Here is a 144179-nt window from a genome sequence, read left to right on the forward strand (position 1 = left end):
GGCTTTTTTCTCACTGTTTTGTTCTGAAAGCCTGCAGCTCCAATCGACTGCAGCTATAGTTCTGCAAAATTATGAAGTGAAACGAGTTTGGCTGGAAATCTCATCATTTACGTGAAGTGCATGCGTACATGAAGTATTTGTCCTCTCATAAGATTGCACAAACCCAGACGTAGACTCACACCAGTCTGCTCGTTTAACCCTCAGCTCCCATCACTACCAAAAATGTCTCATCTCACTGAACTTTTCAAGTATGTGGACGACCACCAGGACCTGTATGTGCAGGTAAGATCACTCAGAAAAAACTATATAGTGCAGCTGCTTAATCATTCAGTTTTTTGTGTGATTGTCACTTGATTTAATGGCATATTGAGCTAACTAAAAACAGGACAGATTTGCAACTCATTCACTTAAGCTGGGATTATAGTAGGTTCCAACTGTAAAACCAGTTTTCCTGATAAGATTCAGTGATATTATAACTGCTGCTTGAGTTAAATTTTGTGGGTCTGATGTCCTAAAAATCACTCACATTGGCTCATTCTTGTGCAATAATTAACTGCATGAAATAGTAAAAAGAAAAGAAAAGAAAAAATTATAAAAGGTATAAAAAACCCATTTTTAATTTAATTTCTTTAAATTACTTGTTTATAATTGTCCTCAGCGCCTGGCTGAGTGGGTGGGTGTCCAGAGTGTTTCTGCTTTGCCTGAGAAGCGCGGGGAGATCAAAAAAATGATGGAGATGGCAGCCAAGGACATCAAGAAGCTGGGAGGGACTGTGGAGTTGGTGGACGTTGGCAAGCAGAAGGTTACTTTTCTTAATGGGTTAATGATTTGCATATTGCATGATCTTTCTTTTCTTAAATTTCACCATAAATGGACCTTGTTTTTAAATGGTCACTCAGATTAAGTTTCATTCATGCAGCTTCCCTCGGGAGAGGAGATCCCCCTGCCTCCTATCATTCTGGGGCAGTTAGGATCAGACCCAGCAAAGAAGACGGTGTGTATTTACGGGCACCTTGATGTTCAGCCAGCAAACATCAGTGACGGCTGGGACACAGAGCCTTTTACTCTGGTGGAGAAAGACGGTAAGAGGAGAATACTGAAAACAAATCCAAATCCAATCAACAGGTAGGTAATGCAGGATGAGGATGTGTGGAGTGAGGTGTGCGAATCCTGTAAGGTAGCATAACTAAGAGAAAACATGCTATCAACAAGCTTAACTATGTAGACTGGGAACACTGGGTGAATGTATTTTTAACAGGTAAAGATAAGAAATATAAAACAAGTCACAGAAGTATATTGAGAGCTTGAAAAAAGAAGGCTGTTGGCCTTCTTTAAGTTTTAAATTCTCATCCAAGAGATTTTTTCAGTTCTAAAACAAATGGTTGTGTCTCAGGTATTTAACCCCTAATAGTTTTTCTCAGGAGGTTCTGAGGGTTGTTGATCATGCGAGTCATCACATTAGCCAAGATGTGAAGAAAACAAGATGTGGGCCATTACCATCATATGAGTTTAAGGTTGAGACCTTGCCTGAACACTTCCATTTAGCAAAGCTTCAAAGATTGTGCAAAGGTTGTTACTGTGAAAGACCATCGTTGAACGGAGGTGGTGGATTAGAACACCAGCTGTCAGCCACCTACACTTGAGATCCTATTTGGGCACTTCAACCTCCACTCACACCTCAGGTAACCTCAGCAGGTCACATGACAGAATGGTGAAACAGACTCTGCAAGTGAAAAGGCAAAAAGGCTCAAGTGATCGAACCCCCAGTTTCTACGCCCCCTAAAACGGGTCAGTGTCGGTAATGTTTTGACTTATTAATTGTTGAGCGTGGCGCTTCTCAATGCCCGATCTATGACAAATAAAACGTTCTTATTGAATGATCTTATTCTTTCCAAAAAACGGGACTTATTATTTTTAACTGAAACCTGCCAGCGTGATGGTGACTATTCTTCCCTTATCGAACTTTGCCCGGGCGGGTACTCCTTTGTCAGTCGGCCGCAGACTTCTGGTCGTGGCGGAGGACTGGCTGTGGTGTATCGAAACTGGTTTCACTGTCGCTCATTGATGGTTGAAAAAATGTCAACGTTCGAACTACAGCTGGTTAAAATTGGAATTAAAGATCCGTGTTACTGTGCTGTAGTTTATTGTCCACCTGGACCTAACGGTCAATTTTTAAAGGAATTCAGTAACTTTTTATCTTTCATCTTGAAGTTATATTAAAACTAGACTAGCCCCCTGTTACAAAACCCTCGCCCTGGATAAACTACAGCATTCGCTGTTTAAAGCCTGTCTGTCGTAAAACTGAGCGTTTGTGGAGAAAGACTTGTTTACAGGTTCATCTCTTTCATTTAAAAGACCTTTTAGTTTCCTTTAACGCTTCAATTCGTGATGCAAGGGCTGCTTATTTTTCAAACCTAGTCTCTAAGAGCAGAGGTAACCCTAAGGTTTTATTTGACACTATTAGGGATATTGTTGCTCCGGCTTCTGCTGCTGTCCCAATTTCTTCGAATGAAGACTGTGAAAATTTTCTTTCCTTTTTGTTGAAAAGGTTAGCAATGTAAGGAGCAACATCTCTCCCTCCATGTACCATTTGCCTGTTCCGATTTTACTTAAGCCTGTCAGATTTGAAAGATTTTCACCAGTGTCTTTACCTGAGTTGTTGAAGCTGGTTACTTCAATTAGATCATCCTCCTGCCCCCTTGATATTTTATCTGGGTCTTTGTTCAAAAATGTTTTTGAGTCTATTGATCCTAGTGTTCTTAAAATTATTAATGCATCTCTACTCTCTGGTCAGGTCCCTGGTTACTGTAAAAGTGCTGTCATTCACCCACTTTTAAAAAAGCCTAAACTTGATCCTTCTTTGCTTTCCAGTTACAGACCTATCTCAAAATTGCCTTTTATTGCCAAGATTTTAGAAAAGGTTGTGGCCAAGCAACTCACAGTTGTTCTAGATGAACATAACATTCTTGATAAATTTCAATCTGGCTTTCGTAAGGCTCACTCTACCGAAACTGCACTTCTTAGAGTGTCTAATGATATTTTGATGAATTATGATGCTGGAGAGTGCACTGTTTTGATGTTGCTGGATCTGACCTCTGCTTTTGACACTGTTGATCATCTTATTTTGTTATATAGATTAAACCACTGGGTGGGTGTATCAGGTACCGCATTGAAATGGTTTAAATCCTATTTGTCAAATCGATCTTTCTCTGTGGCTACCTCTAAGTTCAGATCCTCCGTCAGCTCTCTTGCCTATGGGGTGCCTCAGGGCTCTGTCTTGGGACTGTTATTGTTTTTGTTGTATTTACTCCCTCTTCTGCAACTTCTTAGCTCTTTCTCTGATATTTCATATCATTGTTATGCAGATGATATTCAGCTATATATCTCTTTTAGGCCACCTGATGTTTCTAAGCTCCAAATCTTGCAGTCCTGCTTAGATTCCGTTAGAGATTGGATAGCTGGTAATTACCTTCAACTAAATGCTGATAAAACCGAAGTCATTGTCTTTTCTCCTGAGAAATTTGTTCTCCTTGTGGTTAAAAATCTAGGCCCTCTTGTTTCTTATATTAAATCCTCCATTAGGAATCTTGGTGTTACATTTGATCCAGCTCTGACGCTGGACACACATGTTAAATCTTTGGTTTGCTCTTGTTTTTACCATTTAAGAAATATCACTGAGTCCCATTGTGTCACGTTCCGAATTGGAAATGATTATTCATGTTTTTGTTTCATCTCGCTTAGACTATTGTAATTCCTTGTTTACTTGCTTAAGTAATGCCTCCCTGGAACGAATGCAGGGTGTTCAAAATGCTGCTGCTAGGCTTCTGATAAAGCATCACAAATACTCCAATGCCACTCCCCTGCTGATTCAGCTGCATTGGCTCCCTGTCAAGTTCAGGGTCCATTTTAAGATCATAATCATGACTTATAGGGCCCTGCACGGTGGAGCTCTAACTTACTTAAGTGATCTTCTTCTTTCTTATCACCCCAGCAGGTCCCTAAGGTCTTGTGACCAGGGGTTGCTGGTTGTCCCGCATACAAGGTTAAAAACAAAAGGTGACAGAGCGTTTGTATCAGTGGCTCCCAGACTCTGGAACTCGCTCCCTTTGAGTTTGAGATCTGTGGACTCAGTCATGTCTTTTAAAAAGCAGTTAAAACGTATCTGTTTAAACCCGCTTTTGGTTGATTTTGTTTTGTTTTAGATTTTAATGTCTGTTTTCTGCCTTTGTAAAGCACTTTGTGATTTTATCTTGAAAGGTTCTATATAAATAAAATTTTACTTTACTTACTTTACTTACTTACTTTCCCTTGTGAGTCATGACTGGTCCTTTATTTCACAGACTGTGCATTTGTTTGTTCACATAACTAAGTCACTGCAGCATTCCTGAATTGGTGTCTATGCTTTGTTATGCTCCACACAGTAATGCAAAAGCTGGACCTGAATAATTTTAACCCTTTAAGGCTTCTTTGTTTTGTGTTAAACAACACAGATTGACTCTGTTGTGCACGATCTTACAGACTCTTTAATACTGTGTAGCACAAGGTAACCTAATAATTTTTGCTGCTCTACCCTACATGTTTGCATTTAAAAAACTTTTTTGACGGGACAGGTAGGAGAGGTTTGGGTTTTTTTAGAGCCACAAAATTGAGCACGCGTAGTCTTGTGTGTTTTCTGGTGAGAGTCAGATGACACAAAATGCCACATCCTCTTCTCGCTGTATCATTCCTGCCTGCCTCAGCTGTGTTAGTGCTGCTTATGTCACATTTTACAAAAACCTGCTGCAGATCATTTTTTGTATCATGAAAAAGGATTTCATATCATTACACATAATCTTAGTCATGATTTAAACAAGCTTAAAACGGGGCACTGTCGTCTGCTGACTACGTAATAAACATAACCTTAGTATCATTTTTCAACTCCACTATCTTCTCATTAGAACCTTGAAATTGAAATAAAGTTTTCTTTTTGTAGGTAAGCTCTATGGAAGAGGATCTAATGATGACAAGGGTCCAGTGTTGGCCTGGTTTAACTGCATTGAAGCGTATCAGAAGATCGGAAAGGTACAGTTACTGCCAGATTTAAGCTGGCCAACAAAAGGTGTTTCAAGTTCAGATAGTTTAAAGATATGATATTTTAGTGTGTCCTAAAACAACCCTGAAGTGGCTTAACATGCTAAGTTGGCTGTGTTTAAACACTGAAGTGAAATTACTGACAGGAGTATATTGAGGTGTGATGGTATATTTCAGAATCTGTAAATGTGCACTGATACTAAAATGTCATTAATGTTTTTCTTTTTTTTTGTACAGTGATGATAAAGCAGAATAGCTACTATACATCACTGTATTCTAAAAAGATATGCAGGTCATTTGTACTATTTTAAAAATATAATTTTAGCCTATTTACAAAAATGTGACCTTATCTAGCTATAAAATTAGAGTATATCCTTAGTTAGGAATTTCATTAATGGGTGTTTAGTCAGAGAAAGTAAATCCCAGCTGGTGAATGTACAGTATTTATTTTTATCTATATAAAAAATATCACACCTAAGATCATCAATTAAATCCTTAGTCTGGACTCATATTCAGCTTTGTTAGCTCATTTTGAGAAATGTAAAACATGCATTCCTGCTGTCTACTATTTACATTTATTCAGTGGAGCACCCACAAATTCATTGTACATGTACAATGACAATAAAGTGCTATTCTATTCTATTCTATTCTATTTGTGCGTTAAAGCAGCGGTCCCCAACCCCCGCGCCACGGACCGGTACTGAGCCGCGAGAGTTGAGACTCTGGTGCGAAATGTATGGTTTTCAGGGTTGTTATCGTTTTTTTTTTCCATTAACTCTGTTTTCCTGGGTCTTTTCACGTGTGTTATGAATAGATCTTTTTTTCGGTACCGGTACTAGTTTTATTTTGTTGTATTTATCCGCGACACCTTAAAGGCCGGTCAGTGAAAATATTGTCGGGCACAAACCGGTCCGTGGCGCAAAAAAGGTTGGGGACCGCTGTGTTAAAGTACACCACTGATTGGCAGATTGTTGGTTGTTAAAAGATTATTTCTACTCTAGAAAATGAGCCTAAATTTTTTTTCTTATGTATCTCTCTTCTTGTTGCAGGACCTTCCCATCAACATCAAATTCTGCTTCGAGGGGATGGAAGAATCTGGATCTGAGGGTCTGGATGATCTTGTGTTTTCTAGAAAGGACACTTTCTTTAAAGACGTGGACTACATCTGCATCTCTGACAACGACTGGCTGGGCAAGAACAAACCCTGCATCACCTACGGCCTGAGAGGAATCTGTTATTTCTTCATTGAGGTGGAGTATTGGATTATTGTTGTTGGGGGGTGGGGACAGTGTTTCAATTTAAGAGGGGTATACTTGAGCTTTTTGTGTTTTTTAAAATTGTGTTTTACGTTCAAACTTCAAGGTGGAGTGCGCTGAAAAGGACTTGCACTCAGGGGTGTTTGGTGGCTCTGTTCATGAGGCCATGACTGACCTCATCGCACTTATGGGCAAGTAAAGCTGATAATTGTGATTTTTAGTCTCACACACCTTATTTTATGCCAGTTTAGAGTTTTAATCATGTGTTTGTGACTTCCTGCACAGGCTCCCTGGTTGACAAAAGGGGTAAGATTTTGGTTCCTGGGATCTATGACAGTGTGGCGCCTCTGACAGCAGAGGAGCAAAAGCTGTACGAGAAGATTGACTTTGACTTGGATGAGTACTGTAAAGATGTGGGGGTTGACCAGCTGCTGCATGACACAAAGGCAAAGAAATTATATATGTTTTTCGCATCACTCATTGGTGGAAATGTGCTGTATAATGTGGGGTCATTCACACTTTTTGAACCTAGTGTTCTTGATTTCTTCCACCATAGGAGCAAATTCTCATGCACTGCTGGAGATATCCTTCTCTTTCCCTTCATGGTATTGAGGGGGCTTTCTCTGAAGCAGGAGCCAAGACGGTTATTCCTCGCAAGGTCATCGGCAAGTTTTCCATCCGCCTTGTGCCTGACATGGACCCTAGAGATGTGGAGAAGCAGGTAAACACTGTGATAGGTCACAATGATGGCATACAACACTCACCTAAATCAAGTCATCTTTTTATAATCAAGTAGTTACAATGTAGCAGAGGTCGCTCTGTATCTCACACATATTGAGTTTATTAGAACTGACTCTGAATTAACATGACAAAGAGATGTAGTTAAGTTTTAGTACTTAAATCTGAGCCTGGACTGACTGTGGGCCACTTGGAAGTAGCCACATGATTAGCTTCAGGTTGTTTCTGCATAAAAGCTTCAACAAGTCTAAGTTATCTTCCCCTCTTCAAGGTCATCGATCATCTGCAGAAGAAGTTTGCTGAACTGGGAACCCCCAATAAACTGAAAGTGAACATGGGCCACGGGGCCAAAGCCTGGGTCTCAGACTTCAACCACCCACACTACATGGCAGGGAGAAAGGCCATAAAGACAGGTACAAGGACTTAATGATAAAAGCTGTTAGATTAAAGCGGGAGTTCACTCAATCGCACCCATTTCTGTTATCTTGCTACGAAGCTCAAATCAGCTGTGTGTTTATTATATTACAAAAGTGTAAAACACTTTCTCCTGCCATAGTACAACTGACTTTATTACAGCTTACATTGTGATGCTTTTTCTTTAAGACAAATCAGATATTTCGCCATGTTTAGAATAGAATAGAATAGAATAGAATAATCCTTTAATTGTCTCACAAGGGGAATTTTGGTTGTAACAGCAGCCAAAAAGACACATATACAAACAAACAGTACACAGGTCACAGAACAGAAACATACACAATTTTTCTTACATATTTACATTAAGGACAATGGTTACTATATACAGAGAGTACTGTACAGTTATTAAATTAAATAAAAATAACTACAGATAAGAGGCAAACCAGGTTGTAGTGCAAATCGGTTAATTAACTTATTGCAGTTACAGCGCAGATGTAAACATCTATGTTTGTTGGGAGCAGTTCTGATTGTACAGTCTGACAGCTGCAGGGAGGAAGGACCTGCGGAAACGTTTCAGCTCCTGGCAGATGTTTCAGGACATTAAACACAAGGACAAGCAATTTTTTTAACATAACTTTTTTTCTACATATCTTTATAAGCTTTTTTGTTTAATGCATGTTTTTGTGAACATTTTTTGGCATTTTTCAGATATTTCCACTGATAGAATTATATCCAGTTTTGATGTGACAACAAAGATTTAATAATAATAATAATAATAATAATAATAATGATAATATTATTATTATTATCATTATTATTATGACATATTTTGACTGCGTTTCACATTGTCTAATCCTCCTCGCTGTGCTGTAGTGTTCGGGGTCGAGCCTGATCTGACTCGCGAGGGTGGCAGCATCCCGGTCACCCTGACCTTCCAGGAGGCCACAGGCCGTAATGTCATGCTACTTCCTATAGGGTCCTCTGATGATGGAGCTCACTCTCAGAATGAAAAGATCAACAGGTTGGTCACAGCTCACACTGTTTCACTTCTTTTGAAATGTGGAACAAGTAGGAACTATTGATAAAACGGATGAAATCTTGTGGTAAAAGAAGAGGATCATGTTTGTCATCTCCAGATTATTTCTGTGCCAAAACGCGATCACAGGTAAAGTGAGTTTTTTAATTATAAACCATTATCATCGCTTTATTTCTCCATTTTCAGATCAAACTACATTCAGGGAGTCAAGCTGCTGGGAGCATACTTCCATGAGGTCTCTCTGCTGGAGTGATTTGATGGTTTCTCATAATGACAGGTATAATATATGCTCATCCTCCATATCAGACCATAAACTTTGTGGATTTACTTTTCACAATGAACGGTTTTATACACCCTGCTGATAATAAACATGTTTTTGTTACTTTATTTGAGTTGTTTTTCTTTTCTTTTCATGATGTAATAGGATTTACTTTTGATACAGTGCACTGCTTACCATCATAACCCACAATAATAGGGTAAAATTTTTGTAAGGTTAATTTAGAAGCTGTCAAATGTGATTGAGGCATCAGTGATAGCAGCATGACCAAATACTGTTACTGTGTTAGCGTTTTCCACATTACAGCATAACAACCACTTCAATCAGTCTTGCATTCATACTGTAATTTGAGTGTGTCGATAGTTTATGAAGACTTGTGGTTAATAGGGTGGTCCCTTTTGTTCCATGGTTTCAGACATGAGTTGTCTTTATGTTACTTTAGGAAAGATAAATCTGTCATAGTCTGCTGTGGGTGGCTGGAATTTCCATAAGGCTCCTGAACCTATCTGGGATCCGCCCCTGGGCAGGGCCACCACCAAGTCCAGCTCCTGCACACCTGGAGCCAATTGCAGGCAATCAAGCCAGAGGGATTTAAGCCACATGTTGATGTTCATTCACTGCCAGTTTGTCATCAACCCATTTGCTGGATTCATTTTGGCTCGTGCTTTACCTCTGGACTCAGGATACCAAGCAATCATTTTGAAAATCACTCTGTGCCTCACCTGGTTGCCCTCCTGCCATCACACTCCATCTGAAGACCCTGGATCTCAGGTCAGCCTCGCCACACCACTCGGCTCCCCTGGATTCTCGTCACTCCCATCTCAACACTCTGTGTCCCCTACTGCAATGTGACAGTTCCCTGCTCATATCCATTCTGCATCTCAGGCCCCGTTCCCTCACCCTAGCCACGTTTCCCAGGCCATGCCACGTCAAACTCTGTCTTATTGTTTCTTTTTGTCCTTGCTATGTTTCTAGTGCTTAAGCCTAATAAAATATTGTTAAATCATCTGCTGTCTCTGCTCTGGGTTTCTGCGCCTGAAATCAGTTCAGTACAGTCCCATGACAAAATCTGGGTGAGTTTATATCACAACCTTAGATAATTCCATTTCCTGAGAGTAGGATGAAAATACCACCATGTATTCTGATTGCAGTCCATGATGTTAATCAGAAGGTGTATTGATGCTACATACTGATTTTTACTATATGCTACTTTTTTTTTCTTTTTTCTTTCAAGTGCACAACCCAGCCATGGGGGCTTCCACAAACCAGTGTACTTTTAGTACCAGTCCCAAGCCCAGATAATTGGAGATGGTTGTGTCAGGAAGAGTCTAAAATCTTGGCCAAATCAAAAAATGCAGCTCATAAAGAATGAGATTTCCATACCGGATCGTTTAAGGCCCGGGTTAACAACAATCACCTCTGGTGCTGTTGGCCAGTAGGGTTTCTGTGGAAACTGCTACAGTTGGCCAAAGACAAATAAGGACACAGAAGAAAGAGGGAAGGCATGTTAGGAGACAGTGAGAGAGAAAAGGAATCCTGCCAGGCAGGAGGAATAAAGTTAGACCTCAGATCGGGTTCATTGTACAATGTGACACTAAGGTCCCAAAAAAATCTACCCTGGGCCCTAGTTGTTACGCTTGAGGTCAGGATCTAATGGTAAAATCATGTTTAGTGTTCTTCTGCACAGCAGCCTCCCTCCTTGAACAGGATCCAGTAACAATCACTGTGGCAGACATACAAGAAAAGGTCTCCAGTATGAAGAGTTGGACAGCACCAGGACTGAACATGATTCACGCCTACTGGCTGCACTCCGTGAGTGTCTGGTCGCACAAATAAACCAGCAGTAGATGTGACACATCCAAAATGGCTCACTGAAGGCCGGACAGTCCTGATTCCTAAAGATCCCCATAAGGGACTGGTCCCATCCAACTACCGGTCAATGACCTGCCTCAGTACCATATGGAAGCTCCTGTCTGGCATCATAGCGGCTAAGATGAACAGGCATATGGCTCAATACTTGAGCAGGGCACGGAAAGGAATTGGCAGAAACACCAGCTACTGGTAGAAAGCACAGTAACCGGAGACTGCAAGATCAGGCTCACCAACTTGTGCATCACCTGGATTGACTACAGAAATCCTATGACTCAATGCCCCACACCTGGATCCTGGAATGCCTTGAACTATACAAGATTAACAGGATCCTAAGAGCCTTCATCAGAAATTTGATGGCGTTGTGGTGAACAACAGTCCAACTTCAAACCAATTAATTTAACAAAGAGGTGGTCTGTCCGCACTGCTGTTCCACATAGGCCTGAACCCCCTCAGTGAGATCATTGACAAGACTGGCTAGGGAAACCAACTACAGAAAGGCGTAATCATCAGCAAATCCTCTACATGAATGACAGCAAGCTGTATTCCAGGAGTGAACGAGACATAAAATCACTGATCCACACCACTAGGATCTACAGCAATGACAATGGAATGTGATTTGGACATTGGAGAAGTGTATTTGGATGGTAACAAAGAGAGGCAAGGTAGTTAGAATTGTGTGAACATGAAGTCTCAAGAAATAAACCTTTTGTTTTATCCAATTGGATGGAAAGCTTCGAGGCTTCATCTGACCGTAGTATCAATATTACCTTCAGACAACAATAAAACTATTTAAATTAAAACATAACAAAAGGCGTTGTGCCTCGACTTTACCTGTACACATCTGTTCACTCCGTCAGCTGTTAAACACCTGTTGCTAATTTAGGAAACACACCCACGTTAACTGGTGATATACAGTTTGACGTGCCGTGTGACAGCCGCATGTGCAACGTAACATGACGTCATCGCAGTAGTCTGAAACAGCTGCAGGCACAGGTGTGTCTGATGTGTTGAACACCAAACTCGAAACACGAAATTGTTGAGCGGACTAACATCCGCTGTGAGTGTGCTGTAGTTGTTTTCACATCACACAAAACTGTGTGGGAATCATAACAAAGGCTGTAAGAGCATTTATCGAACCCAGTGGTTCCCAAAGTGGAGGGGGCAGAGCAACTGCAGGGGGGCAGTGTGAATCAAAAAAAAAAAAGAATGCTTGGACACTTCTACCATAATGTACAGGTTTTTGACTGGGCTTCCAAAAGCAAAGTACGGGATGATGTATCGCCAAATATGCTTCCAAACCAGCTTCCTTCCAAGCCAAAGGCTAGAGAACATGATGACGCATATCTTGCCTTTGGCTTCACCTGCACAACGGCGGTGCCAAGGTCGGTATCCCCGACAGAATTTATTTCCCCTGCGTCGGGAGCAGAAGCTGGGCTGTCCAAATCACAGACAAACAGTATCCCACAGTTGTTTATGTTTTTAAACCCATTTTGCACAGAGAGACATTTTTTGGAAAAATGTATTGACAGCAATGTTGAATATTCTTACAAAATAAAAACAACAAACAACAACAACAAAACAACTATACGTAAAATACACCATAAAATGGTATAATTTTATTGCAATTTTATTTTATTGCAACCTGTAATTTATTTAGTTTATTTGTTTAATTGAAGGTTTGGGGTGTGGAATAAAGTGCAATGGAGTATGAAAACAACATTTGGGTGTGTGTGGGTGTGTGTGTGTGTGTGTGGGGGGGGGGGGGGGGGGGCTAGCAAAAAATTTTTTTTGGGGAACTACTGCTTTAACCTGCTGTTAAGGTTCACATAATTGAGGAAGGAGAGTACAAACAACCATGGTCCAAGATCTTGGTCAAACAATTGATTTTAATGAATACACGCGTGGGAAGACCAGTCTGTACGCAGACAGGGATTGATCTTCAACTTAATCAAAGCATAAGCAGATATACCATCAGGGTTTGAATTAATGACGCCCCTTCATACGTCACAGACAGAATATATGCATACGTCAAATCAAAACCACAATGACTTTTAACACAGTTTAAAAGAACGTTGTCTTCGTCTTCATGGCAGTTACATCCTGTCACTGCCGGATGCTTGCTTGTCATCTTGACACCTCAGCAGCAGTTCTGCGACAAACTGCTCTTTTTGCAACCCCAAGCAAAACATGATTAAACTTCCACCTATAAATGATTCTCTTTAACTAAGTGTGTGTGTGTTTTCTGAAAGACACACACACTGTTTAAACCTCTGAATACAATATCAATGCTGCAGATTATATTATTAATGCCAGAGGTGGGACCAAGTCATTGTTTTGCAAGTCTCAAGTAAGTCTCAAGTCTTTATCCTCAAGTCTCAAGTCAAGTCTCAAGTAATGTCAGGCAAGTCAGAGTCGAGTCTCAAGTCACTGGTGTAAAAGTCCAAGTAAAGTCACAAGTCTGAAATTTTGAATTTCAAGTCCTTTCGAGTCTTTAAAAAAAAAACGAAAAAAAGCATGTTGCAGTTATATGCTAAATGTAAATATTAGACCATGTAATTTTTAAATCTGTGTTTTTCTCAACACATGACAAAATAGTGAACTTAGAAAATATACACAAATTGTGAAATTCCACCTCTTTAAAATGCAGCTCAATTAAACCTAGCTCCAAGAATAATTTTCACCGACAGTTCTGAGATAAGCTGCATGTTATTCTTGGATGCGCTTGTAGGATCGGCTTTAAAATCGCATGACAAAAATATCATACATAAATAAATGATATTTTAAAAAAAATATAATTTTAAAAAAAACTGCATCACCAACGTAGCCTGGAAAACATTTGCTAGTTAGATGAAGTCAGCTATCTCATCGTAGCATATTTATATGCATATTTATAATTATACGGTTCTTGGAGTGAGTGCATACACTCATGAAGTTTAGTAACTTCCGGTCACTGCAACAAGCCCAGGTACAGTTTACCGACGGATGGGTGCAGGACCTTGAAATGCACCGTGTAGAAAGTAAAGACCATCGTACGTATCATAAGTTTACCAGTCTCACAAATCGTCGTCATAAATACACATTCGTTAACCGTTTATTAATAGGACCTTTGAGCTCAACGGTAGTTAATTAGCAGTGGAAATAATTTCTGGTAGCATCACAGAAATGTAGCAGTGACAATAATATTGTATGCTGTAATCGTACTGGACAATTAGTGATACAAAACAACTGTTTTACCCTGTGAATAAAAGTATATGTTTTTGTCAATGTACCATAATAACAGAAGCGAAACACAATATTCTGTCAGGACAATTCACTATTTATGCACAATAAACAAAGGAGCATAGCGCGACAATTTCTGTTCAGCGCCAGACTTGCTTGTAACCTATATCACCAATTATGTTAAGAAAAATGACGCATTAACTACAACAGCAGACTGACCTTTGTGGAAATGCTTGGAGCAGACTAACCTGTGAGCTGGAGGGTTCTGGGACGTTATAATTGGTCTTTGAATGGCTGCAATCCAGTCGCATCTTTGTTACTTTGGAAACATGGCTCGAACAATTTCTCTTCAACGACGTAATCCGATAACAACCGATCTCTTTACCCGTCGGCTTCCCGTGGCTGTCATGCGACCAGCTATTGCAGTTAATAACACAACAGCTTCTTGACATTTTTGTGTTTCTTTTTATCGCTGTGTGACTGGTTTCAATTGAAAGCCTGCGTGCGCTAGTACCGCTTGCCACGAGTTCCCAGAATCCTTTGCGGTTCTACCCGTGAATGACGTCACATTTTCAATCTCTATATAATATGCATGTTAAATTTTATATTTGGGGTAAAATATCAAGTCTTTTCAAGTAAACCGGTTCAAGTCCAATTCAAGTCCCAAGTCATTGGTGTAAAAGTCCAAGTCAAGTCACAAGTCTTAGAACATTATTTCAAGTCAAGTCTAAAGTCATAAAATTAATGACTCGAGTCTGACTCGAGTCCAAGTCATGTGACTCGAGTCCACACCTCTGATTAATGCAATAGTAATGTTGATGATTATTTACCAATAGCAGTAAAATAATTTCCCTGCTCCACACTGCGCACACACCTTCAGCCTGATCTTCGGCGTTTAGCGTCGCCCGGTAAAATGACATGCTCTTTACTCTTTTTTTAAATTCTAAAACAAAACAAAAACAACAAGCACATGAATGCATCTTTAAAGACGTAGTGAACTGCGTTCATTTCCTGGTTTGGTAGCGGCTACTGAAAAGCAAGTCTGGCACATATATCTTTGACCAACAGTAGTCAATCTGAAACACCGGAATAAAAACAAAGTAAGTCTGATTTTAATGGTTCTCTTTGCAGTTCAGACATGCCCAGTGTTAGGTATTTTAGTACCATGGGAGCATTTACTGGATATTGTTTTATAGTGACATTATACAGGAAAACTCTGTCATTCAATAAGGCCCCTTTGTTTTAGTTATTTTTCTCTTTGACCCAAGAATTGATGTGTGAGAATCACAGGCTGGTACAAGGTTGAAATACCACAGAGATCACTCCCTCAGCTACATTAGTTTCTTAATCTTTTAGGAGACGCCTGTTGAAGGCCAGATGGTTTGTTTCAGATTTCACTAATGAAAGAACTCTTTATTTTGTGCCTTGAAAATATGTCGCTGAGATAATCACAATTGTAGCTGAACTGATAAACTACACAAAGGATGCTTCTTCACCCAAGGGCAGGAAGACGCTCCCTTATCTTGGTCTGTACTGGTTTAAACTGATAATCTGCTGTCTCATGAATTTTACCCTCTATATAAACTGTTGTACTTGTGAATAAAGTTGAGTCGATTTGGGAAGACAACCTGAAGCAGTCTCTGTTTTCTTGTTCTCCCAAGCTGCTCCCGAGCTCGTACTAACACGCTGAATGGCATGCTTGAATATTACTTGAGAATATATTTGACTGTGTTACAGACTAAGGGACATTCTCTGCTGATAGGTGAAGGTACATTCTCTGCTGATAGACGTCCACGCCTCGGAGGAAGTCGATCCACGGATTAGGCCCTGGAAGCCGTTTCCTTCACCCAGGAAAAGTATTTGTCAGAGAGGGCTAGATTAGGTTTCAGTCACCTTAAGGCAGCATCTCTGATGTGTTACCTAGCCGTTTTACTTTCGCTTTACTTAGCGATTACACTCACTTCACTTGCCATTGTTGGCATTCAGTGCACACCTGTGAAAAATAACCTCCATGTGAAATTTTCATGGCTTATTTTCAGATTCTCCCTCAGCATGACACAATTAAATCGTCATTTATGGCTTTCTTCACACAATGAATGGACATCTTACCTCTTCAAAAAGGCTATCAATCAGACTACATTAACTGCTGTTTTATTCTAAGAAAAAAACAAATAAACTCCACATTTAACCTTTTGTGCAGATCTGAAATGCGAATTCTATTTTATTGTCATTTTATGGTAAAAATTTGTAATGTAAGCCTCATAGGTGTTAGCTTTTTTTCTCACTGTTTTTTTCTGAAAGCCTGGCATTAAAGCCCCAAACGGCTGCAGCTATAGTTCTGCAAAATTATGAAGTGAAACGAGTTTGGCTGGAAATCTCATCATTTACGTGAAGTGCATGCGTGCATGAAGGATTTGTCCTCTCATAAGATTGCACAAACCCAGAGGTGTACTCGCACCTGTCTGCTTGTTTAACCCTCAGCTCTCGTTCCTGGCAAAAATGGCTCATCTCACAGAACTTTGCAAGTATGTGGACGACCACCAGGACCTGTATGTGCAGGTAAGATCACTCAGGAAAAACAATAAATTGCAGCTGTTTAATTATTGCGTTTTTTGTATGATTGTCACTTGATTTAATGGCTTATTGAGCTAACTGAAAACTGGACAGATTTGCAACTTATTCACTTAAACTTGGATTATAGTAGGTGCCAACTGTAAAACCAGTTTTCCTGATAAGATTCAGTAATACTGTAACTGCTGCTTGAATCTAATCTTTGTGGGTCTAATGTCCTAAGAGTCACTCACATTGGCTCATTCTTTTGCAATCAGTAACTTCATGAAATAGTAAAAAAAAAAAAAAAAAAAAAAAAAAAGGATTTTAATGTCTTTAAATCACTTATTTATAATTTACCTCAGCGCCTGGCTGAGTGGGTGAGTGTCCAGAGTGTTTCTGCTTGGCCTGAGAAGCGCGGGGAGATCAAAAAAATGATGGAGATGGCAGCCAAGGACATCGAGAGGCTGGGAGGGACTGTGGAGTTGGTGGACGTTGGCAAGCAGAAGGTCTTGCACTGGTTACATTTCTTAATGCATTAATGATTTGTATTTTACATTATCTTTTTTAACTTAAATTTCACCATAAATCATTATTCATACAGCTTCCCTCGGGAGAGGAGATCCCCCTGCCTCCTATCATCCTGGGGCAGTTAGGATCAGACCCAGCAAAGAAGACGGTGTGTATTTACGGGCACCTTGATGTTCAGCCAGCAAACATCAGTGACGGCTGGGACACAGAGCCTTTTACTCTGGTGGAGAAAGACGGTAAGAGGAGAATACTTTTGGCCTGCGTCCTGCACAAAACAACCCTGGAGCTGTTTCTGTATGAGCTCTAACATTGTCACAACCTGGCGAGGACTCAGTGTTTTAGTGGTCTTAACTGAGATTACTGAGAACAAAAAACCAAACCAATTAGCAGGTAGGTAATGCAGGATGAGGACATGTGGACTGAGGTGTGTAATTCCCGTAAGGTAGCATAGCTAAGAGAAGGCATGCTGCCAGCAAGCTCAACTATGTAGACTGGGAACATTGGGTGAATGTATTTTTAACAGGTAAAGATAAGAAACACAAAACAAGTCACAGGTGCGTCTTGAGAGCTTGAAAAAAGAAGGGTGTATTTAGTTTGTAAAGATGTTTCACCTCTCATCCAAGAGGCTCCTTCAGTTCTAAAACAAATGGATGTTTGTCTCAGGTATTTAACCCCTAATAGTTTTTCTCAGGTGGTCCCGAGGGTTGTTGATCATGCGAGTCATCACATTAGCCAGGGTGTGAAGAAAAAAAAGATGTCTTCACCATCATATGAGGTTAAAGTTGAGACCTTGCCCCACCACTTTAGGTTGTTTAGAGGTTGCCACCGTGAAAGACCATCGTTGAACGGAGGTGGTGAATTACAACGCCAGCTGTCAGCCACCTATAATGCAGACTTGAGATGCTATTTAGGCACTTCAGTCTCCACTCACACCTTGCCTCAGGTAACCTCAGCAGGTCACATGACCGAATGTCTCACTGCAACATGAATAAAATCAAATAACAATCAAATAAAATCAAACTCTAATTTTGGTGATTAGATTGGTTAAATTTATTTAAATGCTCTCAAAGCTTGCAGTAACAGGTAGCAGCATGTTTCCAAAGTCTTTTGATAGAACTGCATTCTTATCAACAGTCTTCTCAGGTTAAGTTGAACCAGTAAAGGTATTATTAGAATCTTTGGGAACACACTCGGATTGTGAAAAGGCAAAAAGGCTCAAGTGAGGCATTTTCCTTTGTGAGTCATGACTGGTCCTTTATTTCACAGACTGTGCATTTGTTTGTTCACATAACTAAGTCACTGCAGCATTCCTGAATTGGTGTCTATGCTTTGTTATGCTCCACACAGTAATGCAAAAGCTGTGTCTGAATAATTTTAACCTAGTCATTTTTTTGCTACTCTTTAGGATCTTCTTTAAGTTGAATTATTGCTCTACATATTTGCATTTAGATGTTTTTGCTTCCCTAAAATTGTGTTTCCTTGGGGGAGTTTTTTTTGAGCTACAAAATTCAATGCTGACTATGTAATAAATATAACCTTAGTATCATTTTTCAACTCCACTATCTTCTCATTAGAACCTTGAAACTGAAACAAAGTTTTATTTTTGTAGGTAAGCTCTATGGACGAGGATCTACTGATGACAAGGGTCCAGTGTTGGCCTGGTTTAACTGCATTGAAGCGTATCAGAAGATCGGAAAGGTACAGTTACTGCCAGATTTAAGCTGGCCAACAAAAGGTGTTTCAAGTTCAGATAGTTTAAAGATGATATGATATTTTAGTGTGTCCTAAAACAACCCTGAAGTGGCTTAACATGCTAAGTTGGCTGTGTTTAAACACTGAAGTGAAATTACTGACAGGAGTATATTGAGGTGTGATGGTATAATTCAGAATCTGTAAATGTACACCGTTACTTAAAATGTTATTAATGTTTTTCTTTCGTTTTTGTACAGTGATAATAAAGCAGAATAGCTACTATAGCACTGTATTCTAAAAAGATATGTGGGTCATTCATACCACTTTAAAATATAATTTTGGCCTATTTACAAAAATGTGACCCTTATCTGTCTTTAGTTGGTGTTTTCTGCTATGGCTCTCTGGCTCTTCAGATGAAATGGCAGTAAATACTTGTTTAGTTGGTAGCAGTAAATTTCAGCTGATAAATGTACAGTATTAGTGTTTAGCTGCATAATAATTATCATATATATAATCGTCAGTTATATCCTTAGTCTGGACTCATGCTCAGCTTTGTTATTAAAACTCATTGTGAGAAATGTAAGACATGCATTACTGCTGTCTACTATTTATATTTACTCTGGCACATTTGGTGTGGGGCACCCACCACTGATTTGGAGATCATTTGTTGTTAAAAATGTGAAATTATTTCATATGTTTCAACTCTAGAAAATGAGAAAAACAGATTCACAATGAGCCTGAATTTAAACTTGAACCAGTAACCAAATTTTATTCTGTTGATTTTTTTTTCTTTCTTATGCATCTCTCTTCTTGTTGCAGGACCTTCCCATCAACATCAAATTCTGCTTCGAGGGGATGGAAGAATCTGAATCTGAGGGTCTGGATGATCTTGTGTTTTCTAGAAAGGACACTTTCTTTAAAGACGTGGACTACGTCTGCATCTCTGACAACTACTGGCTGGGCAAGAGCAAACCCTGCATCACCTACGGTCTGAGAGGAATCTGCTATTTCTTCATTGAGGTGGAGTATTGGATTATTGTTGTTGGGGGGTGGGGACAGTGTTTCAATTTAAGAGGGGCATACTTGAGCTTTTTGTGTTTTTTTTTTAAAATTGTGTTTTACGTTCAAACTTCAAGGTGGAGTGCGCTGAAAAGGACTTGCACTCAGGGGTGTTTGGTGGCTCTGTTCATGAGGCCATGACTGACCTCATCGCACTTATGGGCAAGTGAAGCTGATAATTGTGATTTTTAGTCTCACACACCTTATTTTACAGCAGTTTAGAGTTTTAATCATGTGTTTGACTTCCTGCACAGGCTCCCTGGTTGACAAAAGGGGTAAGATTTTGGTTCCTGGGATCTATGACAGTGTGGCGCCTCTGACAGCAGAGGAGCAAAAGCTGTACGAGAAGATCGACTTTGACTTGGATGAGTACTGTAAAGATGTGGGGGTTGACCAGCTGCTGCATGACACAAAGGCAAAGAAATTATTTATGTTGTTCACATCACTCATTGGTGGAAATGTGCTGTATAATGTGGGGTCATTCACACTTTTTGAACCTATTTTTCCACCATAGGAGCAAATCCTCATGCACCGTTGGAGATATCCTTCTCTTTCCCTTCATGGTATTGAGGGGGCTTTCTCTGAAGCAGGAGCCAAGACGGTTATTCCTCGCAAGGTCATTGGCAAGTTTTCCATCCGCCTTGTGCCTGACATGGACCCCAAAGTTGTGAAGAAGCAGGTAAACAATGTGATAGGTCACAATGATGGCATATAGCACTCACTTAAATAATGTAGCAGAAGTCGCTCTGTATCTCTGCCACTTATTGGTAGTTTGTTGCTCAGATGATTTGCTCAGCCATCCTTATTTTTGTAAGATAAAGTGAATGCAGATGATTTTATTCAGAGAAAAAAACAAAGTCCCAGGTTACGGCATTAAAATACATCTGCAGAAAACCAGGCAAACCAATCAAGCAGACAAGACATAGTGATTTTGTCACAAATGATTGCGTAACAAGGAGGTTTTGTTAGGTTTTACTAAATGAATCTCAGCCTGGACTTGGAAATAGCTAAAGATCAACTTCAATTTATTTCTACATTAAAGCTTCAACAAGTCTAAGTTATTTTTCCCTCTTCAAGGTCATCGATCATCTGCAGAAGAGGTTTGCTGAACTGGGAACCCCCAATAAACTGAAAGTGACAGGGGACAGCGGTGCCAAAGCCTGGGTCTCAGACTTCAACCACCCACACTACATGGCAGGGAGAAAGGCCATAAAGACAGGTACAGGGACATTTTTTATGCATATTTTTGTGGACATATTTTTAAGCCTTTTTCAGATATTTTCACTGATAGGCTTGTGCCCAGATTTGTTGTACCTATGCAGGGACAGCTAGGATGTTATTATTATTGTCATTATTACATTTTTACTGCTTTTGTTTTCTTTTCCTCCTCGTTGTACTGTAGTCTTCGGGGTCGAGCCTGATCTGACTCGCGAGGGCGGCAGCATCCCGGTCACCCTGACCTTCCAGGAGGCCACAGGCCGTAATGTCATGCTGCTTCCTATAGGGTCCTCTGATGATGGAGCTCACTCTCAGAATGAAAAGATCAACAGGTTGGTCACAGCTCACACCGTTTCACTTCTTTTGAAATGTGGAACAAGTAGATAAAACTGACGAAATATTGCAGTAAAAGGAGAGGATCATGTTTGTCATCTCCAGATTATTTCTATGCTAAAATGTGATCACAGGTAAAGTGAGTTTTTTAATTATAAACCATTATCATCGCTTTATTTCTCCATTTTCAGATCAAACTACATTCAGGGAGTCAAGCTGCTGGGAGCATACTTCCATGAGGTTTCTCTGCTGGAGTGATTTGATGGTGTCTCATAATGACAGGTGTAATATATGCTCATCCTCCATATCAGACCATAAACTTTGTGGATTTACTTTTCACAATGAACGGTTTTATACACCCTGTTGATAATATACATGTTTTTGTTACTTTATTTGAGTTGTTTTTCTTTTCTTTTCATGATGTAACAGGATTTACTTTTGATGCAGTGCACTACTTAGCATGTGGGTCATAACTCACAATAATACTGCCAGGTCTCTTTTGGAAATGAGATTTTTAATCTCAATAAGATTTTTACCTGGATAAATAAAGGACTAATAAAAAAAGAAATAATGTTGGTAAGCTTAATTTAGAAGCTGTCAAATGTGTTTGAGGCATCAGTGACAGCAGCATGACCAAATGCTGTTATTGTATTAGTGTTTTCCACATCACAGCATTAAAAAAGTACAATCAGTCAATTTGAATGTGTCGATATATGTAGAAGCTTTCCCAATGTTAACAGTTGTGAATGTCCAGTTCTACAAATGACTATGCTTGTTATATGTAACCGGTCCAGTCAGCCCTTTTATTCTGTGATTTCTGACATTACTTGTCTTTATGTTACTTTAGGAAAGATAAATCAGGGTGAGTTTATATCACAAACTTAGTTAATGCCATTTCCTGAGAGAAGGATGAAAATACCACCAGGTATTCTGATAGCAGTCCATGGTGATAATCAAAAGGTGTAATGAAGCTACCTACCACTATTTATTCTTTTACTATACGCTATTATTTTTGCTAGTTCATAACCCAGCCATGGGGGCTTCCAATAAACCAGTGTACTTTTAGTACTGGCCCTGAAACCTGTGGCCAGAATCTAATGGTAAAGTCTTGTTTAGTGGTTTTCTTGACACAGACCAGGTGAGCTTTCGTGTACAGATTTTACAGGTTTACTCGCTGAAATAGTTTGTGACGTAGCAGCCCTCCTTTGGATGAATCCTTCCTCCCTCCCTTATACATACAGACATACATACATACATGTATTTATGTATGTGCAGTCAGACCAGCTTCTTTTGCAGTTTCTCCTCTGACAGCACAAGAAGCAACCCTCATCAATAAATTCCATCTGTTTAGCTCACGATGCTTTTAAACACACTCTACATCATCTGAGATTCAAGAAAGCGCCACAACTAATATTACATTTATCTCGGCATAAACCTATTGCTGCCGAGACAATTCTACTACAATGGTGAAAGCAAGACGCAAGTCACCAGAGCTCTTTGTGTGATCTTGTGCACGAGGGAGATGACCAAGACGAGCGCTGTTCCTGCTGCTCGAACCCCAGTCACTCTCAGACAGCTTCCCCGTAGCACAGCTCTTTATTGTGGTTACATAAATATGCATAGTCTCATTAACATGTGACATCTCAACCAGGCATATATGTGAACAAAGAGTACCTTGTCTGTGTGTAGGTGTGTGTGTGTGTGAAAATATGACCCTGCGAACAACTCCCCAAAGCTGGTGCTAGGAGTCCAACGGTTCACCTAAATAAAGGGCTCTTATACTTAAACAGATACAGAGTAGGTGTCCTCCCATACCATAAATCAGGAAGAGAAGGTACGACCTGTCATGACCTTAGGTTGTGTGTGTATGCCAGAGCACTTTGGAACGCACACAGTCTTTGCAGATGAGACATTCTATCAATATTCAATCGATTATATACCTCTAAACATTATTGATGCTATGTTTCTAAGTACAAATGACAATCATAAAATATCACTCCAACAACTAACATGATCAATAATTAATAATTCGTTTTAATTTAATCCAATAAAAAGTAAATAAGAAAATAAAAATGAGAATAATGAGAAGGACTTGTTAATATTGTCTTGATGATGTGAATGAGCTGCTGCTGAGTGAGTATTTGTCACTGTGTAGTACACGCCTGCTTCCTCACTTTAGCAGCAGTAGTACGATCCAGTGCAGCTCCAGCTGCCACACCCAGTCCAGCTCCAACCAGCACTCCTACTGGACAAGCTGCAGCTCCCACAATAGCTCCAATAGCAAGCTCGGTCGCAATCGCAGTACTGACTCCAGCAGCTGCTCCAGCACCGAGTCCAGCAGCAGCTCCAGCAACAGCACCAACCCAGCTGCCCCGGATAAACTTGTTTTTTCTCTCTGCTTCATATCTTGCTTCAGTGGCCATCAGCCCAGGGTTTTTCTTCTGAAGTTGTTCCATCTCTTTGGTTATAGCGCTCTCTGCCTTTTCAAACATCTTGTTGGTGTAGTAGCTTCCTCCGTTTCTCTGAACCATTAGTCTAATCTTCTCCAGCAGCTCTCTGACCTGAGCAGGATCTCTGCTATTGTTGTTAAAAACATGATATCGTCCTCCACACTGACGGACGAATTCACGAAGAGCTGGAGTCTTAGTGATGAGTTCTTCTATGGAGGCATTCAGATCTACATGTGTGAACAACACCATGGTGTAACGAACGGCTTCATCTCCAAACACCTCCTGAAGGATTCTCAGGGTTTTTTGTTCTTCATCTATAAATATGTTTGGCTGGATCACAACCAGGAACACATGAGGACCAGGAGCAGCCAGTGAGATGCATCTATTGATCTCCGTGTTCACCTGGCCTAAGGTAAACACAGAGTGAAACAGGCCTGGAGTATCAACAACAGCCAGGGTTTGAAAATCAAACAGAGCTGCTTCCTGCTGACACTCTGACGTCACTGAGGCAGGGGATGAAGCTGATGCTGTTTTAAAGGCTTTTCCTCCCAGGATGGTGTTTCCCGATGAACTCTTCCCAGCTCCAGTTTTCCCAACAACAACAATCCTGAAGTCTTTTTCAGCTTTTCTCATGGACTCCTTAGCCTCTTCGAACATCTCATTGGTGTAGCAGCTTCGTTCGTTTCCCTGAACCACAGTGTTGATCTTCCTCAGCAGCTCTCTGACCTGAGAGGGATTGTCATCATCTCGGTTGTTCAAAACATGATATCCTCCTCCACACTGATGGATGAAGTCTTGGAGAGCTCGATTTTCCCTGATGAATTGTTCTATGGTGACTCCATCATGCTCCAGGTTATCTCCACATGTGAACAAGGCCATGGTGTAGTCTGCTAAGTGTACTCCAAACATCTGCTGAAGGATTCTCACTGTTTCTCGTTGTTCGTCTGTAAATCTGGCCACACAGATCACAACCAGGAACACATGAGGACCAGGAGCAGCAAAGGAGATGGATCTCCTGATCTCTGTCTTCATTTCCTCTTCAGTTTTAACATTATCAAACAGACCGGGAGTATCGACCACAGCCAGTTTTTGACCTTCAAACTCTCCTGTTTCCTTCTGACACACTGAAGTTATCGAGCTTGAAGATGATCTAGATTCAAAAGCACCCTTTCTTCCTAAGATGGTGTTTCCTGATGCACTTTTTCCAGATCCAGTTTTTCCAACAAGCACCATCCTGAGCTCTGGTTTCTCTTTTGTATGCTTCTTTAGTGGTTCCCCTGACTCTGTTTAAAGAAATTAGAAAATTTTAACATCAGCGACTGTGTTAACATCAGCAAAACCAAATAAACAGTGTGAAAAAGTGTTTGAGCTGCTTCCTGATTTCAGATTTTTTTGTATGTTTGTCTCTGCATGAGAATCTTCTGCAGGTTTGTGCAGGATAAACAGGTTAGTTTGCTGCACTGTGTTGGGTTTAATTTAAAGAACAGTGTGTGACTGCTGCACAGTGGTTGTGGGTTCATGGTCACAGTTAGCTTACATCAAGTGTAGCAGAGATTCATTGACTGAAATTCACCTTCATACCAACTTTATACCATCTAGAAATCAGACAGCATTAACAGTGCTCTGTCAGTGTAGAGGATGAAATCAACCAGGACAACTTATGAAACATTTTTTTTTACATCTGGTGTGTGCATGCACGAAGAGCAGCAGGTCAGCTGATCACAGCCTGTACACTAAGAACATCTACTCGAGTGCTCAATAGAAATTATTGAGTTTGAGAGTTTGATTCTTTTACCCACACTGAGACCTTACAGCTGATTTTAGGGTTCCTCCACCTGCCGAATCCACTTTAACCCTGTGCACATTATCCTGTTTAGACCAAAATTACTCCAAGAGTACCCCAATGACTCATCCAGGAGGACACAGAAGAACCCAGAACAACGTAAAAGACCTGCAGGGTTCACATCTCAGCTAAGGTCATGATTCAGCAATGAGAAAGAAACTGGGCAAAAATGGCCTCCATGGCAGAGTTCAAGGAGAAAATCACTACAGACCAAAAGGAACATAAAGGCTCGTCTCAGTTTGGACAGAAAACATCTGGATGATCCCTGAGACATTTGGAGACAATGGCTGTATCCCAATTCAGGGTCTGCAGCCTTAAAGTACGCAGCCTCAACGGTCCTCAAGGGCCACGTACTTAAAGACCGCTAAGGCCGGAAGTGCAAGGCTTGTGAAATGGGACGGTCTAGCCTCCGTTGCGCTGCCCAGGTTGCCTAGCAACCATGATACTAACAGCTGGAAACGTTTCATACAGCTTTGTTTGACAGAAATGAAGGAGAAAATCTTTTGTTCATTTGTTTGTTTGTTTCTACATGAGCTTTGATCATTCTCTGTAAGATTAAGGTCAGCTATTGAACGGCGTATATTTTAAAGTAAAGGCTCTAAAACCAAGTTAGTACAAACGTCACTAATGTTACGTAACTTTGCCGACATGTGGCCAACAGTAATGTTTTAAGGTTCTTCGTTATTAAACATTTGCACATAAATAAGTGACATACTATTCAGTACTTAAAGTTTACTCTTCAGGCGCCCCTTATTCGCAGTTTTTTTCGGCAAAATTATCCACACCCACCGCCGCGCTATGCATTCTGGGATATGTTGGGCCACGAAGTCTACACCGCCACGTCCTTAAAATTCAGGGAAATGAAGGACGCATTTGAGGGCCGCATTTCGAGCAGCCTCGAATTGGGACAGCCTTCGTCGCGTCGCGGTGACGTAATCGGCCTTAAAATGCGGCCTTTAAGGCTGCAGACCCTGAATTGGGATACAGCCAATGTCTAGTTGGACCTTAAAATGGTTGTCGATCCATTTTTGATCATGTGCTATGAGAGATAAGATGAAAAAGGCAAAGAGTGGTTGAAGAAGAGCGAGGCTCGTGTGGACATCTTTTTTTTTTTTTACATTACTTACAGTATCAAGGTAAACGTTTTCTATGACCTCATTAAATATACGTAATTTATTGTACAACGAAGTGATTCAGGAAATGGAACTGCTACATCTGTCACTAAAAAAAACACCATGTTTCCTTGCCAGAAAAGTTGATCTGATCGTTTAAGCATTAATCTGCTGATGATAAGAGAAGTGTCATGTATTGATATGGCTATGTCTTAAGGTGATGACCTTTGAACCGGATGTGGTTGTCCGGAGGAAGCCCCGTTAAGTGGCTAGTTGTAAGATGAAGAGTGTTCAATAAAGCAACATAAAGACCGTGCTTTATGTCCTGATTCAATTCAGAGTGCTCTGCCTAATTTAGTAATAAGGTGGGCACACAACAATGGCGACGAGGACGATACGGACCTGGATTTGTTTTTGTGAGAAGTAGACCCAGCGGCGGCACGGTGTTAGCGAAAAACTTGTGGGCTAACATGGAAAAGTCGGGTATTCAACCGTTCGCCTGCTACACTGATCCAGCTACGCTCGGACCGAGATGGACGCGCTGGTTAACATCCTTCGAGTTGTTTGCTGATGGGAAAGGTCTTATTTTGACGGATGATGCTACAGACGCGATCAGACAGCGGAGACGCGCTCTTCTACTGCACATGGCCAGACAGGACGTGCAGGACGTCTTCTCCACTCTACCACAAACGGGAGAGGCAAAGGATTACACCGCTGCGGTGACTGCGCTCAACACTTATTTTTTCCCTCAAGTGAATACAGCATACGCACGCCAAACTTTCCACAAATTGTCCCAAACACCAGGTGAGACTGTGCAACAATTTTGTACACGTTTAAGGCGAGCTGCAAAGGCTTGGGCGCAGTGCTAATACAAATACAGAACGGAGAAGAGGTACCAGTGTGCTACGTAAGTCGGAGTTTAACAGACTGTGAGCGAAGATATTCTCAAACAGAAAGAGAAGCCATAGCACTAGTATGGGCATATGAGAGACTACATCCATATGTGTATGGCAGGAAGTTTGACCTCATCACAGACCACAAGCCATTGGAGGTCATATACAGCCAGAAATCTAAACCTTGTGCACGCATAGAAAGGTGGGTTCTCAGACTGCAACCATATGACTTTAAAGTAGTGCACATTGCGGGAAAACAGAACATTGCGGATTCACTGTCAAGACTGCTGTCTGACACCACGTCAAAAGAGACACATAAGCATGAATCTGACAAATATGTGAGATTTGTTGCAGTTAATGCTACTCCAAAAGCACTCACAACAAGAGAGGTTGAAGAAGCCTCTGCTACAGACTCAGAATTAACAGAAGTGCGAAGAGCTATTGAAAATGGACACTTTGAAAAATGCAAAACATATGCACCCATTGCAAATGAACTGTGTGTCATCGGCTACATAGTTTTGCGGGGAACTCGCATTGTATTGCCAGAAAACCTGAGAGCTCAAGCACTGTCACTAGCTCATGAAGGACATTTAGGAATTGTTGGAACCAAACAGCATCTCAGAACAAAAGTTTGGTGGCCAGGGATGGACAAAGCTGCAGAAAAGTTTTGTAAAGCTTGTCACGGATGTCAAATAGTAGCCAGACCAGATCCACCTGAACCACTGAGAAACACACTTTTACCGGATGGACCATGGCGAGATGTGGCGGTAGACTTACTGGGACCGCTACCTTCGAACCACTCAATACTTGTACTGATAGATTACTACAGTCGGTACTATGAGTATGATGTAATGTCATCTACAACTGCTGAAAAAGTCATTGACTCTATTGACTGTATATTTAGCAGACATGGGCTACCAGTTACCATCAAATCTGATAACGGCCCACAGTTCAAATCTGAGCTGTTCAGAGAATATTGTGAAACTCATGGAATCAAACATGTAAGAACTACACCAAAATGGGCTCAAGCAAATGGGGAAGTGGAACATCAAAATGCATCATTGATGACTTTGCCAAATTCTTCACAGAAAAAATCCAAAAAATTAGACAAGCAATTGGTACATCAACAGCAGATCCAGGATATGTACTGTGTCCACCGAAAAACTGTTTAAACACCATGAAACAGTTTCACCCTATTAACAGCAAAGACCTGGAGGACATCTTAGGTCAACTGAACTCCTCCTCCTGCTGTTTAGATGTCCTGCCAACAAGTTTTTTCAAACAGGTCTCAAAGACTTTAGAGTCAGACCTGTTACAGATCGTCAACTTTTCTTTAATATCAGGTGTGTTTCTAGAACCACTAAAAACTGCTGTAATAAAACCTATACTGAAAAAGGACAATCTTGACAAGACACAAATGAACAACTACAGGCCAATCTCAAATCTCCCATTTTTAAGTAAGATCATTGAAAAAGCAGTTTCTCAACAGCTCAATTACTTCTTAAAACAGAATAACTGCTACGATGCCTTCCAGTCAGGTTTTAGACAGAACCACAGCACTGAAACCGCTCTGACCAAAGTGGTCAATGACATATGTCTGAATACAGACAGTGGAAAAATGTCAGTCTTAGTTTTACTGGATCTCAGTGCAGCATTTGATACAGTTGACCACAACATATTACTCAAATGACTGGAGAACTGGACAGGTCTCTCAGGAACTGTACTAAACTGGTTCAAAACATACTTAGAAAACAGGAAATACTTTGTATCAATAGGTAACTTCACATCTGAGCAGACAAGTATCACATGTGGAGTTCCCCAAGGTTCCATCTTGGGACCCCTTCTGTTTAACATTTACATGCTCCCACTGGCACAGATTATAAAGAACAACAAAATAAACTACCACAGCTATGCAGATGACACACAAATATATATCACAATGTCACCAGGAGACCAAGGCCCTGTACAGGCTCTTGGTAAATGCATTGAGGAAATTAATGACTGGCTGTGCCACAATTTTCTCCAGCTAAACAAAAACAAAACTGAGGTAATAGTCTTTGGCGCCAAAGAAAAACGATTACAGGTCACCAGAGAACTTCAATCTATATACCTAAAAACCACAAACCAGGCGAGAAATTTGGGTGTAGTGATGGATGCAGACCTAAACTTAGAAAAACACATTAAGACAATAACAAAGTCAGCTTACTATCACCTCAAGAATATTTCAAGGATAAAAGATCTGATGTCTCAACAGGACCTGGAAAAACTAGTCCATGCATTCATCTTTAGTAGGCGTGATTACTGTAACAGCATCTTTACAGGTCTACCTAAAAAATCAGTCAGACAACTACAGCTCATTCAGAACTCGGCTGCTCGAGTCCTCACTAAGACCAAAAAAGTGGACCACATCAGTCCAGCTCTGAGGTCTTTACACTGGCTGCCTGTCTGTCAGAGGATAGACTTTAAAGTTCTGATGCTGGCCTATAAAGCTCTGAATGGTTTAGGACCAAAATACATCAATGACCTCCTGACCCAGTATGAACCATCCAGATCCCTCAGGTCATCTGGATCCGGTCTTTTATCAGTTCCCAGAGTCAGAACCAGACACGGAGAAGCTGCATTCAGCTTTTATGCTCCTTATATCTGGAACAAACTCCCAGAAAGCCTCAGATCAGCTGAAACACTCAGTTTATTTAAATCCAGGTTGAAGACTCACCTGTTCTCAGCTGCATTTGAATAAAGCACCAAATCCACACTTTTAAGCTTAAATTTCAAAACTTACATTTAACTACTGATTTTATCTATTGTTCTGATTTCATCTGTTTTGATTTTATATACTGTTTTGTTTGTTTGTTAATTAGTTTGTTTGTTTGCTTGTTTTAATCAATTTTAAATCATGCTTTTTATTTGTTTTTGTTTCTAATGTCTCTGTAAAGCACTTTGAATCACCTTGTTGTTGAATTGTGCTATACAAATAAACTTGCCTTGCCTTGCCTTGATGAAAAGAATCAGTATCGCACAAGCCGAAGGACTTGACTGGAAGCGAGAGCTAAGAAAATATGTAACAGTGTATCGCAGCATTTAACATCCAACCACGGGCAAAAGTCCAGCAGAACTCCTGTTCAACCGCAAAATGAGAGGAAAGTTACCGAACATCAGTGAGGCAAAAACAACGGAGTTGGACGTGCGTGACAGAGACGCTGAACAGAAAGGAAAATCAAAGATTTATGCTGATGAACGAAGGGGAGCTGAGTATTCAAAAGTTGACTCGGGAGACACAGTGCTGGTTCAACAAGACAAAGTGGACAAGTTTACAACACCATTCAACGCAACACCACACAAAGTTGTAAGCAGAACTGGAAACCAAGTCATTATTGAATCACCAACAGGAGCTCGCTATCACCGGAATACCACACATGTGAAGAAATACGAGACAAATGAGACCAGAGAAGGACACTATGACACAATACCTGAAAGGGAGGAAGGTGAAACACCCACAAAGACTGACACCTTCACTCCAACACCACAAGAGGGCTCCCAGGGGCCAGAGAGACCAAGTAGATCACAGAGGGCTAAAAAGATACCTGAGAGGTTTCGTGATTTTGTGGTGAAATGAACTATAATATGTTAAGGTGAAGAGGTAACTTAAAGTTGGCAAGTTTCAAGTTCATATGTGTATTTCGACATGTATATGTTGAAAAAAGAAAGGTACATGTGTGGTGAGATAGTTAGATTATATACTTGTTAGAAAGTAAGACAAGAAGAATGTTCAGTGTTGGAAAAAAAAAGACATCAAAGTTATTACAACTAAAGTTTGAGTCTAAGGAAAAGGGGGATGTCATGTATTGATATGGCTATGTCTTAAGGTGATGACCTTTGAACCGGATGTGGTTGTCCGGAGGAAGCCCCGTTAAGTGGCTAGTTGTAAGATGAAGAGTGTTCAATAAAGCAACATAAAGACCGTGCTTTATGTCCTGATTCAATTCAGAGTGCTCTGCCTAATTTAGTAATAAGGTGGGCACACAACAAGAAGCTACAGATTTTTCCTGCACTGTACTTCCACTCTCTACATGTCAATCAATGAAACAAAAGCCACAAACAAGAAAACAGAAGAAGCTACAAAAACCGAAACCGAAACCTGCCCTTTGTTTTTCTGTCAAAAGTGTTAAAATCGTGTTTACTTCTGCTACAAACTGCTGATGGCAGCAGTTTGTAGCAGTTTGCTGCTTTTTTTAAACCATTGGTCGATTAATGTTTACGTCAGTCATTGTGCTCATGTATTTAGATCATATTGTACAATCTGCTTTACAATAACAACTAAACAAAAACGTCAACTATTGTAAAAACAAAGGAAACCAGTGAGAGGAATAGATCAAATAAAGATAAAACCTGAGAAAGATAAAGTGAGTGTTGAGTTCTATTACTGTTTAATTAACACTAATAAGATTGCTCTTTTTAAATGTACTTGCCGAGTCGCTTGTATTTGCTGGCCATGTTTGTCTTTTACAGGCAGTTGATGTGTGGTTTCTGTCTCTGCTGAATAGGGATGGGTATCGAAAACCGGTTCTTGTTGAGAACCGGTTCCCACTGTTTCAATTCCTTGGAATTGTTTGCCATTTTTGAAAACGATGCCCTTATGGATTCCAGTCGCCCCGAATGACGTCACCACGTTGCGGAGCGTCATTTACCCGGCAGGAAACACGGCGCCTAAGCGGCTCAAACGCTCGAAAGTTTGATTATACTTTATGAGAACGGATGAGAACAGAGCAACTTGCAATACTTGCAAAGTAGATATTTCATTTAAGGGAGGAAACACTACGAATATGCAAAAGCATTTGCTCACAAAACACGCGATGACCTTAAATGAATGTTGTGTTTTTAATTCCGCTCCGGACTCGTGAATCTCAACCCAGCAGCAGCGGTAACGTTTGCACGTCCTCTCCCGTTAATGCGGCAGGTAAATAATCAACTAACAGTGCATATTATGTTAGCGCGATCTGCCTTATTACAAAACCTGCCATTACTGTGCATTTAGGTGACCATGATGAGAGAGACAGACAGAGTCTGGCTGGCTCAGATGCTGGCAGTTCTCGCTGCAGTCTACCGGTAGCGTCTCCTTTCAGGCCAGGATAGACGAATATCACCGAGCAGTGACTAAGTTTGTGGTAAAAGGCTGCTGCAGCAGATGCCCCCGATTTTCGGTAAGTGAATGTGTTTAATTGTAGGCAGGGACATTACTGGATATTCTTGTGTAATTGCCACAGAACAATTTATGTTATACTTTGTTATTGCTACAGAAGAATATTTATTTTATTATTTTACATTTACAATTTTTTTTCCTGGGGACCCTGTGACACCCCATTGAAGAGCCGTAGACTGGATCTCTTAAGATCTCACTGTTGGGTTTGTAAGGCCATGTTACTCCTCAATTTCTACCTTGTTCAAAGAGAAGATATAAAACAAAGTTCTAAGCTAATCGACCTTAGTGTTCTCCTTTAAAAAAAAAAAAAAAAGAATCGATAAAGAATCGAATCGTTAAACAGAATCGAAAATGGAATCGGAATCGTGAAAATCTTATCAATACCCATCCCTACTGCTGAATAGTTTCCTCTTTATTACACCATGGTCTGAGTCTGCTGTTAACACTTCCCTTTGAATGAGTGACATTTTAATAGGACAAAAAAGAAGCAGATACTTGCTGGTTATATGTCAGCAGATGTGTAATTTTGTGATATCGTCTGTGTTTAGTGCAATCTGTCTGTTGTACATCACTTCTGTAGTGTGCATGCAGCAAGGCACAAATCTTGTTATTAACAGTCATGTTTCTGCTGCCGTTACAGATCTGCGTGCAGACGTGAGACACACAGAGCAGCAGGCTTTAAGCTCCTCTCCCTCTCAGGCCTGGGTGGCGGTACGGCTCTCGAACTGATGGAGCACATGCTATCTTTTCTCGGACCGGACGACGGGGGATTGCTCTTCGCCCACATCTTCCTCCGACAGCTGCCAGCGGCTGTGAGAACCGGCCTCACCAACTCTCCGCTTCTGGCGTGAAGGATTATCGCTCCCTGATTGAGGAAGTGGATCTTATTTTCTTGGCTACCTGCACTTTCCACGATCACGGCCTGATCGTCAACCCTTCCAAGTGCCAGTTCGAGTTGCCGGTTCTGGATTTCTTGGGCCACTGCATTTCCGCTGACGGTGTGGTTTCGTTGTCTGACAAGGTCCGGGCCGTTTCGGCTTTTCCACGTCCCACGTCGGTTAAAGCGCTGCAGGAGTTCTCATGGATGGCCAATTTCTACAACCACTTTTCCCCCAGAGCTGCGCACCTGCTGCAGCCACTCTATGCTGCCTTGAAGGGTAAAACAGCTAAGGACTCCATTGATTGGCTCCCTGAACACATCCAGCCATTTTCTGGGGCCAAGGCCGCGCTGGCCCACGCCGCCCTGCTGGCCCACGCCGCCCTGCTGGCCCACCCGTTTCCATCGGCGGAGATTGCGTTGAACACCGACACGTCAGACGTGGCGTTTTCGACTCAGTACACGCCCTCTCTCATCCAAGGGGTCTAGGCCTCGGTCAAGCTGGTCAGCTCTAGGTTTGTTTCGCTGGGCCTTTGTAAATCGGTGACAGACTGGGCAGCAGCGCTCATCCCACGCCCCAGGGAGGCGTTTTGATCATGTGCATGTGATCTGGTTGGTCCTCTGTTGCAGTCAGAAGGTTTCACGCACCTTTTGACTTTAGTGGACCGCACAACCCGCTGGCCCGAGGCAGTGCCTCTGGCGTCCACTACAGCAGCAGCGGTGGCCAGGGAATTTTTGTCATTTTTCGTGTTTCGGTCCCCCCGCCGACATCACTTCAGACAGGGGCCCCCAGTTTGTTTCAGAGCTTTGGTCTGCCATGGGTGATGGCCTGGGAATCAAGGTCCAGCGAACAACTGCGTACCACCCGCAGGCCAACAGGATGTGCGAGCGTTTCCACCGGTCGCTTAAGGCCGCGCTCCGTGCTTCTCTCACAGATGGCAACTGGGTTGACCGTCTTCTGTGGGTTTTACTGGGGTTGCGCTGCGTGGTTAAAGAAGACCTCGGGGTTTCCCCGGCTGAACTTGGTCAGCCCCTCTGGGTCCCCAGGGAATTCTTGCCCGAGAGTTCACACCCGTGCTTCAATCCCTCTGTGCTGTCTCTCCATCCCCCAAGAGACTCGTTTTCTGTTCCTGGCCCAGTGCACCATTGTCTGCCCGACACATTTGATCCAAGGTCGTTGGACTCTTCACAGTTTGTTTTCATCAGGCATGACGCTCAGTGGTGGACCACTGGAGGGCTCCACTCACACCCAGTTCTCAGGAAGTGTTGTTGCTGTGTTTTGGAGGGAAACCTATTCAGTTGTGTGGTGATGAGTAATAAACAAGGATCGAGACAATCGAGAGCTCTTGTGTTGTCTGTGTTTACCTCCACAGTGGATCTAAATGTCGACCCCTGAACAGGATCCAGTAACAATCACTGTGGCAGATATCTAAGAAAATGTCTTCAGTATGAAGAGTTGGAAAACACCAAGACCAAACATGATTCACACCTACTGGCTGTACTCCATGAGTGTCTGGCTTCACAAATGAACCAGTAGCTAGTAGATGAGACACATCCAAAATGGCTCACTGAAGGCCGGACAGTCCTGATTCCTAAGGATCACCATAAGGGACTGGTCCCATCCAACTACCAGTCAAAGACCTGCCTCAGTGCCAAATGGAAGCTTCTGTTTGGCATCATAGCAGCTAAGATGAACAGGCATATGGCTCAATACTTGGCACGGAAAGGAATGGGCAGAAACACCAGAGGGGTAAAACACCATCTACTGATAGAAAGCACACCTGGATCCTGGAATGCCCTGAGCTATACAAGATCAACAGGATCCTAAGAGCCTTCATCAGAAATTTGATGGCGTTGTGGTGAACATCAGTCCAACTTCAAGCCAATCGATTTAACAAGGAGGTGGTCTTCCGTACTGCTGTTCCACATAGGCCTGAACCCCCTCAGTGAGATCATTGACAAGACTGGCTAGGGAAACCAACTACAGAAAGGCGTAATCATCAGCAAATCCTCTACATGAATGACAGCAAGCTGTATACCAGGAGTGAACGACACATCGATTCACTGACCCACACTACTATGATCTACAGCAATGACATTGGAGAAGTGTATTTGGATGGTAACAAAGAGAGGGAAGGCGGTTAGAACTGAGGGGATTATACAACCAGAAGGCAACATTGCAGACATCGAGGACAGCTATAGGTACCTGGGACATCCACATAGTAAGGCAAGTCCTGAAAAGTCAGCTGAATGGGTAGAAGAATGTTCGGGCAATTAACACCTACGCTCTACCGGTGATCAGATACCCTGCTAGGATAATAAGCTGACCAAAGAAGGAGACAGAAGCAACTAACATCAAGAAAAGGAAGCTCCTGAGCATGCATGTGGGATTTCACCCCAAACCCAGCACCATGAAGCAGTACGCTAAGTGGAAGGAAGGACACTGAGGACTAGCGAGTGTCAAAACCACTGTCCAGGTTGAAAGTGAAGGCAACAGACCCCCAAGCTGGGTGAGTGGCTCTAGCAGATCCCAGGAACAACACCCAAGATCTTACTAGATTAATAAATGAATGAACCATACGCACAGAAGGATTAGATTATTAAAGTGTTTTTTATTTCTATACTTGGCTATAATTATTCTCACCGACACTGCTGTAAGACAGTTAAGAGTAAAGATAAATAGTTGAAATGACAATAAAGGTTTTGACCAGCAGGGGGTGTGGGGTTGTGTGAACATAAAGTCTCGAGAATGAAACCTGTTTTTAACCAATTGGACAGAAAGCTTCGAGGCTTCATCTGACCATCAGTAGTATCAATATTATCTTCAGACAACAATAAAACTATTTTAATAAAAACATAACAAAAGGTGTTGTGCCTGATCTTTAATCTCTGTTTCTGCAACATAAATCAGGAGCCAACACACCCACGTTAACTGATGATAGTCACAGTTTGATGTGCCGTGTGACAGCCGTATGCTCAAGGTAACATGACGTCAACGCAGTAGTCTGAAAACATTGACATCTGCAGGCAGAGGTGTGTCTGATGTGTTAAACACCAAACTCGAAACACGAAATTGTTGAGCAGTCTAACATCCACTCTGAGTGTGCTGTAGTGTTTTTTTCTATCACACAAAAGTGTGTGGGAATCATAACAAAGGCAGTGAGAGCATTTATCAAACACTTTAACCCAGTGGTTCTGAAAGTGGAGGGGGCACGTAAAATAAAATAATTAAACCTTAAAGATGGTTAGTTTAGTGGTTTATTTTATTGCAGCCTGTAATTTTCTGCAGTTTATTTTTATTTGTTTAATTGTTTTTTTCCCCTTCCTCGTTGTTTTCTTTACTTTTGCACCTGTGGTTCAGATACTTGTAGACTAGGAACACTGGGTGAATGTATTTTTAACAAGCAAAGATAAGAAACACAAAACAAGTCACAGAAGGGTCTTAAAAACATGAACAAAAATGCTTTTAAAGGGGGCCCTAGCAAAAGAAGTTTGGGAACCACTGCTTTAACCTATCAGCGCAGACACCTTCAGCCTGTTCTTTGGGGTTTAGCGTCTCCCGATAAAATCATGTGCTCTTTACTCTTTTTTCAAATCTAAAACAAAACAAAAACAACAAGCACACAAATGCATGTTTAAAGACGAAATATTGACTGCGTTCTCCTGGTTTGTTAGCGGCTCCTGAAAAGCAAGTCTAGCACACATATCTTCGACCAACAGTAGTCAATCTGTGACACCAGTTAATCTGAAACACCGGAATAACAACAAAGTAAGTCTGTTTTATGGGACAGGTAGATTTTAATGGTTCCCTTTGCAGTTCAGACATGCCCAGGAAACGTATTTGTCAGAGAGGGCTAGATAAGGTCTCAGCTATGGAGTGTTACCTACCTCATTTGCTTTCGCTTTGCCTAGCGATTACACCCAAGATACTTTCACTTCACTTGCCATTGTTGGCATTCAGTGCACACCTGTGGAAAATTACGATGTGAGTATTTCATTTTTTATTTTCAGATTCTCACTCAGCATGACACACTTTGATCGTCATTTATGACCATAAAATTCCATATTTAACCTTCTGTGCAGATCTGAAATGAGAATTCTCTTTTATTGTCATTTTATGGCAAAGCTTTGTAATGTAAGCCACATACGTGTTGGCTTTTTTCTCACTGTTTGGTTCTGAAAGCCTGCAGCTCCAATCGACTGCAGCTATAGTTCTGCAAAATTATGAAGTGAAACGAGTTTGGCTGGAAATCAACCCCATGTTTATTTTGTTTTAAAGGATACACGGCACACCATGCTAAGACTTATCACTTTTTCCGCTCATAGCTCTTTAGGAATCAAATGTGGCAGTTTGCAGATTTACGCCTGGTGACTTTCATGTTTATCAGCCTAGGAGTTTACATACCTTGGTTAAAATACCTATAAAGAAAGGTAGATTTCCAGTCATGATTTAACTGTTGTTTTAATAAAAAGCAACTGTGCGAAAGAGGTGGAAAATCAACACCACAGCTCAACAGTGTTTCAATATCAGAATCTGACATTGTTTCAATGTCAACAGTATTAGAAAATGTAACGTCGAATCAATGTCAGGTTTCAACATTGATTCAATATCAAAACCTGACGCTGTTTCACTATTAAAAAAGGGTGCAAGAGTGACATTAGGTCAACGTCACACCTCAACTTTGATTCAATGACATCGCCTGATATTGACTAAACATTGTTTCAATGTCTCCTTGCTATCTGGGTTACGTGAAGTGCATGCGTGCATGAAGGATTTGTCCTCTCATAAGATTGCACAAACCCAGACGTAGACTCACACCAGTCTGCTTGTTTAACCCTCAGCTCCCATCACTACCAAAAATGGCTCATCTCACTGAACTTTTCAAGTATGTGGACGACCACCAGGACCTGTATGTGCAGGTAAGATCACTCAGAAAAAACAATATAGTGCAGCTGCTTAATCATTACGTTTTTTTTGCATGATTGTCACTTGTTTTAATGGCTTATTGAGCTAACTGAAAACTGGACAGATTTGCAACTCCTTCACTTAAACTGGGATTATAGTACAGTTCCAGCTGTAAAACCAGTTTTCCTGATAAGAATCAGTGATATTACAACTGCTGCTCGAGTCAAATTTTGTGGGTCTAATGTCCTAAGAATAACTCATTGTGGCTCATTCTTTTGCAACAAGTAACTGCATGAAATAGTAAAAAACAAAAAGAAAAGAAAAGGAAAAAAAAGATAAAATCTCTATAAAAAACCCATTTTAATGTCTTTAAATCCCTTTTTCGTAATTGTCCTCAGCGCCTCGCTGAGTGGGTGGGTGTCCAGAGTGTGTCTGCTTGGCCTGAGAAGCGCGGGGAGATCAAAAAAATGATGGAGATGGCAGCCAAGGACATCGAGAGGCTGGGAGGGACTATGGAGTTGGTGGACGTTGGCAAGCAGAAGGTCTTGCACTGGTTACATTTCTTAATGCATTAATGATTTGTATATTGCGTTATTTTTTCTACTTAAATTTCACCATAAATGGACCTTGTTGTTAAACGGTCACTCAGATTAAGTTTCATTCATGCAGCTTCCCTCAGGAGAGGAGATCACCCTGCCTCCTATCATCCTGGGGCAGTTAGGATCAGACCCAGCCAAGAAGATGGTGTGTATTTACGGGCACCTTGATGTTCAGCCAGCCAACATCAGTGACGGCTGGGACGCAGAGCCTTTCACTCTGGTGGAGAAAGACGGTAAGAGGAGAATACTTTTGGTCTTTTACAAAACAACTCTGGAGATTTTTCTGAGCTGGAAAGTTATGTGAATAACTGAAGTCAGCTGGAACGCACTTTGTGCTTGTAAAAATAGATTAGAATTAAGTTACACCGGGTAGTTTTTGGTTTAGCAAAGTTATAATATCAAATATGGCTAAAAAAATGAGCTACAGTACTGTCCTGTAGATAGAATAGATGGCAAAACTAAAAGAAGAAGAAGAATTAATTTTCAGAGCAGCATAAAGGCAGTTTGTTACTATCAGAACATTCTAATAACCTGATGAGGACTCAGTGTTTTAGTGGTCTTAACTGAGATTACAGAAAACGAAAAAACAAATCCAGTCAGCAGGTTGGTAGTGCAGGATGACGAAGTGTGGAGTGAGGTTTGTAAATCCTGTAAGGTAGCATAACTAAGAGAAAACACGGTATCAACAAGCTTAACTATGTACACTGGGAACACTGGGTGAATGTATTTTTAGCAAAGATAAGAAACACAAAACGAGTCACAGAAGGGTCTTAACCTTCCTCTCGTGTTAGCTTTCTGTTATCATCTCTTATGTTAGCGGGTCGGTTTTGACCCGTGAATTAAATCAGCTATAAAATATACTAAAAACAATAAGTTATCATCCAATTTGTTTCTCATCTCTTGGTTACCTTGTTAGGCTTCCTTATCCATGAAAATGTTGGTTTTAATACTTTTGGCGTGGGCCTCTGGGTCTTTTTTTGTCACTATACCCCTCGATTTCAATTAAAAAAAATTGTAAAATTAACCTCAAGAGAATCATATTAATAAATAAAAGGTTTCTGTGTTACCTGAGTATTACTGAGGGGTATAGGACACATCTCTTAAATAAATCTGTTTTATTGATTTTTTTCATTTTAAGATTAATAACTAAAATGACATCTATGGTGTTACGGGTCAATTCCGACCCATAGACATTTACATCAAGAAAAGACAAAAAAAGTGTTTTTTTCAGCAGTAGACCTTTGATATAAACTGAAAAAAAGAAAAAGTCCACTCCTCCTTTGTTTTGGTTATAGCCGTGGGTAATTGTGGGCTTTTTATCACTTCCCAATGATACAGCTTCACCTCAGTTTCCTTTGTGAAGTTCTTGTCCGAGGTCATATCTGGTAAAAAATAAAATAAAATATCACAGCTGATATTGTGATCCTGCAGTCCAGTGGTCATATGGAGGACCACACATTTTCATTGTTTCTTCTCAGGGGTGCCACTCACAGCTTTGACTGTGAAAATCTGTACATTCCAGGCATAGTTGGTTTTTGCATCACAGGCTTCCCAGATTTTTCTGCCGTTTTTCCCTTGCTTACTGGGTATATATTGCCGGTAGGGGCATTTTCCTCAAAAAGTGGACAAGACGTTCATCCACTGTCACCTCTGGCCCTGGGATGAACATCAGTGGTAGAAGCTGCACCCATCTCTCCCAGACATCCCTGATGGGAGCAAGCTTGTCAGACCTCGGTCTGGTCTCTCTGTTGTCAAATCTGAGGACTCTTGAATCAAAATGATATCAAATGTGTGAAGTGACATCGTTGCCCAGAAAATGTTTCTGCCTGTCGATGCATCCCATAGACGATCAGTGGCCTCATTGCAGCATCTGTACACTCCAGCAAGAACAATGAAAGCATCCAGGTATTCCTCATCATGTCGCCATTGACTTTTTTTCCTTCAAGGTTTATCATAGTAATGATGATTCTTTCTAGTGACAATGGCATAAATATCTCAAAACATCTCTTGATGTCACTGACTTTGGTCAGAGCAAACCTTGTGATTCCAGGGGTCATTTTGATGACATTTGCAGCAGCTGCCCTGCCATGTACATCATGAGGTACTGAGCTCCAAAAGATCTTACCATTTTTGGACTTGAATCTTTCAGCAGGAGTAGCTTCAGCACCAGCGACCTCCACCTCTGATCAGATGTGTCTGTGTCTTCTGGATGATAGTCCACATTGTCTTCCTCCTTAGAAACCTGCCCATCTGAATCGCTATGCTGCTCTGTGTCCTCTCCTTCATTTTCACCAAAAATATGATCCTGAACTTAGCTCACTGTGAATCTTCTTCTCATTTTTTGTATGCTGCAAATTGTAAATGTGCACTCTGGAAGTCAAATGGCCACTCAAATAGTGAATTCACCTCACATGCCCGTGTTTATTTTGTTCTGTTTTTGTGCAGGTATAATGCAAAAAACATGCAAAATAAGAATCCCCTAAAGCTCATATGATTAGGAGAGGCGCTTGCTGTAAGTGTTTTAGCTGACAGTGCACTTATGATTTCAGTTTTGGCTTTAATTATTGCTTTATACTCATAATATTATACCTGGGTCGAAGCCGACCCTAACAACACAAAGGTCATAATTTCAACTAGGGCATTTTATAATTTTGTGAAAATATTTTTTTTGGTTTTATTTTGTAGAAATAGAGGTTCCTGACAAAGTCAAAAAGCCTTGAAACAATAAACAAATGTATGTGATTTTTTTATGCATTTGAAATTTAAAATGGGTCGGTGCCGACCCTAACACGAGAGGAGGGTTTAAAAACATGAAAAAAGAAAGCTGTTGGCCTTCTTTAAGTTTTAAACTCTCATCCAAGAGACTTCTTCAATTCTAAAACAAATGGTTGTGTGTCTCAGGTATTTAACCCCTAATAGTTTTTCTCAGGAGGTTCTGAGGGTTGTTAATCATGCATCACATTAGCCAAGGTGTGAAGAAAACAAAAGATAAGGGCCATTACCATCATATGAGGTAAGGTTGAGACCTTGACCGAACACTTCCATTTAGCAAAGGTTCAAAGATTGTGCAAAGGTTCACATGACAGAATTGTGAAACACACTCGGCAAAAAGGCTCAAGTGAGGCGTTTTCCTTTGTGAGTCATGACTGGTCCTTTATTTCACAGACTGCATTTGTTTGTGCACATAACTAAGTCACTGCAGCATTCCTGAATTGGTGTCTATGCTTTGTTATGCTCCACACAGTAATGCAAAAGCTGCACCTGAATAATTTCAACCCTTTAAGGCTTCTTTGTTTTATGTTAAACAACACAGACTGACTCTGTTGAGCACGATCTTACGGACTCTTTAATACTGTGTAGCACAAGGTAACCTAACCATTCTTTGCTGCTCTTTTAGATCTTCTTTATGTTGCATCATTTCAGTACATATTTGCATTTAAACAAACTTTTTTGATGGGACAGGTAGGACAGGTTTTTTTTTTTCCAGCTAGAAAATTGAGCACACGTGGTCTTATGTGTTTTCTGGTGAGAGTCAGATGACACAAAATGCCAGCTGACTCCCCCTGTCTCATTCCTGCCTGCTCAGCTGTGTTAGTGCTGCTTATGTCACATTTTACAAAACCTGCTGCATATCATGCAGATCATTTTTTGTATCATAAACAAGGATTTCATATCATTAACCCTAACCTCCAAGTTTAAAATCAGGGCCTGTGGTGTGCTGACTATGTAATAAACATAACCTTAGAAACATTTTTCAATGCCAATAATTTCTCATTAAAACCTTGAAACTGAAACAAAGTTTTCTTTTTGTAGGTAAGCTCTATGGAAGAGGATCTACTGATGACAAGGGTCCAGTGTTGGCCTGGTTTAACTGCATTGAAGCGTATCAGAAGATCGGAAAGGTACAGTTACTGCCAGATTTAAGCTGGCCAACAAAAGGTGTTTCAAGTTTAGATAGTTTAAAGATGATATGATATTTTAGTGTGTCCTAAAGAATCAACCCTGTGGCCTGACATGCTAAGATGGGCGTGTTTGAAAACTAAATTGAAATTACTGACAGGAAGGAGTATATTGAGGTGTGAATTTTTATTCCAGTATCTGAAAATGTATACCATTACTTCTTATCAAGGTTTTTATTTTGTTTTTGTACAGTGATGATAAAGCAGAATAGCTACTATACAGCACTATTCTAAAAGGATATGTGGGTCATTTGTATCATTTTAAAAATATTATTTTAGCTTGATCTGTTGAGTTTTTCCTTACTTGGTGCTTTCTGATATGGCTCTCTGGATCTTCTGATAATTAGAGTAAATCTTTAGCAGGAATTTCATTAATGGGTGTTTAGTCAGAACAAATAAATCCCAGCTGGTGAATGTACCGTATTTATTTTTAAACATGCATTCCTGCTACCTGCTATTCACATTTATTCAGTGGAGCACCCACAATTTGATTGTATATGAAATTGTGGGTCATTTGTTGTCAAGAGATTATTTCAACTCTAGAAAATGAGCCAGAATTTTTTTTCTTATGCATCTCTCTTCTTGTTGCAGGACCTTCCCATCAACATCAAATTCTGCTTCGAGGGGATGGAGGAATCTGGATCTGAGGGTCTGGATGATCTTGTGTTTTCTAGAAAGGACACTTTCTTTAAAGACGTGGACTACATCTGCATCTCTGACAACTACTGGCTGGGCAAGAACAAACCCTGCATCACCTACGGCCTGAGAGGAATCTGCTATTTCTTCATTGAGGTGAAGTCCTGTTGGATTACTGTTGGTGGGGAGACACACAATCTGTGTATTTTAAAATAATGTTTTACATTCCAACCTCAAGGTGGAGTGTGGTGGAAAGGACTTGCACTCAGGGGTGTTTGGTGGCTCTGTTCATGAGGCCATGACTGACCTCATCGCACTTATGGGCAAGTGAAGCTGATAATTGTGATTTTTGGTCTCACCGACCTTATTTTACAGCAGTTTAGAGTTTTAATCATGTGTTTGTGACTTCCTGCACAGGCTCCCTCTGACAGCAGAGGAGCAAAAGCTGTACGAGAAGATCGACTTTGACTTGGATGAGTACTGTAAAGATGTGGGGGTTGACCAGCTGCTGCATGACACAAAGGCAAAGAAATTATTTATGTTGTTCGCATCACTCATTGGTGGAAATGTGCTGTATAATGTGGGGTCATTCACACTTTTTGAACCTAGTGTTCTTGATTTCTTCCACCATAGGAGCAAATCCTCATGCACCGTTGGAGATATCCTTCTCTTTCCCTTCATGGTATTGAGGGGGCTTTCTCTGAAGCAGGAGCCAAGACGGTTATTCCTCGCAAGGTCATTGGCAAGTTTTCCATCCGCCTTGTGCCTAACATGGACCCTAGAGATGTGGAGAAGCAGGTAAACATTGTGATAGGTCACAATGATGGCATATAGCACTCACTTAAATAATGTAGCAGAAGTCGCTCTGTATCTCTGCCACTTATTGGTAGTTTGTTGCTCAGATGATTTGCTTAGCCATGCTTTTTTTAAGAAGTCCGTGAAACAAACTGCAATGTATAAAATTGAGAAATATTATGAATATATTATATTATGTAGTAAAAAACTGTGGAGGGATTTAATGTGAATGAAGGTAACTTTATTTAGACAGAAAACCAATATCACAGATCATAGCATTAAAATATACAGGCAAACCAACCAATCAAGTCACTTTCTTTTGCCTTACCTAATACAGTTCAACCCTTTGCACACATAGTGTTTTTTTTTTTTTAAACTGACTCTGAATTAACATGACAAAGAGATTTAGTTAAGTTTTACTACCTAAAGCTGAGCCTGGACTGACTGTGGGCCACTTGGAAGTAGCCACATGATTAGCTTCAGTTTGTTTCTGCATAAAAGCTCCAACAAGTCTAAGTTATTTTTCCCTCTTCAAGGTCGTCGATCATCTGCAGAAGAAGTTTGCTGAACTGGGAAGCCCCAATAAACTGAAAGTGAACATGGGCCACGGGGCCAAAGCCTGGGTCTCAGACTTCAACCACCCACACTACATGGCAGGGAGAAAGGCCATAAAGACAGGTACAAGGACTTAATGATAAAAGCTGTTAGATTAAAGACGGAGTTCACTCAATCTCCCCCATTTCTTTTATTTTGCTAAAAAGTCTAAATCAGTTCTGTGTTTTTTGTATTGCAAAAGTGTAAAACACTTTCTCCTGCAATGGTACAACTGACTTTCTTACAGTTTACATGTTGATACTTTTTCTTTAAGAGGAAAATATTTTTTCATGTTTCAGCTCCTGTCCTCGCTAGATGTTTCAGGACATTAAAAACAAAGACAAGCAAATTTTATAAGTTTTTTGTTATATGCATGTTTTTGTGAAACTTTTTAAGTCTTTTTCAGATATTTTCACTGATAGGAGTGTATCCAGTTTTGTTGTGACAAAAAAAGTCTTATCCTCCTCGTTGTGCTGTAGTCTTCGGGGTCGAGCCTGATCTGACTCGCGAGGGCGGCAGCATCCCGGTCACCCTGACCTTCCAGGAGGCCACAGGCCGTAATGTCATGCTGCTTCCTGTAGGGTCCTCTGATGATGGAGCTCACTCTCAGAATGAAAAGATCAACAGGTTGGTCACAGCTCACACCGTTTCACTTCTTTTGAAATGTGGAACAAGTAGGAACTATTGATAAAATGGATGAAATATTGCAGTAAAAGAAGATGATCATGTTTGTCATCTCCAGATTATTTCTGTTCTAAACTTAATGACAGGTAAAGAGAGTTTTTTAAATTATAAACCATTATCATCGCTTTATTTCTCCATTTTCAGATCAAACTACATTCAGGGAGTCAAGCTGCTGGGAGCATATTTCCATGAGGTCTCTCTGCTGGTGTGATTTGATGGTGTCTCATAATGACAGGTGTAATATATGCTCGTCCTTCATGTCAGACCATAAACTTTGTGGGTTTACCTTTCACAATGAATGGTTTTATACACCCTGCTGATAATAAATGTGTCTTTCTTACTTTGAGTTGTTTTTCTTTTCATTTCATGATGTAACAAGATGTACTTTTGATGCAGTGCACTGCTTACCATCATAACCGACTATAACAGGGTAAAATGTTGATAAGCTTAATTTAGAAGCTGTCAAATGTGATTGAGGCATCAGTGATAGCAGCATGACCAAAGGCTGGTACTATTTGGCGATGGAGATGGTTGTGTCAGGAAATATCAAGCTCATAAATAATGAGACTTCCATACTGGATCATTTAGGATTAACAACAACCACCTTGGTGATATTGGCCAATACGGTGTCCGTGGAAACTGTGATGCTGTTTTCCAAAGACAAGAGGAAAGAGAAGGCGGAAAGCATGTTAGGAGGCAGCAAGAGAGAGAGAAGAAATGGAGCTGCAGGAGGAATAATGTTAGACCTCAGATGAGGTTCATCATACAATGTGACAATAAGGTCCACAAAAAACAAAACAAAACAAAATCAAAAAAAAAAAAAAAATAAATAAAAAAAATCTGCCTCTCTATCTGGACTCTAGTTGTTACGCATGTGGTCAGGATTTGATGGTAAAGTAGTGTTTTGTGTTCCTCTGGACACAGAGGAGATGAGCTGTTTGTAATGAAGTAATGAAATAGTTTGTAATGAAGCAGCCCTCCTCTAGATGAATCCTGTCTAAAAACTGAAATGATAGAAGTCAAAATTTACTAAAGAATAAAGGTGCAGGTAAGTATCCTGCAGGAAAAAAATTAATTTAGAGAGAGAGAAGGAGAAGATGCAGGAAGGAGAGCGTTGTAAATGTTATACAAGAACTTATGAAGACGTTCAGACATATATTCTTTTATATTCTTTAATTCAGTCTGATATATTAGCTATAAATGAACAATAAAAGTAAACTTGCCACTGTGGTGAAACGAGTTGTGAAACAAACAAGGGTCAGTTACTTAAACCAGTAGCACTTGATGTCTGCTTTGAGACATCGCATTAATTCATTATTACTATTTTTTTTATATGCCTGAAGTCCTGACAATTATAATAACAAAATGCGCATCTTATAGAAATTTCATGTTTACAGTATAATGTATCCCATAAACAGGCATAGATCAAAGAGCTGAGTCCTTTTAAACTGTCCATGTCTCTTTAATGAAGGCGGGTCAAAACTAAGCGGAAGTGCCTGCTTGACAAATGAGGTGACGAGTTTTAAGAAATTTGACGTTTTGCAAGATAAATGTACGTGCTTCACAGCTATGTATTGAAGGCGCTGTTGTTTCATTGCTATATTTTCATTTCATCATTAATGATTAAAAAAAATAATACTTGAACTCAATAGTTTGACACCAAAAAAGCAATTTTGTGGGATCGGAAGATACAGGAAAGAACCTGGCAACACAAGCTGACTTCCGGCGCGGGAAAATCGTAAACAACACAGCGGAAGGAGCTTTGATAGTTACTGTATACTTCACAAAAATGTCTTCATGTCATCTGCCATACTGGCAGAGATGTTAATTGGAGTGAGAAGAAGCTAAAGCAGCTAATAGAGGATAAACATATAAGCTTACGCTGCTACTTTCTTTGAAAAAAGAACAATAACGCCAATGTTATAACAAAAACTCCCGACAGCAGTTTGAAAACAGCCCTGTCCACCTCAGCATGGATCGCTACAATGACGTGAAAGTTTTGCTGAAAAACTGGGAGCAGGGGTTTGTCAAAGAGCACAAGAGAAAACCCAACAAGGTGAGTTAACTGTTAACAACAACGAGCTTTGTTAGCATGCTACCTGTTTTAGTATTATTGTTTATGAACGCTGAATGGTACATTTTTCAGGAGGACATTGATCGGGCTCCAGAGGAGACCAGAAGTGAGTGCTCGCCATCAGTATGAATTTCCAGCTGTAGTGTAAATAAGCGAAGAAGATTATGATTTATTTGGTGTCTTCCTTGCAGACTTGTATAAAGAATACCGCAGCTTAAAACAAGCCAAAGAGAACAGCAATGAGGCCGCCAATGGGCATACTCACAGCCAAAAGGTAATGAGGAGGCTCTCTTTGTGTCCATCGTTGTCTGACGTTTGTGTTTTAATCTCAAATGTAATAAATATCTAACATATCTGAACAAATCTCTCAATGAGGCTGTTGCTTTGTTTTCTGTCTCTGTCTATGAAGGAGTCAGACTGTTGGGGTTCCCACTTGAACCGCAGTGCATTGCCGACATCATCTCCCAAACTGACATCCCAGGACAGAGACAGTCTGAAGGCGTCTTCTCAGTATTATGGCCTAAAGCTTAAAAACAACTTGTCTTCAATCAGTAAGGTGAGAATCACCACACCTAATTCAACTTGTTGTGCTAAGACTGATTTGCCTGCAAAAGGACCATATTCACTTGTTGATGACCATCTGTGAGGATGATGACATTAACCAGTGGTAGTTAATTTCATTTTCCCTACATGTTGTGTTGTTTAGTGATACAAAGATAATGCAAATGATAGAAATAATTTAAGGCTAATTTTTTCAATGATTTCTATCATTTCCCTGGATTACATGTGGACAGAAAACAATAAAATAAACTAATGAGATATTGAAATTAGGAAATTACCAAAGTAGCCATTATATAATAATGTGTTTGTTCTGCTGTTATTTATTTATTATTAATGAAGGAGAGGCCTGTGTCACTGAAGAAAATGCACCGTCCTGGTCGGCTACCTCTGGACTCCTTGAAAGATGAACAAACTATAAGAACAAAGAGCGTCACTTCTCCTGCTGCCACTGCCAAGACCACAACCACTGACTCTGAATTCAGTCCCTTTTCACCAAGGTAATTAGATCAAGGAAAATAATTTCATTTCATGTTAACAATAAGTGTTATTCAGTGATAAGTAAGTTATTTTGTGAGCATAGATGCTAATTTACTTTTGGACCAAAGTGATGTGCTGTTCTTTCTTAAGAGCCGAGCAGCTGTATTTGGAATTAAGAAAGGGAGAGTGAAAGTTGGAAATCCTTTATACAAGAATAGAAAAGATAACATAGACGTGGATAACTGTTTCTAAATCCTTTAATGAAAAAAATGACTTTAATTTAGTGATGGTTTTCAGTTTGTGAAAGCTTTTAGCTCATATGGATTACTTATATATATAACCAGAAAATAAGGAAAAGGAATTAATTTTAATTTATACCCGAGATACTATTTCTCTCATTTTTATTATAAAAATTTGATTGCTTTTGTTTTTAACACTACTATTAGGATGAATGAATTGCAAAATAAAGCAGTTTGGATATTGGAGAATCCAATATCGTCTTTTACTTTTGAGTGTTCAAGCAAGATGGTTACTAAGTAGTTGTTTTGCTTGTGCCACTTTAAAAAGCTTGAATAATGTGACTTTGTGATGATTTATGTGAGCCCTCCTTGTTATCACGTCTTTGCTTACAGAATGAATCCTTGCCTGGGATCTCTGGCTTCAAAGACGCTCCAACCAGCAGAGCCTGAAGAGCCGTTTCAACCATTTGAAACGTTCAGACAGGACAATGATGAAGCTGCAGATGCTGCTGGTAGCTGTAGCATTGGCAAAGACACTAGTTCACAATTCACTACCTCTGCTTTAAGTCCTTCTCCCATCAGATCCTCCACCCTGTTGTCATCCTTATCCCCTGAGCGAAATTTAGGGGCTTCAAAAGTAGGAGCCAGAACTATGGGAAGTGAAACTAAAGGCATTTTAGGAGATGTAAAAGAAAATGCTGAAACATCAAAAACTCAGAATAGAGGTACCGATTCTGCAGGTGGTGAAAGTGTAATTGGCTTTAACGGAAGTCCACAGATTTGTGGAGGTTTCAGAGGAGGCAGAGGCCTTGGAGCAAGGCCTTCTCCTGCCAGCAGGCTGAGCCTTGTGGACAGGAAGTGGCTAGAGAGGTGTCAGGTGTTTGGAGAGATGGGAGCAGAGGAGAAGCCTGGAGCAGGCAACCAGGAGATGAATGTGGAGCAACGAGGGATGGCAGAAAAGGGAGAAAAATTAAAAGGGGAAATGCAAGGAGTCGAAAGAGAAGCAAAGGAAGAGATGGATATAGAGAGAGAAAGACAGGAGTCATTAGAAATGGGAAGAGGTAAAAAGTCTGAGAGTGTAACAGGGGATAAAATAGTCACTACTAGTGCTACAAACTCTGGAAAAAGCAAGAAAGAAGGGGTTGGCAAAGAGAAAAGGAAGGGACAGGAGGAGATGGAAAGAGGGCAGACATCACATATAACAGCTGATGATGACAATGAAAGCAGTCCAAAAACTAAAGCTTCAAAAAATAGGAGGAAGAAGAGGCAGCGAGAAGTGGGTGACACGCAGGGAAACACTACAGAAGAAGGAGGAGTAAAAAAGAGACGGAGAGGTGGTAGAAAGAAAGAGGAGAGCTCTGACGTTAGCCCCAGCTCAGCTCACGGAGGAGCAGGAAAGAAAAAGAGAAGCAAGAGAAAAGAAGGTGATGGAGAGGGTGAAGGAGAGGAAGAAACCAAGGGACCAAAAAAGGCAAGGGGGGATTTGGAGGGTGCATTGTATGTCTTATTTTAAGCTTATATAAGATTATCTGATGTAGCTTTGCTTCTGTCTAGATGCCCCAAGAGAACTTGTTTGGAGACATAGAAGAAGAATTTGGAGTTAACAAAATCTATCGGGCACAGTCTGCTAGAGCCAGGTAGGACAAAGTGCATGTGAGGAAAGCAGAATGTCTTTGAAAGGTTTCTACATGTGTTTGTTTTCCTGTTTTAACAGAGTCGCAAAAGGAGCCGAGGGTAACTTTGTGAAAATAAACCTGAAGAAGAAATCTCATGTCAAAGGCTATGCCCTGAGAGGGATTGCTCTGCGCAGACAGGTATATTACATTTATTTATTTGTTTGTGTGTGTGTGTGTGGTTATCATTGTGCATGAAAGTTTAAGGCCTATTTTTTTAGGTTTACATATCAAAAAGAAGTGAGAAGAAGCGCACACTTTCTCAAAGAGTTTATGCTTATATCATGTATAACACGTCCTTGTTATAATACAAACTGAGTAATTAAAATGCATTTTTTATATTTTCTTGGTGTCATAAATGTCTTCTTGGTGTTGCAGTTGTACATGCAGAAGTTCCAGCTGAAGGGAGAGCGTTTCGGTGGAGGTGGGGGATATTTTGGCAGAGGAAGATGGGGGGGCTTCAGAGGGGGTTTCAGAGGGGGCCTCAGTCGACAGGGTGACACCTGCTACAAATGTGGAGGGACCGGACACTGGGCTATTGACTGCAAAGGGCGAGGTGATGCAGGAACAACAATAACTATTATTAAACGCATATCTCACCTTGTTGTGATTCCTTCAGAATGCTCTAGACAGTCCTTAGTGTCGTCAACACGGCAGTCACACCCATAGTAAGAGGAAGTCAGTTAGCAAAAAGATTACTTGTAGGGAGGGTGGCTGTAAAGAGAGAAGAGCTCTCTTCAAAGCTCCAGCGACGCCCTTCAGTTCGTCTTTTATCTGAAGGATGACGGAGTTGCTCTGCTAGAGTCCAAAAATAAAGTTTCAGAGCTGGAAATCAGCATCACAGGTCTGTTAAAAGTTTTGATATGTTTTGCAGCCCCTCCACCTCCTGTTGCTGACGAGAAGGCGGTTGAGGAGGAGCCGTTTGAATTACCCACCCTGGAGGAAGTTGCCAGGGCAACTGGGACACTACAACCTCAGCCACAGGGTACATCTGTTGACTTGATTGCATGCCGCTCTCTGACAGAACTAGTCGGCTTATGCATGACTGCATAGTTCCAGTGTCATAAATGCACTGTTTAAGTTTTACTTTGTGCATCATATTCATGACATTATGTGAAATTTAGTTTTATCTTTTATCTGGTTAATAACTGTTCTTACTTTACAATAAGAGCAGTTATTAACCTTATGTTTTCTACAGCTAACACATAGACTGGAGGTGTATGTTTACATCTGCTCATTAATGGAAAAAAGTTTTTAACACTTTGTTCATGTAAATTTGTGCACATTTATTTTTAGAGCTTAAATTTAAGCTGTTTTAAGTAACGAAGCTGTCAAATACAGATGTTTTGTGTTCCTAAGTCGTGCGCGTTTAGACCCTGATGCGTTTGTGTGTTCCAGTGGCAGCATCCACTTTTAAAGAGGAGCAGAATGATCAGGAAAAGGAAGTGGACAGTAAGCGTAAAGATGAAGTGCTGCTGAATGTGATTCGCCCCGATTATGAACGACCTCCTCCTCCTCCACCCATGGAGCCGCTTTATGAGCTCACAGAGGATGGAAAAGTCCAGGGTAAGGACTGCACACTGATCTCATGAAATCTGAAAAATAGACATACAGTACACTGGCCTAAGAACTGATTTTTCTCTTTATATTAAGAAACACATGAAGATGTTTATTCGGCTCTAAGAGATCTTGGCTATCAGTCATTTCGACCAGGACAGGAGGAAGCCATCATGAGGATCCTGTCGGGTATGTAGTGAGCACACTCATGAGCTCATCTGCACACACTCATTTGCTAATTTACAATCTCTCTGTACATGTTTGTGTGTTTCCACCTTTAGGTCTGTCTACCCTCGTAGTGTTATCAACAGGGATGGGCAAATCGTTGTGCTACCAGCTCCCAGCTTACCTCTATGCTCAGAGATCCAAATGCATCACTCTGGTCATATCGCCTCTCGTCTCTCTAATGGACGACCAGGTAAACACTTGTACACCTGATGGCTGTAGGCACAGAGCAAATCTAATTTCTCTAAACTAATGATAGAGTTGAGAATGTATTTGCTGAATATCTTTTTGTGTTTCTGTGCAGCTGTCTGGCCTGCCAGCCAAGCTGAAGGCGGCCTGTATCCACTCCAATATGACAATGAAACAGCGAGAAGCAGCGATAGAAAAGGTAAAAGGAAGTGCATCAAGAATAAGATATGAGTGAGACTGAGCCACGTTGATTACAGCTTCTTTGTTAATGTCATTGAAAAATGAACAGCCTCTTATTGGATCCATGAATCCAGTCACACTAGATGCAAGTCTTTCTTCTCCTGCAGTCCCAGTTCTTTGGCTGGGATGCAAATAAATGGTTTAAGATAGTTAGTCATACAAACATATTTATTTATTTTATTTTTAAATATTCTGCGACACTCAGATGCCCTTTTTTATGCCAGTGTGAATACAAATATCCACATATGGTCTTAAATCAGATAGAGTTGGAATTTCAAATCAGTCAGATCAAGGTGTGTGCAGATGTTGTCCCAGTTCCATATGCTCGCACACCTCTGCACAGAAGTAACAGCTGTTTTCTCCACAAAAAGTCAAAATGTCTAGTTTGTCCCTCCTCATCTTTCTGCTTGCGATTTGCCGACTTCTACAGCACCTTATCTTCTAATTTCAGGCGTGAATTAATTGACTTCTATGCTTATTAGAAAATTTACTATATCATTGATTATTTTCCGTTCATACCTTGTATTCACCTCCTGCTATTTTTCCAGGTGAAGTCAGGCCAGGTATGTCTGCTGCTGCTCTCTCCAGAAGCCCTTGTTGGGGGAGGAGGTTCAGGTTCAGGGTGTCTTCCTTCTGCTCAGGAGCTCCCTCCTGTGGCCTTCGCCTGTATAGATGAAGCTCATTGTGTCTCAGAGTGGTCCCACAACTTCAGACCCTGCTACCTAAGACTCTGCAAGGTGGGTTGATGATTTCTGGAGATAATTGTACTCTAACACAAGTGATGTTAATTCTGCTACTTGTTCAAACAACTCACTGTGTTGAACTTTCCAGTTTGAAACAAGTAAAAAGTTCTGTCAAATTTATGTAAACTGGCTTCTTTAGAACAGTGGTATCACTCTTGATTATCTCTTTAAGTCTTTAATACAGTGCTTGTTTGTAGGTGTTACGAGAGCGTCTGGGAGTACGATGCTTGCTAGGACTCACAGCTACAGCCACTCTGTCCACTGCTCTGGACATTGCTAAACATCTGGAAATCAGTGATCAAGCCGGCATTGCTGTCAGATCTGCAGCTGTGCCTCCAAACCTGAATCTTTCTGTGTCCACGGATAGAGAAAAGGATCAGGTCAAATGAGTGTTTTTGTGTCCTGACTGACATTTATTTGTGGATTTTTAGTAGTTCTAGATCCAAGAGTCCTTCTCTTACTAAAATGAGTTTGCAATGTGTGCAATTGTCGTCTTAGGCTTTAGTCTCCTTGTTGAAAGGTGATCGGTTTGGTTGTCTTGACTCGATCATCGTCTACTGCACCAGAAGAGAGGAGACGGTGCGTGTGGCGGCACTTCTCCGAACCTGCCTTCAAGGGGTGCTGTTAAAAGAAAACAAGAAGAGCAGCAGCAGCAGTCGGTCAGAAAACAACCCTGTAGGGCAGAGAAAGAAAGAACTGGGTAAGTGTTTTTTAAAAATGTGATTAATTAAAAACTAGTAAGGAGAGAGTTGATATGGCGGGGGAACAAGTGAAATATGTATGTGGAGCCTATGCTGTGTTATGGAAATCTGTGGTACATAACTTAAGATAACATTAATTACAGGTGAAGTCTATTTCCTTCAGTCTCCTTGACTTTGTGGTTTTGTCCTTTATGTATTTAGCTCGGAAGAAGATTCGTAAACCACTGAAATGGCAGGCTGAATCGTACCACGCCGGCCTGTCGGGGTCAGAGCGGCGACGCGTGCAGAACAACTTCATGTGCGGAGAGCTCAGGATCGTGGTGGCCACAGTGGCGTTTGGCATGGGCCTGGATAAATCTGACGTTCGTGGTATCATCCATTACAACATGCCTAAGGTGGGCAGTGCTCGGATCTATCCTGACTCGTGTCTCCTCATACTGGACTTGAAAATACATTAAATATTTTTTAACTTTCTCTTTTAGTCTGTTTTGGGGCATCTTATCCTGTTTTTCTTGTTGACAGAGTTTTGAGAGTTACGTTCAGGAAATTGGGAGGGCAGGAAGAGATGGAGAGCCGGCTCACTGTCACCTTTTCCTGGACCCGGAGGTGAGTCTTAAAATTGTGATTACTTTCTTCATTACTGACGTCAATGATGTAGTTACAGAAAGCAGTACTGATGCAGTGGGATTGCAGTTCTTGGAAAAAATAGGTCTTTGTACACATTTGTTGTGATGGTCGACTGTGCTTAAGAAATGAACTTCCTCAATGTCAGCTGGCAATTTCAAACAAATCCCGTTTTAAATACTTTATAAATAATGATCTTTGGGGGCGTTCTGTGTCGGTGTAGATAAAATGACCCCAAATAAACCAGAGAGAAAGTGGAATCATGAACCTTCTGTCATATTCACAATCAGTTTGTAATAAAATGTTTGTGTAAGTAAGAGAGAGGAGTTGAGATGCTCCCGGTCATAAAGGGATGGACATGGTCAGCACAATACACATGTAGACTGTAGTGTTTAAGTGATTCTCAGTGGGTAATGAGAGGTCCAAAATGTGCCATGAAAATATCACACTGTTACACCACCAACAATCATCTTTCTTCTCCATTCTGGTGCTCTGTTTGAACTTCAGCAGGTTCCAACCGAACGTGTGCATGTGAAAAATGCATAGAGTTGCTGTCGTGTTGAGTGTGATTGTCTGATGATGAGATATTTGGACTGACAAGGAGCAGTACAGGTGAACCTAATAAAGTGACCAGTGAGTGTATATTGCATATACGAATAATATCATGTCATTCTGTGTGTGATTGTAGGGTGGAGACCTCCATGAGCTCCGTCGCCATATCTACGCAGACACAGTGGACTACTATACGGTGAAAAGACTGGTGCAGAAAGTTTTCCCAGCTTGCAAATGTAAACAGATACACCAGAAACAGCAGGAACTCTTCAAGGTAACTCCTCCTTCGTCTGTCTGTGAGTGTGTTTTAGCCTGAAGAAATGTCTTTGTCTGTAGAACTCAAACTTTCTGTGAAGTAAAGGACTGTGTGTCTGTGTGTTTGTGTAGGATGTTGAAGACTCTGAGCTGTTGGAGGTGATGGATGTGTGCGATCAGGAGAGCAGCATGAATTCTTCTGCTCAGCAAGACATGTCAGACAAAGATGAATCACAACCTGCTGCTGCACCTGTAAGTAAAGTGGGAACTGGTCTCTGATCGCTTCACACAATAGAGAAATTTAAACAAAAAAATAATGAAATGCTAATTTCATAATTACTTTTTTAGTACATAATTTTTTTTGGTAATATGACTATTTTTACTGCAAGGAATCAGATCTCAGTTCTGCTGGGCTAGCCATCCGAGAAGACAACGATAAAAGAGAGGAACGAAATGAGGATGAGATGAAAAAACAGACAGAAGACCAGAGAGATAACCGGGAGAGGGACCAAGAAGAGGAGCGCTGTGATTGGCCCAGAGAGCGAGTCTGTCACACGCACGAAAGAGCGATTCCCATCCAAGAGACCATCGAGGCTCTGGACATCACGGAGGAAGGTGAGTGGAAACGTACACTAAAAAAATCACATTGATTGATAAGACAGTAAAATGAACAGGTGTAGGCTGATTTGTACACGGAAAGCACATTAGCATAAATCTTTAAACATTTTAAAAATTATTTCTGACTCGAGGTTAAGACAGAATTTAAGCCTGATCTCATCCACGCAGGTTGTTTAGTGGCTCGTGTGCTGAATCCGCTGAAAGCAAAAGGCCAAAAAGCTAAAGCCAAAACAGTTTGATGACCAGATTACGCTCAAACAGATGAATTTAGAAAACAAATAAAATGATACAACTGGAGCAAACGTTGCATTAAAATAAGAAAACCATCTAATAAAATCACTCGTATTTATTCTTATCTGGTTTAACAGAACAAAACAAATCGTGTAGATTACAGAAATTCAACCTAAATTTCCCAAGAAACACTCTAAAATCCAGCAAACAACAACTACTCCCAGTGTTTTTGAAATTTTAACATTTTTTATGTTTTTCCAGGTGTGGAAACGCTGCTCTGCTATCTGGAGCTGCACCCACAGCGCTTCGTGGAGCTGCTCCACCCCACTCTGTCTGTGTGTAAAGTCAGCTGCTACGATGGGCCGAGGCAGCTCCAGAAAATCACTAAAATGTATGACAACGTTGGCCGGGCACATGAACGTGTGCGTCTGTGATTGTAATGTTACTGTTAAGACGTCTTAAACTTGTCTTTTCTCTGCAGTTGTCCTCCGATCGCTGTGGTGTTGGCCAGGCGGCGGATGGCGGGCGAGCGGGTGGAGCAGTGCGACCAGCTTGAGTTTGATGTTGTCGAGGTCGCGGACACTATGGGATGGCAGCTCCCTCTCGTGAAGAGAGGACTCAGGCAGCTGCAGTGGAGCACCGATAGAGGTTTGTTCATGAGTTCATGTTTGCTTTGTTTTCATTTAGTATCGATTTAGTATCCACACATTCACAGCAATAACAATCCAGGCAGTCGCCATGGAAAATGTTTCAGGGAGGATCTCAGCCCTTATAAAGTCTGAAAATGTCTTTAACATACATTTAGTAATAGAAGACCTTAAAAAGTATTAAGCTGCCTTGAATTCGGTTCAGAAGGGTCTCACATCACTGAGAGTATGAGAGGCGGAAACGGGCTGCCATAGATACTTTTACTGTACCTACAATTTTCCTGACATCAGTTTGTGTTCTTAAGACAATCTGACCTTTTATATGTATTTTCCTTGCAAGTGTAGTTTAATTTAAAGTTTTACTAAAAGCCCATAAAAAGTACAACTTGCTTATACATGTAGGGATGCCCTGTTGCCTTCTAACGTCAGTGTCACTCTCTGATCGACCCTCTGTGGTTTTAGGGTCTAACCTTGAGTCTAAATTTAGTTCTGTGAGATGCTTGTTGGATGTCTCCCTTCTTTTCCTGCTGGGCTGCAGTAGAAATAATCAGTCAAAAATGCTTTTGTTTCAGCTGGGGGACGTAGCGGCGTCCTCGTCGAATTCTCCAGTCCTTCGTTCTACTTTCGTTCCTATGGCGACCTGAGCGATGAGGAGATGGACAGAGTCTGTCAGTTCCTCCATAAACGAGTGCAGGACCAAGAGAGAACGCAGCTGTACCAGCTGACGGCCTGTTTTAAGGCCTTCAAGAGGTACGCTAAGCTTTTTTAATTATCCGCTGATTTTATGGATTATCCACTAATTAAAACAAACACATTCTTAAATAAGATCTAGCCTGTTTTCCAGTATTGGCTAGCTTTGACCGTTTGTCTTTTTGCGTGCAGTTACCCTCTGTCTGCTTTGGTGTTTGACTTTGTGTTCGCTGTGCTTCAGTGTTGCCTTCTGCAGCGTACTGTCCTGTGTAGACGATCTGGATGAGAGCCGCAGTTTGCAGTTAAAAAGCCTTCTGTCCGAGTACTTTGATAAGAGGCGGGACGGGGACCACGCTCTCAAACCTTTTGATCTCGAGGAGCTCGACAAATATAAGGTTTTACAAAGACAAATAATGTAGAAAACTTTTCAGGAGTTGTAGTTAACGTGAAGTCTGTGAACGATTCGGCTTACCTCTGTATGTTTTAGCTGTTGGACTGGGAGGATCAAATCAGAGCCGACATCAGAAGTTTCCTCTCCAACCGAAGTGACGAGAAGTTTTCTGGAAGGGCTGTCGCTCGTATCTTCCATGGCATAGGTGAGGACGCACATGCGCACACACATTTACCTGCATAAGCGCAGGTAGTTTTTTTTCTTTTTCTTTTTTTGGACCAGAACATTTTTCTCTCCAAACCCTTCTCACTGAAGTACTTCATGCTTTACAATAAATGTGGAGGTGTTTGCTTGTTTACATTCACCTTTACACATATTCAGAATGTATCCTTTTAAATGGCACCAAATTATCCAACTTAAAAAAGCTGAAGCCTGTCTCTTGTGAATAGTTGGTCACAGATTTTTTTGTTTGTCAGAACATCAACTCCAAAGCAGTGAACCTATAAACCTCTAGAGGTCGTTAGAGAGCTAATTTAGGACTTTTCAGTTTCGCTGAGATTTTAATAGTTCAAAGTGTACAAACATAAGCTAGATAGCGTCAGAAAATTGTTGCTATAGATTATCTGTCAAGGCATGGAACGAAATTACTTATGTGTTATGTAAAAAAAGAGAGAAAAAAGGTTTTGAGAGGCCTTTGTGTTGACCTGTCAGTGTGTTCAGGCTGTATGTTGTACTGGATGGACTCCCTCCTCACTACAACTGTAAACTGGGATAAATAGCTAAGAAAATAAGGAGCTGAGAAGTTTGGGGGCTCGGGAGATGACTTGCGTTGGAAGTGCCAAACAGTTTGAGATTCACTGTGCTCAGCTAATCACATGTTCACTTCTCAGCTGACGAATGGGCTCTTTATTTCAAAAGTCTAACTCCCTCCTTACACTTATCTTTTATCTTTAATTTATATAAGTTCTCAGAAAGAACATGATGTTTATAACATATCTTTTTAAGAACCCAAAGCGTTTAGACAAAAAACCTCGTGAACAGGTGACATTTTAACTACTTGTTGAAATTTCCAAAGCCGGGGCGTTACAAATCCCAGATGGGAACAGTCCCCACATAAGGACTGAAGACTTTCTGTGGGGACTCGAGAGCACGACTTTATCAGGAGAATTCGGAGTCTGGGATGGGGTGTAGGGGAGGAGAAGTTCTGATAAGTGAGGAGAAGGATTTTTAAAGAAGATATAGGATCTGACTTGATGCAGGTAAGATCTCTGGCAACTGACTTCTGAACATACCAAAGAGGACACCAGTGCAGTGATGTAGACGAGAAAGTTATGAAGACCTCCATTAGGGTTTCAGCTGTACAGTCTGACACTAACCTGAATCTGGATTTATGCAAGAGTGTAATAACCGCAGATACAGGGATAATCGCTCTCACATTTTCCTACATTTGAATTTTATTTTACTCTTTTGGGATTCTTTGGCTGTCAACCTGAAAAAAGGTTGAGGTGGCACGTTTCTATTAAAATAAGTTTTATCCAGCACCTCCCAGAATTATAGACCTTGATCTTTAGCCTTCCTTTTGTTATTAGCCACAGTTAAACACAGCTAATAATAGTAATTGTGCATTGATATTTAACTAAGGAGAAGTTGACAGTGCGATTTATTTCTCATGTATGAATTTCACTGTTTGGCCTTTGATCCATCAGCTGTGGATGTTGAAGTAAAAACTTCTATAAACTAACGCTAAATAAATCCAACCTGTGTTTCAGGCAGTCCGTGTTATCCGGCTCAAACCTACGGCAAAGACAGACGTTACTGGAGGAAGTACATCCAGTTTGACTTCAACCAGCTCATCAGACTGGCCACTCAGGAGATCATTCGCTTCAAGTGATCGACCAGATGGTCCCATCTTTTTTTTTTTTTTTTTTTTTTAACGTACGTCTCATTTGTTTGTATACAAAAACTAAATAAAATATATTTTTGTATCTTGGTCTTTGAGATGCATTTATTTAAAAAATAGGACAACCACAGAACAAATCTGTGGTCAGTAAACATAAAACCTCACATGTCTGTGAAGGTTCTCAGTCATTCAGGTCATCGTAGTCAAAGGAGCTTGCAAAGAAAAGCGTCTGGACTTCTTTAAGTTGCTTGAAGACGTTTCACCTCTCATCCGAGAAGCTTCTTCAGTTCTAAGGTCAAATGGTGGAGAGTCACATTGAAGAGAACGGCAAACTCAACATCGAAGTTTACCGGAAGCCCACACACACGGACCAGTACCACCTCTTTGACTCCCATCACCTTCTGGAACACAAACTTGGAGTAATCAGGACCCTACACCACCGGGCAGAACATGTTCCCTCTAAGCCTGAAGGAAAAAAGAAGGAACACACACATGTAAAGGAAGCACTCAAAACGTGCGGCTATCCTAAATGGGCGTCCTTAAAGTCAGCAAAGAGGCACAGAAAAGAAGACCAGACACCAGCGAGGGAGGATAAGAAAGACAGACGCAACAACATTGTCATCCCCTATGTAGCCGGTGTATCAGAGAAACTCAGGAGAGTTTTCTCCAAGCATGACATCCCGGTGCATTTCAGACCCAGCAACACGCTCAGACAAAAACTGGTTCACCCGAAAGACAAAACGCCAAAACACAAACTTAACAATGTGGTGTATGCTGTACAGTGCAGCGAGGAATGCTCAGACCTCTACATTGGAGAGACCAAACAGCCACTTCACAAGCGCATGGCACAACACAGAAGAGCCACCTCCACAGGACAAGACTCAGCAGTCCATCTGCATCTTAAGGATAAAGGTCACTCTTTCGAGGATGCCAACGTTCACATTTTGGACAGAGAGGACAGATGGTTTGAAAGAGGAGTGAAAGAAGCCATCTATGTCCACTGTGAGCGACCATCTTTGAACAGAGGCGGTGGTTTACGACACCAACTGTCTGCCATCTATAATCCAGTTTTGAGTTCCCTTCCCAGACGCCTTAACACCCACTCACATCCTGGGCCATCTGACCTCAGGAATTCGCATGATAAGGTGGGGCCAGGTTTCACAATGAACACACCTGAAACTCTGGCTGATAGGGCTTTGGAGTTGACGTCACGCCGCAATGCATTGTGGGAGCGCGGCACCATTTTCGGGGTCTACGAATCAAATCAAACACACTGTGTTGGAACAACGATTACAAGATGCTTAAAAGCAGCTCAAACGAGAATGGACTGTATAGAGACCGATTGCGTCCAGAGGCGAAGCGGCGGTACTTGCAGAAAATAGCGTGCATTGGAAATGTGGACCCGTATGAAATACGGCCGTGGAGTAGAAACCCTGAAGACCAACCGCTATTGACGTAGCCTGACATATTTCATACCTTATCTGTGGAGTCAGCGCGTACAAGTCGTCATTCAAACAAAGGTAAGTCAGCTCGAGTACTGCGTGTGAAATGCGTTTGATTTCCCTGCAAACATTCACATTAGTGCAGCATAAATTCATTCATGAGGGGAAATTACAGTGAGAACATGTGGAGGCTGTTAGGTGGATAACATAGTGAGTTCAGTGCATTGATGTGACATTGTCCTGAAGGATTTAGTTATTCTCTATGGTTAAAGAAATTGCAATGATTTATTAATGTTTATTATAAATAATTCTAATTATACATCTTGCTTCCATATTTGTATCCTGTGTCACTAAAAATACATTTTATTTTAGTTTTATACATTGATTAATGACCTGCAGAATCTCCTTATCATATTAAGTGATTCATAATTGTCACTTTATGCTTTCTCCATCTCTAAAGTGATGACATCCTTCCATTACATACTTTAGGTTCATTTTCTGCAGGCAGGTTTCTGACAGAGAACAGACAGATTTAGACTATAACCTGCAGCGTTCTATAGATGGACACATAAAGAAATGCATAATTACATGTATGTGCTAACTTTCTAAACACTTTGTTACATTTATGATAAAGTAGATAAAACACATTTGTGTCGGCCTTGGCTCATAGTTCTTGTCTTTAAATGAACTTTGTCTGTGTGTGTTTCAGGTGTTGCTCTCTCAAAGACTGAATGAACCAGCATTGCAGCCATGGGTCACTGTGAGCACCACAGGGAAGGTTGAAGTCGCCCACTGCAGCTGTATGGCCGGAGTCGCAGAGCCCTGCACCCACGTCGCTGCTCTTCTGTCTAAAGTAGACGGAACAGTGTTGATCCGTGGCACAAGGACTGTTACAGATGAACCTGCATACTGGGTTTTGCCTGGTAATATGACCAAGATACAGCCAGAGGTTGGCCATAAGAGAGACGACTTCTCTTCAGCTGCCCAAAAAAAGGCTCTTGATCAAAACATAAACAGACCATCTGTAGTGACCGGTAAAAGGAGCCGTCCCCAAAACAGAAAAATCCCACCTGCTACTGTGGAGGAGTTGTCACTGCTATAATGCCATGTTTTATCTAGGGGTCTAGATTTATGCCTGTAGTGCACTGCTGTGTAAATAATTTGCATTTACTGAATATGTACTGACTGAGTCCCGCTGTTCAAAAGTTGAATAAAGAAACAAAATAATTTTGCCTTTTTTTTTAAATTAAAACCACTTTATAGAGCATCACATCAGTAACAGTGTAAAATCCATATCATTTACAGTTTACAAATGACAAAATGTTTACACCAAATCATGAGTGTTTACATGATATCACCCACTACTAACGTTACTTTATTTACTGTATCTTTTGAAAAAATAACAGCACAAGACTTAAGAACATTTAACAGGAGCAGGTTTCATTTTTCCCTGGTTTTACTACCACACTGTTCACTAAACGCAGCAAACCTTCACCATCTTATCCAGAAGGGTCACCTCTTCACCCTCACATGGAAGAAGTAATCTGATTGGCATGGTGGTTTGTTTGAAGCAGGTCCCTTGTGTAGCGCTGGAACCCAGTCATGATGTTTCATCCATTTCATCGGCTGGTTTGCTGCAATAATGGCAAATAATTAGCAACTCTATAAATAGAAGGTAGTTCTGCAAAATCACTCAGTAGGATGTTTGTTCTAATTTGCTATGAGCTCAGAGCGCATCGAAAATGAAACTAATAGGCTATAAAGAGTGATATGAACATATAGAACTTACCGGAATGAAAATGTCTGGAGCACCAACAGATATTTGGAGATGGAAGAGAACTGCACGTCAGCTCGTCTCACAGCTGCTCTCCAGGCTGGACGCCTTCGTTTGCTAACATCGATACACGAGCTGCTTCCAGGTTGGGAAAGAATGAAAAGATAAACCATTTTCAACCTTATTCTCTTGCCGGTCGTGCGATCGAACATTGCAGCCGACCACACAGCAAATACGAACCGTGGCTGTTGTGTGTGCTCCCTTTTCACTTGCGCTAGACCCCCAAAATGGCGGATCGGGCCAAAATCCTTTCCACGCCCACCCCCGTGACATCACGCTCCAAAGCCCTATTGGGACCCACACCCAGTTTCACACCTTGGCTCAGGCGATTAGAGGATCATCAGGGGGTCCTTTTGTCCCTCCGTGGGGGGAAACTCCCACTAGGTTTATATCTGGGATTCTCCACCATTTGACCTTAGAACTGAAGAAGCTTCTCGGATGAGAGGTGAAACGTCTTCAAGCAACTTAAAGAAGTCCAGACGCTTTTCTTTGCAAGCTCCTTTGAATAAAACCCCACAGGTGAGGAAAATAAAATCCATGACCCAGAAACGAACTGACATAAGGAAGTAAAACTTAAAGTGTGGGATTTTGTGCTGTGTGTGCATGAATATTACTGAACAAAATTTTTAAACATGATAAGAATAACAATTATTTACTTGACTGAAATTTATTATGACCCAAATTTAAGGGGATTAGTGAAAAGGTGAGCCACTTTCTGAACTTGTGTTCCTTTTCCCCCAGTTTTTTTTATTGCCATTGTTAAAACTTTACTCCACTTCAGGAGATGCACATAAAGCTTTTGAGCTGTGAACATTTAGATTACCTGGTTAGTGGAAATGTTTTGGATTTTTTTTTTTGTTTCACTGTAAATAGCAACAAGTATTTAAATCTCTTTTTGTAGCTTAATTTTTCCTACCTGCTGCTTAATCTATAGGCATCAGAGATGTACCGGCCTTCTCTTGAACCACTTGGTGAGCAAGTGAATCTGTGTTGGTGTGATGAGCATCATATTTCTTTAAAAAAAAGAAGAAGAAAAAAAAGAAAGCTGAAAGCTCAAACAGGCTTATTAGAGTGAGGTAAGTGAAACAGAGCCAGCAGTGCTTGGGTTTCTTTATTCATTGTACTTCCACCGTGCACGTACCTGATTTAACTCGATATCTTGCACGAAAAAGATGCAGCTTTTGTAGTTTTGCCTCTGTACTAACCGAAACAATCAAGAAGTGATTGACATGCAGGCATTCAGCTTTACTTTGTGAGGTTTACTAATTACACACATGCTTTCTTTTTTCCAGAAGGTCAAAAGTAATTTGAGAATGAACTCATACACAATTTCCTGGCCAGGTGACACATGTTCTCTTACTGTTTCCTGACATGAAGCAGACGTAATATGTGACTTAAAGAGTTTGGGGGGAGACCATTATGCTGAAAAACCAAAATAAACCTATCAGGTTGATACCAGAGGCTTTTGGAGTGGCCAATTCAACAATCTGGAACATTCTTAAAAGAGAGACTCTGGCCAGCTGAAGAACAAAAAGCTTTGAAAGATCACAGATTCAAACTTCTATTCTATAAAATTTTTAGTTAATATTATTACTAATATTTTTGACATTTCAAAAGGGTATGACAAATCCAACACTAAAATCAGTTATTAAGATTGTTTCTTTTAGGTCTTTTATAAATGTTGTTCAAGACGGTTTGACATCAGGGTGGAAAATTTATTCTACAATGAGTTTTTTCTCCCCCCCCCCCCCACCCCCGTGACATCACGCTCCAAAGCCCTATTGGGACCCACACCCAGTTTCACACCTTGGCTCAGGCGATTAGAGGATCATCAGGGGGTCCTTTTGTCCCTCCGTGGGGGGAAACTCCCACTAGGTTTATATCTGGGACTCTCCACCATTTGACCTTAGAACTGAAGAAGCTTCTCGGATGAGAGGTGAAACGTCTTCAAGCAACTTAAAGAAGTCCAGACGCTTTTCTTTGCAAGCTCCTTTGAATAAAACCCCACAGGTGAGGAAAATAAAATCCATGACCCAGAAACGAACTGACATAAGGAAGTAAAACTTAAAGTGTGGGATTTTGTGCTGTGTGTGCATGAATATTACTGAACAAAATTTTTAAACATGATAAGAATAACAATTATTTACTTGACTGAAATTTATTATGACCCAAATTTAAGGGGATTAGTGAAAAGGTGAGCCACTTTCTGAACTTGTGTTCCTTTTCCCCCAGTTTTTTTTATTGCCATTGTTAAAACTTTACTCCACTTCAGGAGATGCACATAAAGCTTTTGAGCTGTAAACATTTAGATTACCTGGTTAGTGGAAATGTTTTGGATTTTTTTTTTTGTTTCACTGTAAATAGCAACAAGTATTTAATAATGCAAAAAACAGATTTTTAGACGGGAAACTGTTCTTGGAGTATACACAGAGAGAGAGAGAGAGAGAGAGAGAGAGAAAGCTGTGCATGAAGTGATTTTTACCGTGGTGGAAGCAAAACAGCGAAACTAAGGGAATTCATGACGATGTTTATGTGAAGTGTAGTTTGGATCTTCTTTTGCTGTTGGTTCAGTCAATATTGTTTGGAGAGAGATCAAACCTGCAGCTTCATAATCACAAGAAGAGCGTAAACACAAAGCGCGGACCCGCCGACGGATCAGAATCAGTGAGTTTTCAGCCATGACCGTGTCATCGGGTGAGAAAGACGACATCTCACTGACCCATCGGCAAACATGCAACCTCCACACAGAAAGACCCCGGCCTGATGTTGGAATTGAACTCAGGACCTTCTTGCTGTGCAGCAACAGTGCTAACCACAGTGCTGCCTTGGTTACAAAACATGTTCACTAAAATTAAAAAGCAATTGTTGAAGAGATAAAATGGTCCTTTCTCGTTTTTATAAATATGATTTTTAACTTACAGTTATTATGCATTTCTTGTATAAAATAAAAAAGATAAAATGTGAGTTACTGCTAATTGTTGTATGTTTATGTAATAACAAATCCCATTCACATTTAAACACTGAATTTAGGCTTGGACATTATATTTAACACTTAGTGTGGAGTTGTCATGTTTTCCCTGACAATTCTCTCTGGACACTCCAGCTTCCTCCTACAGTCCAAAGACACACATGTTACTCCTAAAGTGGCTGCATATCTGTGTACGTGTGCTGACCCTGTAACAGACCTGTGACCTATCCAGGATGTATCCTGCTTTTCACACATCAAAGTTGGGATAGGTTGATAGGTAGCGTTGGCTGAGGAAATCCAAATCATGTGACGTCACCCTGAGATGCTTCTGAGAAACAAACTCACTAATAAGCTGTTGAACTGCATGCCAGTCAAACAGATACGTTTACTGTGTTTGTGTTTCAGAGATGATGAAAGTTTCCGCGTTCCTCTTTACATTTTCCATTAGTACACACCCATCCTGACATTCCTCCTGTCAGTCAGCTCTCTGGGTGGAAGAGAACAAAACACATAAATAAATGTTTAAGACAGGAGCTACTTAAACTGTTAATGTTCCTTTATTTGTTTTGCACACAGGTTTATCATTAAAAATCTTACCAACAATGACATAAACTACTTATCTTTATAATCTTTATAGAGAAATAAATAAAGTTGAAATTCGTATGTATTTCTTATGCCCAGCAGCAAAGCCAGACTGTGACTTTAGGCCTGTCTTCTTACAATTACTTGTGTGTGTGTGTGTGTGTTCTGAGTTTTCATCAGAGCCAGAGGTCAGCTACTCTTCACTGAAGTTTTCCACCAGTCCCACCACATTACACAATATGACACACATTAGCTGGTTCAGTGTTTAAATGCTGTAGGCCACAAATGATGCATTTTTCTGATTATTACAGATACAAACACTTTTTATCCCCTCCTTGAATCGCCACCTTATCGTGGTGGAGGGGTTTGTGTGTCCCAGGGATCCCAGGGGCTATGTTGTCTGGGGGCTTTTGCCCCCTGGTAGGGTCTCCCATGGCAAATTGGTCCTGGGTGAGGGACCCGACAAAGGCAAGGCAAGTTTATTTGTATAGCACAATTCAACAACAAGGTGATTCAAAGTGCTTTACAGAGACATTAGAAACAAAAACAAATAAAAAGCATGATTTAAAATTGATTAAAACAAGCAAATAAACTAACTAACTAATTAACAAACAAACAAACAAACAAAACAGTATATAAAATCAAAACAGATAAAATCAGAACAGTAGATAAAATCAGTAGTTAAATGTAAGTTTTGAAATTTAAGCTTAAAAGTGTGGATTTGGTGCTTTATTCAAATGCAGCTGAGAACAGGTGAGTCTTCAACCTGGATTTAAATAAACTGAGTGTTTCAGCTGATCTGAGGCTTTCTGGGAGTTTGTTCCAGATATAAGGAGCATAAAAGCTGAATGCAGCTTCTCCGTGTCTGGTTCTGACTCTGGGAACTGATAAAAGACCGGATCCAGATGACCTGAGGGATCTGGAAGGTTCATACTGGGTCAGGAGGTCATTGATGTATTTTGGTCCTAAACCATTCAGAGCTTTATAGACCAGCATCAGAACTTTAAAGTCTATCCTCTGACGGACAGGCAGCCAGTGTAAAGACCTCAGAGCTGGACTGATGTGGTCCACTTTTTTGCTCTTAGTGAGGACTCGAGCAGCAGAGTTCTGAATGAGCTGTAGTTGTCTGACTGATTTTTTAGGTAGACCTGTAAAGATGCTGTTACAGTAATCAAGCCTACTAAAGATGAATGCATGGACTAGTTTTTCCAGGTCCTGTTGAGACATCAGATCTTTTATCCTTGAAATATTCTTGAGGTGATAGTATGCTGACTTTGTTATTGTCTTAATGTGTTTTTCTAAGTTTAGGTCTGCATCCATCACTACACCCAAATTTCTCGCCTGGTTTGTGGTTTTTAGATGTATAGATTGAAGTTCTCTGGTGACCTGTAATCGTTTTTCTTTGGCGCCAAAGACTATTACCTCAGTTTTGTTTTTGTTTAGCTGGAGAAAATTGTGGCACAACCAGTCATTGATTTCCTCAATGCATTTACCAAGAGCCTGCACAGGGCCTTGGTCTCCTGGTGACATTGTGATATATATTTGTGTGTCATCTGCATAGCTGTGATAGTTTATTTTGTTGTTGTTTATAATCTGTGCCAGTGGGAGCATGTAAATGTTAAACAGAAGGGGTCCCAAGATAGAACCTTGGGGAACTCCACATGTGATACTTGTCTGCTCAGATGTGAAGTTACCTATTGATACAAAGTATTTCCTGTTTTCTAAGTATGTTTTCAACCAGTTTAGTACAGTTCCTGAAAGACCTGTCCAGTTCTCCAGTCGTTTGAGTAATATGTTGTGGTCAACTGTATCAAATGCTGCACTGAGATCCAGTAAAACTAAGACTGACATTTTTCCACTGTCTGTATTCAGACATATGTCATTAAACACTTTGGTCAGAGCGGTTTCAGTGCTGTGGTTCTGTCTAAAACCTGACTGGAAGGCATCGTAGCAATTATTCTGTTTTAAGTAATTGAGCTGTTGAGAAACTGCTTTTTCAATGATCTTACTTAAAAATGGGAGATTTGAGATCGGCCTGTAGTTGTTCATTTGTGTCTTGTCAAGATTGTCCTTTTTCAGTATAGGTTTAATTACAGCAGTTTTTAGTGATTCTGGAAACACACCTGATAATAAAGAAAAGTTGACGATCTGTAACATGTCTGACTCTAAAGTCTTTGAGACCTTTTTGAAAAAACTTGTTGGCAGGACATCTAAACAGCAGGAGGAGGAGTTCAGTTGACCTAAGATGTCCTCCAGGGCTTTGCTGTTAATAGGTTTAAACTGTTTCATGGTATTTAAACAGTTTTTTGGTGGACACAGTACATATCCTGGATCTGCTGTTGATGTACCAATAGCTTGTCTAATTTTTTGGATTTTTTCTGTGAAGAATTTGGCAAAGTCATTGCAGGCCATGGTCGAATGAAGTTCAGCTGCCACTGACACAGGAGGGTTTGTTAGCCTGTCAACTGTAGAAAATAAGACCCGAGCATTATGGCTGTTTTTAGTGATGATGTCAGAGAAGTAGGACCTCCTTGCACTCCTCAGTTGTAAATTATAATTGTGAAGTTTCTCTTTATAAATGTCATAATGAACCTGGAGGTTTGTTTTTCTCCATCTGCGCTCAGCTTTCCTACACTCTCTTTTTTCATTTTTGTGGAGGTTTGCTGTTTGTGGAGTTTCTCCATGGAGACTTTTTCCTTCCAGAGATAACCTTCACCTTAATGGGAGCAATAGTGTCCATTACATTTAACATGTTAGCATTGAAGCTATTGACGAGCTCATTGACTGACCCTCTGGACAGGTCAGGTGTTAATGGGAAGACCTGGTTAAAAATTGCACTACTGTGTTCAGTTATACACCGTTTTGTGATCACTGTTGTTGATATATTTGTGTGGGCTGAGATTTTACTTTCAAAGAAAACACAGTAATGATCAGACATGCCCACATCAGACACAGTAACCTTTGAAATGCTCAGGCCTTTGGAGATCAGTAGGTCAAGAGTGTGTCCTCTATTATGTGTGGCCTCTGTTACATGCTGAGTCAGCCCAAAGTTGCCCAGAATGTTACTCAGGTCTTTAGTCCCTTTGTCCTGAGGGTTGTCCACATGGATGTTAAAATCCCCAACAATAATTACACAGTCAACATCAACACAGATCACAGACAGCAGTTCACTGAGGTCATTAAAAAAGTCTGTGCAGTATTTGGGAGACCTGTAAACATTAAGAAACACAACTTTGGATGGGGCCTTCAGCTGTAAAGCCACATATTCAAAAGACTGAAAACTTCCAGGAGATAGCTGCTTACATTGAAATGATTCATTAAATAAGACAGCAACCCCTCCTCCTCTCCTGCTCACCCTGGCCTCACTGATAAAACTGTAGTTAGGAGGGGTCGTCTCGATGAGAACAGCTCCACTGTTACTTTGGTCCAACCAAGTTTCAGTTAAAAACATAAAATCAAGGCTGTGCTCAGTGATTAAATCATTAATTAAAATTGTTTTCCCAGCTAAAGATCTAACGTTTAATAAAGCCAACTTAAGTGTTTTAGAGGTATTACTTGTCCCCTCGTGTTTGGGAGCAGTCTGTGGCACACAAGGTATGTTTACTATGTTTAAAGATCTTTTAGAGTGCATCTCTCTGTGTTTTGACCAGGCCACATGTCTCCTTCTGTCACTTAAAAGTACAGAGATTTTAAAACCTTCTAGTAAACAGGGTCCCAGCTTCTCCTGGGAAAAGTCACCACTGCCATAATCCTCACAGCCCGGACCCTTCACACATCACACATCAGACTGCGGAGACAGAGCATGAAGATGGTAAGGAGGAACTAAGGGGGGCGAGGCTGGGCGACCATGGCCTGCAATGACTTTGCCAAATTCTTCACAGAAAAAATCCAAAAAATTAGACAAGCTATTGGTACATCAACAGCAGATCCAGGATATGTACTGTGTCCACCAAAAAACTGTTTAAATACCATGAAACAGTTTAAACCTATTAACAGCAAAGACCTGGAGGACATCTTAGGTCAACTGAACTCCTCCTCCTGCTGTTTAGATGTCCTGCCAACAAGTTTTTTCAAAAAGGTCTCAAAGACTTTAGAGTCAGACATGTTACAGATCGTCAACTTTTCTTTATTATCAGGTGTGTTTCCAGAATCACTAAAAACTGCTGTAATTAAACCTATACTGAAAAAGGACAATCTTGACAAGACACAAATGAACAACTACAGGCCGATCTCAAATCTCCCATTTTTAAGTAAGATCATTGAAAAAGCAGTTTCTCAACAGCTCAGTTACTTCTTAAAACAGAATAATTGCTACGATGCCTTCCAGTCAGGTTTTAGACAGAACCACAGCACTGAAACCGCTCTGACCAAAGTGTTTAATGACATATGTCTGAATACAGACAGTGGAAAAATGTCAGTCTTAGTTTTACTGGATCTCAGTGCAGCATTTGATACAGTTGACCACAACATATTACTCAAACGACTGGAGAACTGGACAGGTCTTTCAGGAACTGTACTAAACTGGTTGAAAACATACTTAGAAAACAGGAAATACTTTGTATCAATAGGTAACTTCACATCTGAGCAGACAAGTATCACATGTGGAGTTCCCCAAGGTTCTATCTTGGGACCCCTTCTGTTTAACATTTACATGCTCCCACTGGCACAGATTATAAACAACAACAAAATAAACTATCACAGCTATGCAGATGACACACAAATATATATCACAATGTCACCAGGAGACCAAGGCCCTGTGCAGGCTCTTGGTAAATGCATTGAGGAAATCAATGACTGGTTGTGCCACAATTTTCTCCAGCTAAACAAAAACAAAACTGAGGTAATAGTCTTTGGCGCCAAAGAAAAACGATTACAGGTCACCAGAGAACTTCAATCTATACATCTAAAAACCACAAACCAGGCGAGAAATTTGGGTGTAGTGATGGATGCAGACCTAAACTTAGAAAAACACATTAAGACAATAACAAAGTCAGCATACTATCACCTCAAGAATATTTCAAGGATAAAAGATCTGATGTCTCAACAGGACCTGGAAAAACTAGTCCATGCATTCATCTTTAGTAGGCTTGATTACTGTAACAGCATCTTTACAGGTCTACCTAAAAAATCAGTCAGACAACTACAGCTCATTCAGAACTCTGCTGCTCGAGTCCTCACTAAGAGCAAAAAAGTGGACCACATCAGTCCAGCTCTGAGGTCTTTACACTGGCTGCCTGTCCGTCAGAGGATAGACTTTAAAGTTCTGATGCTGGTCTATAAAGCTCTGAATGGTTTAGGACCAAAATACATCAATGACCTCCTGACCCAGTATGAACCTTCCAGATCCCTCAGGTCATCTGGATCCGGTCTTTTATCAGTTCCCAGAGTCAGAACCAGACACGGAGAAGCTGCATTCAGCTTTTATGCTCCTTATATCTGGAACAAACTCCCAGAAAGCCTCAGATCAGCTGAAACACTCAGTTTATTTAAATCCAGGTTGAAGACTCACCTGTTCTCAGCTGCATTTGAATAAAGCACCAAATCCACACTTTTAAGCTTAAATTTCAAAACTTACATTTAACTACTGATTTTATCTACTGTTCTGATTTTATCTGTTTTGATTTTATATACTGTTTTGTTTGTTTGTTTGTTTGTTAATTAGTTAGTTAGTTTATTTGCTTGTTTTAATCAATTTTAAATCATGCTTTTTATTTGTTTTTGTTTCTAATGTCTCTGTAAAGCACTTTGAATCACCTTGTTGTTGAATTGTGCTATACAAATAAACTTGCCTTGCCTTTGTCGGGTCCCTCACCCAGGACCAATTTGCCATGGGAGACCCTACCAGGGGGCAAAAGCCCCCAGACAACATAGCCCCTGGGATCCCTGGGACACACAAACCCCTCCACCATGATAAGGTGGCGATTCAAGGAGGGGATAAAAAGTGTTTGTATCTGTAATAATCAGAAAAATGCATCATTTGTGGCCTACAGCATTTAAACACTGAACCAGCTAATGTGTGTCATATTGTGTAATGTGGTGGGACTGGTGGAAAACTTCAGTGAAGAGTAGCTGACCTCTGGCTCTGATGAAAACTCAGAACACACACACACACACACAAGTAATTGTAAGAAGACAGGCCTAAAGTCACAGTCTGGCTTTGCTGCTGGGCATAAGAAATACATACGAATTTCAACTTTATTTATTTCTCTATAAAGATTATAAAGATAAGTAGTTTATGTCATTGTTGGTAAGATTTTTAATGATAAACCTGTGTGCAAAACAAATAAAGGAACATTAACAGTTTAAGTAGCTCCTGTCTTAAACATTTATTTATGTGTTTTGTTCTCTTCCACCCAGAGAGCTGACTGACAGGAGGAATGTCAGGATGGGTGTGTACTAATGGAAAATGTAAAGAGGAACGCGGAAACTTTCATCATCTCTGAAACACAAACACAGTAAACGTATCTGTTTGACTGGCATGCAGTTCAACAGCTTATTAGTGAGTTTGTTTCTCAGAAGCATCTCAGGGTGACGTCACATGATTTGGATTTCCTCAGCCAACGCTACCTATCAACCTATCCCAACTTTGATGTGTGAAAAGCAGGATACATCCTGGATAGGTCACAGGTCTGTTACAGGGTCAGCACACGTACACAGATATGCAGCCACTTTAGGAGTAACATGTGTGTCTTTGGACTGTAGGAGGAAGCTGGAGTGTCCAGAGAGAATTGTCAGGGAAAACATGACAACTCCACACTAAGTGTTAAATATAATGTCCAAGCCTAAATTCAGTGTTTAAATGTGAATGGGATTTGTTATTACATAAACATACAACAATTAGCAGTAACTCACATTTTATCTTTTTTATTTTATACAAGAAATGCATAATAACTGTAAGTTAAAAATCATATTTATAAAAACGAGAAAGGACCATTTTATCTCTTCAACAATTGCTTTTTAATTTTAGTGAACATGTTTTGTAACCAAGGCAGCACTGTGGTTAGCACTGTTGCTGCACAGCAAGAAGGTCCTGAGTTCAATTCCAACATCAGGCCGGGGTCTTTCTGTGTGGAGGTTGCATGTTTGCCGATGGGTCAGTGAGATGTCGTCTTTCTCACCCGATGACACGGTCATGGCTGAAAACTCACTGATTCTGATCCGTCGGCGGGTCCGCGCTTTGTGTTTACGCTCTTCTTGTGATTATGAAGCTGCAGGTTTGATCTCTCTCCAAACAATATTGACTGAACCAACAGCAAAAGAAGATCCAAACTACACTTCACATAAACATCGTCATGAATTCCCTTAGTTTCGCTGTTTTGCTTCCACCACGGTAAAAATCACTTCATGCACAGCTTTCTCTCTCTCTCTCTCTCTCTCTCTCTCTCTCTGTGTATACTCCAAGAACAGTTTCCCGTCTAAAAATCTGTTTTTTGCATTATTCACTTGCTTGTTACGCACAAGTTGTTTACAGCTCTGTCAGACACTGTTTTTTTTTCCTTTTACTTACTTCCAAAAAAAGCCCCATTTCTGCTGTTCAATGGGCTTCTCAACAAATTTAAACTTTTTAAAATTATGCAAAATTGCAAACGCTCAGCTGTGTCTCTAATAAAACCTTTGTAACTTTGCTCTGCTTCACTTCAGCAGCATCAGGTAATGTTCATATGTTGATTAATGGTTTTCTTTCGTTTTTGATCTACTGCAGAATATTTTTACAAAATCCCAGGCCAGGAAAATCACCTTCATGTTTTTCTCTGTTTTATCCTCTTTGACACAAAGGCATCTGCTGTGATGCTTATACACCTTTGCTGAAGTCTTGCAAGTGTCAGATTTCTATTTATAGATATAAAAATATAGAAATGTACTGAATGTGTCTGAATTATAATATTTCTGACTGTCTGAGGCAAAATTTTCCTGATTCAAATCAAATCGAATTGAATTGAATCCTAGATTGAATCGATTCGGGAACTTGTGAATTGGAATTGAATCGATTCTAGAAATCAGTGACGAAACCCAGCCCTACTTAGGAACACCTTGCTGGTGCTGGCTTGCACCCAGTACAGAGGACAGGTCAGAGCTAAAGAGAAACGACATCCAGATTACCTCAAAGTTTGACATTTAACAAAACAATAGAGAAAAGCAGTAACTTCCAGGACACAGACTGATGGGGTTCAAGCAGAGAAAGGAGGAAACAGCTGTCTTGTTTACCTCCTACGCAAACCGGATGTTTGATATAGAGAAACAAGAGAGAGAGGACCATTACAGAGTTCCTATGAGCAGCCACAGCAGACATGATTTCTCCATCATGCTTCTTGTGTTCTTGATCCATTTCTTTTTTTGAACAGTTCAGTCACATCCAGTAAAAGCCCTCATCCTTCTTTCTCTGTGAGCGAGTGTTTTGATTGCCTCCACTGTTCTGCTTCTTATATTTCAATACATGAATAAATAATAAATAAAGCAATCAATTATACTGTAAATGATCATAATTATACTGTATATAAATTTTGTCTATAATTCGTAAAATCTGGATATTTTAGAAATCCCAGTAAGTGCCTTTAAACCTTTTATGGACTCCATCAAACTAACTGAACCTTCAGGGGAGAAAAGTCAATGCAGATAAAAACCTAAAACTGGATTTCAATAAAGATTTAACTTCTGGCAAAGCTGCTAAAGCAAATGAAAACCATCAACAAAACTTCATTGCTGATGAAAAGGAAACATTAAAGAATTGCTCGAAGGAAAACCATCAACTACAGCTGGTACAGTCCTGCACACTTACCAATGAGAGAGTCCGAACAGGTTGAATCTCCCGTGGTAATACTAGGTATGGACCGATCCGATATTACGTATCGGTATCGGTTCGATACTGACCTAAATTACTGGATCGGATATCGGAGAGAAATAAAAAATGTAATCCGATCCATTAAATATCCCATAGCGTAACTCAGCTCATAACCTTAGCAGTATGCCTCACGTGATAGAGCAGCTGTGGCGTGCGAGACCTGTCGGCAGTCGGGTTGAGCATTTGGAGCCTCGCTACCAAACCAATATTTCATCTCCCAGAAAGCTATCCCAAGAACTAAAGCAAGTTTGTCTAGCAAAGTTTTGCCAGGGGGGCAGGTGGGGCATCAACAGGGAAAGGGGGGCACAAAGAAATATCTTTCTTTCTTATTTTCATTTAAAATGTCTAGCTTTTAATAAATAGTTATCTGAATCTTACAACCAAAGTTTTAATCTGATGTAAAATGTATAGAAATCCATTACTGTATATAGTAACTATTAAGTCTAATATACCCTAGTAAGCTGTAGTACTTTTTCCTTTGGGAAGGTGCCATCTGTGCAGTCTGCAGTTCTGTTGTAGAAAGATTTTGAATCTATTTAATTATTGTAGGAATCGATTTCGGTTCAATTTTTTATACATGCATTAAATTAAAGTTGATTACGTTGATTGAGCAGGTTGCTGGTTCGAGTCCCGGCTCCAACAGTCTCGGTCGTTGTGTCGTTGGGCAAGACACTTCACCCGTTGCCTACTGGTGGTGGTCAGAGGGCCCGGTGGCACCAGTGTCCGGCAGCCTCGCCTTTGTCAGTGCGCCCCAGGGTGGCTGTGGCTACAATGTAGCTGCCATCACCAGTGTGTGAATGTGTGTGTGAATGGGTGGATGACAAAATGTAGTGTAAAACGCTTTGTGGTCCATAGTAAAGCGCTATACAAATACAGGCCATTTACCATTTTTTTATACAAAAAGCAGCAAGATTTTAAATAAACTGTTTTATTGATTGAAAAAACACTATATCGGATTCATATCGGTATCCAAATTTATGATATCAGTATCGTCTCGGACATGGTATCGTGCCATCTCTAGTTAGTACTGGAGGGTCGAATGACTGCAGAGTGGACCCAGATCTGTACCATAGAGAGTAAGTGACACATTAAGAAAAAAAAGTTTTATTTTTCTGATTCTCCTTTATAGATGTGCACTAGCTGTACAGGAGAAAAGGGGATGACAGTTGAGTCAGTGTCACAAACACACACAAAGTTGTGTATTTAAGGGAAATGTAAAGAGAAGCGCTGAAACATTCATCTTCTCTGACACACACAAATAACAAAAATGTCTCTGTTTCACTGGCATGCAGTTCAACAGTTTATGGTGAGTTGGTTTCTCACACACACCTGAAGATGAAGTTGAAGTTGATGAAGTCAAATGCATTGATGAGTGCAGCACTCTGACATCCCAAAAGCTGTACAAATGTGAGAAAATGAGCCACATCTTGTCCAGAGAGCACGACTGTGACTTCATGTTAGACCCTCCTCAGCACTCCCTGAAATAAAACAGAGACACAGACTTTATGATCAGTTTATTTGAACATTTGATCAGGGCCTCAGTCGCAACTGTGTACTTATGTAAACCTGTGATTGTATATTCTTACTCTTTTCTCATCAATGCTATGTTGTGTACGTGCTTGGCTCTCTCTCTGTGGATCTTATCATAAATAAGTATGTCTGTGTTTCATTGTGTGTTTTTTTTAAAGGAGGATATATATTTAGTTTCTTTTCTGTGAAAATGTGATAAAGGTTTGCAGCATTACCCATGATCACAGTAAGTTCACTGGAATCCTGCTCATCCAGTTTGTTTTGTTGTTGTTTGTTGATTGTAGCTGATGTTAGAAAAGCTTTAGAAAGGAGTTCCACCTCCACTACATGCTACATCAACACGTTCTCACTCCTAACTAGTCATATACACGTAAAATCTCTGTCTTGTTCCTGTTTCTTTCATTTAAGGAACATTTCTAAACTGCAACATATGGTCTCCTTAGCTGAAATGGAAAAAATTGTCCATGCATTTGTGTCATCGCGTTTAGATTATTATAATTCCCTGTTTACCAGCTTGGATAAATCATCACTTTCTCGCCTCCAAGCTATACAAAACGCAGCAGCCAGACTACTAACTTGCTCTAGCAAGCGAGCTCACATCACTCCTATTTTATGTTCTTTACATTGGCTCCCAATAGATTTTAGAATTCGTTTTAAAATTATTGTTTTAACGTACAGCGCACTAAATGGCCAAGCCCCAGATTATTTATCCAAGCTTCTCACAAAATACACTACTGCTCGCCGTCTCCGCTCACAGACTAAGAGTTTGTTTGTTTCTCCCAGAACACGTCTGAAGACGAAAGGGGTCTGTGGCACCAATGCTGTGGAAAAGTCTACCTCTACAACTACGTTTGGTTGACTCTGTGGAATCTTTTAAAAAGCAGTTAAAAACTTTACTGTTCAAACAAGCTTTCTGTTGACCAATGCTTTTTACATTTTTATATTTTTAATTTACATTTAAACTCTATATTGTGTATATTGTGCAGCTGATTGACTGAGCAATGTCATGACGTGTGTGTACTGATGGAAAATATAAAGAGGAACACGGAAACATTCATCATCTCTGACACAGTAGAAATATCTGTTTGACCGGCAGTTCAACAGCTTATTAGTAAGTTTGTTTCTCATTATTATTTGTAAATATGTATACAAATGGTTGGTTTTTTGTACTGTTTTTATCAATAAATCTCAGCAACAAAGGACAAACACCCATGTGTGTTGATTTCTCCCTAAGATGGCAAACTGAAACACTCCAAGTTGGTGACTTTTGGAGATTTATTTCCCTGGATGATTGAGAATGCATCAAGATGAAACACAAAAGGAAGTTCACAGCTTTTAGCAGCTCCCCCACCCCCTCATCCACACACCCCCACTCCCCTCCCTCCTGAATTCCTTTTTAACTACCTAATATACATATGAATGACTAGCCAATTTAGCTTCCACTTGGCTGAAGCTAAAGCTTAGCTAAAAGCCTACCAGCCATTTGGCTGGTGGCGGGTTTTATAGGTAGAAAGGTAGAAGCCTGGGACTCCTAGTGTTAATAATGCAAAAAACAGATTTTTAGACGGGAAACTGTTCTTGGAGTATACACAGAGAGAGAGAGAGAGAGAGAGAGAGAAAGCTGTGCATGAAGTGATTTTTACCGTGGTGGAAGCAAAACAGCGAAACTAAGGGAATTCATGACAATGTTTATGTGAAGTGTAGTTTGGATCTTCTTTTGCTGTTGGTTCAGTCAATATTGTTTGGAGAGAGATCAAACCTGCAGCTTCATAATCACAAGAAGAGCGTAAACACAAAGCGCGGACCCGCCGACGGATCAGAATCAGTGAGTTTTCAGCCATGACCGTGTCATCGGGTGAGAAAGACGACATCTCACTGACCCATCGGCAAACATGCAACCTCCACACAGAAAGACCCCGGCCTGATGTTGGAATTGAACTCAGGACCTTCTTGCTGTGCAGCAACAGTGCTAACCACAGTGCTGCCTTGGTTACAAAACATGTTCACTAAAATTAAAAAGCAATTGTTGAAGAGATAAAATGGTCCTTTCTCGTTTTTATAAATATGATTTTTAACTTACAGTTATTATGCATTTCTTGTATAAAATAAAAAAGATAAAATGTGAGTTACTGCTAATTGTTGTATGTTTATGTAATAACAAATCCCATTCACATTTAAACACTGAATTTAGGCTTGGACATTATATTTAACACTTAGTGTGGAGTTGTCATGTTTTCCCTGACAATTCTCTCTGGACACTCCAGCTTCCTCCTACAGTCCAAAGACACACATGTTACTCCTAAAGTGGCTGCATATCTGTGTACGTGTGCTGACCCTGTAACAGACCTGTGACCTATCCAGGATGTATCCTGCTTTTCACACATCAAAGTTGGGATAGGTTGATAGGTAGCGTTGGCTGAGGAAATCCAAATCATGTGACGTCACCCTGAGATGCTTCTGAGAAACAAACTCACTAATAAGCTGTTGAACTGCATGCCAGTCAAACAGATACGTTTACTGTGTTTGTGTTTCAGAGATGATGAAAGTTTCCGCGTTCCTCTTTACATTTTCCATTAGTACACACCCATCCTGACATTCCTCCTGTCAGTCAGCTCTCTGGGTGGAAGAGAACAAAACACATAAATAAATGTTTAAGACAGGAGCTACTTAAACTGTTAATGTTCCTTTATTTGTTTTGCACACAGGTTTATCATTAAAAATCTTACCAACAATGACATAAACTACTTATCTTTATAATCTTTATAGAGAAATAAATAAAGTTGAAATTCGTATGTATTTCTTATGCCCAGCAGCAAAGCCAGACTGTGACTTTAGGCCTGTCTTCTTACAATTACTTGTGTGTGTGTGTGTGTGTGTTCTGAGTTTTCATCAGAGCCAGAGGTCAGCTACTCTTCACTGAAGTTTTCCACCAGTCCCACCACATTACACAATATGACACACATTAGCTGGTTCAGTGTTTAAATGCTGTAGGCCACAAATGATGCATTTTTCTGATTATTACAGATACAAACACTTTTTATCCCCTCCTTGAATCGCCACCTTATCGTGGTGGAGGGGTTTGTGTGTCCCAGGGATCCCAGGGGCTATGTTGTCTGGGGGCTTTTGCCCCCTGGTAGGGTCTCCCATGGCAAATTGGTCCTGGGTGAGGGACCCGACAAAGGCAAGGCAAGTTTATTTGTATAGCACAATTCAACAACAAGGTGATTCAAAGTGCTTTACAGAGACATTAGAAACAAAAACAAATAAAAAGCATGATTTAAAATTGATTAAAACAAGCAAATAAACTAACTAACTAATTAACAAACAAACAAACAAACAAAACAGTATATAAAATCAAAACAGATAAAATCAGAACAGTAGATAAAATCAGTAGTTAAATGTAAGTTTTGAAATTTAAGCTTAAAAGTGTGGATTTGGTGCTTTATTCAAATGCAGCTGAGAACAGGTGAGTCTTCAACCTGGATTTAAATAAACTGAGTGTTTCAGCTGATCTGAGGCTTTCTGGGAGTTTGTTCCAGATATAAGGAGCATAAAAGCTGAATGCAGCTTCTCCGTGTCTGGTTCTGACTCTGGGAACTGATAAAAGACCGGATCCAGATGACCTGAGGGATCTGGAAGGTTCATACTGGGTCAGGAGGTCATTGATGTATTTTGGTCCTAAACCATTCAGAGCTTTATAGACCAGCATCAGAACTTTAAAGTCTATCCTCTGACGGACAGGCAGCCAGTGTAAAGACCTCAGAGCTGGACTGATGTGGTCCACTTTTTTGCTCTTAGTGAGGACTCGAGCAGCAGAGTTCTGAATGAGCTGTAGTTGTCTGACTGATTTTTTAGGTAGACCTGTAAAGATGCTGTTACAGTAATCAAGCCTACTAAAGATGAATGCATGGACTAGTTTTTCCAGGTCCTGTTGAGACATCAGATCTTTTATCCTTGATATATTCTTGAGGTGATAGTAAGCTGACTTTGTTATTGTCTTAATGTGTTTTTCTAAGTTTAGGTCTGCATCCATCACTACACCCAAATTTCTCGCCTGGTTTGTGGTTTTTGGATGTATAGATTGAAGTTCTCTGGTGACCTGTAATCGTTTTTCTTTGGCGCCAAAGACTATTACCTCAGTTTTGTTTTTGTTTAGCTGGAGAAAATTGTGGCACAACCAGTCATTGATTTCCTCAATGCATTTACCAAGAGCCTGCACAGGGCCTTGGTCTCCTGGTGACATTGTGATATATATTTGTGTGTCATCTGCATAGCTGTGATAGTTTATTTTGTTGTTGTTTATAATCTGTGCCAGTGGGAGCATGTAAATGTTAAACAGAAGGGGTCCCAAGATAGAACCTTGGGGAACTCCACATGTGATACTTGTCTGCTCAGATGTGAAGTTACCTATTGATACAAAGTATTTCCTGTTTTCTAAGTATGTTTTCAACCAGTTTAGTACAGTTCCTGAAAGACCTGTCCAGTTCTCCAGTCGTTTGAGTAATATGTTGTGGTCAACTGTATCAAATGCTGCACTGAGATCCAGTAAAACTAAGACTGACATTTTTCCACTGTCTGTATTCAGACATATGTCATTAAACACTTTGGTCAGAGCGGTTTCAGTGCTGTGGTTCTGTCTAAAACCTGACTGGAAGGCATCGTAGCAATTATTCTGTTTTAAGTAATTGAGCTGTTGAGAAACTGCTTTTTCAATGATCTTACTTAAAAATGGGAGATTTGAGATCGGCCTGTAGTTGTTCATTTGTGTCTTGTCAAGATTGTCCTTTTTCAGTATAGGTTTAATTACAGCAGTTTTTAGTGATTCTGGAAACACACCTGATAATAAAGAAAAGTTGACGATCTGTAACATGTCTGACTCTAAAGTCTTTGAGACCTTTTTGAAAAAACTTGTTGGCAGGACATCTAAACAGCAGGAGGAGGAGTTCAGTTGACCTAAGATGTCCTCCAGGTCTTTGCTGTTAATAGGTTTAAACTGTTTCATGGTATTTAAACAGTTTTTTGGTGGACACAGTACATATCCTGGATCTGCTGTTGATGTACCAATAGCTTGTCTAATTTTTTGGATTTTTTCTGTGAAGAATTTGGCAAATATTATGTGTGGCCTCTGTTACATGCTGAGTCAGCCCAAAGTTGCCCAGAATGTTACTCAGGTCTTTAGTCCCTTTGTCCTGAGGGTTGTCCACATGGATGTTAAAATCCCCAACAATAATTACACAGTCAACATCAACACAGATCACAGACAGCAGTTCACTGAGGTCATTAAAAAAGTCTGTGCAGTATTTGGGAGACCTGTAAACATTAAGAAACACAACTTTGGATGGGGCCTTCAGCTGTAAAGCCACATATTCAAAAGACTGAAAACTTCCAGGAGATAGCTGCTTACATTGAAATGATTCATTAAATAAGACAGCAACCCCCCCTCCTCTCCTGCTCACCCTGGCCTCACTGATAAAACTGTAGTTAGGAGGGGTCGTCTCGATGAGAACAGCTCCACTGTTACTTTGGTCCAACCAAGTTTCAGTTAAAAACATAAAATCAAGGCTGTGCTCAGTGATTAAATCATTAATTAAAATTGTTTTCCCAGCTAAAGATCTAACGTTTAATAAAGCCAACTTAAGTGTTTTAGAGGTATTACTTGTCCCCTCGTGTTTGGGAGCAGTCTGTGGCACACAAGGTATGTTTACTATGTTTAAAGATCTTTTAGAGTGCATCTCTCTGTGTTTTGACCAGGCCACATGTCTCCTTCTGTCACTTAAAAGTACAGAGATTTTAAAACCTTCTAGTAAACAGGGTCCCAGCTTCTCCTGGGAAAAGTCACCACTGCCATAATCCTCACAGCCCGGACCCTTCACACATCACACATCAGACTGCGGAGACAGAGCATGAAGATGGTAAGGAGGAACTAAGGGGGGCGAGGCTGGGCGACCATGGCCTGCAATGACTTTGCCAAATTCTTCACAGAAAAAATCCAAAAAATTAGACAAGCTATTGGTACATCAACAGCAGATCCAGGATATGTACTGTGTCCACCAAAAAACTGTTTAAATACCATGAAACAGTTTAAACCTATTAACAGCAAAGACCTGGAGGACATCTTAGGTCAACTGAACTCCTCCTCCTGCTGTTTAGATGTCCTGCCAACAAGTTTTTTCAAAAAGGTCTCAAAGACTTTAGAGTCAGACATGTTACAGATCGTCAACTTTTCTTTATTATCAGGTGTGTTTCCAGAATCACTAAAAACTGCTGTAATTAAACCTATACTGAAAAAGGACAATCTTGACAAGACACAAATGAACAACTACAGGCCGATCTCAAATCTCCCATTTTTAAGTAAGATCATTGAAAAAGCAGTTTCTCAACAGCTCAATTACTTAAAACAGAATAATTGCTACGATGCCTTCCAGTCAGGTTTTAGACAGAACCACAGCACTGAAACCGCTCTGACCAAAGTGTTTAATGACATATGTCTGAATACAGACAGTGGAAAAATGTCAGTCTTAGTTTTACTGGATCTCAGTGCAGCATTTGATACAGTTGACCACAACATATTACTCAAACGACTGGAGAACTGGACAGGTCTTTCAGGAACTGTACTAAACTGGTTGAAAACATACTTAGAAAACAGGAAATACTTTGTATCAATAGGTAACTTCACATCTGAGCAGACAAGTATCACATGTGGAGTTCCCCAAGGTTCTATCTTGGGACCCCTTCTGTTTAACATTTACATGCTCCCACTGGCACAGATTATAAACAACAACAAAATAAACTATCACAGCTATGCAGATGACACACAAATATATATCACAATGTCACCAGGAGACCAAGGCCCTGTGCAGGCTCTTGGTAAATGCATTGAGGAAATCAATGACTGGTTGTGCCACAATTTTCTCCAGCTAAACAAAAACAAAACTGAGGTAATAGTCTTTGGCGCCAAAGAAAAACGATTACAGGTCACCAGAGAACTTCAATCTATACATCTAAAAACCACAAACCAGGCGAGAAATTTGGGTGTAGTGATGGATGCAGACCTAAACTTAGAAAAACACATTAAGACAATAACAAAGTCAGCATACTATCACCTCAAGAATATTTCAAGGATAAAAGATCTGATGTCTCAACAGGACCTGGAAAAACTAGTCCATGCATTCATCTTTAGTAGGCTTGATTACTGTAACAGCATCTTTACAGGTCTACCTAAAAAATCAGTCAGACAACTACAGCTCATTCAGAACTCTGCTGCTCGAGTCCTCACTAAGAGCAAAAAAGTGGACCACATCAGTCCAGCTCTGAGGTCTTTACACTGGCTGCCTGTCCGTCAGAGGATAGACTTTAAAGTTCTGATGCTGGTCTATAAAGCTCTGAATGGTTTAGGACCAAAATACATCAATGACCTCCTGACCCAGTATGAACCTTCCAGATCCCTCAGGTCATCTGGATCCGGTCTTTTATCAGTTCCCAGAGTCAGAACCAGACACGGAGAAGCTGCATTCAGCTTTTATGCTCCTTATATCTGGAACAAACTCCCAGAAAGCCTCAGATCAGCTGAAACACTCAGTTTATTTAAATCCAGGTTGAAGACTCACCTGTTCTCAGCTGCATTTGAATAAAGCACCAAATCCACACTTTTAAGCTTAAATTTCAAAACTTACATTTAACTACTGATTTTATCTACTGTTCTGATTTTATCTGTTTTGATTTTATATACTGTTTTGTTTGTTTGTTTGTTTGTTAATTAGTTAGTTAGTTTATTTGCTTGTTTTAATCAATTTTAAATCATGCTTTTTATTTGTTTTTGTTTCTAATGTCTCTGTAAAGCACTTTGAATCACCTTGTTGTTGAATTGTGCTATACAAATAAACTTGCCTTGCCTTTGTCGGGTCCCTCACCCAGGACCAATTTGCCATGGGAGACCCTACCAGGGGGCAAAAGCCCCCAGACAACATAGCCCCTGGGATCCCTGGGACACACAAACCCCTCCACCACGATAAGGTGGCGATTCAAGGAGGGGATAAAAAGTGTTTGTATCTGTAATAATCAGAAAAATGCATCATTTGTGGCCTACAGCATTTAAACACTGAACCAGCTAATGTGTGTCATATTGTGTAATGTGGTGGGACTGGTGGAAAACTTCAGTGAAGAGTAGCTGACCTCTGGCTCTGATGAAAACTCAGAACACACACACACACACACAAGTAATTGTAAGAAGACAGGCCTAAAGTCACAGTCTGGCTTTGCTGCTGGGCATAAGAAATACATACGAATTTCAACTTTATTTATTTCTCTATAAAGATTATAAAGATAAGTAGTTTATGTCATTGTTGGTAAGATTTTTAATGATAAACCTGTGTGCAAAACAAATAAAGGAACATTAACAGTTTAAGTAGCTCCTGTCTTAAACATTTATTTATGTGTTTTGTTCTCTTCCACCCAGAGAGCTGACTGACAGGAGGAATGTCAGGATGGGTGTGTACTAATGGAAAATGTAAAGAGGAACGCGGAAACTTTCATCATCTCTGAAACACAAACACAGTAAACGTATCTGTTTGACTGGCATGCAGTTCAACAGCTTATTAGTGAGTTTGTTTCTCAGAAGCATCTCAGGGTGACGTCACATGATTTGGATTTCCTCAGCCAACGCTACCTATCAACCTATCCCAACTTTGATGTGTGAAAAGCAGGATACATCCTGGATAGGTCACAGGTCTGTTACAGGGTCAGCACACGTACACAGATATGCAGCCACTTTAGGAGTAACATGTGTGTCTTTGGACTGTAGGAGGAAGCTGGAGTGTCCAGAGAGAATTGTCAGGGAAAACATGACAACTCCACACTAAGTGTTAAATATAATGTCCAAGCCTAAATTCAGTGTTTAAATGTGAATGGGATTTGTTATTACATAAACATACAACAATTAGCAGTAACTCACATTTTATCTTTTTTATTTTATACAAGAAATGCATAATAACTGTAAGTTAAAAATCATATTTATAAAAACGAGAAAGGACCATTTTATCTCTTCAACAATTGCTTTTTAATTTTAGTGAACATGTTTTGTAACCAAGGCAGCACTGTGGTTAGCACTGTTGCTGCACAGCAAGAAGGTCCTGAGTTCAATTCCAACATCAGGCCGGGGTCTTTCTGTGTGGAGGTTGCATGTTTGCCGATGGGTCAGTGAGATGTCGTCTTTCTCACCCGATGACACGGTCATGGCTGAAAACTCACTGATTCTGATCCGTCGGCGGGTCCGCGCTTTGTGTTTACGCTCTTCTTGTGATTATGAAGCTGCAGGTTTGATCTCTCTCCAAACAATATTGACTGAACCAACAGCAAAAGAAGATCCAAACTACACTTCACATAAACATCGTCATGAATTCCCTTAGTTTCGCTGTTTTGCTTCCACCACGGTAAAAATCACTTCATGCACAGCTTTCTCTCTCTCTCTCTCTCTCTCTCTCTCTCTGTGTATACTCCAAGAACAGTTTCCCGTCTAAAAATCTGTTTTTTGCATTATTCACTTGCTTGTTACGCACAAGTTGTTTACAGCTCTGTCAGACACTGTTTTTTTTTCCTTTTACTTACTTCCAAAAAAAGCCCCATTTCTGCTGTTCAATGGGCTTCTCAACAAATTTAAACTTTTTAAAATTATGCAAAATTGCAAACGCTCAGCTGTGTCTCTAATAAAACCTTTGTAACTTTGCTCTGCTTCACTTCAGCAGCATCAGGTAATGTTCATATGTTGATTAATGGTTTTCTTTCGTTTTTGATCTACTGCAGAATATTTTTACAAAATCCCAGGCCAGGAAAATCACCTTCATGTTTTTCTCTGTTTTATCCTCTTTGACACAAAGGCATCTGCTGTGATGCTTATACACCTTTGCTGAAGTCTTGCAAGTGTCAGATTTCTATTTATAGATATAAAAATATAGAAATGTACTGAATGTGTCTGAATTATAATATTTCTGACTGTCTGAGGCAAAATTTTCCTGATTCAAATCAAATCGAATTGAATTGAATCCTAGATTGAATCGATTCGGGAACTTGTGAATTGGAATTGAATCGATTCTAGAAATCAGTGACGAAACCCAGCCCTACTTAGGAACACCTTGCTGGTGCTGGCTTGCACCCAGTACAGAGGACAGGTCAGAGCTAAAGAGAAACGACATCCAGATTACCTCAAAGTTTGACATTTAACAAAACAATAGAGAAAAGCAGTAACTTCCAGGACACAGACTGATGGGGTTCAAGCAGAGAAAGGAGGAAACAGCTGTCTTGTTTACCTCCTACGCAAACCGGATGTTTGATATAGAGAAACAAGAGAGAGAGGACCATTACAGAGTTCCTATGAGCAGCCACAGCAGACATGATTTCTCCATCATGCTTCTTGTGTTCTTGATCCATTTCTTTTTTTGAACAGTTCAGTCACATCCAGTAAAAGCCCTCATCCTTCTTTCTCTGTGAGCGAGTGTTTTGATTGCCTCCACTGTTCTGCTTCTTATATTTCAATACATGAATAAATAATAAATAAAGCAATCAATTATACTGTAAATGATCATAATTATACTGTATATAAATTTTGTCTATAATTCGTAAAATCTGGATATTTTAGAAATCCCAGTAAGTGCCTTTAAACCTTTTATGGACTCCATCAAACTAACTGAACCTTCAGGGGAGAAAAGTCAATGCAGATAAAAACCTAAAACTGGATTTCAATAAAGATTTAACTTCTGGCAAAGCTGCTAAAGCAAATGAAAACCATCAACAAAACTTCATTGCTGATGAAAAGGAAACATTAAAGAATTGCTCGAAGGAAAACCATCAACTACAGCTGGTACAGTCCTGCACACTTACCAATGAGAGAGTCCGAACAGGTTGAATCTCCCGTGGTAATACTAGGTATGGACCGATCCGATATTACGTATCGGTATCGGTTCGATACTGACCTAAATTACTGGATCGGATATCGGAGAGAAATAAAAAATGTAATCCGATCCATTAAATATCCCATAGCGTAACTCAGCTCATAACCTTAGCAGTATGCCTCACGTGATAGAGCAGCTGTGGCGTGCGAGACCTGTCGGCAGTCGGGTTGAGCATTTGGAGCCTCGCTACCAAACCAATATTTCATCTCCCAGAAAGCTATCCCAAGAACTAAAGCAAGTTTGTCTAGCAAAGTTTTGCCAGGGGGGCAGGTGGGGCATCAACAGGGAAAGGGGGGCACAAAGAAATATCTTTCTTTCTTATTTTCATTTAAAATGTCTAGCTTTTAATAAATAGTTATCTGAATCTTACAACCAAAGTTTTAATCTGATGTAAAATGTATAGAAATCCATTACTGTATATAGTAACTATTAAGTCTAATATACCCTAGTAAGCTGTAGTACTTTTTCCTTTGGGAAGGTGCCATCTGTGCAGTCTGCAGTTCTGTTGTAGAAAGATTTTGAATCTATTTAATTATTGTAGGAATCGATTTCGGTTCAATTTTTTATACATGCATTAAATTAAAGTTGATTACGTTGATTGAGCAGGTTGCTGGTTCGAGTCCCGGCTCCAACAGTCTCGGTCGTTGTGTCGTTGGGCAAGACACTTCACCCGTTGCCTACTGGTGGTGGTCAGAGGGCCCGGTGGCACCAGTGTCCGGCAGCCTCGCCTTTGTCAGTGCGCCCCAGGGTGGCTGTGGCTACAATGTAGCTGCCATCACCAGTGTGTGAATGTGTGTGTGAATGGGTGGATGACAAAATGTAGTGTAAAACGCTTTGTGGTCCATAGTAAAGCGCTATACAAATACAGGCCATTTACCATTTTTTTATACAAAAAGCAGCAAGATTTTAAATAAACTGTTTTATTGATTGAAAAAACACTATATCGGATTCATATCGGTATCCAAATTTATGATATCAGTATCGTCTCGGACATGGTATCGTGCCATCTCTAGTTAGTACTGGAGGGTCGAATGACTGCAGAGTGGACCCAGATCTGTACCATAGAGAGTAAGTGACACATTAAGAAAAAAAAGTTTTATTTTTCTGATTCTCCTTTATAGATGTGCACTAGCTGTACAGGAGAAAAGGGGATGACAGTTGAGTCAGTGTCACAAACACACACAAAGTTGTGTATTTAAGGGAAATGTAAAGAGAAGCGCTGAAACATTCATCTTCTCTGACACACACAAATAACAAAAATGTCTCTGTTTCACTGGCATGCAGTTCAACAGTTTATGGTGAGTTGGTTTCTCACACACACCTGAAGATGAAGTTGAAGTTGATGAAGTCAAATGCATTGATGAGTGCAGCACTCTGACATCCCAAAAGCTGTACAAATGTGAGAAAATGAGCCACATCTTGTCCAGAGAGCACGACTGTGACTTCATGTTAGACCCTCCTCAGCACTCCCTGAAATAAAACAGAGACACAGACTTTATGATCAGTTTATTTGAACATTTGATCAGGGCCTCAGTCGCAACTGTGTACTTATGTAAACCTGTGATTGTATATTCTTACTCTTTTCTCATCAATGCTATGTTGTGTACGTGCTTGGCTCTCTCTCTGTGGATCTTATCATAAATAAGTATGTCTGTGTTTCATTGTGTGTTTTTTTTAAAGGAGGATATATATTTAGTTTCTTTTCTGTGAAAATGTGATAAAGGTTTGCAGCATTACCCATGATCACAGTAAGTTCACTGGAATCCTGCTCATCCAGTTTGTTTTGTTGTTGTTTGTTGATTGTAGCTGATGTTAGAAAAGCTTTAGAAAGGAGTTCCACCTCCACTACATGCTACATCAACACGTTCTCACTCCTAACTAGTCATATACACGTAAAATCTCTGTCTTGTTCCTGTTTCTTTCATTTAAGGAATATTTCTAAACTGCAACATATGGTCTCCTTAGCTGAACTGGAAAAAATTGTCCATGCATTTGTGTCATCGCGTTTAGATTATTATAATTCCCTGTTTACCAGCTTGGATAAATCATCACTTTCTCGCCTCCAAGCTATACAAAACGCAGCAGCCAGACTACTAACTTGCTCTAGCAAGCGAGCTCACATCACTCCTATTTTATGTTCTTTACATTGGCTCCCAATAGATTTTAGAATTCGTTTTAAAATTATTGTTTTAACGTACAACGCACTAAATGGCCAAGCCCCAGATTATTTATCCAAGCTTCTCACAAAATACACTACTGCTCGCCGTCTCCGCTCACAGACTAAGAGTTTGTTTGTTTCTCCCAGAACACGTCTGAAGACGAAAGGGGTCTGTGGCACCAATGCTGTGGAAAAGTCTACCTCTACAACTACGTTTGGTTGACTCTGTGGAATCTTTTAAAAAGCAGTTAAAAACTTTACTGTTCAAACAAGCTTTCTGTTGACCAATGCTTTTTACATTTTTATATTTTTAATTTACATTTAAACTCTATATTGTGTATATTGTGCAGCTGATTGACTGAGCAATGTCATGACGTGTGTGTACTGATGGAAAATATAAAGAGGAACACGGAAACATTCATCATCTCTGACACAGTAGAAATATCTGTTTGACCGGCAGTTCAACAGCTTATTAGTAAGTTTGTTTCTCATTATTATTTGTAAATATGTATACAAATGGTTGGTTTTTTTGTACTGTTTTTATCAATAAATCTCAGCAACAAAGGACAAACACCCATGTGTGTTGATTTCTCCCTAAGATGGCAAACTGAAACACTCCAAGTTGGTGACTTTTGGAGATTTATTTCCCTGGATGATTGAGAATGCATCAAGATGAAACACAAAAGGAAGTTCACAGCTTTTAGCAGCTCCCCCACCCCCTCATCCACACACCCCCACTCCCCTCCCTCCTGAATTCCTTTTTAACTACCTAATATACATATGAATGACTAGCCAATTTAGCTTCCACTTGGCTGAAGCTAAAGCTTAGCTAAAAGCCTACCAGCCATTTGGCTGGTGGCGGGTTTTATAGGTAGAAAGGTAGAAGCCTGGGACTCCTAGTGTTAAATCTCTTTTTGTAGCTTAATTTTTCCTACCTGCTGCTTAATCTATAGGCATCAGAGATATACCGGCCTTCTCTTGAGCAGGTTTCATTTTTCCCTGGTTTTACTACCACACTGTTCACTAAACGCAGCAAACCTTCACCATCTTATCCAGAAGGGTCACCTCTTCACCCTCACATGGAAGAAGTAATCTGATTGGCATGGTGGTTTGTTTGAAGCAGGTCCCTTGTGTAGCGCTGGAACCCAGTCATGATGTTTCATCCATTTCATAGGCTGGTTTGCTGCAATAATGGCAAATAATTAGCAACTCTATAAATAGAAGGTAGTTCTGCAAAATCACTCAGTAGGATGTTTGTTCTAATTTGCTATGAGCTCAGAGCGCATCGAAAATGAAACTAATAGGCTATAAAGAGTGATATGAACATATAGAACTTACCGGAATGAAAATGTCTGGAGCACCAACAGATATTTGGAGATGGAAGAGAACTGCACGTCAGCTCGTCTCACAGCTGCTCTCCAGGCTGGACGCCTTCGTTTGCTAACATCGATACACGAGCTGCTTCCAGGTTGGGAAAGAATGAAAAGATAAACCATTTTCAACCTTATTCTCTTGCCGGTCGTGCGATCGAACATTGCAGCCGACCACACAGCAAATACGAACCGTGGCTGTTGTGTGTGCTCCCTTTTCACTTGCGCTAGACCCCCAAAATGGCGGATCGGGCCAAAATCCTTTCCACGCCCACCCCCGTGACATCACGCTCCAAAGCCCTATTGGGACCCACACCCAGTTTCACACCTTGGCTCAGGCGATTAGAGGATCATCAGGGGGTCCTTTTGTCCCTCCGTGGGGGGAAACTCCCACTAGGTTTATATCTGGGACTCTCCACCATTTGACCTTAGAACTGAAGAAGCTTCTCGGATGAGAGGTGAAACGTCTTCAAGCAACTTAAAGAAGTCCAGACGCTTTTCTTTGCAAGCTCCTTTGAATAAAACCCCACAGGTGAGGAAAATAAAATCCATGACCCAGAAACGAACTGACATAAGGAAGTAAAACTTAAAGTGTGGGATTTTGTGCTGTGTGTGCATGAATATTACTGAACAAAATTTTTAAACATGATAAGAATAACAATTATTTACTTGACTGAAATTTATTATGACCCAAATTTAAGGGGATTAGTGAAAAGGTGAGCCACTTTCTGAACTTGTGTTCCTTTTCCCCCAGTTTTTTTTTATTGCCATTGTTAAAACTTTACTCCACTTCAGGAGATGCACATAAAGCTTTTGAGCTGTAAACATTTAGATTACCTGGTTAGTGGAAATGTTTTGGATTTTTTTTTTTTGTTTCACTGTAAATAGCAACAAGTATTTAAATCTCTTTTTGTAGCTTAATTTTTCCTACCTGCTGCTTAATCTATAGGCATCAGAGATGTACCGGCCTTCTCTTGAACCACTTGGTGAGCAAGTGGATCTGTGTTGGTGTGATGAGCATCATATTTCTTTAAAAAAAAAGAAGAAGAAAAAAAAGAAAGCTGAAAGCTCAAACAGGCTTATTAGAGTGAGGTAAGTGAAACAGAGCCAGCAGTGCTTGGGTTTCTTTATTCATTGTACTTCCACCGTGCACGTACCTGATTTAACTCGATATCTTGCACGAAAAAGATGCAGCTTTTGTAGTTTTGCCTCTGTACTAACCGAAACAATCAAGAAGTGATTGACATGCAGGCATTCAGCTTTACTTTGTGAGGTTTACTAATTACACACATGCTTTCTTTTTTCCAGAAGGTCAAAAGTAATTTGAGAATGAGCTCATACACAATTTCCTGGCCAGGTGACACATGTTCTCTTACTGTTTCCTGACATGAAGCAGACGTAATATGTGACTTAAAGAGTTTGGGGGGAGACCATTATGCTGAAAAACCAAAATAAACCTATCAGGTTGATACCAGAGGCTTTTGGAGTGGCCAATTCAACAATCTGGAACATTCTTAAAAGAGAGACTCTGGCCAGCTGAAGAACAAAAAGCTTTGAAAGATCACAGATTCAAACTTCTATTCTATAAAATTTTTAGTTAATATTATTACTAATATTTTTGACATTTCAAAAGGGTATGACAAATCCAACACTAAAATCAGTTATTAAGATTGTTTCTTTTAGGTCTTTTATAAATGTTGTTCAAGACGGTTTGACATCAGGGTGGAAAATTTATTCTACAATGAGTTTTTTCTTCCCCCCCCACATCAGTGCAGTTACCTTTTTGGTATTTGGAAACCTGGTTAATTATTGTTCAATCCTCTTCTGACTGTATTCTACAAACCAAGTGGAAATAACTTTGGGACGTCTCATGTTTCACTCTGACGTCTTCCCAGAAGCTTTCTGTAATTTCAGACAGCCGTCCTTTAACCTCTGTGCATCTAAAAGTGTATCCAGTGTATTTTTATTTTAAATATTTGTGATTTTTTTTTCTGTATGAGTTTCGCACAGCACCCAGCACTTGAAGATTAAGCTAAATAGACTTTGCTTCCATGCGATGATATAAATTCCTGTGTGTAAAACGCAAAAAACCAATGTCATTAACTCAGGCTTTTTTGGGAAAGTGGCTAATCACGGTGTCAATGCTCGGTCACACCTAGAAAATGTTCGTTATCAAACACGGCCTTTGGCAGCTTCACGATAGACTGATAAGGTAATGTAATAAGAGGTCTGGCAGAGTATAACTGAATATAAATCAGACTTTTTTTCTATTCTCACTAGTAAATCAGCAGCCACCCAATGAGCTGATACAGAATAAACACATTAAAATTCAGGACAGCAAGTACTTCAACTGCAGTTAATGGATAAACATCAGCACCATCTTATCTACAAATCTGCCAAAGCAGTTCACTATAAGGATATTATCATCAGGTGTTTCTCTGGTGATACTGACCAGGCTGTAGCACTCAGTTGTATTTTATTTATAGATTACCTTTAGCCAAAAGGCTTCATACCTCGAACCACATGCTGCTGCACTCTATGGAAAAGCTGTCACGAGATGTGAAACGGTTCAAAAGATGAAAACAAACACTGTATTCTTTAATTGTGACTTGCAGGATCTCAGGTTTGAAAGATGCCACAGCGCCAGGCATACATTTGTTAAATGAGGTGAGACAGAATGCATGACAGATTTTCTGTTTAGCCGGTGCTCATTACAGAGTAAATGCCCATCATCTCTCAGTGTGTGTTGAAGATTATGAAGACATCAGGCTGCTGATAAAAGCATTTTATTCCCATTAAATGGCCATTTGAATCACAATGTTTGGCACTACTTATAACAAACTGATAGCAAAGCTATTACCATTAACTAACCAACCTGCTAAATGGAGCAAAGCCTGCAAGCTAGCTGACGCAGGCGAGGCGTTATACTTACATAACACACTTTACTTTATAGATCCTAAATTTAAATCTGTGGGCAACTCCTTTAAAAAAAAAAAAAAAGAAAGAAAAAAAAAGTCAAAAATCCTATTTCATTCTAGTCATACATTTTTTGTGTGACCTCTGAAAAACCTGCCCAAATAAATACCTGGCAGCATTTGAAAATGGCCGCCGAGTTTACGAGATTTGATTGCAGAAGAACTTTGGTCAAACAGTTCTCAAGACAAACGGTCACGGCTGCTGTACCCTCTACAAAGTGCCTTGTGTAAATAAGTTAGGGAAATCACACTTTACAATTGGGTTTACTTACAAGGAAATTATTACTTTTAGCACATAAACACAGTTTGCTGATAAGATTAAGGGTGCTGAAAAGATTGCGCAAAAAGCAGACTTTAAAGAGCTGGTGGGAATTGTACAAAATGAAATGGCTGGCAGTGGAAGACGCAGGGATACTGACAGTTACACCCTCGTGCAATAAAGAGAATGCATGCTAATGCTACCACGTCAATATCGACCAAAAACTCTGGGAAATGTTTCCAGCATCTTGATGAATTTGAGCCATGAAGAGTTAAGGTAGGTGTGACAAAAGTGAGGAGGGCAACAGGGAGTCCAAGCTAATAATTTAAAACCACAATCATTCAGTTTCTATTTCTACAGGAGGCAACGTGTTTGCAGTTGAGCTACTAGCCTTGTAGAGGAAGTTTGAAGCTTAAATAGCAGACATGCCCTCACTGACAGCACTCGCATGCTTTAGCTCCTTGCATGTTAGTCATATGACCACTCAGCCAGTAGCAATAATGGTCTCAGACTGTCCTGCTCTTCCACTCATCATCTCCATTTGATAACAGTCATTCAGTTAAACACGTATGGCTGTAATTTCACCTTTAAATGGTACCTGAACTGTAGATTGCTTTGTGAATATAACTGCAAAAAAGGCTCTTCGTGTTCACCACTGCCTTTATGTTAACACGTATAAGTGTCCCATTGCTTTCCAATAACAGTGGAAGTTTGCTTTTATATTTGATCCAGTTTTTATAGCTCCTTCACATAGTCTTTTATTTCAGTTACCATATAATCCCCTGTCTTTATTTTCTGCCTGTAAAACTGTCAGCACTACTGTAAAAGATGTATTGTGCAGTGTAATATATGAGATGCTCAAAGGTCCAATCTGAGAGATAATTAAATTTGAGTGTTTTATTGGCACGTCAGGTTAGAGGACTCCGTGGGCTCATAAAATCGCTGAAAACATTCAGTCAGGATTCAAAATTATGGATACCAGTTTGGAAAGCTGACATCAGGGGGATGAGCTTTGTGTGTGTGTGTGTGTGTGTGTGTGTGTGTGTGTCAGCAGTTCTCTAATTTGCTTTTAAAGTGTGTTCTTAAAGTGTCAGCGTACAACCCTCAGCTGCTGCAATCATGTACGTCACCGTGTCTGAGACAGTCTGCATGCTTACATGCATACATATGGAGTGTAAAGTAATAAACATCCTTCTGTGTCGGCATGTGATGTGTTGTCAGTGGACTTTGTCCCTAATGAGGATGTTCATATGAGCTCTAAGTTTAGGAGATTAGAGCATAAAGCGAGATAAAGTGCAGTTGTCGCCTAACCTCCATGACTTTACGCAGATTAAAGACGTAACCTGTCTTCTCCACTTACAACTTGTTATCTAATGCAAAAGCACAGGTGAACGCTCTATTAAAGGTTAAAGGTCAAAATGCAGAATTTGAACTCAAATTTCACAAAATACATGGTGGATAAGAGCTGGAGCCTATCACAACTGTCATAGGGAAAAAGGCGAAGTATACCCTGGAGAAATCACAAGTCTATCAGAGGGTTACCCAGCGAGACATTATGGTTTATGTTCACAGCTACAGGCAATTTAGAACCACTGTGGACTGTGGAGTGACCACGCAGGCATGGGGAGAACATTTAATAGGCCCCATCCATTGGCTTGGTTCAAGCCTAGCACCTTCCTACTGTGTTAACCACTGTACCACCTTTGGTTATTTGTGTATTTTGGCTATAGAGCACCTTTCTTTAGCTGTGCAAGTGGACCACTGCGAGTGAGGCTGCATGTTTTGGAATTGAGTAGCAGAACAGAAGAGAGCAGAGAGATTTCCTTTTGTTTGGTTGAATTCTTGTGGGTTACTTCTTTAACTTCCCATAATATGCTGTCTCAGTGTGACACTCTTAAACCAGATTTTATAGGAAGATTTCACAAATCCTAAAATTCCCAAACCACTACAATAAGTATGTAATAATATATCAGTTTATTAAAAGGTACAAAGAAAAAGCATTTTACTTATTTTTATAAAAAAAAAAAAATCCAGATAATTATATTATTATTTTTTATCTAGAATTAGAAAAAGACATGTTTGCTTGAATGTTACATTTCCCTTTGGTTTACATTTCAAGTGTCTAAGTGATATTTTTGGACAAATCTATCTAATACAGCAGAGCAGCACATTCTGGTATTTGCTGTCAGTGAAACGTTATCAGTGCAACAAATAAAAGGAACTTTTAACTAAACACACTCAAATAATTTAATGGGTTATTGTGGTCTCTGGGTTATCTGTGGTACTACATTTCTTGTGATCTTCAATATTGAAACCTGCTCTCTTTTCTAATACCTCGAACAGAAAATAAATACTATGAAACGAATGGTTTGCAGAGACACTCTTCACCTTGGCAGACTGCACAAGTGGGTTTTGTGTGTCTGGTACACCGTGTCTTCATTAGGAATTCCTTAAGAAATCAAGTATAAACTAGGTCTTACAGCAACCTGTCAGCAACAATCATAAACTCTCATAAGATCTCAGAGAGACCGTTCACTTGCCAGACTGTGCATTAAAAACTTATCTTCTCTTCATAAAGAGACAACAATAATAAAATACCCCACCCTGCTAAAAGGCCGACATTCTGCAGCAGAAATGTCAGCCAGGGTTTCTTGTTGCTGATATGGATCATGGTGGGCAGCTACAATGAAAAAGGATGGAGATGATAATTAAACAACAGTCATCAGATTGTGCTACTTCTGTGAAAGAGTCAGATTTGTAACAAGTAACACTCACCATATCAGCGAGTCCCACGTATAGAAAGAGCCCTGCAGTAATGGCACCTATCCACTGCTGGGTAGCGAGGTCAGTGGCTACAGACAGAGCGACGTACATGCCGATGAACGAGGTCAGGGTGCTGGCGATGTTTAGAGCTAAGGCCTTGCGGACAGACAGGCCACAGTTGAGCAAAATGGCAAAGTCACCTGGGGAGGAAAATAAGGTGATTTAATGCATGAATACTGAAAAAAAAGATTAGGTTAGGCACTGTTTTTGTGTTTTTCAAGATAATTACCGAGCTCATGCGGTAACTCATGGCAGAGTACAGCCAGTGACGTGGCCAGACCAGACTTCCAGGACAGGGCGAAAGCTGCACCTAGCGCTAAGCCGTCTGCAAAGTTGTGGATCGCGTCACCGATCGTAATCATATAAGGCAGCAGTCGCTGCTCTGTGAATGCAGGAGGAGGCAAAGTTATAGTAACCAGTTCTCTCTGTTTGATGATGATGAACTTTTTGTGTTACATGTAACTTTACTCACCTCTGGTGCGCTCCTTTGGCTCTGGAAGCGGTTTCTCATTGTCCTCACAGCTAACCTAGTACGAATGCATTATGCAAAGTGTAACTAATGATGATTTCGTTTAATTTGATTTTTATTGATAATTGATTTTTTTCTCATGCTATACTCAAGATTCCTCCACAATGATGTGAGGGACTAATAAAGTCATATAGAAAATGATAACCTCAAGTTATTGCTGCTAAAGGTGGTCTTACAAGCTACTGAGTCATAGTATTATGGGGTACAAGTGTGCTAAGTAGGGTACACTTAGTCAAATACTAAGTACAGGGAGTGCAGAATTATTAGGCAAGTTGTATTTTTGAGGAATAATGTTATTATTGAACAACAACCATGTTCTCAATGAACCTAAAAAACTCATTAATATCAAAGCTGAATGTTTTTGGACGTAGTTTTTAGTTTGTTTTTAGTTTTAGCTATTTTAGGGGGATATCTGTGTGTGCAGGTGACTATTACTGTGCATAATTATTAGGCAACTTAACAAAAAACAAATATATACCCATTTCAATTATTTATTTTTACCAGTGAAACCAATATAACATCTCCACATTCACAAATATACATTTCTGACATTCAAAAACAAAACAAAAACAAATCAGCGACCAATATAGCCACCTTTCTTTGCAAGGACACTCAAAAGCCTGCCATCCATGGATTCTGTCAGTGTTTTGATCTGTTCACCATCAACATTGCGTGCAGCAGCAACCACAGCCTCCCAGACACTGTTCAGAGAGGTGTACTGTTTTCCCTCCTTGTAAATCTCACATTTGATGATGGACCACAGGTTCTCAATGGGGTTCAGATCAGGTGAACAAGGAGGCCATGTCATTAGTTTTTCCTCTTTTATACCCTTTCTTGCCAGCCACGCTGTGGAGTACTTGGATGCGTGTGATGGAGCATTGTCCTGCATGAAATCATGTTTTTCTTGAAGGATGCAGACTTCTTCCTGTACCACTGCTTGAAGAAGGTGTCTTCCAGAAACTGGCAGTAGGACTGGGAGTTGAGCTTGACTCCATCCTCAACCCGAAAAGGCCCCACAAGCTCATCTTTGATGATACCAGCCCAAACCAGTACTCCACCTCCACCTTGCTGGCGTCTGAGTCGGACTGGAGCTCTCTGCCCTTTACCAATCCAGCCACGGGCCCATCCATCTGGCCCATCAAGACTCACTCTCATTTCATCAGTCCATAAAACCTTAGAAAAATCAGTCTTGAGATATTTCTTGGCCCAGTCTTGACGTTTCAGCTTGTGTGTCTTGTTCAGTGGTGGTCGTCTTTCAGCCTTTCTTATCTTGGCCATGTCTCTGAGTATTGCACACCTTGTGCTTTTGGGCACTCCAGTGATGTTGCAGCTCTGAAATATGGCCAAACTGGTGGCAAGTGGCATCTTGGCAGCTGCACGCTTGACTTTTCTCAGTTCATGGGCAGTTATTTTGCGCCTTGGTTTTTCCACACGCTTCTTGCGACCCTGTTGACTATTTTGAATGAAACGCTTGATTGTTCGATGATCACGCTTCAGAAGCTTTGCAATTTTGAGACTGCTGCATCCCTCTGCAAGATATCTCACTATTTTTGACTTTTCTGAGCCTGTCAAGTCCTTCTTTTGACCCATTTTGCCAAAGGAAAGGACGTTGCCTAATAATTATGCACACCTGATATAGGGTGTTGATGTCATTAGACCACACCCCTTCTCATTACAGAGATGCACATCACCTAATATGCTTAATTGGTAGTAGGCTTTCGAGCCTATACAGCTTGGAGTAAGACAACATGCATGAAGAGGATGATGTGGACAAAATACTCATTTGCCTAATAATTCTGCACTCCCTGTATATCCCACTTAGTCAAAAAGTGTGGACTTATGACTGCACAGTCTCATGAAAACTTTCACATGACCACATATCTCTTACCAGGTCTTCTTTGGATATGGACTGTGACTTTGTGTCTTTTTGTTTCTGTTCCTGTTGATACATCTCTAAAACTCTCCCATGGTCACAGTGGTGAGGCTCAGATTCTTCCTGAAAGGAGAGAAAGGCAAAACTGTTCAGAAATTTAGCCTACAGGCTGAGACAGAAGGAAAGAACTTGAGACAAAGAAGGACAAATAGTTAAAAAAGTATTTTTTGAACTTTTTAAATGTCAGTACATGTGTCTGTCACAATATTTATAACCAACTTTGGTTGTAAATGGATGACAAGGTTAACATTACACATTACACAATGTGTTCTGTATGAGGAGTTTTCTTGTTTTCTTCTTACCCCATGGTGATGTTTATGGTCGTTATGCTTATCACCATATGTGATCAGAGAGAAGGAAACTTCCATCAGGTAAAAGCAGTAGATCCCTGCAATCAGTACCAGCATCTTGTATATGTAGTCCGGAGTTTCCTCCTCATGACTGTGACTTGAATGTTCGCTGCTGCCACCGTTGTCTGAGTGCACGTGCAAACCCAGAAACTACATAAAGAATGCAGGAGAAAGACAAAATGAGTATATCATTAATGTTAATATATGAAAAGACTAATCAGTTTTTACATAGTATCACTGTGCTAGCAAATCACCCATTACAATCTTAATAAATGCCTTATGATTCCAATCTAAAAGCTTTAAAATCCCTCACTGTTGGCATCAGGTGCAATAGGGCATCTCCAGTCAGTGAACCGACTGCCAGGCTGATGCAAAACTGGATGCACATCTGGAAAACACTAGTACAGGCGGCACACAGCAACACCACAATGCCAAACATGGATATCACTGTTATCAGGAAATTGGCGATGGTTGCATAGAGGTATCCTACATGAGAAAGAGACAAATGATAGCATGTATATTAATTGGGATTCTGCTCACTGAAAAGTGGATGCATCTTGAAGCCTTAACTCTTTTAATGTCATCAGTACCATCTTAGTTTTTTCGAGCACAGAAGTGACCATAATTAAAAGGGTGGAATACTAAGTTAACAGTTAATGGTAGCAAACTTAGTTAGCGATCTTCAGCTAAAGATTGTATGAATGCATTCATACCCACTAAGCACTGCTAATGATTGCTAAATAACTAAATAAAATGCTAGAAAACAGAAATGTCTACTTGAAATGCTCCAAAAGGCAAGCATTTTTCAGCCCTCGAGATTTTCACTTTATATCTCCCACCATTCGTTCTGAAAAAGTGAAAATCCCTACAAGATGTGCATTTTCTTTGACATCTACCAGCCTTTATGTTGTAACTGAAAATCAGCAATTGGAAATAGGTGCTTCAGGGACAATCCAGAATTCGAATTTGTGAATCAAGTCTGTTTGTGTGCAGGAAACAACTAGCAGTGACATCAAATGAAAACAGGAAAAAAAGTGCCTGGAATGTCCATTAGAGACCAGTTGTTAGCTATAAGTAATGCACAAACAGATCTTATTTCCCAGCCTTTGAGACATGCCAAACTGTCAACTGGTAGAACTATTTGTTACTTGAGTCCACAACGACACTTACTCTCAGCCTTGGAGAGCCCATCAGGTTTTTCTGGATCTGTAATATCTGCACAGGCTCCGCTCAGGATCTGCTGGACAAGCGCAGGGCTGAGCTGAACCACGCCAGGCCGACCCAGACCAGAGGAGGCAGAGCTATTCTCTGCCAGACCGTAGATCTGGACCAGTTCTTCAGCTGAGAAACAACGCTGGGAAAAACAAACCACAGACATCCATTATATAACTTACACCTCGCTGGTATTTAAATGATGAAATGTGTGAACCAATTGGCATTTTCTTGTGTTTCTAGGTTGGTACCTGTTCCCAAGTGTTATTACTTTCACGTCCCTCAACACTGTCACTGCTTCTCTTCCTCCATCTCTGGACATTGTCATCATGGTCGGCGTGTTCATCTGCTGTGTGCTCATGTCCATGGTCTTCCTCCGAGCTAGGTCCGATATTCAGGCTCTTCATGAGAGCCTTTAGGTCTACAGTCACACACAAAGCAACTGAACAAAATGGCCTCAGGATTCACATAATTATCTGTTAGCAAGGCATAATAGGCTAATAGGACTACATTTTCCCTATGTTACTACAAAGGAGTGACCACAACAATCGTTGATTTTTAAATAAAGCAGTTCCTGTAAAGTGCCCTGCAGAGTTAGTGTTTTACAGGCTGTGGGTATTTGAGTGATTGCACATATATTAATGCTCATATGTTTTTTTGTGTCTATGCACATTTACCCAGGATAGTGAAATTTTCTGAGCCGAGCTGCTCCATGATGTAGTTCACGAAGAAGCTCTCATCAGGCAGGGACTGATCAGCGAAGCAGTGACCTTGCAGGGCATGATACAGCACATATCCCAAAACCGCACCCACTTCCTGTTTCTGGTCTCCTGATGATGCGTCAACCTGTGCCATGATGCCACTAGTGCTTATACAGTTCTATAACATGGTAATAAGAAAAGAAAAGGGGCTGAGTGTTTTAGAACGGCGACACATTTAAACACAGTTGATATTTCGAACACTTTTGAGCAATGGTCAGTTAGTACATAATGCACGTGGGACGCCTGAATTGTCAACGCATGGACTCTACATGGAGTGGAGTTATTGTTTTTCTAGGTCTTCTTTAGATTCTTAAAGCCATTGCAGATCATTTTCAAACCGCACTAGCTTTCCTTACTTTTTGGTCCTTATGAATCAACATGTGAATACTGAGACTGGACAAAGGGTTTTAATGACTGTGCTCCACACAAGTGAAACACAACACAAAAAGCTTGTAAAATTAGATAATCTAATCCCCTTTAATCCCTTGTAGTGGACATTGAACAGTGTGAATGCATGTCCTTTCTTTAAACTAATATTTAACAATTTTATTGTTGTTAGATTTATTCTCTTTGTTTTTTAAGTATTCCATAAATTCCTTGTTAAATGACCCCTCAGTGGCCTTTACTGTTTAGATAAAGGTGTTGTAATTTGGGAGGGTGCATTATCATGCTTAAAGAGGCCATCGGGGAAATAATGTTGCCATAAAAGGGAGTACGTGGTGTGCAACAATGTCCACAGATAGGTTGTATATGAAAATTAAAGTCCACATAAATTCCAGAATCTAAGGTTTCCCAGCAAAGCACTCCCCAGTCCTTCAGCTAACATACTTTTTTATTGCTATCACCATCTCTTACACATTCAAGGGATTTTAATAGGGCCATTCATATGAAGCAATACAATATGTGGTTCATCAGACCAGGCTATCCGATCTGATGATCCTATGCTCATTGCACAGTTGTGTAAGATGTATGCATACACTCATCATGTTATGGTAGTTTTGGACTTTTAACCCTTTCTTTGAAGTTTTATTTTCCCAGGATGGAAAGATTTTAAGACATATATCCCAGCATCACTGGGATGGCGCTGATCAAGAAAAAGGTCCTGCTCCAAAATCCACACCTTCAAGTTTGACCAGAATGTGCAGCTGCCCACATGGACAAGCCAATTTAAATGAAGCCTGCCAGTTCTGTAAAGATTAGTGGTCAAACATCCAGCCTGAATTATGCCAGAAACCTTTTGATTGCTACAAAAATATCTGCAGATGCAACCTGATAAGGGATATTTAACCAAATATGAGATGGGGTGTATGTATGTGGATATAAGACTGTAAATTAGCACGATGATGATGCCCGTGATGACTGTATAAACAGCCAGCCAGATTTGAATTTCACCTGTCTGTCGTTTAAATAATACGGCTGGCTGGTGTAAATCCTGGAAATATACTTAACACTCAACTCTCCCTGATTCATTATTGTTTTCCTGAAATGGTGCACCATTATTATGGACTGTTGATTTTTTAGTGTTGTATTAACTTTCCTCAACTTAATCTGTTAAATATTAATATGTAAGAATTTTACACGGAGGAACTCTGTCATATGAGGACATTGTTGTGTAAAAACTGTCTGTTTGTGAAAAACTATCTGCACTAGATAAAATTACAAACCCAAAAAATTTGATACACAAAATAAAATAAAAAACAAATAATAATAATAATGAAACTGCTAGAACATGCTGTCAACACTGGACATACAAACTCTAAAATACAAGAAGAAGCACAGCTAAATGTTTGGAAATCTGACAAAACTTTTGTCTTAAGGAAGTAAATCGGAAAAAACAAAAGCAACTTTTCACTGAGTCCAACATCATGTCCAGCTTTTGTGAACTATTCTATTCTAATAAATAAATTACATAATCAAGCCAGTAAAATGAAACGGATACAAAGAGCACTTTTAATCATGATCAGGTGTTATGGTGATGTGGCTAAATACAGGGCAAAACCCAGCCCGTCTGACCAGCTGTGATATAAATCTGTATGTAAGCTTCCATTGTCAGCAATCAAATAAAACACACCCTGCAAGAGTTTATTTATTTGTTATTATTAGTTATTTATTAGTTATTTAATCTGTGAACATCTATATGCTCACTTTTTTCTCATGTTATACTGCATAAAGGAAATGTACAACTGATTGTAATGGGGAAGCGATCTCCCTGCATGTGTCTCTTTAATTTCCCAGCTGGTTTACTCGCGACTCCTTTAGTTGAAGTTTGCTGGTGAATTAAAAGCTACAATATTTTTGGAAAAAAAAGTTTTTGGAAACTCGAAGGCTAATATTTTACATTCTTCTTATCTTGTCACTATCCAGTTTATAATGAATATGATCAAAAGAGAGCAATAAATACTATTTACTGAAGATTGAGTATAGGCTTGTGCTTACCTCACTTTCTGTGGGGTCGTAGTGGCTGCGAAGCTCTTGAATGACACCTTCTAATCCATGGACGTCTATGTGTTCATGGTCATGGTTTGCCTCACTCTTGTGTTCATGGGGATCATTATGTGTGAATTTGTGCAGGAATTTTTCAGTCTCTTCTCCCCATGTTCCTGTTTTTATCGCTGTGCAGACCAGGCCAGGAGAAGAAAGGTAAAGGACGGAGCCGGAGGCGAGAGCCGTGAACTGAGATACAGTGACAGCCACATTTACACTGTTTCTTCTAGTTTCTTCCTCATATTGGACGTCGGGATTGCCTATGAGCTGATGAACGGCATCTGCAAGATCACACTTTGTGTCCAGAGAGCAAAAAGAGGGGATAAAAAGATTAAACAGTCATTTCAATCTCATGAAATTTACCTATAGAAGGTACAAGTGTTCTAATCAGCCCAATACAGGAACTCAATGCATTTAGGCATGTAGAAAGTCAAGTCAAGATGACCTACTGAAATACAACCTGATCACCAGAAGAGAAGAAAAGTGATTTAAGTGACTTTACATGTTGCATGGTTGTTTTGGAGTATTTCAGAAACTGTTTGAAAAAGAGAAAATATCCAGTAAGCAGGGTAAAAACACTGTGTTGATGCCAGAAGTCAGAGGAGAATGACCAGACTCCTTGGAACTGACAGGAACGCAGCAGTAACTCAAATAACTACTTGTTACAACCAAAGTATGCAGAAGCGCGTTTCTAAATGCACAGCATGTTGACTAAAGCAGCAGAGGACTACACTTGGAGCCACACTTCCTGATAGGAGACTGGAAAAACTGTGCTTTGTTTGACTACCCTTGAATTTGAAATGAACAACATGAAAGCATCGATCCATCCTACTTCTACCAATGGCTGAAAGTGTGGCTGGTGATTTAATATTATAGGAGATTTTTAGGCCCCTATTACTATCTGAGCATTGTTTAAACCCCACATCCTACGTGAGTATTGTTCCATCCCTTTACAACCACAGTGTATCCATCTTCTAACCACACATGATGACACACCATCGACAAAGCTCAAATAATCTCAAAGTGGTTTCTTTTACATGACAGTGAGTCCGCTGTACTCAAACGACCACCACAGTCACCAGAACTCAGTCCAGCAGATTTGTTGGATATGCAGACGACAAATCTGCAGCAACTGTGTGATGCTGTCAATATGAACCAATCTCCCGGAGGAACGTTTCCAGCACCTTGTTAAATCTGTGCCATGATGAACTAAAACAGCTCCGGAGTCAAAAAGGGGTCCAATCTGGTACTGGCATGGTGTATCTAATAAAGTGTATGTGAACATAAACGATGCTACTGCAAAGAGGTCATGAATTGATTGCTTTATTGGTGCATTTATACAGGATTATCCAGAATTATCAGAAACCTATAATCTAATCTAATCCATATCTCATGAATATCAGCAGTTTTATTGTCTTTTATTAGAGATGATGTAAGCAACAAGATCGGTGCATATCATAAAATACTGATATCCACCAATCTTGACCTAAAAGTTGGGTCACGAATGACTGATTAGATGGTAAAGAATCATACGACTATATTTTACAGCAGATTGGTACAAAGCAAAAATCCAACTATGTGTTGTTGTTGACTAAATTTTATTTTGAGTGAACTGGCCCTTTAAACTCTTACAGAATCAATACATTGCTGTGATTATAATAATAACTCCTAAGAGAACCTACAGTATCATGAAAAGTGTTTCTCCTTACGCAGTGCTGTAAAAAAGTATCTGCCCACTTCTACCCCTAATGGCAGACATGTTGAACAAAGAAATCACTTAAATAGAACCTGTCTGATAAAGTAAAGTAGGCTAGAAGATCTAAAAAAGCAGCACATCATGCCATTATCTAAGGCAACTGCTGAGAAACAAAGCCATTGACATCTATCAGTCTGGAAACGATTACAAAGACATTTCTAAAGTGAAACACGTTGAGAGCCACTATCCACAAATGGAGAAAACTTGGAACAATGGTGAATCTTTCCAGGAGTGATCGGCCTAGCAAAATTACTCCAAAAGCACATCGACGACCAATTCAGGAAGTCACAAAAGAACGCAGAACAACATCTAAAGAACTGCAGATCTCAGTTAAGCTCAGAGTTTATGATTCAGCAATAAGGAAAAGACTGAGAAAAATGGCACCCATGGGAGAGCTCAAGAAGAAAACCACACTGTAAAAAAAAAAATCCTAATATAAAAGTATTTTACTGTGTATTTTATAGTTTTGTACTGTTCTTCTAGAATATCATTAAATTTACATCAATAGACTGTGATTTCACATTTCAAATGTAAATTAACGTTAAATCACTGTAATGTAATAAAACCAAATTTTCTTGTTTTTTAAATGTATCTGTCTGTACATATGCATATTTAGATTGTTAAAATACATTCACAAATGTATCATGATTTCACAAATATTTGTCCGTTATTTGAAAGATTGAACTGTTAAATTCAAATGTAATGCTATGGAAAAATATATAAAATGATTCTTATAAACTTTTTTTTTTACATCAAATAATTATTATTATTGTTGCTACTTAGGGCGATCGTGGCTCAAGAGTTGGGAGTTCGCCTTGTAATCAGAAGGTTGCCGGTTCGAGCCCCGGCTCGGACACTCTCGGTCGTTGTGTCCTTGGGCAAGACACTTCACCTACTGGTGATGGCCAGAGGAGAATTGTAAAGCGCTTTGAGGGTCTCAAAAAGCACGATATAAATGAAATCCATTATTATTTAAGTTAACTGTATATTTCTGTACATTTAAGTAATATTTTCCATATTGCCGCATGCATTGACCTTGTTTATAGGTAATTTCATTGTTTAATCACATTAAATTGTTCCTAATTTAATGTTTAAAAGCACTTGAAAAAGGCAAAATCCCATGTAAAATTAGGGCAACAAATTGTATTTTCATTACTGGAAATAACCATATTTTTATGAGCAAGTTATTTTCTGTTATTTTACGGTATTATTTTGGCGCCCCAGCTGCCGGATTATTACTGTTTTTTTAAGATGTTTTTTCTAACAGTGCAGTGCCGAGCAAAGAACACAAAGACTCGTCTCACATTTGCCAAATTAAAAACAGAAACAACATCTTGATGATCCCCAAGACTTTTGAGAAAATCTTCTATGGACTGATAAGAAAAAATGTGAACTTTTTGAAAGGTTTGAGTCCCTGCTACATGTGGTGTAAAACTAACACGGCATTTCCTAAAATGCTTCTCTCCGGGTGGGGTCAAACATGGTGGATTCATGAATTCTGCTCTCTACTAGAGAGGGCTGAAGCTCAAGAGCACTTGGGTTATGCAGCAGGACAATGATTAGAGTCAAACCAGCATGTCCACCTCTGAATGGTTAAAAAAAAGACAAAGTGGAGGTTTTGGATTGGGCTAGTCAAAGTCTGAAAATCTTATTGAGACGCTTCGGCATAACCTTAAACAGGTTATGATGCCTGAAAACCCTCCAGTGTTGCCGAATTAAAGGAATTCTGCAAATAAGAGTGGACCAAAATTCCTCCACAGAGATGTGAAAGACTCAATTCCAGTTAATACAACACTTGACTGCAGTTCTTGCTGTCAAGGGTGCGGCACAACCAGTTAGGCTGAGGTTTTCACACAAGACCAGGTCGGTTTGGATAGCTTAAAAAAAAAATTATCATTCAAAAAATGAATTTTGCATCAACTTGGGTTTTCTTTGCTTAATGATAAAATTGGTTAGATTATGCAAAACATCTAAATTTGACAAATATTCAAAAAGCTAAGAAATCAGAAGCGGACAAATAAGTTTTCACAGCACTGCATATAAACTCCTAGACAGCGGAATAATCGAAACTTTTTTTTTTTTATTGTGGGTCAATATTGAACCTCTTTCACATTTTGTCTCTTATAATCCACAGTGCAAGCCGATGTCACTACTGCTAAGTTCTTACAATGAAATTGACAGTTTAACAGTTTCTCATCTCTTTTATTTCATGCATCATTCACTGGTGGCTGCCACAGCTGTCTGATAGCAAACATTTATCAGGCATGCACTGTACATTCCTGCTGTTGTCAGCTGACACCTAAGAAGTCCAAGGACTTCTCTCTCACTCACTGATAAAGGGGTTTTGTCTAAGTTGCCTGCAAATGCTTTGAGTAACAGCAACACTTATAAAATAAGCATGGATTAGTGCTAACACACTGAACCTGAAACCGAAGAGTAATTGTTTCAGCCAGCCTGTTTTTTTTTTCTTGCTTAATTTTTGGTGCCCCTTAAGAGAGCTTTTAGCCAAAGCTGGATAAAAATCACCAGCACTGTAATAACTTATTTTTAAACCAGCTTTTATGAGCTGAAGATTCCTTTACTGAAAAAAAACTGAGGTTTTATCTTTATCAGATGGTCAGATAGGGATGTGAACACAGCACCCTTAAAAGGCTCATTCTCAGGCAGGAGAAACACCTGCCGCTAAAGGCCCTGATCGGTGTTTAGGCTCCTGTTGACTGAAGGAAGAAGCCTATTGACACAAGGCAAAATGCTGTCCAACACTTTTTTCTTGATATAACCCTGATTAAAGCTCATTTCAATTACGTTGTCATTAAACTTTTCCATTAGAGTAGCCAGACTTCCACCAGAGACTCTTTATTTAATAACTTACTGCAAAAGAGAAAAAAAATCTTTATGAGACGAAGAAGAGGAAAGAGAAGAAAAAGGTCTGAACTTTTAGGTTCAATTAATAATATTTCTTTCTTTTTTGCTTCGTCTTTTTTTTCTGTGCATCCACGGCAAATATTATGCAATAAAGTTACACTTAAGACATTTTTCCTTTCAAAAGCAGCTCAAAGATTCCCATTGATAAGTCCACTTTATTAAACAAGCCTGGGATTAAATAGAAAAAATACAAATAGACGCCTAAATCCCATCATGAAACTACCAAATGCTCGGAACAACTGGCCGGCCAAGGTGGAAAAATGGTGCCATTTTAAAGCTGAAGGGATTTAAGGATTTTCTGTTTATTGCGCTTTGCTGCACTTTGATTAAAAAAGTACTTACAGCATTATTTGAAAGCACCCTTACTTTACTTTTAGTTAACTTTTGCACACTTTTACAGGAGTAAATAAGCAGTTTGGAACATGAAAGTAAACTTAGATGATTGTTCAGCAGATAAGTACTTAAATCTAAATCTAAAAGAAGTAATGTTAAAATTTAAAAATGTAACATTATTTTTATTATTAGCAAATTGATTACAATTTAAAGCAGACCTATCCCGATCTATCACTTGCGTAATAACTTTTGGACCTCGACCTTTTTCCTCCGCACCCGACTCAGGGCTCTCCAGCTCGGTTGCAGCTTTAGCCTAATAAAACTCACCTTTTCACACGGCACTTCGCCGCAGTGCACACGGTGCTCCAGTGTATTAAAGAGGGAGTGAAGGGATTCCCCGGTCAGATACTGCTGTCCTGGAGACACGATGCTCACCACAGCCTCGTAAGCTTCCTCCACAGCGGGGGAACCCGAGACAAAACTGAGCAAACCCCACCCGGAGAGAAGCAGCAGAAGAAACGGCGAAGAGGAAATCATCTTAAAACTGTCTTTGAAGAAAAAAAAGATTTGCAAAGACCAAAAGTGTAAAAAAAAAGTGCAGAAATAGTGTGACAGAGGCTCCTACAGTCTCAAGGTATTTCTGCAGACACATTGAGCCATAGAGCTCAGCTCACGGCTGTTATCAGTTTTAAACCACTGCAGTCTCACTGGACCTCGGCTGTGATTGGCTGAGACATGCCTCGTGCTGCCCTACACCTGTCTATTATAACCACTGTTACCTGTACAGGTCAGAAAAGGCACCCCACAGGCCTCCCAGGCATCGCCACACCACCAGCAAAACACCAAACAGCGGTTTCACTCATATTAGTGAACCCAAAGTTATATTGGGCATCGCACATCACACAAAGGAGCTGATAGGCTCAACCAACACAAATCCAGTTAAAGGAAATGGATTTTTTGATAAAAGGCTCATGTGGCTGGTTTGCACTGACTGCTGAAGAAGACACAAAATGTTGATGTTTTAACCCTGAACTCGACGTTTTGGTGCTCCTTATTCATACCAGAGCTATTATTATTATTATTATTTATCTTACTTAAAATAAGCGTTTCTATTTCTGTCTATGTTCTGAGCCCAGGCAAAAATACTGGCAAACCAAGTACTAAACCATTTGATACTTTAAAAAGGGCTGTTCCAACTTTGTAAACCCTTAATAGACAGTTTCCTGTTTAAATGTTCAGACATGCTTTCCACAATAAAACTGGAAAAAATGTTGTTTTTCTTAAACTCAGTGTCAGGTGCCTTTATCTTTGTGGTAAACAAAATCTTAATTAATTACTATTTCAAGTAAAGAAATAAGTAACATATGTTTATAAAGCGCTTTTGAAAAACAAAAGTTACAAAGTGCTCTGCAATATAAAGCACAATAACAATACAATTAAAATGGATAAATAGATAAAAGTGACTGACCCCCACTCCTCTAATGAGGCCATTAAATAAAATCAAAGTTCATCTGTATCTACCACAGCATTTTTTAGAGGAGACTGTAAAATACCCCTCAGGAAAAGTGCATTTGGCAGTCAGCTATACTTGCCCACAGTACAATACAATACAAACAAGGAATATAACATTCTTTACTTCTTTCTCTAAATCTGTAAAACAGTGGTTACTGGATAATCGAACATGCTGTCATGATGTGAAATAATGTCACTGAAGGTCACTGATTTTAATGTGTTTAAATATGGTTCATTATTATTCTTTATTTCATGTGTGTTTCTGTATTTCACTTATGTTCACATGCTTCTGAATGTTTGGATTTGTTGATTCATTTGTTATGCCATCAACCTGCCAGTGACTACTGATGAAATTGAATCAATGTGGCTAAATCTGCCACGTTTACACGATGATTTTAAGTGCTCATGTTAATTAATTTGCATTGTCCCTTTTAAATAAACATAAACTAAAAGCAAGTGTGCACAGGTTCGTCTTAAGCTTCTTTTTAAAGGTATAAACAGCGGCTGCAGATCTTAAGTTTAATGGTAGCAAATTCCACAACTTAGAGGCAGCAAAATTAAAAATGCAATTTTCAACATGTAAATTAATCAGAATGTTTTTTTGTATGTAATTTGTATAGTATTTTTTTTCTCGCTTATTTTCTTTTCTAAATGTACTTGTATATTGTTCACATGTTGAAATAAATTACCAATCAATCAATCAATCAATCAATCAATCAATCAATCAATCAATCAATCAATCAATCAATCAATCAATCAATCAATCAATCAATTTCCTCTTGTCCTTTAATTTAAGGAGGTATTTGACCATTAGGAGCTCAGTAAAAATCTTATATTGAACCATCGACTTAATGGGGTACTGGTGTAAAGAGGACATAATCCATGTTCTTTTAGAGGAGCTGGTGAGAAGCCTCACAGCTGCTTTCTGGACCATTTATGAATGATCCAAAGATGGTTTGCTCAGCCAAAGGAATCACAAACAACATTAAACAAGATGTGAAATAAATGCTATCATCATTTTTATTTCGAATTGAGACGCAATATATTTTAGAGGGGAAAATCTGAATAAGACAGCCAAGATACTCATCAAAACTGAATTCCTAATCCAAAGTACAAAGAGATTTCTTACATTTGCGAGACCTTTTTTCAGACCTTCGTTTTATCAATAGATAAAAATAACTAGCAAAGGAAACTCAAAAAGAAAGAATCACATTTTCTGCTCTTTTCAAAATAGTTTTTTACTTCTACATTAAACTAGGTGGAAAAGAAAAATCAAGCTGTAAAAAGAGTTGAGCTGCTTCAGGGAATGACTTAAATATACACCAGGGTCCCAGATTAATTCTGCAGCATGACAGCAAGCCCAAACAAATGACCAGAGACGGAAACAACTATCTATAGTGACAAGGAGAAAACAGAGTCATTACAGTCAGAGTCCTGATTGCTTATCATGGAGTCAGTCAGGGACTATCCCCAGGACTGTTGCACATTCTAAGATATGCGTGGAACAACTTATCTTACAATTGGCTTGAAAACAGAGGATTATAAATTTTAAATGTTTCAGATCGTCAAACAAATTTTAATATTAGTCAAAGATAACCAGAGTAAAAACACGATGCAGAGGAAAAAAAAGGTGTCCACATCTACCTGCTCATGTGTGATAAAGTAATTGCCCCCTCAACCTAATAACTGGTTGTGCCACCCTCGGCAACAGGAACTACAATCACATGTGTGCAGAATTGTTTTAATTCAGCCACACTGAAGGGGTTTCAAGCATGCACAGCCTGTTTAAGGTCATGCTAAAGAATTTCAGTCAGACTTTGTCCAAACTTTGACTTGGTCACTTCAAATATTTCTTTTTTTTTGAGTCACTCAAACCTGGGCTTGCTGATTATTGTCCTGCCATGTAACTTAAGTGTGCTTAAATTCCAGGGCCTGCTCTGATGACCGGACATTCAGGATTTTCTGGTAGAGAGCAGAATTCATGGTTCCATCAATTTATTGTTCAGGTCCCGAAGCAGCAAAGCAGCCCCAGTCCCTCACACTACCGTCGCTGTGTTTAACTGTTTGACTGATGCTCTTTTTATGAAATACTGTGTGTTTCACACCAAGTATAACAGGACTCAACCCATACAAATATTTTTCCAAAAGTCTTGGGGATCATCAAGATGTTTTTTGGCAAATATGAGATGAGCCTTTGTGTTCTCTTTGGTGGTTTTCATGTTTTCTTGATTTAATGTGTTTGTTAGCAGGGGGAAATACTCTTTCCACACAGGGCCAGGCAGGTTTCTCCGTTAACAAATGAAATCATTGTTTTATAACTGCTTTGTGTATTTACTGAGGTTATCTTTATCTAATACTGAATAAGTTTTTGATGATCTGACACATGTAGAAAAGAAAGGAAGTGGGCAAATACCTTTCCGTAGCACAGAATGAGCAGAAACACTTGGTCACAGACCTGAAAGGTCAGCTATAAAAACTATGGGAGTGAGGTTAAAGAGTTTGCATGTTTAAAGATTCCAAATGTTGAGCTGACACATGGTAGTTTAAAAGAAAAGTTTATGACAAGTGCAAAGATGAAAGCTTTTAACATGGAAAGCATGAATGTTGTAAAATATCTTAATTTATGCCACTCGTCTCTGCTGCAGTTGAGCAACATTTTACAGGCGTTCTCCTTGACTTAACAATAAATCCTGCCATCAGTGCAGGACGTGACAACTTGTCCTGAGGCCGTGAATAAACCACAAAGAAATCAGAGACTCCCTGGCTCTGCCTGGCATATCTTTTGCAAGAACGGGTACACCAAGTTCAAGATAAGCATCATGAATGTCATTTTGCACTCTAAAACATCCTGACATGCAACAGGTTTGTGATGGTATGTTCATCAGATACTGGTCTATGAAATGAGTGTTTGAGGACACCTATTTCCTCAGTTATGTCTTGTGATATAAGGAATTTAGTAACACTTCAGTACACACTTCATGTGCTTATAAATTTACCTTTCACTTCGATAAAGTACACTTTCTTTTCACCACTGTCGACATGTTCTTCTTAAGCCAGTGACAAAAAGAAAAACTCAAAGTAAAATCCAGACAAAAAAATAAAATTTGAATGCACCAACTGAAAGCAGGAACCCCCACTGTAGATTTGCATATCTCCACATGCTTACATTTGTGTTTTTCAAAAGCTGCAATCAGCAAACATTAAGTACTCTCTGATAACACGCTGACACAAAGAGGTCTCCAAGTAGAATTTAACGTTCCTCTGCGAGCATGTCCCCTAATAACCGCCAGATGGCGCAAATGCTCTGTCTAAAATCTCGACAAAACATGAGTTTCAAACATTTGCTGGAAATCCATTGCAGGAAAAGCGTGAAATAGGGCAATGTTGCCCAAAAATATTCTTTTAGTGATCACAGTTTTTCTACCAGTTCCATTTTTGTTTAGGCTGCTACCTCCTAGCTTTTTAAAAAAAAAAAAAACCCCCAAAAAACCTATTATTTTAGTCAAAGCTGTTAATTATTTACTTTATCGTTCTCATTAGACCACCTCCTGGAGTAAAACAGAAAATATGCACAGGGAAGGCAGATGGTTATTCAATAAATATCAGATAAATAAATAAATACATAAAATAAAATAAAATACATGGCTTCAGAGTTAAACAGCTACTCCTGGTTATATGCATATACTGTATACAAAATGTACAGTCAGGGGTTACTCCCAGGATGAGCATTATTGTAAAGAAGGTGTTGCATAGTTTTCCACAATATTCCCCGTTTGCTGCTGTTCAGTGTGCTTGTATCCATGTTTTTATTAGAGTGCTTTAAACCGGGACACGATCTGCTCATCACCAAAGTCCCATTTGTCCTTGGATCTGTTGCATTTTGCTTAAACATAACCGCCTTTACATGTATTTTCCCTGTTAAATAAATATTATTGCAGAAAAAAATTTGATGAATTTGTTCTCAAACTGCAGGCTTACTTGTGGTTTGTAGGGTATTTAAAAGTAGAATGGGAGGCAGAGCCTTCAGCTTTCAGATCCCTCTTCTGTGGAACCAGCTCCCAGTTTGGATTCAGGAGGCAGATAGCACTGCTTTCAAGATTAGCCTCAAAACTTTCCATTTTGATAAATGCAATTAGGTTGGATCAGGTGACTCGGAACCCTCCCTTAGTTATGCTGGAATAGGATGGCTATCCAGGACCCTGGTTCTGCTGGAAGCTCTTCCTGTTAAAAACAGTTTTTCATTCCCATTGTCACCAAGTGCTTGCTCTTGTTGTCACGTGATTGTTGTGGGTTTTCTTTTTATATGGTAGGGTCTTTACCTTACTATATAAAGTGCCTTGAAGCAGCTGTTGTTGTGATTTGATACTATATAAATAAAACTGAAATGAATTGATGCAGCACTGCGAATAAGCTGCAGTTGAAATTTGGACTGAAATAAGCAATGAGAAGGAGAACACAGAGAAATATCTCATCTAATTAATCCTTTCTTACTCTTTGTGGCCTCGCGTGTGTTCGTTCTTGTTTTTACTTTGAGGGCAGTGAGAGTCACAGATCCCAACTTTTGCTGCTGTTGCTTCAAGTCTGAAACACGAACTGAAATCATGTCAACAGTCACTCGCTGTCGGCCTCAGAAATCACTGAAAAGGAAGGAGATTGAGTTGATTGGCTGCACATCACTTCACACACATGAACAGACAGCAACACATACAAGCTCGCCCATGGCATGGGACCCTGGACATCTGCCCCTATATATATATATATATATATATATATATACACACACACACGCATACACAGGCATAGTGACCTCCATCGCTAATTGACAAAACCCACACACTGTCCAGTGACCTGCTTTCCCAACACTCCCCCCCCCATCGTGGAATCACTCGCTGTTACGTTGTATGTCAGACAAACCTGTAGATGTTCTCAGCACACACGTTCATCAAGTCCGGCACTGCAACACCCTATGTCCACCACAAGTAACTTTGTGGGTGCTGCACATTACAACCTAGCATAAATACATCTCATTACCCTGTTCGTTTTCTCAAACATGAACTGAATTATTTCCATAATGATGTTTGTTGACCACTCCCTTCTCCCGTTTCCTTAAAAAAAAAAACAACTGTGTTCGAAAGACAAAAATGCAGATAAGTAAACAGTAACAGTGTAACTTATAATTAAAGGAGACATGGAGACAGAAACACATCCTGAACTGAATCCTGAAATGCAAATTAATGAGGAAAGAAATTGTTTATAACCACCAGCATGTACATATAATAAATTCAATGTTAGGTTGATAATTCAGTTATGTCCAAACATTTTTGGACAATGAAAGATTTCTTGTCATTTTCATTTAACCCTTTCATTCAATAAGTTTAATATAAATAAATACTACTACTACTGTTTAAGAATTGCAACCATTTTATACATAGTCTCTCCTTTTTAGAGGCACATAACTAATTGAATAAATTAACATAATATTAGATATAAGGATCATATAAAATACTTGGACAAAGCAATATTTGTTAGTGTCTGGAGCCTGCTGTGTGTCTTGTGTTGAGGTGCTCTGCCAGTCCTGCTGCTCAGCTGCTGCTTGTTTGTTGATCTTTCTGCGTTCAGATAAGCTCTGTTGGGCTGAGATCAGGTGACTGGCTTGGCCATTGAAAATTATCCCATTTCTTTACCTTGGCATTCTCTTGGGTTGTTTTTGCAGTATGCTTTGGGCCATTACCCATTTGCACTGTAAAGTGCTGTCCAATCACTTTTGCAGCATTTGGATGAATCTGAGCAGAGATTACAGCCTCGCAAACCTCAGAAGTCATCAGGACTCACTTTATCAATAAACACCAGGGACCTGGTTCCACTGCCAACCATACATGCCCATGCTGTAACATCGCATTCACCTTGTTTGAAGATGATGTGGTATGCTTCGGATCATGAGCTGTTGCTCTCCTTCTTGATAGTTTTATCTTTCCATCCCTCTGGTCTTTGTTAATCTTTGTCTAAATACTATTGCAGAACTGTGAATCTGACTTTCTTGTTATTGATTGTAACCAGAGTTAAAGCTGAAAGTCTGAACTTTGACCACATATTCATTGTGTGATTTAAAATCCACTGTGGTGGTGTAGAGAGGAAAAACTACAAAAAATGTGTAATATTGCAAACACTTAATGTACTTAATAATAAATAAAAAAATAAAAAAAATAGTCTCATAACGATTGGCAATAATAAAATATTATTTTGATATACATATTTTGTAATATGAATGTTGTAATATTTGCCCTGCGACAGACTGGCGACCTGTCCAGGGTGTACCCCGCCTCTCGCCCTATGACAGCTGGGATAGGCTCCAGCGCCCCCCGCGACCCTGGAAAGGAGAAGCAGAAGCGAATGGATGGATGGATGGATGGATATTTTGTAATATTCAAAATATTAAAATATATAAAAAAAATCCTGAATCTTGGTGGCATTATCTTACCTTATTGTTGCTTTATTTAAAACAAACAAACAGACAGACAAACAAACAAACACTCCTTAATAGAGCAATCGTATCTGCTCAGCTTAATTTCAAACTCTCCCTGTTATGATGCTGTTTTGTGGTAGTTTGTGGTTCTGGGTTGAAAGACTCTTTAACGTGAGGGTTTCGGTTTAACGCTGTGATCTGAAGCAAACTCAAAGCTGAGGGTCGTCTTGGATAAAGAATTTCCTCTTGCAGTATAAGTACATTACTTACAGCGATCTCTCTCTCTCGTTCTGTCTGCCTGGCCTCAGCTCTACTTTCTTTCCCAGGCTGATGTTTCCATTACAGAAATAAAAGCATGACGGCTAATCCAGTTATATGTTCCCTGGACGACACACACACACACACACACACACACACACACACACACACACACACACACACACACGCACACACACGCACACACACGCACACACGCACACACACGCACACACACACACACACGCACACACACACACACACACACGCACACACACGCACACACACGCACACACACGCACACACACACACACACGCACACACATATGATCATGATGCATGCAAACACACACATGCATACGGACAAGCACAAACCTGCTGATCGCAAGACGGCAAGTTGGAACATATGTGCATGTTACAAGTGGACACATGCTGGAATACATGCAATAAACACCAGCAGAGACACACGTGCACAGGGGGCATGAGATTGAAGCAAGACCTCCTGTTGTGAAAAAGTCAAACAGAGCTTTCCGGTGTTCTGGAAATAAATACCAAACACTAGTAATCCACACACACGTACACTCACACATGCACACACACAATGGTAATCTCCCAAGACAATTTCCCACTGAGCTGTGCATCCTTCCCATGGAGTTAAAATGTAGGGATAAGAAAGACAGAAAGAATCTCATCTCCTCTACCGAGACCATTCACTGCACTTCTCTCTCTTCTTAATTCATCAAGGACATCACTGAGAGTTCATCAGGTCATTTTGATCCTGTGAGATTCTGAAGTAGGAGGTAGAAGACTGTGGCAATCAGGCGTACATGATAAGAGGCTAAGCAGCAGCCAGGTGGGAAGGGTTATAAAGACACAGTTTAAAGCCCATCACTAATCTGAACTGTGGAAATAGTTTAAAGAAGGGTGCATATCTATATCTATTAGAGCCTCACCCCAACCTGTCACTGGATCTACTGGAAGTTTCTCCCTATCAAAAGGGAGTTTTTCCTTTCCACTGTTGCCAAGTGCTTGCTCGTAAGAACACACTGGATTGTTGGGGTTTTCTTTTCATTATTGTAGGATCTTTACCCTACAATATAAAGAACCTTGAGGTGACTGCTATTATAATTTGGCACAATAAATCTAAAACAACCAAAATTCCTCCACAACAATGTGGGACACAGATAGTTCTACAGAGTTCTACAGAAAACAACTATTACAATTGTGTGTCAACATTTACGATACAAGTTCAAGTTGTTGCTGCTAAATGTGGCTCTACATCTATTAAATCATGTTGTGCGTTTAGTTTTTCACACACGGTTTCTGCATTTTGGCTTAATTTTTTTGTCAAATACTTAATGACACAGCATAACGTGACATAGGTTGTTACCTATCCGAGTTATGGCTGCATCATTTTAGAACCTGGTAAGGATCAGATGCTTTTTATTGTCTCCACATTTATAAAACCTTAGAATTGAAAGTGTTTCTTTTTCACGATGAATAACATGACTTTTAGCACATTATATAAGCCATTCTTTGACCCCCCCCCCCCCCCCTTCCCCAGGTAGTGCAGTTTAAACATTTTAAAGCTTTGAAATCTCCTTCAGAGCCACAGAGACATTAAACAGATGTAAAAGTGCCCACATGCTGTGTGCTCCAATCAACCATTTACTTTACTTTAACATACAGTATAAAAACTTCATGCTAAAATCCACTGTGTTCCTTCAAGCAGATTATAATCACTACACTGCGGCTTTCCCACTCTTTCAGTGTTTGCCTTTTACCCTGGTGAGTTTCATGTTCTATTTTCTCAGTAAAGGCTGAAGGTGAGGTGGTTTTCTTTTCATCTGTAAAGTAATCATGTCTCAAAGCCGTAACTGTTAACACAACAAAAATGACTAATTAATCAGACACAATCAGCACATGCATCCCCTCGTTTTATTTATTTACTTATATATATATATTTCGTAGCAGAACATGATTTGAATTCAGAGAAGTCCTAAGCTTTTTGTTTTAATTGAAATTTATTTCTGTCAAAGTTTTTATGATTTTGCTCACTTCATTTTGATATTTGCATTAAAGTGGAGAGACGGAGGCATGATTAAGGGAACAACAAACAAACAGTGGAAAAGAAAATACAGAAAAGGTGCAGATTGATAGTTAAGGGAGGCGGGAGTTACTGTCTGGAGGAACAATGGAGGAGAGAAAGTAAAAAGAAAGAGTTACAGACAGACACGGAGCAGGTATGTCCTACATGCATGGACACTCAGGTCACCTTAGATAATTATATCAACGATGAGGGTCTCTCTCTCTCTAACTCCCCTTATACATTTTTCAGTTTAACCCTCAATTTCTTCCTCTCTCTCTCTCTCTCTCTCTCTCTCTCTCACACACACACACACACACACACACACACACACACACACACACACACACACACACACACCATTCTGGTCCTGTACATACAGTGTATATGGAGTTTAATTGGTGTTTCAGTGCTCTTTAACGTTCATTGATTGAGTTAATTATGTCCTTAATGAGGACGCTATTTATTCCTAGTTCTAATTAAAGGGCAGTTGCACCACTTAATTGTCAGTGTCCTGGAAATGACCGCAAGTTGAGAACAGCTGTCCTCCGGGATCCAGGTGAATGAACAAGTGTCTGAGTGTCCTTTCTTGGTGTTCAGGCATCGCTGTGTGTAAGTGTGTCTTACAAACACCAGTGCGCAAAAACAAAGAAAGTGATTTAACTGCATGCATGCAACATTTAGAGGAATTGAGCAAAGTAAGAAAATAAAACTAAATACAGATCAAGAGGCACATCCCATGACAGAAATCCTATTGCTAAAAAAGCAATATATTGGCATTCATATATTATGCTCTCATTCTCTTATTATTAGCTCTGCACATCTTTTGTTAAAATGCTGATGTTCACTTAGTTTGCTTTCTTTTTTTTCTTTTTTTTAAGTTGGAGTGTGTTGAGTTGTCATTGTTAATGAAAAATTAATCTTTCTTCAGGAGATCATCTCCTCTCACCTTGTCCCTAGTGTGATCTACATCAACCCTCAGCACTATATCCATTAACCTTCTCTGAAGTCTCCTCTTTTGCTTGTGCCTGGCAGCTCTATCTTCAACACCTTTAGTCCTAGATATCCACTATTCCTCCTCTGCACATGTCCAAACCATCTCAGCCTTTTCTCTCTAACTTTGTCTCCAAACTGCTCAACCTGAGCCATCCCTCTGATGTTCTCATTTCTAATTCTGTTCATTCTGTTCGCTCCCAATTGAGATCTGAGCACCTTCACCTCGGCTCCTGTCTTTTCATCAGTGCCACCGTCTCCAAACAATACATTTTCACAGGTCTCACTACTAGGGATGGGCAATGAGAACTGAGTTCCTCCTAGTTCAACTCCTTGGAATTATTAGTCTGCTTACCTTTCAGCCCCAATTACCAGTTCCACTTTAGCTACATTCTGCTGATTTTAGTTTGTGTGCCAGAGAAAAATAGTGGCTCACTCTGCAGCGTGGATATGGACATAACTCTTCTCAATATTGCACAAATTTACGAAAGCATGATGGTAAAATGGAAACTACATCCAGGATAGAAACATCTGGATTATGCAAACATAACTGCAGCTCTTTGCTAGCATCTGCACAGACAGCATGCTAATGCGAGCTAGCCAAAATCCCAGAGTGATGTTAAAGCTGAATGAATGCAGGCCCCAGCCCAGCAACCAGACCCTGAACTTTAACACATAACAAACTGATGAGCAGTCAGGCTGAAGGCTCTGTTTCTACCTGTTCACGTTTCCAAGGATAGATGATTGCTGGTTTTAAATTTTGCTTTGTAATGTCGCTGTCTGCTTCTGTCACTTAGGAACAAGAAACTGAGGCTACAGTCACACAGATTCACCAAAATTGGACAGCAGAAGATTGTAAAGATTTTGTCTGCTCTGATGAACCTCGATTATTGCTGCAAGATTTGTAAAGTTAGAATTTGGAGTAAACAACATGAAGGCACAGATCCATCCTGCTTTGTGACAACTGAATACATTGATTAGGCTGCTGGTGGTGCAATGGTCCAGCATGGTGTAGGGGAAATTTTACAGTTGGGTTAGGGTAAAGGTTCAGTATTTTTAACACCACAGCCTACCTGAATATTCCTGTTGACCATATCTGTCCCTTTAGGGCCACAGTGTATCCATCTTCTGATTTCTGCTGCCAGCAGAATAAGAAATAATTTTTAAAAACTCAAATCAGAATCAGAATCAGAATCAGAATCAGAATACTTTATTGATCCCTGGGGGAAATTATTTTTTGTTACAGTGCTCCATTTTAAACCAACATTAAGACAAGACAGACAATACGCTAACTAAGAATAGTACAATATATACATACATACATACATACATACATACATACATAAGTAACTTATAAATAAATATTTGGAAAAGAAACATGTGTAGTTGTAGCAGCAAACAGTGTGTTAAGTGGATGCGTTGTACAGGGAGATGGCCACAGGCAGGAATGATTTCCTGTGTCGTTCAGTGGTGCTTTTCGGTAATCTCAGTCTCTCACTGAACGTGCTCCTGTGACTGACCAACATGTCATGGAGTGGGTGGGAGGTGTTATCCAACATTGTCTTTATCTTGGACAGCATCCGCCTCTCCGACACCACCTTGAGGGAGTCCAGCTCCATCCCCACAACATTGCTGGCCTTACGGATTAGTTTATTAAGTCTGTTGGCATCTGCGACCCTCAGCCTGCTCCCCCAGCATGCAACAGCATAGAGGATCGCACTGGCCACCACAGACTCATAGAAAATCCTCAGCATTTTCTGGCAGATGTTGAAGGACCTCAGTCGCCTCAAAAAATAGAGACGACTCTGGCCCTTCCTGTAAAGTGCTGTGGTGTTTTTAGCCCAGTCCAGTTTATTGTCAATGTGTACTCCAAGGTATTTATAGTCCTCCACAATGTCAACACTGACCCCCTGGATTGAAACAGGGGTCAAGTGTTTCCTGGTCTTCCTGAAGTCCACGATCAGTTCCTTGGTCTTTGCCACGTTGAGCTGCAGATGATTCTGCTCACACCACGTGACAAAGGAGTCGACCACAGCCCGGTACTCTGTCTCATCATCCCTGCTGATGCATCCAACCACCGCAGAGTCATCAGAAAACTTCTGAAGATGGCAGGTCTCTGTGCAGTGGCTGAAGTCTGTGGTGTAGAGGGTGAAGAGGAAGGGGGAGAGGACAGTCCCCTGTGGTGCCCCTGTGTTGCTAATCACCTTGTCAGACACACACTGTGGGAGACGTACATATTGTGGTCTTCCTGTCAGGTAATCAACAATCCAGGACACCAGAGAAGCATCCACCTGCATCGCTGCTAACTTATCACCCAGGAGGGTCGGCCTGATGGTGTTGAAAGCACTGGAAAAGTCAAAAAACATGACCCTCACAGTGCTCGCCGGCTGGTCCAGATGGGTGTAGACACGATTGAGCAGGTAGATGATGGCGTCCTCTGTTCCGAGACGAGGCTGATAAGCGAACTGAAGGGGATCCAGATGTGGTCTTACTATGGGTCGCAGCTGGTCCAGGATGAGCCTTTCCAGGGTCTTCATGATGTGGGAGGTCAGTGCCACAGGCCTGTAATCCTGGGGGCCACTGGGACGAGGCGTCTTTGGTACAGGGACGAGGCATGATGTCTTCCACATCACCGGGACCCTCTGCAGACTCAGACTCAGCATAAACAGTTTATGAAAGACTCCACACAGCTGGGGGGCACAGGCCTTGAGGACAAGGGGACTCACTCCGTCTGGTCCAGCAGACTTGCCTGAGTGAAGTCTCCTCATTTGCATCTCAACCTGGTATTGAGTGAAGGTGATGGGTGGGGGAGGGGTGTCAGGAATCTCACAGGAGGCAACATGTGAAGAGAGAGGCTGGCACAGTGGTGTGGCTCTGGATTCCAGGCTGACTGCAGGTGAGGTTGTGGGGGTAGGAGCAGACACTGTGGTGTCGAATCTATTGAAAAACAGATTCAACTCGTCGGCTCTATTCTCACCTCCCTCAGCTCCCCTGCTGTTGGTTGGCCTGAATCCAGTGATGGTCTTCATGCCCCTCCACACCTCTCTCATGCTGTTCTGCTGGAGTTTCCACTCCAGCTTCCTCCTGTAATTGTCCTTAGCCTCTCTGATCTTGTCCTTTAGTAACACCTGGACCTTCCTCACCTCCTCTTTGTTGCCCCCTCTGAAAGCCCTCTTCTTGTTGTTGAGGAGGGCTTTGATGTCCTTAGTCACCCACGGCTTGTTATTTGGGTAACAATGAACAGTCTGAGCTGGAACAATGGAGTCGGTGCAGAAAGTTATGTAGTCTGTGATACACTCAGTAAGCCCATTGATGTCCTCGGCGTGAGGCTCACAGAGTGTTTCCCAGTCGGTCACCTCGAAACAGCCCTGTAGTTCCGCTATTGCCTCCTCTGACCACCTCCTAACAGTCCTGGTGGTCACAGGTTCCCTCCTCACAAATGATCTCAAATTGGTTTCTTGACCCTGACATTGAGTTCACTGTACTCAAATAACTTCCCCAGTCTTCAGATCCCTGTCCAACAGAGGACCTTTACGATGTAGTGAAACAGTAGATTCACATGCATGTGCAGCGGCAACTGTGTGCTATCATACCAATTTGGACTAAAATTTCTAAGGAATACCCTTTTTTGTTCTATCATTTACTTTTTTCTCCTTACTGAACTTGTGAAATCACTGCCAAGAATTCAGTATTCATAGCTTACCTGAGATCTCTGTGCTTCACTCCCTGGCTGTAGTATATATATATGTATATATGTATATATATATATATATATATATATATATATATATATATATATATATATATATATATATATATATATATATATATATTAGGGGTGCAACGATACACAAAATTCACGGTTCGGTTCGGTTCGATACTTTGGTGTCACGGTTCGATATTTTTTCGATACAAAAAAAATGTTCATGCCTTTTTAATTTGTCATTTATTAAAATTATAAATATATATTTTAACTCAAAAGTACAGTTTTTAAATTTAATGTTGCTGAAACAAAAATAATTAAAAAAATAAATATATCTGATTGAGGAATCACTCATCTTTGGAAAAGAGAGTTTATTACAGAGAAATGGCTCTTTCCAAAATAAAAGCTATACTATACGCTTCTTCTGGGCTATATTCTCAGCAGCATATTGTAGCGGGTCAGGGCTGTTCGGGGTTCTGTTTGTACAGTTATGTTTTGTTTATGTTGCCATAGTGACGGGTGACGCCCTCTCGCTGCGACGGTGTGTCCTTCCGGGGTCAGAGGGCGCCCTGTGTGTTGTTGTTGTTGTTGCTGTGCGGTTGCCGCGCTGAGCAGTTAGCTAGCTCGCCACATTGGTGTCAGAAGTGGGATGATGGTGGCACCCCATGTTCTGACCCGAGTGACTTTTCCCCCGCCTGTGGTGACCGGCGGTGCGCCAAAAGAAGGCACCTGGATATTTGCAAAGTGAAAGCAAAAAACAAGCGCAAATTCAAACGCGATTTCAATATGTCACATATTGACAGTGGCTCACCGATGCCAATGACATAATTACCCAGCTACATTTCCGAAAGAATGCAAAAGCATTGACATATATTTTTCCTTCCTACAATAGCCCGACGGGCAGGGCAGAGATAGATTTTGGTAGCCCGACTGGAAAAATCGCTAGCCCGATTTTGCAAGCCCTGTGTTACAGGCATGGCCCTTTAAGGATGAAGCCTGATGGGAAATGTATTCGGGATGTGTGTAGCGGGACTGCCTGGTGTGTGTGTGTGTGAAGAGAGAGAGCGGAGAAGGGGAAAAATTAACGGTTAGCTACAGAAGAGACGGAAAGAAAATAAATAAAAGGAATATAATAACTCCCTCGACAGCCAGAGTTGTGTCGGCGATGCTCGCTGTGAGTAAACTGTTTCAGCCCACTGTACGCTGTGTTCTTGCCTTAGAGAAGAAATAAAGTTCGGTGAAGCAGTTTCCTACGCCTCCTTCGATCTTTTTGCTAGCGGAGTTGACCTGTATAGTAAGCTGTTGCCGGCTACGAGTCAGTTACGGAACCTTCAAGTAACTGCCAGAGGTTTCCTTACTACGGTTCGGGGCCGCGGATCTGGCGCGGTAACACCTGTATCTGATTGAGGAGTCACTCATCTTTGGAAAAGAGAGTTTATTACAGAGAAATGGCTCTTTCCAAAATAAAAGCTATACTATACGCTTCTTCTGGGCTATATTCTCAGCAGCATATTGTAGCGGGTCAGGGCTGTTCGGGGTTCTGTTTGTACAGTTATGTTTTGTTTATGTTGCCATAGTGACGGGTGACGCCCTCTCGCTGCGACGGTGTGTCCTTCCGGGGTCAGAGGGCGCCCTGTGTGTTGTTGTTGTGGCTGTGCGGTTGCCGCGCTGAGCAGTTAGCTAGCGGCAGTGTTCTTCTGCAGATGTCAATAAACGGCTGTGCTCCCTGGCTAGCTCACGGGAAGCAAGACCAAACGACACCTCCGTCTCCTCGTTGTCTGAGCTCGCCACATTAGTGTCAGAAGTGGGATGATGGTGGCACCCCATGTTCTGACCCGAGTGACTTTTCCCCCGCCGGTCGTGACCGGCCGGTGCGCCAAAAGAAGGCACCTGGACATTTGCAGGACTTTGTGTGGGGCAATGGGGTCGTCGGGGTCGACTGACCCCTTAGGCGGGGGCTATGTAGCGGGTCAGGGCTGTTCAGGGTTCTGTTTGTACAGTTATGTTTTGTTTATGTTGCCATAGTGACGGGTGACGCCTTCTCGCTGCGACGGTGTGTCCTTCCGGGGTCAGAGGGCGCTCTGTGTGTTGTTGTTGCTGTGCGGTTGCCGCGCTGAGGAGTTAGCTAGCGGCAGTGTTCTTCTGCAGATGTCAATAAACGGCTGTGCTCCCTGGCTAGCTCACGGTAAGCAAGACCAAACGACACCTCCCTCTCCTCCTTGTCTGAGCTCGCCACAATATTAAACATATCAGGTCCCCATAAGGAGAATCATGTGCTAACGGCTGTCTAAATGACTCGGGTAAAGTTTGTAACATGCATGCTTGTTGTTTTTGTCTGCTTCCACTTGTCTTTGCACTAGGATGATGTCGGCGTAAATGTGCAGTCATATTCGTTGTGTTCCCACTAGTGCTCCGTTATCGAGCTACCCCTGCGTGGGGCTAGACGGCTAACACGTTAACGAGCTAACTGCTCGCTAACACACTAGTTCCCACCCATGTAATTGAGCATTGCGTGGCACATCCAACATACTGTTTTACTTTAGTCCATGACGCGCTTACCTTCAGGGTCATACGTCACATGAAAACCAAAATAATTCCAAACGCCACATCTGAATGAGGGTGGGGAAGGTTCAATTTGCCATGTTGCAAGGAGAGCTTAACTTCTGTCTCGCTAGCTTGCCCTGCGCTCGTCCTTCTGATGATGCTGTCTGTGTTGAGCGCTCAGTGGATCTGCGCTCGACAGTGCAGCCTAGGCTGAGTAGTCGAACGCAGATTTACTGAGTGCTCAACACAGACAGCATCGTCAGAAGGAAAGTTGATAAAATAAATTACAAATTTTGTATTGTTCGATACATATGCGTACCGAACCGAAAGCACTGTATCGAACGGTTCAATATCGATACGAGTATCGTTGCACCCCTAATATATATATATGTATTTAGAAATTCTTGTCAAACATTTTTCATTTGGAACATCTTATTCATGTTATGAAAAAAGTACACTGATGAAATGTTAATGATTTTTAAATCTTTTGGTGCTTAAATTCTTCAACCTTGCAGAAATGGAATACTTACTGAGAGAGAGAATAAAAGAGAGATGGAAGAAGGGAAAAAGTGAAAGAATGCTAACGATTGATATAAAGCAAGAGAGAAAAAGAGAGAACTAAAAAAACACGGTGCTTAAAAATAATAACCATGTCATGGCCTGATTGGTTTGGTTTTTCCCATATTTAACTCAGTGGACTGGTAAATGAGAGGAAGACAGAGAGAAATGGTGGCCAACTGGAGGAAAGAGGTGGGAGGTTTAAGGAGAACAAAGAGAATATTAAACAAAACTCAGTCAATGGATGGAGAAAAGAGGAGAAAGAGCAAAAGGTTTGTTTTATACAATAAGAACGAGTGAGTAAGGGTTATTTTCAGCTAAATGTAACGATTTACAAGTTAGTTTAATGCTGATATTTGTACAGAATTTTGTAGTTTGTCTTAAAAAATAAAAATGAGAATACCACATATTCAGAATAAACACCACCAGCTGTGACAGATTAAATAACACTGGCTGGGTTGTTTGAAGTACTTTGGAAACCCACTTATTTCTCCATGAACAATCAAGAGATGGAGGAACTTCAGTGATAATCCCACTGGTACCGTGCTATCAGTGCCAGCCCCAACCGACACCTGAGGTATTTTAAACGCTGAGCAACTTTGAAATGGTTCTTTCAGTCCTGTGTGGTAGCAATAATGACCCCGGTTAACTAGTAATGCTATCTGTGCTGGAGACTAGAGAGTTTACTTTCACTCCTGCACTTTTTTTTCAAATGTTTACTTACCTAATTAAATATGGGCCTTCACGCAGGGACTACAGATGAAAATAATGTTCTTGAAATTAAACAAATATATAAATAAACCACCTCAATGAACTGTTTGATGAAAATTCATCCACTTTAAGAGGCTGACAAGAGCATTCCCAGCTTCTAACTGGGGAGCCTGGAGTTCATGATGTCTGTTTATGTTGTTTAAACTTTACTTTCAGACCCTGTTTAAGCAGTTTTACCCTGCAGTTCAGTTTAGGTGTAGGTGCATCACTTCGTTTAGTTGTTTAGGTTAAAATACACATTTTTACTGTGTTAAATTCTTTGGGTACCCAGGGTGCCAAGTTTGCACCAATTTAAAGGTAACTGCTAGGACAAAAAGAAAAATCTGTTCTTTTATTGTAAGACGATCACACAGCTTTCCCTTCTGTGGAAAGTTGGGCTTTTTATTTGTAGTGACTAAACAAAGCAGTTTACACTACAGACCATACTCAATCAGCAGTTTGTTTTATGCAACTTATCCCATATCCACAGCCAGTTCAGAAATATCACTTAACCATTTAAATATTCTCATCTTTGGACTTTGGACATCTCAAACCCATTTGAGATGCAATATTTAATTTGGTCTTTAGGTTTCATGTTCTGGGAATCTGTGCAAAACCTAAATTCATCCATTAGTTCTTGAAATATTTCCATATTTTGAAATTTGTTTCAAAATATTTTTCAGTATTTAAGAAAGGTGGATAAACTCACCTTCCAGCTATGGCATAACTGTAATGTTATAAACCTAATCTGTTATAAACCATCAAATGCTGCTGATTTAAGCAACTGCTTTCAATCTATGCCAACATGCAAGTGTGTTTAAGCTACATTCTTTTTAATGGCCACCATGAGGCTATATGTATAACTGCACAAACCTCGTTTAAGCCTATGTGAAAGCAGCTGTGTTTTAGAAAGAGGGTTTTTTTTTGGAAGGTTGTCATTGATGATCAGTCTGCTCATTGGGTAATGACGTGTGATTGACATGCCATTAGCCAATAAGTAATCAAAAATCTGGTTTCAAAACACCAATGTGGCAGTGAACAATCTCATGTCGTCACAGTAGCCACGTCTGTCTTTTGTACCGTGTGGTTGTAAAATCAAACCCTTCTAAAATCTCATGCCGTAACTTGATGTGGATCTCCCCACAAGTCGTATCGATGCAGCCCACAGTAACTGTGATTGGCTTGTTTGGTACTGTTGTTTCTCTTGCTCAGTTCCAGCCACTATTTCTTCAGTTGCCATTTTTTGAATCAACTACAAGACAATGGATTAACTTGAAGAAACAAACTCTACAGCCAGCTGCAGAGAAACACACTCATGCCAGGGCAAAGCGTAAATACCTGCAACGGCATCAGTCACCGTAGGCTACATTGCAGACTCTAAATAGATTCAACACTCAAGTGCAAATTAAGCTTTACCTCCGGAGTCAATGGCCTGATTTTTCTTTAGCTCTGTTAGTGCAGACTGCAGATATCTGAGCCAAGATTTCGGATTTCATCCACCTGTCATTTACTTATTGAAGTCAATTTGATAAAGCTAAGAAAAAGGTAAATCTTCATCAGTCTGACCATAGCTAATGGTTAGCTGTTACATTTCCGAAAATACCATCCATGTCTTGCTCTCAGCATTAACCTAAATGCAAGAAAAATGCTGAAACATGCTTTTAGTAGCACATTGATTAGAAAGCGGAGTTTAAATAAAAAACTAAGAGCTTTTCTACAAACAGCTTGTCTCTTGATCCACATATTTCTAAGCCAAATCTTTTTTATAGAGATTAGAAAAGAACCATATATCCCAGGTGCAGAAATACAGCTGTTGTACCAAAATGAAAGACAAGGTTCAGCAGTTTTCCCAACACGCATTTAAATACGGACAAAATTCTGTTTACCTTGAATTAAACATTGACTTTAGGTGAGCTGAGGCACACACATACACACACACAAAACCTCACCGAAGGCCGAGGCCACCACAGATACAAATGAAGGCTCTGGTTTGCCTCATTACACCAGCCTTTAGCTGGGCCTGAGACAAAAAAGTAATGAGCAGCAGGACAGTCAGTCATTAGCCTAAATAGCTGCAATGGCAAAGGAAAGTCGTGCTGATCTCAGGTAGAGCTGGGCGATAGAACGATAACGATATGTATCGCGATATAACTTTTACTCGATAGAGAAATTAAGCTATCGCGATAGACTTCGCCGCTCTTGTCCTCAAAAAAAAAAAAAAAAAAAAAAAAAAAAAAAAGGTCAGCCAATCCAAATTACTTAATTTGGCAGAGCCGAACCAATCACAGCCGCAGCGTCACGTCGCGTGACTTGTTACGTACAGCACAAGTGCCAAGCCGCACGTGTGTTTGTTTGGGAAGCAGCCAGCGGGTAATGGAGCCAGCGCGTAATGGAGGAAATGAGTGTGCCGACTAGAAAAATCAACCGAGCATGACCGAAGAGAAAACAGATGATGGTTGCAATGCCGGAGAGATTGTCGAACGGAAGAGCCATAGAAGTTCCGTAGTGTGAAGGTATTTCGGCTATTTCAAGTCTGACAAAAAATAGAGTAGCATGCACTGTAAATTGTGCCGAAAGCAAGTCTGGAAATACAATAAACTGGTGCATGCGTCACACTGTGCGCCACGTTATTATTTCGGTGAAATGAATTTCTACAATACTGTTACTGTTAATTCTACTCTGCAGTGTTTAAATGCTTACATATACACACAGTTACTGTCCGTCCACACATACGACTCGGTTCTGCTTCTGTGCCCCAGCTTTGTTTACTTTTTCCCACCGAGGCTTCTAGACTTCTGATTGGCCAACATTTCTGCACGGTTAGGAATCTAGCGCCACCTGCTGCTTTGGCATGTTCATAGCAGCGTTTTCCTTCATTTCTGCCTTTATGTGTGGACGGGATTATTTTTAAAACGAAAACGGAAAATCTCCGTTTTCAAAAATACCCGTGTACGTGTGGACGTAGCCTCAGTCTCTGACTGGAAGCGCTAATTCGTCATTCGGCTTTTGTCAGACTAAAGTAACTGTTAAAACTGTTTGAAAAGCTAAGCTATACAACAAGGAGAGATTGAGAATTTCCTTTTAGTTCTCAGTTTATTTGATATTGACAAAAGTTAGTCAGTTTTGTCTGTTCTTCTGTAAAACAAACTAAGATTTATTTTTAGAATTAATATTTTGTTTCTAAGTGGAATTGACAATTTAGTCTGTTTCGTTTGTTCTATTTTGAAACTTAAACGCTTTAGCGGCTGCCTTTTGTGTAGTTTGCAATATTTGCCTTTATCTATCTGAAAAAGTCTCATGTTCCTTAAGTACATCTACCCTGTTGAACTTATTATGGGAAATAAATATTTAAATAAAAACAAGCTGCTGATTATTTCACATTTTACTTGTGAGCAACGGCACATTTAAATCTTACAAATATAGTTATTTGGCTTATATCGTGATAGATATCGTTATCGCCTGAAATGAAAAAAACATATCGTGATATGAAAAAATCTCATATCGCCCAGCTCTAATCTCAGGAGGTGATGCTTAAACCTCTGTAAGAAAACACTGAGCTTCCTTCTGGGAAAATGTTACACAATTATAAGTCAAACTCCTCCTGCGTTCCCACATAAAATCCTCCCTTTTGTTTGATTATCATTACATGCCGGTCGGTAAAGACTCAGCTTGCAAAGTTTTATTATGCTAAACTTTTGTTGCAGACTATAATATAATGTTATATATTATTCACAGTGAAATGATCTCTCTCCTTCAAGCGCGCAGGACGAAATTGATTCCAAAAGGTGCAGGCCATTAAAGAAAATACAGAGGGAGGAAAACTGTAACACAAACTTTGATTTCATGCTTGTGGTGCGTGCGAGTGAGTTCGGCTCTGAACTCTGATTTTGCGCCTCCAGCAGAGAGAGAGAGAGGGAGAGGAGGAAGAAAGGGGACCTAATATGAATCCAGGAATAAAAAACTCATAACAGCCGAAGGAGAGTTTCATTCCTGATTGAATGTTTATTGACATAAAACCTGTGTCAGTGCTGACAGCGTTGGGAGGCCGAGTCATTTCAGAGAGTGAAAATTTCATAATAACACACAGCTCCTCTGGCACTTTTCATTCACAGGAAAAAACAGCATGAAAATATATGTTTGAAGGGGATTGAAGGTTTGATCTGGTTAAATGATGGGTCTAAATCAGATCTCAGGTTGAGTTGTAACTTGAATCGGTACCCAGTTGGGTATTTATTTCAGAGCCAAAGGTTTTGCTTCCTTATTAACACCATCAAAATCAAAACAACCAAAACACTGCACGTGGGTTATAAAAACAAACAAATAAAACAAACAAAAACATAAGATGGGGATGGCTCAGGAAGTACTGGCTGGTAGTTTTAAAGAGCGCAGTAAGGGTAGAGAGGGGCTATGTGAGTACCAGCCCAATTACTACTGATTAAAATGCAAAAAATCTTCGTTGGCTGTGGTCTAAAAATAAATAAAATAAAACTGATTCGGCCAGTAAATCCTGCGTAACATCAACGCTGCACATAAATATTCCAAACTGCGCCAGAATATTGCTTGAAGCTTTTCAACGAGTCATTAAAAATACTAAATAAAACACGTGTCTCGTTTCCAAGAGCTCCATGAACAGCTCATGTTAGTCTAGCAGCTGTTGCTGGAGACTTTCAGTCTGACCCTCTGGTCGTGTGTCACAAGCCAGACCACGCTGCCACAGCAAAAGGGAGACTTGCAAATTCCTATTTAAAAAGTCTAAATCATCACACACTATATTGCTAAAAGTGTTCGCTCGTCTGCCGTCACACAAATGAAATTGCACGACATCCCATTCTTAAACCAAGGGGTTTAATATCATGTCGATCCTTTGGAGCTATAATGGTTTCAGTTCCTCTGGGAAAGCTTTCCTCAAGATTTAGGAGTATGTTTTTCAGGGATTTTTTTTTAACATTCTTTCAGAAGTGCATTTATGAGATCTGACACCGATGTTGGATGAGAAGGGCTGGCTAGTAGTCTCCGCTCTAATTTATCCCAAAGGTGTTCTGTCGAGTTGAGGTCAGGAGTCTTTGCAGGCCAGTCAGTTTCTCCCACACCAAACTCTCTCATACATGTCTTTATGGACCTAGCTTTGTGGACTGGTGCACAGTCATGTTAGAACAGGAACTGTTCCCACAAAGCTGGGAGCATAAAACTGTCCAAAGTTTTCTTTGGAGTTCCTTTCATGGGAATTAAGGAGCCGGGCTCAACTCCTAAAAAACAACCCTACACTATAATCCCCGTTGCATCAAACTTTCCTACAAGTTCTGTTCTCCTGGCAATGGCTAAACCCAGACTTGTCCATCTGATGCCGGATGATTCTCAGTCCAGAGAACACGAGTCCAGTAGCAACAGGCTTTACAAGACTTGGGTGTATTTGCTCAGCCATGGAAACCAATTCTATGAAGCTCTCTATGTACTGTTCCTGAGCTAATATGAAGGCTACATGAAGTTTGCAGGTATGTAACAATTGACTTTGGGGAAAGTTGGCAACCTTTGCACCTTAGTATCCGCTAACCCCGCTCTAATGAGGTTCAGATGAGTGGATTTCTGCATAAAGCAGGTGAGATTTTGACTGCCAGGTTCTTCTGTTTTGTGAAACAATTGTTGAAAGGCGGCACCAGAAAATAAAGAACACTTAAAAGAAACTTGAACAGTCTGCAGATGCTGTCTTCCTATCACTTTCCATGCTGCTTATGTCATGCTACTTCACATTCCCAATCACTTCAGTTTGTTATAATAACACTGGCTGTTGACTGTGGAATATTTAGTAGTGTGGAAATGTCATGACGGGACTTGTTGCACAGGTGGCATCCAATCACACGACAACGCTAGAATTCACTAAGCTCGTGAGAGTGGCCTGTTCTTTCACAAATGTTTGTAGCAACATCAAACTGTCAATAAAGTCATAACTGCATTGTTAGGAATAAAAACTGGTTTATAGTTTGAAGTCTGCACATTCGACACAAGTTGAAATAGAAATTCAGCGACGCTGCCACGCCACTTTAAATCGATTGATTTGAATGTGCCGGTGCATTAGCCGAGTCCAGAGGGTTAAAAAAAAAACAAAGAAAGACCTTCAACTCACCATCAGTCATTAGTATTAGTGGTGTAAGTGAGTGCATGAGTGCAAAGATACTGTATGCAATGTTGTTTAGTGCAAGAAAACAAACCAAACGGCAACTGGAATCCTTAAAAGGTTCTCACACAGAAACTAAGCTATGAAGGCTTTTGTAGCGCTCTGGCCCACTGGGCACGCCTGTTGCCAGTGCTGATGATTGGAAACAAGCCACATCTTCTCAAAACAAAAACAAACAAACAAACAAACTGCCACAAACATAGGCTGAAAAGAAGGGGAGGTAGAATGGAGCGGTTCTTCACTTGTGTTCATGGTAATGAGTGAAATATTTGTGGAACAGAGAATAATGGAGAATAGTTTCTGGGCAGCAATGGAGAACTGTGGCACAGTGGGACTTTGGGAAATTTTTCACAATAAAAAAGTTATTACTGCCAAGCTTATTCTTCTGAAAGAGCGAAATCCTACTGAGGTTACAAAAATTGCAGGAACTTAAGGTATCATTTCAGTCTAATTTTAGAAAGGCGCATTCCTTATTCTCCTTAGATTTCTTTCTTGACTGTAATATTGAAATTATGTCTGTAAATTATCTATCTATCTATCTATCTATCTATCTATCTATCTATCTATCTATCTATCTATCTATCTATCTATCTATCTATCTATCTATCTATCTATCTATCTATCTATCTATCTATCTATCTATCTATCTATCTATCTATCTATCTATCTATCTAGTGATGAAGGCACTTTTCAGTTGAAGTGTCCACATTTTCCAAGCCTTCCAGCATATCAGCCAGTGAGACCAGGAGCATGTTGGTCAACATCCACATTGTTGTACACATGAATCCGTTCCCCAGAGGAAGAAGATCAAGGTGGAATTCTGCTATAATGTTTTGATAAACCCGAGGGAGAATGTTTTTTGACACTCAAACAAAGCCTTGGCTTGGCTCACCACCTGTTTCACTTTCCAGATTTGCCTGAGTGTAACTTTGTCCACCTCTTTAAAACATTTGTTAAGTCGAAAAACTGCTGCTTTGACACACTAAAGGAGATCTGCATCCATAAAAGGATAGGACATAGGCTGGTGAAACCCCAACACCACCACCTTGTAGTGCCAGCTGGAAACAAGGATCCTTGGTCCTTGGCCAATGGTGTGGGTCTCTGGTGACAGATGATACAACAAGTCTGTCAGGGCATCTTTTGTCGCATCACATGGAACGTCAACTCGATTTGAATCAACATGATAGGGCGTCCCCCCTCGCCGGAGCAACGTGAGAAATACACAAAGGCTATCTGCTCAAGGACGGAGCAGGCCAAAGAAGATAGTCCATCATCATAAGATCAACAAGACAGTCATACGGCCAGTGGCCCTTAATGGAGTGGAACGCGGGCCTCAATGCTCCTCAATGCTATGGAGATGAAACTGCCACAACGAATGAAGCTGTTCAAAAACGACTCGGACTTGCCCCAATGAAAAAGAAGATGAGGGAAGTGCGCCTATGGTGGTATGGACACGTCATGCACACTGAGGAGAATTCAGTGTCAAGATCAGCCCTCCGACTTGATCCTGGAGGCTGCTGACCGCGAGGAAGACCGAAGAAGCGGCGGATGGACGCAATCACTGAAGACATGCGCACAGTGGATCTCGTCCCAGAGGACACCAAGATCGATCCAAATGGAGAAGACATGCAGCGGACCCCGAGCAGGGAGGACGCTAGGAAAGAGAGAAAAAGACAGAGCAGGACTACCAGTGAGATATCTAAAAATAGCATCTGTGTTGAACATGGTCCAGGGATGCAGGAAAGATGATTTTGAACAGGAGATCAGTCAAATTTAAGTCAGTTAAGATTTACGAATTTCTCTCTCTCTCTCTCTCTCTCGCACGCACGCACGCACGCACGCACGCACGCACGCACGCACGCACACACACACACACACACACACACACAAATATATATAAAGTATAACTTTTGTTCATGTAATGCTTTCGATTCCATTTAAAGTTCGCCGTCATTCACATCTTCTGTTTGTTTTTCTCCTGCAGACAGCATTTGTCATAAATGCAGTAAAAGTTTACACAGGTTCATTTTCCCTCAGCTGAAATGTGCTGAGTCTTCGCTCCCTTTGATGGACAGAGATATTACACCTCTCTGACTCTGAGGGCAAATCTTGCAGCAATAACAGTTTTCCAGCTCACAGCATAGCTCACCTTTCAGGCACAGGCACTGTGTTATGAACTGGATAAAAGTCTGCCTGCTGTTGCTTTTATGTTGCAACCACTGTAAACACACACCAACCTGTAAATGCTCTTTTGCACAATATTATTACTAGATATATTATATATTATTATTTTTTTTGCACTAACTTGTCTTGTAGCACCTTGGTTCCTGGAGGAACGTTGTTTCGCCTCACTGTGTATTTTTAAACTGTATATGGTTGAAGTGACAATAAAGTTGAACTTGGAACTTGGAACTTGGAACAATGTCCACACACTGATTAACTTTCACCATTTTTTCTTATTGTTCTTAAGTATTCCTCTACTTGTTTCACTTATATCCTTTGCTTTATATCTGCTCTGTTAAGCCCTTACATTTAATTTTCCCTACCTCTTATAGGGTGTCCACATCCTGCACATCCTAAAAAAATATGTCTCACATTTTGATTGTCTGTGGTTTTAAAAAGTTAACGCTATGAGACAGACACTTTTATAAAGCCTGGTTTTTATCCAGTAGCAATAAAGAAGCAAGTGGAGACTCTCGGTATGGGTCAAGTGCAGGTTAACCTGGCAGTTGAGAACAATTTTAACAGTTATTAGAATAAAAAAAGTGAATTAATGGGTGTAGGAAAATGGACAGAACACCACCAGGACTAGTTTTCTTTGATACTCTTTGCACTGAGTGTGAGTTGAAAAAGTCTCACATATCACTGATAAAGTCCAATTTTAATTTTAATTTTCTGTTGTTTGTTTTTTAATTCTTCAGGGACATATGTTTGGCTTTTCTTCCTTCTGTTCAGTATAGACCTTTTGCATGCCATCCATCCCAAACAAGTGCTCTGGTCTCTAGAGGTTAAATCAAAATATAACTTTTTCAAGAAACTGCAAAAAACATATCTGGAGTGGAAGCCACGTCTGGTCTTCAACTGGAACATTGTGACACCTTGATTGTTTTCTCACTCAGCCATTCTGTTATAGATTTGCTGCTGTGCTCTTGCATGATCCAGTTTCGGCAGAGCTTTAGGTGTCAGACAAATGGCCTCATATTTGACTTTAGAATACTTTGGTTTACAAAGTCAAATGGTTGGTTCAATGACCGCAACAAGCCCTAATCATCATGCCTGCACCATCGTGCTTAACAGTTGATGTGGTGTTTTTGGTTTTCTTGATTTGGATTCTGTGCATTAAACATGCAGAAGTATTGTAGTTTGCTCATACGTATCTTTGCAAACCCAAGTCGTGCTGCTATGTTCTTTCTTAGAGAGAAGGATCCTGGTAGCATACTTTACATTTGAGATGTTAAACAAGGCCTCTGGAGTGTGACCTAGGGGTGAATTTGCTTAAACATCTACCTTAGGAAATGTATTGTTTGAACACTCACCTGAATGTTCCATACCAGCAAACTGCCAAGTCTTCTGCTATTATACACTGATGATCAATTAATCAAGTGCATTTGATTATCTATTCCAATGGAAGCAGTAAGAGTGTACTGAGATATCCACATGACCATAGGAACAGGAAGGTTGACCTGAATGTGAATAGTACTACTTTCACTAAGCATGCCATCAGTAATCAGTGAAATAAACGTTATTGACCTACCTTTATTCTTTAAATTGTACATGCAGATGAAAAATCAAACAGAAATCACCTAGAGCAAGAAGAAAAATATAATAGCTTCAACTTAAAATCTATTAATAATTGATCTCTGTTACATAAACTCTTCGGTATGTTGGTCAACATTTCAGACGTCTGGACTCTGAAACCAAACAAATGGGTTGTTTGCTTTTTTCCGTTGTTGCTGTTACAAAAAGCTCCTCGCTCCTCACAGGCTGAATCATTTCCTTCACATTCACAGGTGAGTGGCTGCAGGGATTTGTGATAAAAATAACGAGGCAGAAATAATTTAAAAATGTCTAATGTACTCACAGTTGATTTTTTTTTCTTTCCCTGATTTCTGTCTGTTGTTTTGTCCTCTTTAGTTTCTTCTGGTATTACTTGAAAATTTTGTTACCTATTTTTAATTTTGTTTAATAAAATAACAAAAAATATTTAAAGTCAGTGAGCGTGAACCGAAATCAGGGAGACTTGTTTCATTAAAAATACCCCAAATCTTGTCCGAACTGTAAACGGCAGCATGAGTGTGTGTGTGTGTTTCGAGTCCCTGAATGTGTTATCCATTTTTTTTATTTGCACAAAGTCAAATCCCTGCCTCTTATCTCGGCGTGACAATGCTGGAAACTCTGCTTTTTGTTTTGGTTTTCAGACGTGACAGTCCTTTCAATCACGATGAGGAGCTCTGTGGTGTTTTGCCTAGCTGTCAGCTTTGCCATGCTTGGATTTGGTAAGGGGAAAAAAGGAACTCTTTTATTTTTTTTTTCCTAAAAAGTGCAGCCAAGTGGGGCTAAGTCATAGAGATTATCAGCCTGAGGGAACATTTTAGCAGATCACTGTGCTGTTTGCATGTTCTGCTGTCATGTCATGTGCCTCCACTTATAAATATTAATTCACGTCTCTGGACATGCAGTTTGCTTTGTGCAAAGTTGGATTGCTGTTTTTTTCTATATTTTTGGGGGGTTTCTTTTATTGACAAGTTCCTAAAATATTAATGAAATATAGCAAACATGAGGCTACTGCACATGTTTTTCAGATTTTTACAGTCCATGAGACTTTTATTTTGCCTTTGCCTTAAAGAAAAAGTTGTGAAATATACTCATTTTCTTTCCTGCAAAAACAGAAAACAGGGCTCCATCCAAAGTCATGTAATCAGTGTGAACACACCAGAATTATCAGTTTAGTGTCACTTAATTTCCAGAGAAGGTTTAACATTTTATTGTCTGCCTTGAAGCACTTCCTTACTATCAAGGACACCCTCGTAAACCGATTAATGCATTTTGGGGCAATTTGGGATGCCAACCTTCATGTCCCCTTTTTAAATGCCTTCACTTTCCTTTAGGGCTCTCTTCATGTTGATTTTCAGGAGCCCAAAGTGGCCATATTTAGACAAAAGCTAAATCCAGCTAAACTTAGTTAGAAAGCCACATCCATAGACTCTATGAATGCAACACAAAAAAGGTACTGCAGGTCATCTACCCGTTGGAAGGTTGGTGGTTTGATCCCCAGCTACTCCAAATGCATGTTGAGGTATCATTGAGGTATCCTTGAACAAGTTACTGAACCTTGTGTGTGAGTATGTGAGTATGTTAGACAAAAGGCTTAGATGTAGAAAAAAGCACTTGTATGAATGCGTGTGTAAACGGATGAATGAGGTGCAGGTGCTTGTGCCGAGACACCTGTCAGTCAAAGGACCCACACTCTGAACTTTGAGTCTGCAGGCATGTTTATTTATTTTTAAAAAAAATACTATAATACTAACATGAGAGACCCTGGGATTCACTCATTTTTTGAGACAGCCTAGTGGTCATTAGAGGAACTTTAGAGGAACTGCAGTTTTTGGCAATCAGCGGTGGTTTTATATATGAGACCTGGGGGTTGCCAATTATGGAGGGCCAAAGTATGTCAAAATGAATTTAAATAAATACATCATCCAACAATTTAATGAGTAATTAATTTATTAATTAAATAAAATCAGTTCATTTATTGAAAACATTTAAGACATTTTTTAATTTCCATTTTTAATCAATTAATGCCAGATTTAATTAATAATATAATTAGTTAATTAATTATTTCCAGTTTTCATACTGACACAATTTATTCATTATTTAACGATGTATTTATTTAACTCATTTTGGCACTCATGGCCCTCCATAGTCCTTTAATCATTATGAAAACTGAGTGACTATTTGAGCTGTTTTAGAGCTCTTTTCTTAAAGCTTGTTCTCAGGCATGAGCATCCTTAAATACATCATAAATAAATAAAATTCCCAACCACTGACTAAATCTAAATCTAATCTAAAGCTAAACAATGTGAACTCTGCAACTCCTCTCCAGGCCTCTCGCTGCAGTGTTACTCCTGCCCGGGTGGGTCTTCCCAGAACTGTGCAGTCAAGCAGGAGTGTAGCCAGGGGAAGGACTCCTGCCTCAAACTCACCAGTGGTGGTAAGCATTGTTCAGGACAAAAGACAAACATAAATCTGTCTATAGCATGAGTGTGTTAAACAACTTATTATGGAATGAAGGGATTACCTAATAAGGTGAAGAATGCATTTTTCATTAAACTGTGACACATTGCTCTTAACAGTAATGATAATAATAACAGTAATCCACTGACAAACACAAAAGCAATTCTGGATTTTGCATTCTTTTGTTTGCGTTTCACTAAATTTCAGCAATATTGAAAAACTTCAATTGAATTATAAACAAATTCAATTTATTATAAAGTAAGAAAACGTATTTCCTGCACAGATTCTATTTGGAAAATGCTTCTTTTCAAAGTTTTATTAGTTTTTTGTTAAAATTGGCTATTGTGCAAGTTATTTCAAATCAAAATTCACAATTGTATGTATTTGTTAATCTGACAATACTGACCTCGCACTGCCTCACCTCAGGCAAGACCTACACTGAATGTTTGCGGTATGCAGACTGTGACTTCATGACTCTGGCTGTCAGATACTCCCTCCCTGACTTCACCTTCTCCTGTTGTCAGAAAACACTCTGCAACGGTGAAGAAAAGACTTTGCTTGAGAAATTGAAAGATTTGTTTGGTTAAATGATTAAAAAGAAAGAAAGAAATCAAGTAAAAAGGTTGATTCTTATGTAACACTTAATTCTTTTGCTGCATTTACTAATTGTTATAGGCTGAACAATAAAGTCTTAAATTGTGTGCTGACTTTGACGTGGACTTTTTGGACGAGTTGCAAACAGTCACTGCCTTTCTGTAGGAAGTGCGCTTTTAAGATCAGACACTGGGGTGAACAAAGCAGCGATGAAACATCTTAACATTTGACTGATCTGATGTCAGGGACAAACATGGGAGGAAACTGGAAGGTTCGCTGGTGCATTCCTGCTGGTGTGGTGTGCTGCAGACCATATGCCTTTCTACATTCATCCACACTGCATACTCTGCACATGAACTAATTTCTGTCTGATACAAAGAAAAACAAAGGAGACTAGGATGCACCCAAAAGAATATTAAGCTGCATTTAAGCAAGAAAAAAAATTGTCCTTGAAGTTATCTTTTCTTTTGTCACTGTTGGGTTTTTTTTTTTTGGTAGTTGAAACCTTTTGGTCAGCTGGGGGAATTTCTTTGATGCCTTGGTGTCTTCTCTCTGTGCTTGTGTGGGCTTTCTTCCTTCTATAGTCCCACGTAATGTAAGTTAGATCAGCTGGGTGATTTTACATTAGATTCAGGTAAGGATTTAAGTGTTTTCTCACTTTATTACTGGACTGGTGACCTTTCCCACCTTGCTCTTTGTCAGGTGGAACCACATTTGACCCTCAGAACCATCTTAATTGTTCATGGCACACACTCAACAAGGTGCTGGAAACATTCCATTGTGTTCATAAATGCTCTTCTGCATCCTTTGGTTGTAATGAGTGATTATTTGAGTTATTGTTGCCTTCTAATCAGCAGTTTAACCATTTTTCTTTGACCTCTGGCATCAATTAGGTATTCTCTCCTTGAGAACTGCACCTCACTTAATATTTTCTCCCCATAGATGATTGTGTAGTAAACTTCAAAGTCACTTAAATCACCTTTCTTCTCCTTCTGATGCTCACTTTGACCATGCCTACATAAATGCACTGAATTGCTGACATGTCACTGGCTGATTTGATATTTGCTTTAATTAGCTGCATAACAGATATACCTAACAAAGGTCATTTTCTTTTGACTTGATGATTTCGTTCTAAGATTTTCCTTTCTTTCTGTATTATTGTAATTAATAAATTTGGAGCATGAATAATTTAATATTATATATTTTCCTAAAATGACCTCGAACACTTTCATAAATCCTTGATATTATTTTGACTATTGCCTACACAATAAACACTGTTTGCTGTGACACTTCACATCAAGTTGCGGCATCCATCCATCCATTTCTATTTTTTGGTCGGGTCTCAGTGGCAGAAGGCTAAAAAGAGTATTCCAGACATTCCCTTCCCAAACCTTCAGGAAATCCCAAGTTTGTCCCAGGGCAGATGACTCTTGTCAAACGGATGCCCCAAAATTCTCATAGAAGAGGGAGATAGAAGGCACCCTAACCCAAGTATGTATGTAATTTTAATACAACTACACTGGACTGATGAATTATTTGGCCATGATCAAACAGCCATATTGATTAAACCACAACAAGTACACAGATTCATTAATGATGTAATATCATAATTGAGGGTTTTACTCCATCCGCGTTTGCAAAAGCACTCTGTACAAGTTTTGAATCAGTCTACAGTCAGAAATCAGCCTGTTAGACTGCCAGAGTGTCTGCTGCAGCCCTTGAATAATAATTAAAAGCGAACAGAGTTTCTAAGCAAACTGCAATATTTGCCTCCAGCCAATTACAGAATAATGTGAAGAAGACAGAAATGTATGTGCGTGACTGTCTGGGGCCTGTTTCTGCAGCAGTGAGCGAGTACAGTGTCTTAATTTGTTGACTTTAATTAAAAGACGGACAACATCTGTTACCT

At 40.2% G+C, this 144179-nt stretch overlaps 7 protein-coding genes across 9 annotated transcripts; 5 read left to right on the top strand and 2 right to left on the bottom strand.

Annotated features, from left to right (window-relative positions):
* Window positions 1-222: 222 nt before the first annotated feature.
* Window positions 223-8767, top strand: LOC146609619 (cytosolic non-specific dipeptidase-like). The gene is made up of 11 exons (XM_085346268.1): window positions 223-282; window positions 659-802; window positions 920-1082; window positions 4973-5061; window positions 6120-6320; window positions 6433-6517; window positions 6612-6772; window positions 6883-7047; window positions 7336-7477; window positions 8352-8499; window positions 8701-8767. The coding sequence occupies exons 1-11, from the start codon at window positions 223-225 to the stop codon at window positions 8765-8767; spliced, it is 1425 nt and encodes a 474-aa protein (XP_085202394.1).
* Window positions 8768-16381: 7614 nt separating this feature from the next.
* LOC146609620 (cytosolic non-specific dipeptidase-like) lies at window positions 16382-21523 on the top strand. Its single transcript, XM_085346266.1, has 11 exons — window positions 16382-16441; window positions 16798-16941; window positions 17037-17199; window positions 18573-18661; window positions 19475-19675; window positions 19792-19876; window positions 19969-20129; window positions 20229-20393; window positions 20792-20933; window positions 21117-21264; window positions 21457-21523. The coding sequence occupies exons 1-11, from the start codon at window positions 16382-16384 to the stop codon at window positions 21521-21523; spliced, it is 1425 nt and encodes a 474-aa protein (XP_085202392.1).
* A 1886-nt stretch (window positions 21524-23409) lies between these two features.
* LOC146609621 (GTPase IMAP family member 8-like) lies at window positions 23410-24948 on the bottom strand. Its single transcript, XM_085346264.1, has one exon. It carries the CDS (start codon window positions 24946-24948, stop codon window positions 23410-23412), a length of 1539 nt encoding a protein of 512 aa, XP_085202390.1.
* A 13552-nt stretch (window positions 24949-38500) lies between these two features.
* LOC146609622 (cytosolic non-specific dipeptidase-like) lies at window positions 38501-46024 on the top strand. Its single transcript, XM_085346134.1, has 11 exons — window positions 38501-38560; window positions 38945-39088; window positions 39216-39378; window positions 42959-43047; window positions 43696-43896; window positions 43979-44067; window positions 44158-44263; window positions 44374-44538; window positions 45072-45213; window positions 45609-45756; window positions 45958-46024. The coding sequence occupies exons 1-11, from the start codon at window positions 38501-38503 to the stop codon at window positions 46022-46024; spliced, it is 1374 nt and encodes a 457-aa protein (XP_085202260.1).
* A 1761-nt stretch (window positions 46025-47785) lies between these two features.
* On the top strand, window positions 47786-60391 carry recql4 (RecQ helicase-like 4). 3 transcript variants are annotated; one of them, XM_085347052.1, is made up of 28 exons: window positions 47786-47869; window positions 47960-47993; window positions 48079-48161; window positions 48297-48443; window positions 48788-48945; window positions 49558-50635; window positions 50719-50801; window positions 50879-50978; window positions 51216-51393; window positions 51712-51830; window positions 52265-52403; window positions 52491-52583; window positions 52676-52812; window positions 52924-53007; window positions 53597-53785; window positions 53989-54171; window positions 54290-54491; window positions 54694-54887; window positions 55015-55098; window positions 55805-55942; window positions 56056-56175; window positions 56313-56538; window positions 57034-57163; window positions 57254-57420; window positions 57992-58169; window positions 58351-58504; window positions 58597-58705; window positions 60270-60391. In XM_085347052.1, exons 1-28 carry the CDS (start codon window positions 47786-47788, stop codon window positions 60389-60391), a joined length of 4713 nt encoding a protein of 1570 aa, XP_085203178.1. The 3 variants fall into 3 exon arrangements, with proteins under 3 accessions (XP_085203178.1, XP_085203176.1, XP_085203177.1); XM_085347050.1 differs by having other exon boundaries at window positions 51712-51822; window positions 52236-52403; window positions 56056-56184; XM_085347051.1 differs by having other exon boundaries at window positions 51712-51822; window positions 52236-52403.
* Window positions 60392-97851: 37460 nt separating this feature from the next.
* On the bottom strand, window positions 97852-116592 carry slc39a4 (solute carrier family 39 member 4). The gene is made up of 12 exons (XM_085346135.1): window positions 116534-116592; window positions 110734-110887; window positions 105345-105686; window positions 102825-103026; window positions 102399-102568; window positions 102106-102289; window positions 101249-101421; window positions 100888-101085; window positions 100541-100648; window positions 98353-98503; window positions 98076-98263; window positions 97852-97980 (listed from the first exon to the last, which is right to left on the bottom strand). Exons 1-12 carry the CDS (start codon window positions 116590-116592, stop codon window positions 97852-97854), a joined length of 2058 nt encoding a protein of 685 aa, XP_085202261.1.
* A 22791-nt stretch (window positions 116593-139383) lies between these two features.
* Window positions 139384-142377, top strand: LOC146609625 (CD59 glycoprotein-like). The gene is made up of 4 exons (XM_085346644.1): window positions 139384-139452; window positions 139861-139938; window positions 141546-141653; window positions 142103-142377. Exons 2-4 carry the CDS (start codon window positions 139884-139886, stop codon window positions 142261-142263), a joined length of 324 nt encoding a protein of 107 aa, XP_085202770.1. The 5' UTR covers window positions 139384-139452; window positions 139861-139883; the 3' UTR covers window positions 142264-142377.
* Window positions 142378-144179: the final 1802 nt, after the last annotated feature.

This window comes from Diplotaxodon limnothrissa, linkage group LG22 (genome assembly GCF_057381915.1).
Source record: "Diplotaxodon limnothrissa isolate DT_005_m linkage group LG22, D_limnothrissa_male_GT1.1, whole genome shotgun sequence".
NCBI classification, from domain to species: domain Eukaryota; kingdom Metazoa; phylum Chordata; class Actinopteri; order Cichliformes; family Cichlidae; genus Diplotaxodon; species Diplotaxodon limnothrissa.

Excerpts from the sequence above, each read along its gene's own strand:
- LOC146609619 (XM_085346268.1), top strand. The coding sequence starts at position 223 with ATGTCTCATCTCACTGAACTTTTCAAGTATGTGGACGACCACCAGGAC. Across the intron at positions 6,321-6,432 it reads TCTGTTATTTCTTCATTGAG|GTGGAGTGCGCTGAAAAGGA; the intron begins GTGGAGTATTGG and ends TCAAACTTCAAG. Across the intron at positions 7,048-7,335 it reads CTAGAGATGTGGAGAAGCAG|GTCATCGATCATCTGCAGAA; the intron begins GTAAACACTGTG and ends CCCCTCTTCAAG.
- LOC146609622 (XM_085346134.1), top strand. The coding sequence starts at position 38,501 with ATGGCTCATCTCACTGAACTTTTCAAGTATGTGGACGACCACCAGGAC. Across the intron at positions 38,561-38,944 it reads ACCAGGACCTGTATGTGCAG|CGCCTCGCTGAGTGGGTGGG; the intron begins GTAAGATCACTC and ends AATTGTCCTCAG. Across the intron at positions 44,068-44,157 it reads CTCATCGCACTTATGGGCAA|GCTCCCTCTGACAGCAGAGG; the intron begins GTGAAGCTGATA and ends CTTCCTGCACAG.
- LOC146609621 (XM_085346264.1), bottom strand. The coding sequence starts at position 24,948 with ATGGTGCTTGTTGGAAAAACTGGATCTGGAAAAAGTGCATCAGGAAAC.
- LOC146609625 (XM_085346644.1), top strand. The coding sequence starts at position 139,884 with ATGAGGAGCTCTGTGGTGTTTTGCCTAGCTGTCAGCTTTGCCATGCTT. Across the intron at positions 139,939-141,545 it reads CTTTGCCATGCTTGGATTTG|GCCTCTCGCTGCAGTGTTAC; the intron begins GTAAGGGGAAAA and ends ACTCCTCTCCAG. Across the intron at positions 141,654-142,102 it reads CCTCAAACTCACCAGTGGTG|GCAAGACCTACACTGAATGT; the intron begins GTAAGCATTGTT and ends GCCTCACCTCAG.
- recql4 (XM_085347050.1), top strand. The coding sequence starts at position 47,786 with ATGGATCGCTACAATGACGTGAAAGTTTTGCTGAAAAACTGGGAGCAG. Across the intron at positions 51,823-52,235 it reads ACTACAACCTCAGCCACAGG|TGGCAGCATCCACTTTTAAA; the intron begins GTACATCTGTTG and ends TGTGTGTTCCAG. Across the intron at positions 53,786-53,988 it reads GCTACCTAAGACTCTGCAAG|GTGTTACGAGAGCGTCTGGG; the intron begins GTGGGTTGATGA and ends GCTTGTTTGTAG.
- slc39a4 (XM_085346135.1), bottom strand. The coding sequence starts at position 116,592 with ATGTGCAGCCAATCAACTCAATCTCCTTCCTTTTCAGTGATTTCTGAG. Across the intron at positions 105,687-110,733 it reads GCGAAGTGCCGTGTGAAAAG|TGTGATCTTGCAGATGCCGT; the intron begins GTGAGTTTTATT and ends CTGGACACAAAG. Across the intron at positions 98,264-98,352 it reads TGAGTTACCGCATGAGCTCG|GTGACTTTGCCATTTTGCTC; the intron begins GTAATTATCTTG and ends TTTCCTCCCCAG.
- LOC146609620 (XM_085346266.1), top strand. The coding sequence starts at position 16,382 with ATGGCTCATCTCACAGAACTTTGCAAGTATGTGGACGACCACCAGGAC. Across the intron at positions 19,676-19,791 it reads TCTGCTATTTCTTCATTGAG|GTGGAGTGCGCTGAAAAGGA; the intron begins GTGGAGTATTGG and ends TCAAACTTCAAG. Across the intron at positions 20,934-21,116 it reads GAGAAAGGCCATAAAGACAG|TCTTCGGGGTCGAGCCTGAT; the intron begins GTACAGGGACAT and ends GTTGTACTGTAG.